At 35.6% G+C, this 122,386-nt stretch overlaps 1 protein-coding gene across 1 annotated transcript; it reads left to right on the top strand.

The window, feature by feature from the left end:
- Positions 1 to 46,111: 46,111 nt before the first annotated feature.
- On the top strand, positions 46,112 to 118,589 carry CBLB (Cbl proto-oncogene B). Its single transcript, XM_070943767.1, has 19 exons — positions 46,112 to 46,668; positions 47,216 to 47,390; positions 54,717 to 54,967; positions 73,741 to 73,887; positions 83,682 to 83,838; positions 84,691 to 84,812; positions 85,506 to 85,643; positions 86,571 to 86,658; positions 88,079 to 88,210; positions 92,393 to 92,596; positions 96,583 to 96,768; positions 97,540 to 97,908; positions 98,786 to 98,880; positions 102,983 to 103,120; positions 105,322 to 105,410; positions 105,500 to 105,628; positions 107,352 to 107,495; positions 109,473 to 109,592; positions 117,792 to 118,589. Exons 2-19 carry the CDS (start codon positions 47,223 to 47,225, stop codon positions 118,046 to 118,048), a joined length of 2,934 nt encoding a protein of 977 aa, XP_070799868.1. The 5' UTR covers positions 46,112 to 46,668; positions 47,216 to 47,222; the 3' UTR covers positions 118,049 to 118,589.
- Positions 118,590 to 122,386: the final 3,797 nt, after the last annotated feature.

The following is a 122,386-nucleotide window of genomic DNA, read 5'->3' on the forward strand; positions in this document are numbered from 1 at the left end:
ATAAATGAATTGTTGATGACTATGACAACCTTCCATTCCTCCCTTCTTTCCTGGCATAACTCTAGGTAACTACATTCAGTTTACTTTTTTTTTTTTTTAATTTGATTTATATGCCGCCCTTCTCCGGAGACTCAGGGCTTGATAATAGTAGGAGACTCCTACTTGATAATAGTAGGAGTGGTTTGTCATAGCATCTTTCTGGATTGTTATTCACTTTTTAAATGTAATTTATAGAACTGGAATTCTGTGGTACTTTCCCATCCAGGTACTAATGAGATCCAAGGCTGCTTATTTCTAACCCTGACAACGTGAGACGGGTACGGGTAATACAAAACTTTTATTACTGCTCAAAGTTCTGTTCAATTTATTTATTTAACCTCTGTTATCATTGATTTCCTCTATGAGAGGCACAAAAATCTTATCTGCCTCTTGTTCTCCATGCTTCATGAATCTGGTATTAGAGAGTGAATAAGGACATGAAGAAAGAAATGGCACGATCATCTATTCATATCCCATTAGTATATGTTGTAATTTATGACACTAATATAATTAAAATAGATCCAGCTCCAAATTGCATACAAATTGTATCTAGAGAAATGTTATGGGAGAAATAAAATATAAAAAAGTAAAACAGAGTGAAGAAGATTTTATTTATTTATTTATTCATTCATTCATTTAAAATATTTGTATGGCTACCCATCTGGACGGCTCACAACAATAATGAAAATACAAATAATAAAAAAGCTAAAAAAGAGCTAAAAAAAACAATGAAAGGAGATAAAAGAATTTCACTAGGCTTCATTTTTTGCTGTGGTAAAGACTAAATTTGAGCTGCAAGTTATAGAAGGACTAAGGTACAAGTTATTGGCAAAAACATGCTTCCAGGCTAGCTGTTAATAAAGACTAGTGTCAGCATTCTGCATGCCTGAAACCCAGCTGCCTGTGGACATTTAGTTTTTATACAAGAATGCCTGCAGGAGAATCACATGACATATTTGGTATTTAGAAGTCACCTAGTGAACATTATATAAAGGACACAGAATTTAACTTGCAGGCTTTCTTTGCATATTGCTGAAGAGATCCTCATAGCTGTTTGAGTCCAAGAAATAATGTGATTATTTAATATGCACATTGTGAAAAACAGATTAAAATCACCACCATCATCATCTTCATTTGTTGATTAACTCAATTAAAAACCTAATCTCTGCCAAATGTGAACATATTTTGATTACCAAATTATATTCAGATGTTACTAAAATAATAAGTAATTTTAAAAAATATATACTAACAACATTAAAACATATATTTAATATTCAGATTAACAGTTGTATTGTATTGGAATGCACAAGATGAGTAGAATAAATTAATTTTTATTTATTCAATTTCCATAGCCGCCCAACTTAACCAAGTGGCTTTGGGCAGTTTACAATGCCATTCATGCAATGAATATCATTACCTGCTGTAGAAAGTGAATACATTATAGATTTGGATCAAAGAAACAAGGTCAGGTCCTTGCTCAGCCATGAGGGTTGCTGAATAGTATTCCATTGGATTGAATGTCCTCATTTTTTTCAGTTTGATTGTGATTTTGTGAAGGTTTGTACTAATTGGCATCAAGCTATCAGCCATGGCAAAAAGCTGTAGATATGGCAAGCATACATCATTTAATAATGATGCCAAGAAACCTCAATATTTGGCAAAGAAGTGCTATAATAAGACAAATAAATCCATTTAATAAAAACTAATTAGAGACATATGCTAATGTCAGAACATTTGGGGGGGGAACCCATAATTTTTCACAAGCATCTTAACATGAAAACACAGCTGCTAGGACTTTCATCTCAAATCTCTCAAATTTGATTTTACAAATCAAATGCATCGTTTAGGGGTTAAATAAACATGCTAATCTTTTAAATTGAATCACTGGCTTTTTAACACTGTCAGAATTAATTCTTCCCCATTGCTTCTGACTGTTGGTACTTATTGAACCAACTGTTCCCAATTTTCCAATCTATACATTATTGTTCATTTCCTCCTAATTAGTTAATAAAAAGAGATATTCATTTTAAATTGTATTGCATATCATATCTCAGTTAAAATGTCCCTCAATCTGGCTTCTTCTACAGGCAGGCACAACTGGCTCTGACAGCTGGAAGACATTTAGATTAACATTTACAAAAGGACAGAAGAGTCCCCTTAAATATCCTATTATTGAGAGGCAAGATGTATATCTTCTCAGCATTATCTTTCATTTGTAGAATTTCATCTATGATTGAGCATTTGTTTGGTAATTTTCAGGAAGTGTCTTCCAGTCTTATTAAATTTTGGACTGTCTTTAAGAAAGGTGGATTTTTCAGTATTTATGCTGATTTATCTAGCTATCCTGAAGGTATTATTTGTTTGTATTATTATTGTGCTTTGTTACTATTTTATATTTATATTGTGTCTTTTTTTTTTTTACATTACTTGCTGTATTTAGTTTTCTGTTGTATGATGCCCATACTCTGCTTGAGTTGGATCACTTTATAAACCTACAAAGTAAATAAATAAATTCAAATATAAATAAATTTATATTTTTAGAATTATAAATGTTGATGGTTAATAATATTGCTGCTTTTTAATTTTGTTTTGTTTTAACTTTTGCTGTAAATAGTAAGACATTTTTTAAAATGTTCAAAATTTTTTTTTGAAAAGTGACCATGGTCTTATTGATAATAAATAAGTATGAATAATCAATAAATATTTAAACACTGTTTTCCGATCAGTTACATAACTCAGAAGAAATAGAATTTCTAAGTTCAGAATCATGAATTGGTTAACTACTGTGTCTTATGTCTTATAATAATACAGTTTACAAGACAGTTGTGAGATGAGGAAATCATTCTTACATTCTAAACCATGCAAGATATATAAATAATTTACAATTAGTATAAATCTCCTGGCCACCCAACATTTATTTAATAAATCAGAAAATTGGTACATATGCACATAAGAAGTTTTATGTACATATGCACATAAGAATTTATGAAACTGACAAGGTGGAAGATGCAGGATTAAAAAGATGCTGTAGATCAAAATAAAATAAAACAACCCCAACAAAATGCATAACTTTACAGTGGTGTACTGCTGTTCTACCAATAAAGACTTATAAATTCCAGTTCCTCAAACCACTGCTATCTGTCTGATTCACTGACCTCAGAAAAATGTCTCTACCATAGTTTTTTCCTGAAAGAACAAAACTGCATTCTTTGCCATAACCAATGTTTGTCTGTTCTATTGTTAAATGTCAGGGCCCTTATGCCAATGTTCTTATTCCTATAAAAATGGTAAGTTTTTATTAGTAATAGTAATGAATTCAAATAATTTTCACCAATATACTGATTAAGTAATATTTATTTTAACATTAGGTTCTATTTAAAAAATTATTAGGACTTTTAAATCATTAAGTGGTTTATCCAGAATGCACGATTAAATACTGTTTCAAAAATCGTATTGCATAGGAATAGTTTTTGAAAAGCAGGACATAGTTGACATTGGATGGGTACAATCCTATTAAATGTATTGGTTTATTGCCATATACCCAATACGTTTTTTTCTGTCAGTTTGTTGGATGTTCTTCTCCAGATATCTATATAAATGGTTTTTTAAAAAAAGCTTTTTCACTTTTAAGAGCCTCTTTATGTCACACTGATAATCTCTTTAACAGTTGAGCAAATAGTAGCAAAAAATGCCCAAGGAGCAAATGAGTGGCACTTTATCTAAGTGCCATCTTAGTGATTATTTTATCATTGATATCTGTAGCTTAACTGTAATTTAAATAATACATAGATTTTTTTTATCACTCAATGTGATTTAAATATATTTCAGATATTTTGGGCAAACATGACTTACAATATTTGTACACCACATACATGACACCGCATATTTGTACACTGCATAGTGATATAATCCATTGAGTGAATTATTTGCCTATTTTGTAAACATTCAAGAAACAATGGTAAAATACATAATTAAATCCCCAATTAAAATCTGTAGGTTTCAAATCCCTTATTTTCTATTTTATAAATGTCAGGCCAGCAGTAATTGCAACTGTAGTCAGTTTATTGCTGTTATGAGGGAAGTCGGAGGCAAAAATGAAATAGAAGTGTATGCCTTAAAACAGACGTTTTAGTTTTAGATACAAATAGATCTTCCAAGCAAAACAGTTATCACCACATTGGCATCCATTACAGCCTTATCAATTTTTTATCCTCTCACAATCCACTGTCTGGATCCACTTTTTATTCTATCATTTGGTATTTTAATGTGCTATAAGAGTTGATGCTGTGCCATCTAAACAAAAAAAAAAAATGGTGGGGGGGGCGGAGTATTCAGAATTTATATAAGATATAAATCACTTGTTGGGGAACAAGTGAGAAAGACTGTAGAAACCAGTGTTTATCAGCTGGGAAAGATTCAGCATACAGCATATATAAGAGATGGTTACTTGTACGTTCTATTCAGTGTGTTAAAAGCATTTAAATATATTTTCCTCTACTATTTAAAAACATGCTTTTCAAAATTTACACACACTACATGTTTCTCAGCATAACCATCTAGATCCATAAAGTATAATATTGTTTCCCTGCCATATCATTGGATGCATGAACTATGCAAAGAACAATTGTTTACCAGTCCAATAGACATCAAATAATGTGTAGCTTTTTGTGACTGTCAAAGACATAAACAAAAATTAGTTGGCATTTTTCTCCAAGGGTGGGAGAGAGAAATGCATTGGCAGCTGCAAAGCTGAGACATTAGCTTAGTTTAAAAATAAAAACCCCTTACTGGATTTTGTGCAGACATCTTCAAATTGATTATGTAAGTTGGGTAAAGATAATTTACCAGGCATATATTTAGCCTTTCTTGTCTGAAGTATTTATTTTTTTTTTAAAGAAGGTAACTAACAGTTCTTGTGCAATATTTATTCTACATAGTTTTAAAATAATATTTCCTTCAGCATTCACTTGTTGAATGGCTACTTTCAGGCAATGGTAGATATAACTTGATAACCACATTGAAAAATGAGGAAGTATGTGTTGGGCCTAAATGAAAATGTTGTGTGTTATCAAAAAAGAATCAGATAAGAATCCCAAGTGCCAGTACAAAGTGGCACAGCATACCCAAGTTGAAAAGATGTACAGAATGCCATACTCCAAGACATAGTTTAAACACACTATCTAAAACCAGTTCCCAATGCTAAATTGCTGGGAAACCTATCCCTGTTCTTTTGAGCCTCAAGTGAATAAAAATGCTTAAGGCCTTTTTGAAAAAGCTTGCCTGTCTAATTTCCAAGACAATTAAGACTCTTAAATTACAATTTTAAAAAATTATTTATATATTTTGTCTGTGTGTCTTGGCATTTATATGAAGAGATAAACAAAGTTGGTTTATTATAATACCACCACAACAAATATTTTATAGTCATTTTATTATGATTACTTTGCCTTTAAGTTTTTCTTGTCTCCTAGTGACTACAATATTGTACGGTAAGTCCCTACAATAGTTTGTAATTGTCTTCTTCCTAGGAACTGAGAGAAAATGACTGGTCTCAAATCACCAAAGTGGCCTCCATGATTAAGGCAGAACTAGAACTCACAGTCTCCTGATTTCTTGGCTGTTGCCTTTGTAAACCAACTGTCTCCTTATACAGACCTTCGTACATCTTGGGGTGTGGAAAGGTGTTTATTAATTTGGTAAGATAAATGAGCATGATGTGTAAATGGCGACTAGTCATAGAATTGGGATCCAAAACAGCAGACTAGTTTTAAGTTCCCTCACCTCAGATCTCATCTTACTGAGTATTCTTTAGATAATGCAGGAGTTTTCCTGAATACACTTCAGAATAAAACAAAGATGTCTATACCTTAATTAATAAAAAATAGTAATGTCCGTTTAAATTAAATAACATACTATTTGTTTCATTTGTTTATATTTGTCTTTTATTATTTTTGTGTAAAATTGAAAATAAGATAAGTTTGTTGAAATAAATATTATTTAAATAAGTATTTATTTATTCATTCATTTATATCATATCTATGTTATTTTTATATGTTCAGAAGAGGAGAGTGGAAGATACCTTAACTAATTGGCTCTATGACCTGTGAACTCCAGCTACTATTACCTCTGCTGTGTCTTGTTTTTATTTCTTTTTGTAGTTCCTTTCTTGTGGTTTCATCTTAATGATGTATTAGTGGGGAAATAATTAGAGATTCTCCTGCTAAATTCCCAAAACTCTTCTTACTTCTCCCTGTATGCTGGATCAGGCTGCCTTATGTTCTTCTTATAGACTTAGTTTATTCAGCAGGAAGTAATCCCCCACAATGGACAATCCTCTTCAATCAGGACATGCACCACACAATCCACAGCTATTCAAGTAATGCCTTTTTCTGCCATCACAATTTAGTAGAGAATCCTAGACCAGCTTTTCTGGTCATTCCTTTTTCTTCTTCCTATTGACTTCCCTGGCAAAATCTTCTTAGTTATCCCATTTGGCAATTCAGTAAACAGAATATACAAAGGATTTACTGCATAGGACTGAGTAAATAGCTGACCTTGTTCATGCACGACACTAAGCAATAAATCATGGTTTAATAACTGGACTCAATTGCTGAACTCAAACAATATGCCAAGCCAAAACAAAACTACCATATCATAATATGAACTAACTACTTTTTCTTTGTCCATTTTATCATCCAAGTTTATTATGAGAATAATAAACATGATTCTAGTCTGAATACTCCATGGGAAAAAGTAGAATAAAACATAATAAATAGAATATTGTTCAACTTAAGAGAAAGAAAAATATTGTTCAATTCGTACATAAACTCAGAGACAAAGCTAAATTGTGATGGACTAAATAATGAAAAATGACAAAACATTTTTGAATGTTTATTTGTACTTCATAGATCTCCAGATACATATACCTAGCTAAGAATATATCTGGATATAGTAAAAGAGAAGAGGAGGGAATTTTGTTTTCCTCATCACAGGGAATTGAAGATCTCCCTTATTATGTTTTAAAATACACTGAATTTAAGGTGGAAGTTCGAACAACTTTCCCCAACTTTTCTGTTGTATTGGATTATAATTCCTGTTATCAAAACTGAGCTGGAGTAAAGAAAGTACAGGATAACACATACGAAGCTGCATAGTTAAAGCTGAAAGATTCTTTTGGATAAAAAGACAGAGCAGATATTTTAATACCACTGTTGTGAATTTCCAGTAAAAATAAAATCATTGTTACTAATACAAAACATACTCTTAACTTCACTAGTGAAGACTGAAGAAGGGTTTTTAGTATTCAATACAGCTAAAGCACAGTAGAGATTATTCAGCTTTATATTGAATTCCTCTGGTCTCCTTTATCTCAACTTTCTCTTGACACACAATAATGACAGGTCTGCAGGTATTTTCACAAGAATAGGTTCATTATGTATGTCTATACATATAAGGATGCATTTTGAAAAAAGGATTCAGTGGTATGGAGAGGCATATCTGCCACCATTTATTTTGAAATGTTTTATATTAAATTTTTGGTGGCCATCCTTTGCTTCTAATAATGTTCTCATTATTGGATATTGCAAATAATTAAAAACTGTGGTCATACTCCTGCTGGTGGTTAATACATTGGCATTTTGAATGAACCATAATAAACGATTCACGCTGCTAAGCAAAAAACAAATCACTTTATTATTTAGGCAATAAGTAAGTCTATCCATTTACAGCTGAAGAAAAAAAAGGAGAAAGGCGAATTATATTACCGACATTTTCCCACTACATTTTTACATAACTTCTCATATACAACCCCTCCAAAAAAGAAATTTTATGAAACACTTCCTACAATTTCTCCATCTATAGAAATAATGGAGGATTCTCAATTATCTGTTCATATTTACAGTAGAAAATATATAAATTCTTGCCTCTGCTGAGGAAAATATGACTTCAGCAACAGAGTGGTCAATGCCCGTAATGCACTACCTGACTCTGTGGTTACTTCCCCCAAACCCCATAACTTTAACCTTAAACTGTCTACTGTTGACCTCACCCCATTCCCAAGAGGTCTGTAAGGGACGTGCATGAACACACCAGCGTGCCTACCACCCCTGTCCCACTGTCCCCATTTATTCGTATCCTTATCCTGTATTCATAATCATGTTTATATCTGTTATCTTAAGTGTTTGACAAAATAATAAATAAATAAAATAAAATAAAATAAATAAAAGGTAGCAGTTACAATTAATGTTGAAGAAGACAGAACATTCAGATACTCTTCAGAATCACAACAGTCATGGACAATTTTCTAAATATGCATCAGTCTATTTCTTATGTGGCAGATAAAGAAAGACTCAATATTATCACTATTCCTTCTTGTTAAACATGGTAACATTATTTTGAAAGATATTCATAAATTGCAAAATATTTTAGAAACATTTAGGTCCAAGATAATTATGTTAAGAGACTACAAAAATACTAATATCCTAGATAGAAAAGATTGGTTTCAAGAACTCTGCAGTTGATCCATTTTTGAAAAGACTATTAATGTAAAAATGACATATGGTAAACTGTCCCTTTGGCACAGACTTCATAACATTTTACACTTTGGTATGTGAACTTTTTATAGAGTATTGTTTATTTGTTCATTTTATTTTATGTTTATGATGTTTGGAATTAGTGTTTCATTGACTAATGGATTTGTTGGATGTGGTTTTCTTTTGATTTGTTGTACATTGTTTTCACTGTACAAATGACTGTTCACAGATCTATATAATCCTTTGTAGTACAATATATCTACGGTTTATTAAAAAAATAACTTCCACAGTTTACATCATTAAAAAACAACAACCATAAAACATATTAAAAACATAATATCAAGTTAAAGATAAATATAAATCTGCAATAATATAGTAGGAATGGTGAAAATTGATATGAGCAGTGATGATCACAAGCCATTTAATCTTTTTCCCTAGAATAAAGTAATAGAGAAATAAGACAGCCTGAAGAAAAAGCCCTGAGAAAACTCTTGCTTCATATATCCCTTTTGTGGTTTTTTTAAAAAATTGGATGACAATCCTTGTTCTGCATGAAATTATTATTTTTTTATAATTTGATTTATATGCCGCCCTTCTCTGGAGACTCAGGGCTGCTTACAATGCGTTAATCTTCATACTTTTGTATATTTATACAAAGTCATCTTATTGCCCCCATAATCTGGATCCTCATTTTACCTACCTTAGAAAGGATGGAAGGCTGAGTCAGCCTTGAGCCTGGTGAGATTTGAACTTGCAGAAATTGCGGGCAGCAGATATAAGTGGATGTTAATAACAGTGCTTTAGTCTACTGAGCCACCAGAGCTCAACTTTTTGGCAGCCCATCTCCAGTGGACTCTGCGAGGTGCATAAAGCTAAAAGACAATTAAAAATATATCAACAGACAGCCTGGACTAATATGCTGTAGTAACAAAATCCACAAAACAAAACAAGGGCCATTAAACAAATAACAAACATCAAGCCCAGGCCTGGGACCATTGCCAGGTTTTCGAACTTTTCCGGAATGCTAGAAGAGAAGGTGCTGTCTTTATGTCTGGGGGGATGCTGTTCCAGAAATGGAAATACACCTATATTTAAAGAGTTTTTGCTTGTCGGTTCCTTTTTAAGAAGGCAATATTTCTTTACCTTCCCTTTTTCATTTAATAACAGATGTTTTCCACGAGTATACTTGGCACTAAAAGGCCTATGACTGCCTTAACTTCCTTTTGCAAGGGTATTTAAAGCTCTTAGAAGTGATAGTTCTGGGAACAGCTTAAGAACAGAATGTTCCCCTGACTGCCTTCACCCCATTTCACTGAATGATTTAACTAGCCCATTAGCACTGTATAGTGCAGGGGTAACATTGGCTGAAATACATGTGAAAAGACCGGTTTTCCTGAAAATGAAGAGGAATAACTTGGTCATTAAAATAATTACTTCAATTGGTTGTAATTAAAGTCATATATTCACGGATAAATTAATATAATGCAGGCATTTGAGATGTTTTATAGTTTACATATGCAGTTGGCATAGTATTGATAATACAGAATTAAGACGTCATATGCATAAATGAATAGAAGCTCATTTACAGATTATACTATTAGGGCAATCTCTATGTAATTATTGTTTTTCTATCCCTACCTTGAGCATATTTATTAGTGAGAAGAAAATCAGATTTCTTGCAGACAAGTTTATCAGGAGTTAAATCCTGACTAGAGTAGACTAGCAATATGATACATTTTGTATTCAGGTACTGTAGCTCTACAAGGAAGGAACAGTAACAAAGAAAATCTGACAGCAGTAACTCATATCATGTTTTTTTGGATTCACATAAATATGGTAAACCAAACTAAAACTACTCATTATGTAAAGTAAAAAAATTTTTTCCTTAAAATCAATCCATATTGGTGGGGAAAAAAACCTGTTATGTCCTTAAGAATGTTTGAAATTTTTTTAGTGATAAACCAAGTCTTGCTACTCCTCCATTATCCACATGCATGCACATATAATAGTCATGCCTAATTTACTATTTGTTCATTCCATTCCATTCATAAGTGGCAGGTTGAGAACTCTGGTTCCAATACCCAAATTATTTCAAGAAAAAGGAGGGGACAGAGCAACAGGAAGAGGGCTTTCCAATTTAATACCTCCCTATTTTAAAAAAACATTTTTTTAAAAAAACTGTTGAAAACAAGTAAATGGTTGATGCTCACCATCCTTTTTTTCAATAAACTTTCACATCAGTGAAGAACCATTTCAGTGGGACATATGAATACATGTTCATTGGTCACTGTAGAATAAACATTTTAATCCAGAAATCTGTATAGCATGAGGCCAACCTATCCCCTGTTTATACAGTTCATCTTAGATAGATAACTGTTGCTGTTGCAACAATTACCACTGGCATGGAGATAAAATCAAACTGTCAATTCAGGAAGATACATCAAAATAACTCTTGAATGTTTTTGAAGGGACACTCTTTGCCATCTTATAAATGTATTGCCTGAGGCAGTTCAGTGGAATCCAAAGCTGGAATCAAAAGCTCAGCTGTCCTCTGGCTTTCAAAAGTAAACACACAATCCTCAGCGGCAAGTCTCTTTCTCTGTAAAATATGTACAATTTAAAAAAAAAATCCATGTACATGAACACAAAGCATTCTTTACTGTAGGGATTCTAAAGTCAAGTGGGACTTGCTAAAAAAAAAGAAGCTTAGCCTTGAGCCTATCTACAGTAAATGTGTAACAACTTTAGAATTTTGAAAACAACAAACATTAGTGCCTTAGAGAAAAAGGAGTGCTTACTAAAATCAGTATAGCTACAAATATAGAGAGAAATGTCACATTAATATGGAACCCGAAGAGGAATGTTGAGTATTAGGCTCTCTGGAGGCTAAATGTATTTTAGGTACCTCCTTGAAGTTGCGATGACGTAGACTTCTTATACAGCCTCTCATTCTATTTTTTAAAAACTTTATTTTAACCAGATATACGCTTTCATCAGAAATGCCTAAAAGTCCTCTTTGTTAGAAAGCACCTTGTGATTAGGAGGAAAAAATCACAACAATTTTCTTTTCTGGTTTTATTATCTTAGTGATGAGTTGTGGAGGGGGGGAGGTTGTTTGTTTTTTGCATTTGTTTGTCTCTTTTTCTCAAATTCGTACACCAATTTTTAATCAAATACATTTTTTACAAGAAGAGTGGGTAATCCTGGCACCTTGATAAAATTTTAAAGCCCCTTGGTATATATTTTATCTATTTTTACAGAGATTTAAGAGAACACCCAAGTGCAATTGCCTCTGAGCACTTTTCATAGTATAAAGGACCTATTCTTCCCCTGGCATTCACATTTGATTTAGAGAGAGAGACAGACAGGGGGAAAAAAGCATTAGATAGCAGATAATGGCTTTACATAATGGAAAGACTGTATGAGAGATAAAGGCTTATAAAAGATATATTTTTAATTTAGTCTTTCTCTAGGCAGGTGCTTGTATGAAAGAAAACTAAAAATAATCTTTATTTAAAATGTTCTCTTCCATTATGAAACGAAAGTGGGTCACAAGACATACCTGAAGTACACAGGTCAAAGTCAGAGCTGAACTGAGTGGGGAGGGAAGCGATGAAGGCCCTGCAAAGGGCAGTTTACCTACTAGGAAGTGTGATACATAGACACATGCCAAGTAAGTAATTTAGACAAGGAAAGGTGATTAAACTGGAGAACCCTTTCTGCTAATTATTTTAATATCTACCTTTAATATTAGTAGTAGTATCAGTGGATTTTTGGGTGCTGGAGTGAGCTAAAAGTGTAGTTTGATTCCAACAAAAGGATGGTAAAAAGAAGAGACAAACTCATCTTTTTTTTTGTTCTGTTTTTCCCTTTTCTGCCACTAAGATTATTAGATTGTTACCAGAGAAGTTATGTTATTTGTTATGTTATGTTATGTTATGTTATGTTATGTTATGTTATGTTATGTTATGTTATGTTATGTTATGTTATGTTTATTATATTTGTATACCGCCCTTCTCCCGAAAGACTCAGGGCGGTGAACAGCCAGCAGATAAAATATAAAAAATACAAAATTTAAAACAATATTAAAATCTAATTAAATTAATTTGGCCCACAGTTAAAACTCCCCTATATTAAAACCCATAATTTAATAATTTAAAATTAAAACAATTTTAAAAAGTTAGGTCAGGTCAGCCTGGCTTGATGAAACAGAAACATCTTTAGGGCATGGCGGAAAGTACGCAGATCCGGGATCTGCTGTATCTCCGGGGGCAGCTCGTTCCAGAGGGCAGTGCCCCCACAGAGAAGGCTCTCCCCCTGGGGGCCGCCAGCCGGCATTGTTTGGCCGACGGCACCTGAGGAGCCCCTCTCTGTGGGAGTGTACTGGTCGGTGGGAGGCTACCGGCGGCAGAAGGCGGTCTCGTAAATACCCGGTCCTAAGCCATGGAGTGCTCTAAAGGTGGTAACCAATACCTTGAAGTGCACCCAGAAGACCACTGGGAGCCAGTGCAGCTCGCGCAGGAGAGGTGGTACATGGGAGCGCCAAGTCACCCCCATAACCACCTGCGTAGCTGCATTCTGGACCAGTTGGAGCCTCCAGGTGCTCCTCAAGGGGAGCCCCATGTAGAGAGCATTACAGTAGTCCAAGCGGGACATGATGAGGGCATGAGTGACCGTGTGTAAGGCATCCCGATCCAGAAAGGGACACAACTGGTGGATCAGGCGAACCTGATAAAAAGTCCCCCCTGGCCACAGCCGTCATATGCTCTTCCAAAGACAGCCGTGTATCCAGGAGGACACCCAAGTTGCGAGCCCTCTCTGTGGGGGCCAACGACTCACCCCCAAAAGTCAGCGATGGTACCAACTGACTATATCAGGATGCCAGAAGCCACAGCCACTCGGTCTTGAACGGGTTGAGTCTGAGCTTGTTTCTCCCCATCCAGATCTGCACGGCCTCCAGGCATCAGGACATCACATCAAGGGCATCGTTGGGGTGGTGGCCCTTGAGGCACCACCCCACATCATTGGAAGTGTGGCCCTTGAGGCAGCAAAAGATTCTTATTGCAGTTCCGCAGATTTGCTGCCTGATGTTCAAAACAGATTCTGATGTACCTTTTAGGAAATGAACTGGTATAGAATCTTAGACTGCCATATGGAAGAATGATGGAAAGACATTTACTTTCCATGTGTGTATTTCAGTACTTATTGTTAACAAGCTGGATATAGATGCATTTATACATACTGTATACGTACATACAGTACCTGTCAGGGTGAGTTCTAAATATTTTTACTACCGGTTCTGTGGGTGTGGCTTATTTTGTGGGCGTGGTTTGATGGTCATGTGACAATTATTTAGGATTTAGCAGAGGTATTGGTCTACCTCTTGCAGAGCTGTACCGATCTACCCATTTATTTTTGCAGGCACTGGTCTACTCATTTATTTTTGCAGGCACTGATCTACTCATGTATTTTTGCAGGCACTGATCTACTCATGTATTTTTGCAGGCACTGGTCTACCCATTTATTTTTGCAGGCACCGGTCTACTCATTTGTTTTCTTTTAACACTGATCAGCTGTAGGGCGGCCCTTTGAAGTCCCGCAGCAAGAGTTTAAACAGTTTTTTTCCCTCTAGCCATCAACTGGGACTCAGGAGGCAGCAATAGATTGGGGGTGGGCCAAATAAAAGATAAGAATAATGCGTGGGGGGGCGGGGAGGGCCAGAACCGGTTCGGTGACATCATATCGTCACCGCTACCAGCTTGGCAGAACCGGCCCAAACCGGGAGGAAGCCACTGGTACCTGTGCATGTGTGTGTGTACACACGTTGTACACACAAATAGACATACAATATAATCACATCTTGAAATGCCTTCAGTGTAGGAGTGCAGCATAGTTGAACTGCACCTTTGTGACTAAGTAGTCACTGAATGAATGAGTTAACAAATTTTGATTATCAATATGGCTAAGAATTCAAAATGATTTTCTTATAATATCTAAAGGCATAATTTTGTAACTTAATCTACAAAATCAGGCAGCTGTGCAGGAATTGCCTGAATATTTTTATTCCCTATATATCACCTTTTATAAAAAAAAAACATAAAACATATGATGGAAAATTTAATATTTGTGTGCATCATAATAATCTGCCTCCCCATTTTGTCTCTAAATGGTTCAGCAGCACAAATACTTGTTTACCTGTGACCTTATAAGTAGCAATGCATAATTTCCATCCTTGAATTGACTGCAGAAGAGTCCAAGAAGTTTGGAATCAGAGTCAGCATCTTATGGATGTAGGGCAATGCGATGGAAAACTGATCTGAGAAATACAAATAATTGAAAAGGATTCAAAGATCATTTTATTATTTCTAAAGCTACAGACTATAGTAAATCAATGGTCTCTTGCACACAGGCAGGTCAAAAGCAAGTACCATAAAGTTACATAGACTTTGCATGTATATTGATCAAAGTGAGTATGCATTGCATATATTCTATGTAATGAATTACTTTCTGACAGATAAAAGATGCAAGAAAACTAGAAGAAAGACAAGAATATCATTTAAAAAGTGAATATTCTACAGTAACATTCTTTGAAATGCAATATAGCAGCTTTGATATACAAGAGGTGTCAAGTCTAATTGTCATTCTTAACAAGATGACTCTATCCTAAACTGTAAGAGGAAAGATAAGACATTACTATCACTTTCCTGTGTCTGTTGCATTTCACTAAAGACATACCTTCTATACATTTTTTGAGTCATTGAAAGAACAGTGGCACAAATATAAAGAATCCTTTAATTACTGTAAATGAAAAGTAAGGTTTTGCATTTAGGCAAGAAAAAAGTAAAGTTTTACATTTAGGCAAGAAAAATCAAATGCACAAGTATAGAATAGGTGGTACCTGGCTCAACAGTAGCGAGAGGGATCTTGAATTCCTAGTGGACAATCACTTAAATATGTGCCAGCAGAGTCTGCAGCTGCAGAAAAAGCCAATGCGGTTCTAGGTTGCATTAATAGAGGAATACAATCAAGTCAAGGTGGGTTTCACTTACCTTTGCTACCAGTTCACTCGTGCGTGTGTGCTCACTTCGCTCGTGCACGCACCATTTCTGCATATGCGCAGAAGCTTCTGCACATGCACAGAGCGTATTTGATGACATCCGGGTGGAGGGGCGGAGCCTTCCGCCACTGCTGCTATCAGTTCACCTGAACTGAGGCGAACCAGTAGCAACCCACCACTGAATCAAATTCATGTGAAGTGTTAATCCCATTTTATAATGACTTGGTAAGACCACACTTGGAATATTGCATCCAGTTTTGGTTGCCACAATATTAAAAAAAAATGTAGAGACTCTAGAAAGAAAAGAGCAACAAAGATGATTAGGGCACTGAAGGCAGTTCACATGAAGAACAGTTGCAGTTTAATGAAAAGAAGGATTAGGGGTGACATGATAGCTATCAGCGTTCCAGAAAAAAACCCAACTCCAAGTAAAGACGCGGAAGCAAGCATTTTCCAAAGTTCTCTTTACTAGAATAGGCAAACTGGCACATTTGTGGAAACCTAAATCTGAAAAGCCAGGGTTTTCCTTCAGTAAGTCAAAGCTCCCAAAACCATCCCCTTTCCATCCAGTCGGTCACATGCTCCAATCAACATCTATTCCATCCCGAACCAGCCCCCTGACCATTCCTTCTCCAGATGCTGGATAGCCCTGACCTTGACCGACAGGAAGAATGCTATTATGTCTACTAACCCCCTCTCCTAAATCCCCCCTCCTACTTTCCCACACATGAGAAGGTGGCAGCATTGGAGCTTCTGGCCTAATATGGCTTCCAAAGCTGACAATAGTAATGTTCCAATATCTAAGGAGCTTCCACAAAGAAGAAAGGGTCAACCTATTCTCAAAAGCACTTGAAAGCAGGACAAGAAGCAATGAATGGAAACTAATCAAGGAGAGAAGCAATTTAGAACTAGGGAGAAATTCCCTGACAGTTAGAACAATTAATTAGTGGAATGACTCTCTTCCAGAAATTGTGGGTGCTCCAACAGTGCAGATTTTTAAGAAGAGATTGGACCACCATTTGTCTGAAATGGTACAAGGTTTCCTGCTTGAGCAGGGGGTTGGACAAGAAGACAATCAACTAATGGAATAGCTTGCCTTCAGAAGTTGTGGGAGCTTCATCAGTGGAAGCTTTTAAGAAGATACTGGACTGCCATCTGTCTGAAATGGTGTAGAGTGTGCTTCTTGGGTGGAGGGTTAGACTAGATGACCTACAAGGTCCCTTCCAACTCTGCTTTCTGTATTATTAAAGACCTCCAATGTCCCTTCCAACTCTGCTTTCTATTTTATTAAAGACATCCAAGGTCCCTTCCAACTCTGTTATTGTTAATCTGAATATTGAATTTCATTTCATTCATCTGCAGTCACATGTACCTCTTCCCTAATTTCAAAAGCTGTCTGTAATTACTCCATTGGACAAGGGAATACCAGGAACAGAGAAGGAAGAATCCATGCTCAGTCTTTAATATATAGTAAGATCTACTGTATATAACTTTATGATTTTTGCTGTTGACTTCTTTGGGTGCAGAAGACCATAGATTCACTGTAGTCTGCAGTGACATGTACAACGGTGTGTGTGTGTGTGTGTGTGTGTGTGTGTGTCTGTGTGTCTGTGTCTGTGTATTTGACATTGCATCTCCTAGTCTCTGACTTTTGTCCCTCCCATTCTAGATGATGATGATAATGATGATATTGTACCTTTGCACCAAGCACTTAAGGTATCTCATATCAGTGTCTCAATTTAGTTTATCTCCAGTAATTTTAGTAATTTAATAATTAACATTAATTTTAGTGATTTAATAACTAACATTAATTAAATTTAATAATTTAATAATTTTAATCAGATCCTAAAATTGCCTTCATTTCTTTAAATGGCAACCTTGTTTTGGGTTCATGTATTATTATACATTCTTCATTTTATTGTTTCATGTGTTAAATATGACCAACTCTCCCAAATATTTAAGGTAACCCACCATATTGCAGGCAGATGCTAGAAAATATTTTCTCAGCCCATTTTGACCTAAAGGCCTGGATTGCAAACAAACCTTGACATCCTCATATGTATATTAAATATGTAGGGTACAATTTGAATAAGATAAATTGATGACATAAGAGATATTAAACTGCACTTCATTTCCTAAGGAATCTGTTCTTATGATGCATGAAATGAAGAATAGTAACCTTTAATATTCATCCATACTGATCAGTTTCTCCAGGTTGTCAAGATAAAATAGCAACAAAAAATTATGTGCTGACCTTCTAAAACAATCCATTCTCAAATATAAGTTCAAAGTCTCTCTTTTCACATTTGAATGGGTGTTTAAGTTTTCCTTTGATTTTTATACAAAACTGAACCATCTGTATGAAATATTTTCCAGCTTCAAAGCCCATTTGAGGAGATGGAGAGAAAAGACCAAAACCATGAAAATGTTTAATTTTTTTCCCCAGAATATCTGATAGCTTCTGAAAAGAGGCAGTTTTGAAACTTCAACAGTTCCTTGAGAATTGGAAAGGGGAAAAAAGTCATTACTTTTAGTAATAGATAGATGACTTTTATACATTTTTTTAAAAAAATGATCTGATTAGTTCACAGATTCTGGAAACAATTAAACATTGCCTTTGCACATAAAGGGTTTATCAAGGCTTACAGAAATAGGACTAGACCAGGAGTAGTCCCAAAGTTACATGCAATGCAAAACTATGGACACTAACTCAGATGTGCAAAAGTTTTATTACATACAAAACTGCAGAATTTATCTCTCCATTCCATTAATCTCAAAATTGAGCCATCTGAAGAACAGCAAAAGTATTTTATTGTAAATATGCATTGCCCTCCAGAAGTAATAAATATCATCTGTGAATTTAGGAGTGGCTGGAAAGATTAAAAATGGCTAATGAATTATTGACCAGATATCTTGCATCATGTGCTGCCTGTACATAAAAATGAATTTATAGACTAGGGAGAGGATGCCTGGGTCATTTGTGTTGTGCTTCAGATGTGCTTTCTTGTAAAATGCTGCTCTGAACAAAGATCCATTCATTTCAAAAGAAAAAAAACAACAACTACAGTGAGCATATTCCCAAACTGGTCACTATGTTTTCATATTCAAGTGAATTTCTAATGTTTTGGCTTCCTGTTGCTTTGTTTATGAAAGCATTTGCTTTGTGTGATTGCTTTCTGCTCTTTTACTGAAGCCAAATGAATAAACAAATGACATCTCACTCCCACTTCCTGGTCTCCCACTGACAATCCTACTTCATTCTTATGTGGGATGTAGCATTTAGCAGAGCAAGCAATTTGTGATGTGGCAAATATTTTAAGATAATCCAAAGGCTGTTTCGTTACAACAATCTGAATGAGCAGACTTGAATTGCCTAAGACGTAAATATATAATGTAAAATCTGTAAAATATAATGTAAAAAAAAATCTGTACAATTAGGCTGCCTTTGCTTAACTAAGAAAGGATTTTGAGGTTTTATTGCATCATCAGCAGTTTCTATATTTGTTTTATGCAAAGATACTGGAAAAAGATTTTTTTTTAATTTTCATCATTATAGTTTTGTCACTATACCCTAAGGCCAATTTTTAAAAATTATCTTTTGAGCCTTGAAACAGATTGAATCAAATTGGGCTTTTTCAGATGGTGATTCACAAACTTAAATTGAATTAGACCTTTTTCAGCCGTAAATCTCCAGTTCAGTTTAGAGCTGATCCACGTAGACCTACAGACTATTGTACGTTGGTTAACACATTATAAGTCAATAAAACGTGTGTCCATCTGCCAGGTTTGACCTATGTTAAAGAAGAGCAGGGCTTTAACCGATTTGTTAATTTAGAGTATATCCCTATCATCTATCTTAAAGTTTTGAAAACTAAATAAATGAAGTGGGCCTACCAGGACAGGACTCTCAACAATTTTGCTGGAGCTGTAATAGAACTTTGTTTTTCGGAGGGCATCAGGGAAAGAGGATTATTTCCCGACTAAGCCCTTTTTCCTGTTTGTACAAGAGAGTGGACAGGAGGTAGTTAAATATAGCTCTGAACAGGTCTTTGGTTGTTTAAGGTTAAAGCTATTCTCTTTACTGCTGACTGGGGTTATACAGTTCATGTGATACATTAACTCTGACCCCAATAGATGTCAGGTGAAAAGGACCATTAGGAAGTTTTGAGAAGCTTTATTTGTTTAGATTTCTTTTTCTCATTTCTGCAACCTTTTGTTTCTTGGAGAATTCATTTCAATTCTCTTATTTGTAACCACAAAAGTCTTTTCATTAGAAGAGTTAGATATAACAATGTCACTGGACTCATTATTTATTTCAAATAATAATTTGAAGCCATCCTTCATTGGATAATTTCTAAATGATATAGAGAATAAAACAGAAAAAAATCTATTACAAAAACAACTATGAATAAACCATTCATACAACTTATATTAATAAAAGTATTACATTAGATTTCAGAAAAATACCTGAGTTAAATATATATAGATATATAGATATGTACTGTATGTATGTAGTCTGCATGTATATATACACACACACACAGAGAGAGAGACAGTCAGATATTCCACTCAACAATAGGTACACAAATTACCAGCCCAATCCATCACAGGACTGAAATCCTTTAGGCCAGCATAGAAAACAGCTCTTCACTTAACATCCTACTTTAACCCCAAGAATGCCTGGAGAGAGGAAAGATCTAAGGCAGTGGTCACCAACTGGTGGTCAGTGGACCACTAGTGGTCTGTGAGAAAATTTTGGTGGTCTGCAGAAATATTATTTGCATTTTTTATATTGCACTAAATACTATTTATCTTTTTTAAAAAAATCATATTAGTGGTCTGCGGGATTTAAAATTATGAATTTAGTGGTCCCTGAGGTCCACTAAAGGTTGGTGACCCTGATCTAAGGTACCTTATTGTGGCCTGATCATTAATAATCACTCTACCAAACTACCTGGTTTTAACCTGCCTTGCTCTGTCTGAATGAAATTGAACAGAATTAGGTGTGATACTGGAAGAAGTATCCTGTCCTGTATCAGTGGGGATGGAAAGATTTCCCTTGTTGTGATTGTGTTCCTGATAGGCAAACTATTAAACAGATTGTGCAAGATTGCCCAAAGTGCATTCTCTGGTTCCCTAGAAGATCTGCACAAAGAAACGTAAGAGGTGAACACCTGAATATCTGAACTGAACATCCAGTTATGAGGCCACTGCTGTACCCCATAGAGATTTTGTATAAATTTATGTGGTTTGTGTTTATTTCTGTTCTGTCATGTTCATCATCATATGCTAAAATAATATGTCTATGTATGATGAAAATTTAATTCTGAGGAAGATCAGGGTTTGTAGCTAAAATTAGTCTTTTGTAAGTGAGTGCCCTATTTGCAGTATGTAGTATCACATAACAAAATTCCCCTTATTGACTGTAGCAATATAACAGGTCTAACAGGCAGCATTTCAAGTAATGTAAGGCCAAGTTATTCAAAACTCATAAGTTAGCAACATGATACTGAAGTTTAGAATTTGACTTTCATGTCAGCAATAATTTATTGTAGGTAAGTCTGTTAGAAGAATATAATCTACATGAAAAAAACAAATTTGCCAGACTTGAGAACTATTTCTTTTAATAGTCAGTAATTCACAGCAATTGCATATTCCTCTTTTTTATATTTAATGATCTGAACTGTTCACATGTACAATCATAAGGCACAACCATTAGTCAGACTTCAACCAAGTTCAGTGAACCAGAACCACAGAGTCACTGCTCTGCAGCATATGATTAAGTGAAATATTCAGCTTTGAACTAGCAGCACATAAATAATTAAAAGTGGAAGAGAAATGAATTGGAAAAAAAAGAGAACCACCCTAAAATATAAGACTAATGTAATGCTAGTGACTCTGAAGGTTTGTTCTAGCAAGAAAACAAATGCAATGTCAAAATCATTCCGATCTTCATTTTCCTAATAAAATGTGTTCAGGGCAATACGAATTCTCTATCTCAAAGTGTATGAGTGTGTGTGTGTGTGTGTGTGTGTGTGTGTGTGTGTGTGTAGTGCAATACTTCCTCAGATCCATTGACAGGCCATCTGTTTCTGGACAAACAAGGTAACCTGAAAGAGAAAGGAGTGACTTACAAGATTTAAAACTATTAAAAGAGTCCAAACCCAGGAGACTCCACAATCCAAAAAAATATTGAATATTCTAGGAAAGTTCAAATGACTGTAGCCAATAGACTTGTCAAGACAACAAATTTGCTGCGGTCCTTAAATTTTTCCAGTGCCAAAGAGCCTGAGATTTTGTCTTTTGTTTTTAATATTAAGAGACTATTCTACAGCTGGTGACTAAAATGGCACACGAGTTGTGGTGGAACTAAATGTACACTTGAGTAAATAGTCATGCCCCCTGGGAATCAGCAAAGGCATTTTTCTTCTCCCTGTTCAAGAGGTGAAAAGTTTACTGATATTTGCTTCAGTGAATAAAACACATGTCAGAACCTTCCAGTTTTGCGATCTATCAGTTATGGAAGTCTGAAAATATAGACAATAGCTTGTAGCTATGTGATCTAGAGTAGGGGTCTCCAACCTTGGCAACTTTAAGCCTGGCAGACTTCAACTTCTGGCAGAGTTGAAGTCCTCCAGTCTTAAAGTTACCAAGGTTGGAGCCCCCTGACCTAGAGTGTGTTCTCTTGGCTTATATCCTCCAGGCTTTCTAAAGTCAGCTAGGGATAACTTTATTTTTACAAATCCATTTCATTCTAGCTTCAGATTTATTTTTCTATTGTAGATTACCACCTTTGGAAGAGATATATCAGATCCTCCAGCTATGCTTACATGAAATCCATAACTGAGTTAGAGAATTGGATTAATATTCATGTGTGATATAGCGTAATGGGTTAATTATCTTCCAGAACTAATTCAAAGAGACTTGTTAGACTTCAAATAATCCTGGAACTATTTGAGCTAAATGATTTTTTGCCTAACAACTATGTATGCATTGACGACTTACATCAACAATAAAAGAACAAGCAATAACAAAATATGCTGTAGACCAGTACTTGGTTCAACAGACATAAGGACCTTGATAAAGATATTCAGATGACATGGTGTGCCCATTATCTGCAATGATCAAAATAGTGTAAGGAACACTATTTCCTGTGACACTCTTATGGAAGCAAAAATTGGACTTTGAAAATGCACTATAAGGAAGAGTATTGATGCATCCATTTGGTGGTGAAGAGGACTTCTGAGAATAACAGTCTGAGAAAAAGAACCCAAATGTTCTTTGTTGAAGAACTGTTGAATAAATCAATCCAGATGGGGCACAAGTGAACAGCTCAAATTATCCTATTTTGGACACATTATTAAAAAAACCTGGCTTTCTGGACAAGGCTCTGATGCCTAGAACGGGAGAACAAAAGAGAAGACAAGGTTGACCAAGAGCAAGGTAGGTGGACTCAGTTATAGTAGCAATCAATGCACTTTGAGAAGACCTGAAGAACCAGGTTAGGGCTGTGGACAAATAATAGATGGAAAAGACATAGAAAATAGGAGGTTGAGTGTGTCTGCTAGCTTATAAAACCCCACATGTCTTGGTATCAAAGTATTTGCAGGATTTACTTCAAACAATGTTTCTCACCCACAAAGGTTCTTCCAGGAAATCCTAAAGACAGTTGTCTCTTTTTTGTGAGGTGAAGAAAACTTTTTTTTTAATCTAATGAATCTATTCTTTGGAATGGCCTCCTTAGACTACCCTACATAGTTATGTTCTTTTAAAAGCTAGCAAGGGTCAAACGCCAGACCCTCTATTGACAGAAATTGAGGTGTGATCCTTTGACATTATAATTTATTCTTTGTTGTGTATATATCTTTTGTTTTAATATTGTTACCATTGGTTTGAGGCTTTTGAGTTATTCAAGATTCTGGTAATGAGGGAGGGTTGTAGAACAAATGTTAAACTATATCCCTCCTTTCCTTATTAGATTTTCTTATTGTGTTTTCATTTATTTTTCTTATTCTGTTTAAGTTGCTGGGAATCATAATATTCAGCAGCTTACAAACTTAATAAATAAGAGAAATACTGCCATTGCTTACTAGATTAGTTTTTCTGAAGTCATTAATCTTTAAAGCTCTAAATCAGGGGCATCAAACTCATGGCGTCACGGCAGCATCTTGTGACATATTGGGACTCCCCCCCCCCGTTCACTAAACTGGCATGGGCATGGCCAGCGTATGACACATCTGGCCCCCAGATTGGGAGTTTGACAGCCCTGCTCTAAATGGTCCCAGGTCTTTTAAAATTTGCCTTTATCCATATGTATCTATTCCAGCACATGTGTAATTTCCTCTCTGTTGTGTGAGACAAAAGATCTGCATCTTGTAGGTTATGGAGTGTCTTCTAAGACTTAATTGATGGTTATTAATGGCTTCTGGGGCCACATGTTGCACTTTTGCATTCTTTAGGTAGCATCTTTTTAGTATTTTTCCTTTTAAAAAGACCATAAGTTATCAACACTGCATGATGCTCTTTTCATTTACCCGCTTAACTTTAAATATTGGTTTGTCAAGCATCAAATTTTGTCAAAAATTACAAATAAAATGTTCTCAAGGTCTCTTCCAAAGATACTTCAACCTTTAGAAATTTATCACATCTAAAGAAGTGAAAATATCTTCCTAACATTATCAGTTTTCACTTATATTCATAGAAAATTATTAGTTCCAGAAAACATTCTGAACTGACAGTAACAGGACTGAAAGTTCTGGGAATGTATCACATTAACTAAATCTGCACCCAAAAATGTATCCTTGAACCTGGGAATTCACAGAGACTATGTGGCAGGAGGGTTTTATTTAGTAGACGTTGTCAAGCAATATTTTCCCTGAACATTCAATGCTGGTATACAGGAAGGAATTCAAATTCTAGTAAGATTTAAGTTTCCAGTGTGTAACCATTTCATTTTAGATAATTATATCTCACAAATGTTAAACTGTAATTTCTTTGTACTTCACCAATTCAGCAGAGTATTAAATTACCCAATTCATTTATTGGATAAAATGAAACTAGCAATCAAATGCCTTTTTAAAAATTATTTGTATATATCAGGGGTGTTAAACTTGCGTTGTCATGTGAAATGCTATCAGTTTGGCCAAACCGGTAGCGATGGCGGCAGATGGTTTGGAGAACCGGTAGCTGTGGCAATGCGAGGTTCCATCCACCCGCCCGGACATTGTTACTTCCCGCATGCGCAGAGGGTCCAAGCATGCACTTCTGAACCGGTAGGGAAGGAAGTAGATTTCACCCCTGCGTCACATGACGTATCACAACTTTTTCCCCCTTTGCTAAACTAGGCATGGGCGTGGCCAGTGCATGATCAGGCCCGCGAACTGCAAGTTTGACAGCCCTGGTATGTATCATCAAAATACCGCATTAAATTCAGATTTTTATCAATTTTAGCTATATTTGAAATTGTTGTCAGAGTACAGGGAATCTATAAACTGCAAGTCTCTGAAGTATTGTTAAAAGCATCTGGTTGTTTGGGTAGAATGTGCCAGTAGTTTTACTTCAGAGAGAAATAACATTCCATAGAAGAAACTGTTGCTCAATCCAAAACCCTCTTGTCCTTATAAGGCTACTGGAAGTGTTGAATGAAGGTAAGCTTTTTCTTCAGTTTTAGATTCCCAACTAGTGGAATAATGATTAAGTTTCCAAATGACGTAGCTAAATTTGTGGTTGGGAATCCTGTCTAATGGGGGAAAAAAGTCAAAGCCTAGATTAGTTACATCAACATTTCCTTTTCCTGCAAACAGTCAACAGGGAGTATGTGCAGTTATTCACAAAAATGCAGCAGAAATACATACCACATGGGAATGAAGCATTACTGGAGAGTCACAAATAGTTGGAATGATCTGCTCTTATGCAATTCCTTACGTCAATAAAGTTTTCTTTCATTTTTTTTTCTTTTCAAAATCCCATGAATCATTAAAACTGGAAAAGGAAAATGTAGCAGATAAATAATATTTCTCCACCAGAGCTAGGTTCTTTTATAAACAAATGACCTTTTTTTTTTTTTTTTGCAAGGATAAGCGGGACAGTTGGTAGATCCAAGTATTAAAATATTTGAAAATTTGAAAAAAGAATATTTGAAAAAAGATTGAAAATTGCTTTATACTTCTGTAAATAAACTAACATATTTAGGCACAAAATGCATTGGGAGGCTTCACCTCCAAGTAACCCAAATGTTGTACATCCATGATAGCTGCCAGTATTCAAAGATGTCTCTTGGTGCACAAACATTCCCTATTTGAAAAAATATGGCAAAACTAAAGAGCTGGCTTGCTGCAAAGTACTTATCCATACCTCATTTATTGGTAGGAAGTATGGATCCTACCAAATAGAGCATGTAAGAGAGCTAGCTGGTTTTCTGGTATATAGGTATTTTGTAGGGGTGTTAGAATAGTTTGCTTCAAATGGTGGTTTGCCTTACTGTGGCACAGAGGCAACACCATTTATTGCTATATTACCTCAAAGCCTCCATTGTCAATTCCATTATGCAGAGCAGGTTTCTGACCTTGCATTGTGCATTTACAGAAGCCATTTGCTATGTTAGCACTGACATAGGTTGGCCACTTAATTTTTAAATCATGTTGCCGTGTATTTTTGGAAAACAGACAAAATTCCACAGGCGTACTATTTTGTGACCATTGACTCTTATGAAGCTCTTACATCTTCCACAGTAACTATTTTGGGAATGAATCCACTATGTGCTTTAAGGAATTTAAATGTGTCCTGGGCCAAAAGATTGTCTATCCTAGTGCTGCACCGTAGTTTTGAATCACTTAACATCTAATAACAGTGTGCTATGGTGCCAAAAATGTAGTGATACTTGTACTAAGTACTATTTTTCTAGTAATATGTATAATAGTTTGTGCGAAAACCCGTAGGGCATAGTAAACAAAGAAGGATCTAAAAGTCTGAAATAACGTTTTTGTTAAATACACATCAGAATTCTTGCTATAAATAGATTTTGTACAGAAGACCTGTTACAAATCCAAAGGTGATGTGAAGATTTATAAAGTGAATAAAGTATTTATAAAGTAAATTTTGCTGTTGTTTTTAAGCTTCTACATTGCTTAAAAAATGGAAAAATAAAATAGCACAATAAAATACAAGAAACCTTGAAAACTATTTTGTCTAACCCCCGCCCATCAGAATCCACCATCTTAGCTTTTCAAACAGATGGTCATCCAGCTTCTGTTTAAACACTTCCTGCAGTTAGTTCATCATTTCTCCTGTTGTCCAACAAAAATCTATTTGCTTGTAATTTATCATCTTAGTCACTCTTCTCTACACATCATCATTTGTCAATGTCTTCTTCAATATGGCAGTGCCCAGAATTCGACCTTAAGGTTGGATGTCAACCTTACCAGATACATCTGATCATGTTACCTAGTCTGCAAGAAAACAATCAAGCTGAAAGAGCATGAAAGACTCCATTTACCACATAGACCTTATTGTAAACATGACTACATAGACTAATTCTATTTTATTGTACAGCCAAATTAACATAGTCTTGGAAGTCTGAAAGTATAATTATAAATTTGATAATAAAAATAAATAAATAAAATAATTGTCCCAGAGTCACCTTTACAGCCCAAGGAGTTAGGGAGAGTCTCTTCTGAGACTTTTGCTCTACTTATGTATTATGTAGCTACAGGCTGTGCTGTATCTAATCTGACCATTCCCTAACCTAGGCAATACAAGGTCTATCCCACATATAATTACCCTGGCTGGAAGCTTTACAGTGTGATATCCAAACCTCACCTAACAAGGAATTTTCTGGCCATGACAACTATTAAGCAATGAAATAACAAGTCCCCTAAAGTTGTGGGTGCTCCATCTCATTGGAAGTTTTCAAGAAAAACTAGACAGCCATTTGTTCAGAATAGTATGAAGAGTTTTGGCATTGGTCAAAGGATTAAAGACTTCCAAGTCATTTTCAACCCTATGAACCTAGAGGATGCCACAGTCACACCCACATGATGAGCAACAAATAAATGCTTTTTCAGTGATTTTTTTTTTTTTTTGCTTCCATATTCAGTTGGTGAGCTTGTTATCTGGAAACATGCCTCTTTTTAATGTTTTCTGAAGCTGCCTCAGTTGAAGCAGAAGCAAGCAACATTTTCAGGCATATTTTGATAAGCAAATTTCTGAGAATAACATAATAGAAGTAACATCAAATTGATATGGTTTATTTCCTGATTGTACATGCATCAGATCTACCTACTTTTTTGGGGATGGGGGTGGGCAGCAAGAGTGTCCATGTCAGTAGTGAGTTTCAATTTTGGTTACTACTGGTTTGCTTGTGGGCGGGCGTACCGCTTCTGTGCATGCGCAGAAGCTTCTGCACATGCGCAGAGAGGTCTGGGTGGGCAGAGCCTCCCGCTGCCACCGCTACTGGTTCGCCCGACTCGGGGTGAACTGGTAGCAACCCACCACTGGTCCATGTCAAATAAAGATTTCATCAAAACATCCAATGTGACATCACAGTATAAAATCTGCCCCTTATGTACATTTTTATGAGGTAAAGGCAAAGGTAGCAAAAGCTGCTCTTCCATTCTCCTCATCACAGATATCCCTTATACACAATGTTTTTCAACTTGTCAAACATAACTACAAAGCAGCAAGAAAGAAGCAAAGATTTCGGAAAAGCATTTCTATTATTAGTCAGGAGAAAAAAACATTATCTTGGAAACTGTAAGAGTAAATTCCCAGGCAGACATATAGTGAGTCAATTAAGGCAGATTCTCTCTGAAATGCTTTCTTTGCATGGCACCTATACCTGGGCTGTATTGTTTCTGCTCATATAAATTGAACTTCCCTTCTCCCACTTTCTCTCATAAAACTCTCACTCAGCTGAAGATAATGTTTGTTTTAGAATGTTATAAACTTGGCCTTTTAGTAGCGATATAAAAACTCTGTTCCAATAAGTGGGGAGGGCAAGGGCAAAGGTGGGGGTGGAACCAGGTGATTTAATTCATATTGATTTAATTTATATGTATTTAATACCTATATTTAATATAATTTAATATACAGATATTATTACTATCCACATAGTAAGTTGTAAAATATAAATCTTACTATATTGCATTAAAGAACAAACAATAAGCAGAATGTCAGCCATACTTCTTGCTTTAAATAAAATGTTCATTGAAGAATTGAAAGAACAAGGAATACAGCCAAAAAAAAAAAAAAAAAATAGAAATAGAGCTTCCATCATTGAAAGATAACTTGGCATCAAACTTTAAATACTACTTACATAAACTAATACAATGAAAATCCCTTGGTTTTAATAATTTTAAATTGTAAATAATGTAGGTGCTCTGTGTTGTTCTTTGTAAATAGAGTATCATATAATAAAATACATGAGATAGCTGCAAATACAATGGATATACTGTAGAAAGTATATCAATATTGAAATGCAAGGTTTCTGAGATATATATATATAAAAAATCAGACCAAGATAAATTACTTCAGAATGTTTTCCATGCTTAATATAACTATAAGCTGTACAATTCAACTGAAAAACAAACTGAAATCTTTTGGAGTGGGATAATAACAACAGTAAAAAACCTTACAATAAAAACTAGCAGACTGTGAGTCTAGTCCTATCTAAGGCATGAAAAATGGATGGGTCACTTTGGGCCAGTCACATTGTCTCATCCCAGCCTACCTTATAGGATTGTTGTTGTGGGAAAAATAGCAGGAGAAAGAAGTATATGTTATAGATATGGATATAGATATAGATATAGAAGATATGTTTGCCACCTTGAGTTATTCATAAAAATAATAAATATGGAAAATAAAAACAACATTAGTAAACACTAATAAAGAACACTGAACATTTTATCTCTCATTCATTCACACAATATTTATCTAGTTTGAGATTTTAAGATTTATTGCTATGGAGAGCAATAGAAATCTGAATCATTTCTACTGATTTGCTTGTACTGGAAGCCCTTAGATATGATGAAATCTGTATGTAGTCACAACTGACTTCATTCCTATGATGCAGGGCCGGATTTAGATTGAAAGAGGCCCTAGGCTATTCCACTTATGAGGCCCTTTCACCAGTGGTGGGATTCAATTTTTTAACAACAGGTTCTGTGGGCGTGACTTAGTTGGAGGTGTGGCTTGACAATCATGTGACTGGGTGGGCGTGGCTAGCTGGTCACATGACTGTGTAGGCGTGGGCAGCTCGTCATGTGACCGGGTGGGCGTGGCTATGTGCATAGACTTTTTTCAGAGGGCTGAAAAAAGTCATTTCTGACTGGGCCTCGCACTTATGACCGGTCCTCACACTTATGACCATCCTCACATTTATGCCCGTGCAGCTTTCTTAACAACCATGTCACTCATTTCACAACTGCTTTTCTTCACCATGGTGACAAGATAGGGCAAAAATGTAAAATGTGAGGACAGTCGTAAGTTCGAGGACTGGTCAAAAGTGCGAGGACCAGTCAAAAATAACTTTTTCAGCCCTCTGAGTAGTCCATATGCACAAAAGGACTACCCAGAGGGCTGAAAAAAGTCATTTCTGACAGGGCCTTGCACTTTTGACCGGTCCTCACACTTATGGCCATCCTCACATTTATGCCCGTGCAGCTTTCTTAACAACCATGTCACTCATTTCACAACTGCTTCTCTTCACCATGGTGACAAGATAGGGCAAAAACGTAAAATGTGAGGACAGTCGTAAGTTCGAGGACTGATCAAAAGTGCGAGGACCAGTCAGAAATAACTTTTTCAGCCCTCTGAGTAGTCCATATGTATAAAAGGATACAGCAATAGAGAGGGATGAAGGAAGGGAAGGGAAATTAGAGTAGGAGAGAGAGGGAAGAAGAGAGGAGGAGGAGGAGAAAGGAAGAGGAAGTAGGGAGGAGAAGAAGAGGGGGAGGAAGAGAAAGTAAGAAGGAAAGAAAAGAGAGGTGGTAGGTTTGAGGAGAAAGATTGCTGTACAATAAAAAAGATGAAAGGGAAGAAAGCCAACCCCAAACAAATATAAAGATATTAAGACAAAAAATGAATTGTTAAACTTTAAAGAATAAAAGAGAACAAATATGAATAAATAACAATAATTAGAAACACACATACAAATATACAATGTATTTTCTTTGAACAGAGTATTTGGCCGGTTCACAAATTTAAACAGTGTTTAGTCATTTCAATTAAATTTACAATTTCTATATTTCCTTTTTGCCATATTTATTCCTCATCTATTTTTGTAAAAAACCAATATTACCCTCATCCTCATCTCTAATCTTAATCAAATTCAATTTTTCCCTTCTATTCTATATTATACCCCTTCCCATTGTCATCTATTTTTATATCCATCCTCACATTGGTTAATTATGTAATATTACAGTTGTTTAATATGAATTCAACATTTTAATATAAATCAATTAGTTATATAACTACCTTTTTTGTATATTAATCAATATGAACATGAATATTCCAATTATTTCCATGCATTCCAATTTCTTACAAATCCATTAATTATATTTACCAATAATAATAAACCAAATAATTTCCCCCATATATTCCTCCAAACCACAACTTAACCATTTCTGCTTTCAACACAATATACAATTAATAGTATCTCAATTATTACAATTCCCTAGTTAAATAGAGCTTTTTTTTCTTTTGTGTTTTAAAATCCTGAACTCTCCTCTTTTTCCCTAAATTTTCCATTGTTTGCACCTACCTTTTTTGGTGAGGAAAAAGAAAAGAATTCTGCCTGCCTAATTTTCCAACCTTGCAGCAATAGCAAAGCAGTTTCACTTTCGTTTCTCAGCATAGTTAGGGGGGAAAAAGTCAACACTCTTTGCAAGGAAGCAGCTCCATGGGCCAATAAAATTACAAAAAAAACACCGAACCCTTTGTTAAATTGCTGGCTCCCCCGCCCCTCGCCCCTCGCCCTATTTATTGGCAATAAATAGTGGTGCGGAGGGGCGGGGCAAGCCAGCAATTTAACAAAGGGTTCGGCTGCAGCACTGGCTCTAGGGCAGCCCTTTGAAGCCCCGAGGCAAGAATTTGAAGTTTTTTTTTCCTCCAGCCATCGGAGGCAGCAATAGATGGGGAGTGGGCAGGGTAAGCGAACGGCAGGCGATCCAACAGAGCAGAGAGAGGGAGGGTGAGTGAAGGCGTGGAAGCTGCTTTCTCCATCCTGCTCTCTTGCGTCCGGAGCCCACGTGGATCCCAGGCAGCGGAACTCAGGCTAGGGAAGGGGTGGGCAATTGTGGCTCTTTTACAACCTGTGGCCTTCAACTCCCAGAATTCCTCAGACAGCCAAGCTATCTCAGGAATTCTGGAAGTTGAAGTCCACAGGTTGTAAAAGAGCCACAATTGCCTACCCCTGGCTACGGTAGGCTGGCGCCGCGCGGGTGGGAGGCGAGGGGCGGGCGAGCCAGCAATTTAACAAAGGGCTCGGCCGAACCCCCTAGAACCCTCAGAATCCCACCACTGTGTAGGCCCCTCTTGATCTTGAGGCCCTAGGCTGAAGCCTAGTTAGCCTATAGGAAAATCCGGCCCTGCTATGATGTAACATGATAAAAGCACAATCAGCTACATTTTTATGTTCTAGCTAACAAAATTACCAAATTTTATGAGTTCATTATACTGAGATTGTGGACAGAAATTACAAAAGTAGCCCATCAAAGATTACTGCAAATGCTGGATTATTTCAGTTTCTCTGAAAATTTATCCAAAGCCTCTCTGAAATGGACAGATGTTAACAGTAGTTGGGTTGCCAAAAGAAAATAATAAATGGTGACTGTTTTAAGGACACTGAGGAATCGAAACAGAAAAATGAAGGTGACTGCAGCAATTTTTAATTTTTTTTAAAGTGACACTCCTACCAAAGGAATAAAATTTCATGATTTTTTTTTGTACTAATGCAAGTTACTTGTTTATTTCTGAGCATTTGATAATTCTATATTGTGCTAACTGGTTAAATAAGATTCTGATATTGCCCAAGAATACATGGTGCATAAATATAAAAATGTGTGATAGAAATATTGGAATAAGGAACGATTCTTAAAAGGTTATAAGTTTCATATTTGCAGAATTAAGAAAAGGGAGATTTGACAACTGCAAAGACACATTGCCTGTGGTTACAGTTCTCACTTCCGTTGACATTAACAAGGCTAATTCAACTGAAAAGGGGAAAGCCCCTTAGCAAAAGATTATGGACACTTACTGTTAAGTATTTGAATTTACCCGTTCATAGTCCAATGTTGTAAGTGTTATGCGGTTTTTGAAACAGTGAAGTGTCAGAATATCAGTCCAAAACATACTTGCAGAAGTAGTTAGTCTAATCTGTTTTTTCCCCAGTTTTGATTTTCAGATAAACCTAGTGTAGCAGTGTGAAACCCAACGTTCACAATATTATAACAAAGAAAATAGTTAACGCAAGACCACACATGCTGAAATGAACAGTAGTATTTTCCTCCTATCAAAATTGATACTAAATGTCAAATGCATGTTAATTTTTTTTGGAACATTTACCTTTTATCCCTCCTAATGGTTTATCTTACATATTGGAAAGAGAGATCAAATTGCTTCATAAATTCTCTATAGAAGATTGACTTGCTATTGATTATTTATCTATATTTTGCAGAAAAATAAAATATATTAATCACATCACCTTTATGTTATTTACTTGGGTCACATAAAACAATCTGTCTTAGCAACAAATTTCTAAAAATTCAATGACTGTAATCTGAATTTTGAATTTAATTTCAAATTTAAACAGGACTGTTTTATAGGATACCTTATTAGCTAATCAAAAGATTTCCCTGAACTTCTAAAAGCTATATATATAAAATAATTTGATATGGTACAAAGCAAGCCAAGCCTCTAGCATCGTATTTATGCAGGAATGCTTTGGGACCCTACAAATATTCCGCTGAGATGGTTAGCAAATTTTCTATTAAATGGAATTTATTCACACTTGCTATAGGAAGCATTTTGTAAATAGGTAGGTTTCTAGCGCAGTCATTTTTACAATGCATCCAGATGCTGTCAAAACAGCCCTGATTTGGAGAGATTGCAATTTTTGAATTAATACACTTATATCAGTGATAAGTTGGAAGTGCTCCTTAATTGGCTTAGGAATTAATAAATGCAAGACAAAATCCTGATATCAGTTTCACATTCAAAAATATATTATTTATTTAAAAAAATTTATATAGCTGCCCATCTTACTCTTGGTATTCCAGGCAGCCCTATTTTTCGGCAGAATGAATAAGCCACAGTGAGTAACAGAGGCAGAAGTAAAAGGGGACAACAAAGGCAATGTCTCAGCTGTTAGTATTCAGCCCAGAAAACTACTCATCTGTCCCAGAAGACAAAAATTAGTCATTCACCTTCAGATTTGGCAAAAAAAAAAAAAAGCTTCATTGCTAGTATTTAAATAATAGCCAGTTTCAAGCCAGGAGGCCTTCCAAATGTGAAATGCCTCTTGTCCTTGCAATGCCTAGCCAAACTTTCACTTATGTTGCGATAATGTAACAATCCAAGGCCATGGCTTTCTAAACTCTGTTGGCTTTTTGTCATTCTCATGACTACACTGGAGATTCAAGGACTCAGATGATATCACCAAAGCACGTGGTTCTGCTGCTTTTTCTTATAGAGCAATGATTATGTATTTTTACGTACAACTGAATATTTAAAAACACAGATGTCCTTCGGAGCATGGCAATACATGGATGGACTGGCAGAGACAGATAATTAGTCCAGTTTAAACAACCTGCATGCTCAGGGAAACATGCAATTCACAGTGATTCTTAGAATACCTTTGATTCTGATTGCTAAAAGTTTTTGTCAGTTTCCATGGGAAAATTAAAGTGAAAATTGTAATGTATGTTTTGAAAGAGACATACATTCCAAAGAAATTCTCCAAAGCTATCCCATCCAAACGTATGATGTAGTCCATCACTTTGCATTTTTTAACCATCTTCAAAATGTAAAATACAATCAGTGGTTCATACAAAAATTACCAGGTTTCAAATCTTTAATTTAAAATGTATACATTGGTTACTTACCCCCAGCATATTTATTATCTTTACTAGAAAATCTATAAATAATTGTTTAGTACATTCAATCAAGAGACACTATACACACAGTCTACAAATTTCTCAACTACTTCATTTTTCAAGAAATGTAAATGATATACTTACAAGGGTAAGAATTACGATTGTACTCTTACTATTTTGATGTAAATGTTTTGCCAGATTTGTCTCAAAAACTATGTTTTCATATATTGTTACAAACCATCTGAAGTTAAACATACCTCTAAGTGTGGGATCCTTGGTGTCTGAGCTTAGTGGTTTCCTTGCAGATGTTTCTGCAAGATGCACAGCACTGATTATGTTACCTAGTTTGATAATGAAATGTCTGCAAGCAAACTCCCAAGCTCAGAGACCACCAAGGATCCCATAATTTAATCCAGAGCTACAAATATTCTCTTTTATTGATACTTCCTACTGTCCAATAAAAATTATACAGTCTGGATATACAATAAATTCTGAAAACTAGATTGCCAAAGAACCATTAATACAAATAATTAATGCAACAGCACTTACATTTTCATGTATCTTACAATTTTGCAAGATCACCCTTATAGGGTAACTCTGTAACTCTGCACCACTAAGAATAATCATTATAGCAATTTTTTAAATAATGGGAAAGAAAATAGAAAAGGTACTTGGTATTTATACTCATAGTCATTTTGGTAAATAAGTAGAGAAGTTCACTTTTTCTTCTATTGATTCCTGAGCCACTACAGGTATGACAACGGAAAGGCAGAAACAGTTTTTAGTAGAGGAAGCAGAACTGAAAGAGACCAACCCTATTAAGAGACATGACGAGACTCAAATTTTGGCAGCTATGAAAACATGACAAGTTATCAACTTTTATCAGCATGTATTTTAGAATCCACTTAACATAAATAGATTAATAAAGATGAGCAGAACATGTTGATTCATGGAAAAGTCAAGCTACATGAAGGAAAGAAACTCAAGAATAAGCAATAAAATATTGTAGATTTAAGCCACAGAGAACTGTGGCTATAGACCAGTGATGGCTAACCTTTTTGCCGTCATGTGCCAAAAGCGGGGGAGCGCAGGGGGTTTGCGCATGTGTGTGTGCCCACACCCCTAATTCAATGCTCCCCCGCCCCCCCCACAAGTGTGCATGACCCCCCCTCCACGCTTCCCCCCATTTTTGGCATGTGATGGCATAGTGGGCCCAATAGGCCCGTTTTTTTAAAAAAATTTGATTTATATGCCGCCCTTCTCCGGGGACTCAATGTGGCTTATAATGCGTTAAGAGTTTTTCACCCTCCCCAGGCTCCAGAGGCTTTCTAGGAGCCTGGGGAGGGCGAAAAGTGCTTCCCCACTCCCCCAGAGGCCCTCTGGAGGATAGAAACAGCCCATTTTCTGACTTCCAGTGGACTCAGAAGGCCCATTTTTTGCCCTCCCCAGGCTCCAGATGCTTTCTAGGAGCCTGGGGTGGGCGAAAACTGCCTCCCTCACCCCAGAGGCTGGAAGCAGCACATTTCCTGATTTCCGGTGGGCCCGGAAAGGCCAAAAATCAGGTGGCTGGCGCATGCATGCGTGCTGGAGCTGAGCTAGGATAACACTCACGTGTCCACAGATGCCATAGGTTCGCCATCACAACTATAGACCTCTAATTTTGCATTCTCTTGCTTTCACCACCCTCCCCCCAGAAGACACTTAAAGCTTCAGATGAGCTTTCATTCTAAGGAAAAAGAGTGGACAGAATTATCTCTGGCAATTATTTTACTGTAAGTGAGGAAACCATCTTGATTTCTGTCTCAAAATATAAATGTCTTGCTTGTGTCAGATCTAAGTACTAGACAGATACCAATGTATGTTCAGAATCTTGATCTTGTAATAGTTTACAAACTAATTTTGCTGAATCAAATCTAATGCAGTAGGATTTCTTTTTCCACAGCAAAATTATTGTGAATACCTTAAAAAGATGAATATAAAAATACAAAGTATTAACGTGTTTCCCCGAAAATAAGACCCTGCCTTATATTCTTTTGAACCCCGAAATAAGCGCTTGGCCTTATTGCCATGTGCTCAAAAGCTCGATTGGGCTTATTATCAGGGGATGTCTTATTTTGGGTAAAACAGAATAGCTTTCCATACAATTTTTTGTACAATTATTTAGCAGGTAGTAACATTTGGCTGTCTTTGTTTGGTTTAGAAACTATGCATGATTATGCTAAACTGGTACATGGATTGAAGACCTGCAGGGAGTACAGGATTGTAGGCAATACTAGAAGTCACAAACTGATCCATCATAAAGACGGTGCCAATTATTTCTGCTCTACTATGCTACATCGATACATTCATACAGGGTCAAGCTCAACCTGAACCATTTATTTTTTTTACTCTCCACAAAGTGACATCTTAGTGCTTTTATCTTTGCCATTCTTCAGAAACAAGCTGAAGACATAATACTGTAGAATGTTCTCCCACATCAAGCTAAAAAGATTGGAAAAGGAAATGTTAGGAATTGGTTTCTATATCTGACTTTTATTTTGCAATGCTATTTTAACAGATTTAGCAGATGCACTGCTGCTCTGAATTGCAGAGAGCATGACATTACTTATTTAAATTAAATCACTTATTTATTATCAAAGTTTTTCAATGGATTACCACCAGATAAAATTAAACAGTTAAAAGAAAGATTGTCAAGCTACATTTGAAGTGAATTGTCACCTTGTTTTAACTGCTGTAACTATACATTTGGCTACTATGTGATTTTGACATTTCACTGTCAGAATAGGTATAAAAATTATCTGTTCTCCCAGGCGCACTTAGTAAAAGACAGGTCACAATGTCCTTTTTGAGGTCTGCATAAAGGTTCTGGTTAAAAAAAAAAGATGTTGAATTGTATCAATTTCCCCAGCCTCCTAAAGCTAAGTGTGCTGAGCTAGATGAATATTGGCAATACTTGCCAGATAGAGGGATGTTATATGTTGTGTTAAAACATCCTTTTAGTATCTTGCGGGTTCATAACATCCTATATCTAGCATACGTCTGGGATTCTGAGACCATGAGTTGACTTCAGACTGATATTCAGTGTCAACCAATTTTTGCATCACTAGTTTTTTGGCTTGAACCAAGTCCAAAGTTAATAAGAATATACAGGCATTCCAGATAGTCTTAATTTTCTGCTCTACTGCTTTTGTCCAAAATGAGAGATAATTGTCAGCTAAGACTAGCAGTAGCAACTCTGTAAGATAAAATCTGATCTTTAACCAATATGATAGTCTCTATGCCATATTCAGTTTTGAATATCCCAGCCACAGGTGTTTAACGTGACAAAATCTGGGGCTTCAGTGTTATTTGCCTCCCTGAGTTCTATTATAGAGTTCTAAATGCTCCTCTATTTGTTCAGAGACCTGATTATGAGAGTTCTTAACAGTTCCCCCAAGGTCTTCAATGCTAAGCTGCCAGTACCTGCCTGCTTGCCTGGATCAGGAAGCCCCACAGGATCCTAGTTGTGTTATTTTCCATGGAATGTTATTTTCCATGTGGAATCTGGATTTGGCAGAGTTTAGCCCATACATTGTACAGATGCTCCTATGCACAATGCCAGATACTTGGTTAGGCCATTCAACCTATACTGTTTCGACCTGAATATTACACCCTGATGCTATGTGTTGGACTATCTTTGATTTCTCTCTGCATAGTGTGCACCTTGGGTCCTGTCTAGTGTGGTAGATCCCTGATTTTATCGATCTGGTGCTTAGCGTCTGTTCTTGTACTGTTATGCTCAGCATTGAGTGATATCTTTAGTCCAGCTCTTTCCAGCCACTGGTAGGTTTTCTCAATGTCAGCTACCTCAGCTATCTGTTGACGATACTTTCCATTCAGGGTCTTGCCTTGGCACAGTACTTCCTCTGCTTCATTTTTTACCATGTTTCTTGCTGTCTCAGGCATTCTCTCAGAACTCATAGCATCTTAGTGATGAACTTGTGAGTATTCTGGGGGTGAACCAGGACAGTAGCTTTGACAACAGACTCTGCCCATCCTCTTTCCAGCTGATGTACAGCCTCTGGGTATTGAACTTAGGGTGGAAATCTCTGTAGATTGTGAGGAGCTTTTGGTCTTTACATCGGTAGTCTACATGTCCTCCTTTGGATAGTTCACAATACTAGCAGGGTATCTGATAAATGGCAGAGTGTATGGGTTGATAGTATGGATTTTATAAAGGAGAATATTTGTAGCTTAGGAGAGAAATGCGGGGTACTTGGTGCTCTCTGAGCTTGGTTATTTTCTTGCAGAGGTTTCATTACCCAAACCAGGTAACATCATCAGTGCTAGTCACTGTTGAACTTGTTTTTCACACTGAGCTGGCTCTTCGGGATCTATAATGTCCTGTTAATGTTTTCCTTGCATTATCATGATTGTCGTGCAAGTGTGTGATACCAAGTTCTGTAGGTATGCTGTATCGTCTGTTGGTAGTTCCATCCTATGAGTCTTAAATACCTTCCCTCTTTTAACTATCATCCATCTACATTTTTCCAAGTGACATGCCAATGTCCTCATTGTAGATCCGTATCAGGTGGAGCAAATGAATGTCTTGTTCACGTAGCACACAGCTTGATCTCATCCATAAAGACAATGTGGCTGATGGTAGTTCTATATTCAATCCTTGTGATTATCTGGATGCGGAGGTTCAAGCTTATGCTGAACAACTGCGGAGATAGTCTATCACCTTGTTCTATGCTGTACTTGATAGCCACTTGTGCAAGCTGTCTTGAGTTGACTTAAGTTGATTGTACAGTGTTCCACAGTCCCATTGATCTCTTGAGGATGGTCCTTAGTGTTCTGTTGACTTTGTATAGTGCCAAGTATTCATGTGTGTGGGATTGAGTTATAGGCTTTCCTGTAGCTAATCTGAACTGTCTAGAGACTCTAGACCTTGAATCCCTGGTGACTGTCATATATTAGAAACTAGTGTTTTTATCTCTGGTGTTGTTCCTAAACTTCTTCTGAGATCAGCTTAATGTCACAATAAGTGAGTTTAAATATATATAGTACATGATTAGAGATCCTATTTGAGATCCACAGTGACACACTAATGCAGAGAATTCCTGAATTCTCTGACACACTGAATTACCATAGAATTACATATGCTATTGAAATCAATGATCCAGTGAATTCAGTGTCCTAAATTCCCACATCTGTGTTCATAACTATCATAATTATTCATATACGGTACTCATTCTTTGCAATTTTTAGAATGATTCATGGGTTTGAAAAGTGCTTCATGATCTTCATCTTCCTATTAGTCAGAAAATATTCTGTGAAAGATTCAGATAAATGTTCCAAAGTGCAAGCAGTTGCTTCTTGTCTATCCAGCAAATTCTTCCCCCTCCAGTAATAAAAGACCCAAGACATTTTATCAATATTTCATCCTCCAAATTATTCTAAATTATGAAAACCTTCTTAATTTTTCTGACTATGTCCTATTTCAATGTGTATAAATGCAACAAGATAAGTGCAAAAAAGAAAGTAAATCTTAGAGATTTTCAATACTGTATTTATGGTTTTCATTCTTCCTAATTTCAGGGAATGCTTTCTACACTGAATTGCCTTTCTGAAAGCTCTTAAAAATTAGCCTTTCAAATTTAATATTTTACAGATTAATGTAATGTTCTAGTGTGTATATGTTTCTGAAGGGTATTAAACAGCCTAGAACAGGGGTGTAAAACTCAATGCTTAGATCTGGCCCACAGGGCTGGCCTGGAAATATCAAAGGACTGGCCCGCAGTGCCTCTGCCGGTGGCCAGGAGAGTGTTGCAGGAGGCTGAAAATGGGCCGTGTGCAGTGCTGCAGGAGGACTGGCTTGGACTGGATTACAATTATATTTCTGCCTGGAAAGCAATTTACTATTAAACAATGGGCTATAAATTTAGAAATAAAAAATTTGGGGGAATATGAAGAATAAGTAATAAATGTTTGCCAGAAATATCTGGTAGAAGAGATAGGAAAATGGTTATAGTAAAGAACTGTGAAAAGAAAGAAGGGGAAAAATGTATCTTGAGCCTATATCAAATGTTCAACTGTACTGTGCCAAAAGCACTATGCCTATTATATAATTTAATTGGTTAAAGTACATATTCCCTCAGTTTAATTTTTGACAGCCAAATCCATTTACCTATTTTATATTCCTCACAATAATAATTTCAAGTATATCATCTTTATTCTATATTGCTGCCCTCTGAAGCAATACAAATCACTGTTCTGAGGATCAGAAGACTACTAAAAGACTAAATACATCTGCAGTTTTAGAGTCTCAGAGATGAGAAAGTAGCTTGCACATTTATTATAAATGCTTCTATTGCAAATACAATTACTACACATATTAATACTCTCAAATACATTTACATTGGTTAGAAGAATATTAATTTCAAATCATATCACTGGAAGTAATAATATTAGGAAGAATTCTCCCAAAATTTTATTACATGGGTAGCCTGTAATCTCAAGATCATGGAGTCAGCTGGATAGCTTTCTCTGAGACTGGAGAATCCGCTTCAATTTCAGATGCATCAATTCTCCCCCTATCTTCCTATCACACATTTTTCTTCTGAGATGGCTGAATTTGGTCTAGCAGGGGTGAACAAGACTGTACTGGTAATACTTGTATAGCTGAAATAACAAAAAAGCAACCTTTTTTCCCCATCTGCCAAGATCTTCTTCTGTTCTTGAAGAAGGAGCTTTGCTGGCAGTAGATGGTAAGGATGAAACAAGCAATGAGTGGCTGCAAATCAATCTATTCTTTTTGTCTAGCAAGTTACAGTATTTACTTTCTTATTTGTAGGATATTGTTATAAAGAAAATAACACTTTTACTAAGATTAAGAATTCTTCACAGAAACCTTCTTGTGTCCTATGTCTAACAGGGTTAGTCCAGGCCTAATTTGCCTATCTTAAATTAAAAACAAAATAATTCTCCTCAACTGCCAAACAATTAAATAACCTTCAACTTAAGTGGGCAATAAACAGTCAAAAGGTTGTAGCAAAAGCAGGCCCTATGCTAGTAATTTTTCCAAATGAATGCTAAAGATTATTTGAGCTCCTCTTTCTTAAAAGTGAAAATGATACATTGCAAAGCCACACAATTTTACTATTTATAAAAATTCAATACGATTGGAAGTCCTATTTCCTAATGTGGAAAAAACCCTAATTTGACAGAAAAATTGAAAAGACATATTTCAATGAGTCTTGAATAAAATCAGAATGATTTAATGTTCTGTAATATGAGAAAGTAGATTTAAGAAATAAGAGAAGCGGTTTTAAGGCATTAGAATATTGTATTTTAGTTAGAGCCCACAGCACCTGTTTTAGCAGCTGGAATAAAATTATTTAAAAAGTGACATGGTAATGAAAACAAATTAATTTCTCAGGGGATAAGTGGTTTTGAACTTAAACTTCTGCATTTTTATAATATGATAAATTTAAATTAAACTTAAACTTTGCACATTAAAGTTTAATTAAACAACTGTTCTTTATGGTCTGCTCCCAGTATGAGAAAACAACTTTTGATTGTAATACTGATGAAATCTAAGAGAAAGAATAAACTAACTTAATCAGTCATTACTTTAAGAATGGCTTCCTTATATATTTATATATTTAAATCGGTAATATTTAATATTTAATATATTTAATAATATATTTTTTGTATATTTCTTGTTTTTAACCAATTATACCAATTACTCCATATTTTGTAATAATCTGATTCTTCTCTTTCTTGTAATTCTTTGGTTAACCTATCCATTTCAGCGCATTCTAAAATATATATAAAAAATGTTATTAGATTAAGGAGAGGTGAAGGAATATATTATAAGTAGAATTGTAGAATGTCACTTTGAAAAAATGCTTAAGAAGAAATCATAATCTTTTTGTGTATATGTTGTATAAATGTTTGTTGTGTATATGTTATGTTTGTCTTTAATATTTATACTCAATAAAAATTATTAAAAAAAAAAAAGAATGGCTTCCTTAAGCCATTACTTAAGGAAGAACACCTATACAGTGTAAGGGGCATTATGTATGTACATGAAAATTGGATAGAAAGTCTTTATGCCCACCTAAAACTACAGTGAAATCTATCAACTTTTAGCAGTGCCATACAAGATATTTTAATACTAGAAACAACTACTGCCTTTATTTATTCTACAGTGCTTCCTGAAGTGGATCATTCCCACTGTCTTCAATATTTATTATACAGACTTTATACAGGTAGTCTTTGGTTTATGATTATTCTTTCAGTGACCACTCAGTTACAATGATTCTAAATGAAGGAGATTTAAGATTAGTCCTACAAATTATGGCTGTTGCAGGGTTCCTGTGATTATATGATTGCATTCTGAGCACTTGGTGCCCAGCTCACAATAGCAGTGGCAGACTTATATACTGCTTCAGTGCTTTACAGCTCTCTCTTAAGATGTTTAAAGAGTCAGTATATTGCCCCCAATAATCTGGGTCCTCCTTTTACCAACTTTGGAAGGATGGAAGGCTGAGTCAACCTTAAGCCACTCAGAATCAAACTGGAGTGAACTATGAGTTAGCCCTGCAGTACTGCATTCTAACCACCAAGCCACCACGGCTCTAGCTGCAAGCTGCAGTCATGTAATTGTGATTTCTGCTGGGTTCCCATAAGCAAAGTCAATGGGGAAATTGGCAGAAGTTGGAAAACATGATTATATGAGGTCCTTGTTTAATGACCTGAGAACTACCTGTAAATGGTGAAAGCTACAAAAGTAATTTTTTGCTCTTTATTTTATTAGAGAAAGGAAAGGATAAGGGAAAGCCTGTTAAGGTTCAGGAGACTGTAGGCATACTATTCTTTGACATTTTCAATGTTATCTTAATGTTCAAGCCAGATAGGTAAGCAGAGATAAAGGTGGGGAATAGCAAATATAGATGGTCAATATGACTGTCTATCTGGCAGCAAAAGATTATGAGCCTTGGTGGCGCAGCAGACTAAAGTGCTATTAAGTAACACCAGCTGCCTGCAATTACTACAAGTTCAAATCTCACCAGGCTCAAGGTTGACTCAGCCTTCCATCCTTTCAAGGTGAAGGATGGTAAAATGAGGACCCGGATTGTGGGGGCAATAAGCTGACTTTGTATAAAAAAGAACACCGTTAGGGAGGGCCGAAAGCCCTACTAAGCAGGTATATACAAAAGTATGAAGGCTATTGCTTAACGCATTGTAAGCCGCCCTGGGTCTCTGGAGAGGGCGGCATATAAATAAATAAATAAATAAATAAATAAATAAATAAATAAATAAATAAATAAATAAATAAATAATGTTGGCATTATGACTGAAGCTAGTTATGCTGCTTTCATCTACATAAGATCCTGGAAGCCCAGATTTATAATTGTAAAAACATTTATTCACTGAAGTAGAAAGTACTGACTTAAAGCTTAAATATCAGATAATATGACCAAGAATCCTATTTATTTTTAATTAGTATAAAATTCCAGATCTGGATGAATTACATGGCAAGATCCCAGAATAAGAAAAACCTCCCAGATTTTTTTTGTCCATGATTTTTATCAGGATTTGAATTTTAAGGCCACATTAATTTTCCAAACCAACTCTTACTGTTTTCATAACAATTTCCCTATCTCAGGGCATAATCTCCCCCTTGGCCATCTCATTTTCCTAACTGAAGTAGTACATGGTTAGGGAATTTCTACACTAATCACATAATATTCCTTTAGTATTAAAATAAATAACTTCTGGAATGAATTGCTTTTTATCCATTTGGTTGAAGGGCAGTGCATAAAGCTATAGTTGTGTGAACTCTATATAAGGTGGGAAAAAACCTTATCAGAGGTACCTGAAAAACCTGTCAGTTACCTCTGCCGTGAAGCATATATTCAGGAACATTTATGTGCACATAGGACATGTGTCCTATGTGTACAAGAGTCATGGTGGCGCAGTGGTTAGAATGCAGTACTGCAGGGCTAACTCAATGCTCACTCCAGTAGTTCGATTCTGAGTTGACCCCACCTTCCATCCTTCTGAGGTTGATAAAATGAGGTCTCAGATTGTTGTGGGCAATATGCTGACTCTCTAAACCGCTTAGAAAGGGTTGTAAAGCATTGTGAAGTGGTATATAAGTCTAAGTGCTATTGCTACTAGATGGACCTAAATCCATTGATCTTATCTACCAGCAATTTGTGTTTACTGCTGTGGATGTTCTTACATAAATTCGCTATTTATGACAATATAGAACCTTAAACTACATGCTGTGGATTAAAATACTTATCTTTGTGTGATGCTGAATTCTATATGAGGGAGAAAAAAACTTTTGTATTGTGTAGACATAATTCTCAACATTCATGCAATGCCATCTTCTCTAGGTCTAGTCACAATTTAAGTGGAGTTCAAATCAATCCACAATTTAAATGGATTCAAAAATACCTTGTCTCCAGTGTTATCGGATTACCAATTCGGTAGACAATACGACACATTATTCTAAATATTGGTTTACAAGCCCATGCATGCACGGCTGGGGGAGTGAGGCAATACTGGACTTAAATACATCAAGATTAGGACTACGAATACCATTTCCCTTAATAACTAAGCATTTCCCTACTACCGTAATCAATGGCTATTTACTTATTCAAGTCAGCCCCCCCACCCCCCGCAAAAGTCGTTTCAGTCTCTTTTCCGTAAGGGTTACTTCCGGCCCCTTTACAGATGTTCTGCAGAAGTCCCGAAGTCGCCCACCGCTTCACCTTTCCAACTGATTCATGAATCAGACGAGAGTAGGAGGAGAGCGCAGAGCCGGAAGTCCTTCCCGGCGCTCTCATTGGTCCTTTGCTTTATCAATCAGGCGCTGGAGGACCAACACGCTTCCAATACTGCCCCGCATTTTCCTTTTAAGTAGGGAAGGCTAAGAAAAGGAGCTCTGTTGCCTCTCTTGCCCTTTCCCTCCGCGAAGTCTCGTTTCTTTGTGGTCTGTGAATGTGAGTCCTTTCTCAGCACCTCTGTTTCAATTCAGTTCTTCCTCAACCCCCAACCCCCACCCCTGCTTCCCCGTCGCGCGCTCACGTTTGATTGGGCAACATCTGGGAACGGAACCCTAATACCGTTAGAACGGGGTGGGGGAGTGGAGGGCCGGCGCGAGCCGTTTTTAACGCGCAGGTGGCGTGCCGGGTTTTCTTCTCCCAGGATTCCGAACGGCGAAGGACAAACCGAGGCAACTCGCCCGCCGTTAGGGTTGCAGCGGGACTCGCCGCCGCCTGTCCTTGCCTTTCCTTAGCTCCGCCCCGCAGCCCGCCCCCACACGCCCCTTACCCTCGCGCCGCCGAACCAGAAGCAAGAGCGGGCGAGAACAGCGCTGCTGCTGCCGCCGCCGCTGCTGCTTTTGCTGCCGCCGCCGTCGCAACGGGCCCGCGGTGGCGAAGTAACTACCCATGTTTCCTTCTGGAACCCCAGCAACCGCGACGACTTGGGGGAGAGGCGTCCCATCGCTCTTGGCTCGGCCGGCCTCGCTGCGGAGGCTTAAGGCGTGCCGTGTGGTGCTGCTGGCTGCTCGGGCTGTTCCGAGGGACGGAGAGCGCTTATCAAGAAACCGGAACCAGGAAAACTGCTGGGATTTAATAACACGGGCTGCGCTGCGGGCTGTTGTGTGCCCGGAGGGGAGGGAGAGAAAAGAGAAAACAAGAGGTCGCAGTGAGGCGGCAGAAAAGCTCACCAGGCGGCACTTCTTGGGGACACAGTTGCCTAACCTTCGACCTCCCCAAAGCTGGCCAGGAAAAGGCAAAGGAGGCTGATGGTTGTTTGGAACTCGTCTTGGATACTGTGGATTTAATAAAAAAAAGCAACTTTCCCTTTTCATTCTGGAATTTATTTTCTTTTCTCGGTACTTTTAAAAACTATAACGGTACCCGCAGACAAGTAACGCGTGTAGTATTTTGTACGTATTTTTATGTGTTTGTCACATTTATGTGTATGGTGTGTAAGAGAAGATGTAATTTTCCCCCCCTCCTCCCCTCTGCTACCAGATGCTGGGTGGGGGAGGGAGGTTGGTAATATGGCTGTTAAAACCTTTGTTACTCGACAGATGTATTTGTCCCTTGTGAACCATATGTGAAAAGAATTATTTGTGAGAAAGTGTAAGTTTTAACGGGGAAAAGTGAGCATTAAAACTCAGGGTGCTGATAACGTTTTTAAAGGTATAAAAAGAGCTAGAAGGAAAAAAAAACCAATGTGTGTGACATTTAAAACTGTACATTTCCATAAGATGTGCTCAATTAACAGATTTGATCCAATTTCTTTCTGGATAAAGATTACCAGGTTTTTCTGCTTCTTCACCATCAAAAGTAAAACTCCCAGTATAGGTTACGTATATTTTTCCTTAAGAATGACTGTGTGAAGTCAGTGTTGACATATTTTATGTCTGGGCAAGAGAGACCAACAATATCACAGCATTACAAATATTTCTTTTCTTTTCTAAATTTAAGATCCCAGATGGCCAATTCCCTCAATGGCCGGAACCCAGGTGGCCGAGGAGGAAACCCCCGCAAAGGGCGTATTCTGGGATTCATTGATGCTATTCAGGATGCAGTTGGCCCCCCCAAGCAGGCAGCTGCTGATCGCAGGACTGTGGAAAAAACTTGGAAATTAATGGATAAAGTGGTGAGTCTGTAAATTATATTTTTAACAAAAATATATGTACACAGGAATTATTGATGGATTAGACAAAACAATGTGTGTTTTCAGGTTATGATAGATAATTACATGCTTATTCAGCCTTTAGCTATGTTTATTCTCAGTATAAAAGAATATTAAATATACTTTAAATATACAGTTCTTCAATTGTAAGATTGTTAATATGCAGTTTGTTTCATTTATACCACTTTGGCTTATGTTGTTGTACTGTTTCCTTGAAAATGAAACTTCAGTTCAGGCAATCATATTGAGATCTACTCTTATGTTAATTATATGCATGCAATCAAATCTGCTGAAAAAGAAGTAGGTTTATTATTTTGACCAGATGAACAACAATTTAAACATTATCCTCAGTTGTAATGGCCCAATAAAATTATATTATGGAACCAAATCTTGGAAAATTATTCATCATTGGAGGGTAAAGTAAGGTACTAAAGTATCATTTGTCTTAAACTAGAATTACTTATTTTGTAGATTATTGTAGTAGGAGCATGTATTATGAAATACAGATAAAAGGAAATGAGAGTATTTTTTTCTGAACAAAAATGTGTATTGTTATGGAGATAGGATGTTCTTAAAATTATATATGCAGCATTTGTGATAAGCTTAGTATAATGGCCCATTTGCAATCCTTGCAAATTACATTTTATACATAGATTTGTATAGGTGCTTTCATTGTAGTGTTCATAAAAGGTAATGTAAGTAGAAAATGCTAAATGCATAGAAGTATGTAATATTTTTACACATAGCATATAAAACATTAAGAGACCACCAGTCTGTTTGTCTAATAGTACATGTTTCCATGAAAAAGTTCATGGATTCTTTATGAGGAATAGACCAGATAATAAACAATTTAAAGCATTTGCATTGATCGTCAAGACACATAAATTCCTTATAGGGTTTTATGCATATTATTCCCACTACTGTTGTATGGCAAGGTAGTTACAGTTTTTTCCAGGAATTCTGATGTACTATCAATTTTGGGTGCATCGTGAAAGTTGTTTAAAGATAGTGAGCACTACCAAAATTGTGGCAATAACTCAGTTTAAAACATATGCCTGAAACAACCTATTTTCTTAGAATCAGTTCAGAATTTAAAATGTCAGTAAAAATGTATTATTGACTCAAACCTGTGGTAGACTTGTAAGTTTTTTATTTAGTTGCCAAGTCATTGTGAGTTCCAAATCTGCATTTTTTAAAATTACACTTTTACATTTAGTTCATAGTGGTTTCATACAATTTTAAAGGAACAAGCTTTTATTTAAGGTAAAAATGTTAAGTGTGAAAACAATTACCTGCTGAAGTTATGGGTTATACTGTTCTTGGCTAAATAAACTTTTGTTGGATTCCAACATTAACCTGGAAGTTGATGATGACCTCAGTTACTCTTCCTACTCTATAATTCTGTGAAATACTATAACTTGAAATGTTGGAAAATTACAGGACATAAGTGCAATTCTAGTTATGTTTGTTCTCACAGGGAGGGACTACTCAGGGTACCGTCAGTCAAATTATGCCGACTGGCGACTCCCGGGAGGGGGGCTTCTCTGTGAGGGCTCCAACCCTTTGGAAAGAACTGCCCCCGGAGATACGGAATATCCCTGATCTCCGTGCTTTCCGCCGTGCCCTCAAGACCCTGATGTTCCAACAGGCGGGGCTAAACATATGAACATGTGAATGATTTTTAAAATGTTATCTAATTCTGGGTTTTATTTAATTGACCAAACTAAGTAATAATTTTAATTAGCAATTTTATGATGTTTGTGTGTCTATATTTTTCTTGACTGTACACCGCCTTGAGTCCTATGAGAGAAAGGCGGTATAGAAATATAATAAATAAATAAATAAATAAATGTTACATTGAATGTAAGTTGACTAAACCAGCTCAAAATGTTTTACAGTCTGACTTTGCCTATTAAAGCCTGAATCTTTCACATCATTTTCTGTTCTGATGTTTTTGACCAGAAATACCAAAAATTGAATGTGGGTCATTTTGCATAACTACTTGACTGCTGATTATTGTTTTACTTCCCAAAGTAAAAATATTATAAACAGAGTTGGCTATGATTTACTCTTACCCAGTGACCGATCCATATTTGATATTGCAACATTATCCCAGGACAAGTACATTTGCTTTCATTCATGAGATCTATGCTCTCAATGCACAATATAAGATAACTTTATTAGCGTTTTGGTTTTTATTTAAAACATTTATGCCTTGACTGTATACTTCAGATTTCAAGACATATTACAATAATTAAATATTACTGCTGCAAAATTTCTTCTAAAGAACTGGTTTAGAAGAGCTTGGTACTATAAATGAACCCAGTATTTTCAGATGGTTGAAGCAGCCATGACATTTTTTTAGGCTCATATGGTTGTCTCATGGGTGCTATATCACTATATTCACTATATCTATGTGCGAGTACATGCACATATCTGGAAATAGTAGAGCAGTTCCCAAAACAGCTGCATGACTCTTAACAATTGGGACCATATTTTTAAATGGATTTGGGATTTGAAAATAATTTGAATTAACTTTCTTGGTTGTTTTAATTTTTAAAGAAGAGGTAGCCTGCAATCCCAAATTCATAGAATAGTTAGGTATTTTTTTCTGAGCTAGAAAAAAACTTCACACTTAGATGTGTACCTTAACATCAATTCTTGATCTCCTTGCCACATTTTTTCTGTCAAAGTTAATTCAGTTGAGAAGGGTTTTTTTGGAGGATTTGCACGTTATTACATAGTAACAGTTTAAAATCTTAAAACACAAATTAGCAACTGGAATATTAAAACTTATAACTGATATTATTTTGATGTTAGTGTAGTATATGGAATCATGGGTTTAATATGAACACCTGTGATGTTTGTGAACTCGGTCAACAAAATCAAGTGGGATTTGTATTCGTTTGATGTCCAAAATGTTTCCTTCTCATGGTACTTGTATGTGAAAACAAACCCCAATGTTACTTAGTTTAAAGTTAAAAAAATCTTTGTATTTATCATTTTCCAACTGAAAATTAAGTGTTTTGTTTTTATGTTTTTCTAAAGTAATGGTCAGTGAAATATGTATTTAACATATCAGGTTTGTTCTTTAAAATTTATTTTTTTTAATGTATTAAAATAATTATTTTTAAATTTCATGTTATAAATTCATCTTAATTTTCTTCATCCTCTGTATTAAATTTATATACATGTAGTCCTTGACTTAACAGTTCATTTAGTTAAAACAGCACTGCAAAAAGTGACTTGGAACTATATTAAATTTACATTTGTCATTAAAGTGACTGCCTGCAAAGGCTTCTGGATTGGGGCTGAAAGGCGAAAGCAGAAGCAGTATGCTCCATCCTATATTTAGGTAGTCCAGGTTGCCTTGATTAAAAAAATACTTGACTTGGGACTGTTTTTCACAATCGTTGCAGCATTCCAATGATCAAAATTCAGATGCTCGGCAACTGACTTACATTTATGCAGTGTCCCAGAGTCATGTTATCATCTTTTGCCACCTTCAAAATCAATGGGGGAAGACAGATTCATTTAACAACCATGTTGCTTAAGGAATCCACTTAAAAAATGTGGCAAGAAAAGTTGTAAAATTAAGCAAAATTCACTTAACAAATGCCTCACTTAGCAACAAAACTTTGGGCTCAATTGTGGTCGTAAGTCGAGGATTACCTGTGCTAATCATAATATTTATCTAATTTGAGAGAAATTTCCAATGACATATGTCTTTAGGTTTAAACCTCTGTTGCATACAATCTGCTGAGATATTTTGGCACATCTTAAATTTTGTAGCACATGGTTTTAAGTTTCTTCTTGGATACTAGATGATCTGGGATAATAAGCTACTAAGGTATGTGCTGCAACATAAAACTTGAGAGTACAGGAAATTGCTTTGCAGACAGGCTGCATGTCTCCCCCCACCCACCCACAATACAAAATAGCAGAATATATATTGATTAAGTCTAGATTTAGAAAACTGTGCATTAAAATTTGTTTTAAGTTTGTTTTCAGATGATCTATATTTAATCAAACATCATTCTTGGGATCAAGCTTTGAGAAGCTTTTCAATTATATTTTAATATCACTGATACCAAAACTATATGAAAACACTTAATTTTCCTAGTCTATAGTCTATGTTTAGATAGATAAACATAGACTATGTTTCACCATCATTATAATTTTTTAAGAGACTTCATATAATGGGCAAAGTTCTAAGATATGGAAGTTCAAAAACAACTTCCAGTCTCCTGTTTGCCCCTTGCCCACTGCAATTCTGTGTGCTCTTCTGAATAACATATTGTTCTGGCGTTTGAATTTATTTCTCAAAATAGTGTTCCTCTCCATCTAATTTATAATATTTGTTTCAAACTTATGATAATTTATGTAGCAATCCCTCATTCTGATGTATATCATGATTGTCAGAAAGATCTTTTGAAAGCTGAATGGAAGAGAGAAGAGATGTATTCTTGTGATATAAAACTTCCATATTTGAAGCAAAATTTCCATTCATGTTAATATTTTTAAACAGAAACATCTGATATATAAGCATAAATAAAAGCTTTTTAAATCTGTTCTATAAATAGGCAATGTATAATTTTCTATATTGCTGTTTCTTAATAAATATTAATTCACAACAAAATGTAGCTACTGTTATCCAGCAGTTATTTCTATAATACCATTCTAGCTTACATCATTGGTATATGATTGTCTCCTGTCCAAATTCAAATTAGTAGTTTTGATTTTCCTGATTTGTTGCTACATCTTGTGATAGCAAATTCTGTATCTTGACTATGACTGAGTTTATATTAAGAAGTAATGGTAGTTGGGAAATGGGGCTTTGTGTGATATGTAGTCATATATTATGGTCTGTAAACTGGTTATTGTGAAACAGGACACAACCTTGTTAAGTAACTAATGAATAAAACAATCTATAAACTAGTCTGGTACTCTATCTCCTATCTATCTATCTATCTATCTATCTATCTATCTATCTATCTATCTATCTATCTATCTATTTATCCTATCTGACTGACCCCATTTTATTCTGGCCAAATTTTTAGCACCTGAAAGTCATTAACTCTGCACAGGAGGAAGTGGTGTAATGGGTGTGAGGCCATTCTGATTTCCTGTGCTAAGGAAGCCTGCTTCATTTACTGTGTAAACATATTTTTTATTAGCATCTTTTGGTATTGAATAGAATGATAATAAATTTTTTTTAGCTGTGATAAAGTATATGTTGACTAAATTTTAATGTATCGTTGCTACTAAGTGGCCAATTTGCTTTTTACTTGTACAGATCCATATAAATATCTAATCTATAGTTTTCATACTTTAAAAATTGTTTTGGGACTTTTTGATCTCATTCCTTATAAAATATGGAATCAATGAAACATGTTTTAAAGAAACTATTGCTCCTTATTATTTGATGGATGAAATGTTTCTGTTGGTTCATATTTTGCAGTAGTGCAGTCTTAATCTAGAATGAAGTTTGTCCTTATGAAGAACTGTTTAAGGACAGATTTATAAGGACCGCTTTCCATGGTGCAATTGCAGTTAGATATTCTTATAGAAGTATGCAGATAGTGATATGGTGTGTAGAATTTGTCTTTCTTTTCCTTGAAAAACCTAAAAAAGTTGTGTTTTCACGAAATAGAAATCTTGGCCTTTTAAAAATGGGGCAATGATACTTTTTCTCAGTTTATTATCTAAATGTGATCTATTGCTTAATTATATACTGTACTTATACCGAAATATGTGCTCAGTCTTTAGACTGAAAAGTTCTTGAGCAGTTATAATAACTTCAGAAAATAATCAAGTGCACATATTTTAATGGGGGATTAAAATTCCAATGACAAATTCAATTATAAAAATTTTACGTTATTACATCTTGTTATTACAAAATGTGCTTTCAGGTCATCTTGTTCATAGAAACTATAAAATAATACAACTATATATTAGAAAATAATCTCAGAAACCCCAAATATGATCCTTGGACTGATTCCTTTCAGCTGAAATATTGTAATAGTTTATTTATTAAAACATTTAAAGAAACAGACAAAATAACTACACAATAGCTGAAATGTAGCACTAGCTGAGAAGGAAACTTGGATGATCTTCAACTTATGACCATAATTGGAACCAGAATTTCTATTACCAAGCAAGGGAGTTATTAAGTGATTTTATGACCTTTTACCATGGTTTTTAAGTGAATCACTGCAATTGTTAAGTGAATCACATACAGTAGTTGTTAAACAACTCTAGTTTCCCCCATTGACTTTGCTTGTTGGAAGCTGGCTGAGAAGATCTCAAACGGTGATTGTGTGACCTGGGCATGCTACAACCCTCTAAATACATGTTGGTTACCAAGTACCCTAATTTTTTTTTCTCATGGGGATGCTGCATTGGTTGTAAATATGAGGACCAATTGTAAGTCGCTTTTTTCAGTGTTGTAACTTCAAATGATCGTTAAATAAATGATTTGTATATTATTTGCACACAACATATGTTTTGCTAACCATATGGCAAAATACAAAATACTGACCATACTTTTTTCTTTTAATTGGCCTTGGTCTTTGCAAGAACCTTTAATGATGTAGGTAGCTGTTCTATTTCTTCTGTTTAAGTATATTGGCCTGTGGGGTAAAGGAAGAGCCACTGTTCTTTCATGGAGTTTGCTGTCTCTTTAGTCAGATGGAATACTTGTTACACACAAGCAACATGTGTAAGGTTTTGACTTATCTGTGTGATATCAGACACCTATTTTCATTTCTATATATTTTTTTAAAAAATAGAATCTTTATTATGTATTTGTTTTGCTGAATTTGAAGGCCATCCAACCCTGACGACCTTGAGAAGCTTAACTAATGAGATAAAACAATATAAATATAATGGTATTTGGATACTACAGTATTTTCTTTATGAAAAATGTGAAATAACTTTACAAATAATATATAATGGAATCCCATTGGGTTATATTATATTATTATTATATTATAATACATATATTCCTGCAAGGAATATAAATCCTTCCATTCCCCACTATCCTGTCAGAGCTGAAGAAGCTTCTTGGATGAGAAGCAAAATGTCTTCAAAGGAAGAAAAAAAACCAAGAAAGCCCAGTTGCCTCCTGAAAAACCACTTATGGGATAGGTCTCTGTATCTAAACAGTTGAGTTCTAGGTAATGTTATAACTTAGGTGTAAGCTTTCCACACTGTCTTACTCATGTACAATAAATTTTGAGATGGGTGAATTTAATTGTTAAATTTATGTAAATTATTCTTTAATTGTAGGTGAGACTCTGTCAGAATCCCAAACTTCAATTGAAAAATAGCCCACCTTACATACTTGACATTTTACCGGATACGTACCAACACTTGCGACTTATTTTGGGCAAGTATGATGACAACCAGAAACTTGCACAGCTCAGTGAAAATGAATATTTTAAAATCTATATTGATAGTCTCATGAAAAAGTCAAAACGAGCTATAAGACTTTTTAAGGAGGGAAAAGAAAGAATGTACGAAGAACAGTCACAGGACAGGTAAGAGAATTTACATATCTATCTGAACTGTGTAATTCTTTTAGTGTATATTTACATTTTTTTTTCTCTTTGGGAACATTCTATATGCTTTCTGAACAAAATTCATCAGACTTTTTGTTGCTATTCAGAGTGAAAATACCATACATAACATTTTAATGTATGTACAAGTTTGTATTGTTCAAATTTGATTTTGGTTTGATTTTGGATCTTTAGCACAAATAAAGATTAATTTGTTGGAAATATCAGTTTATAATAGAATTAGTTTCATTTGTTTGTAAAATAGTTTCGCATATTCTGTTAGACCAGTTGCAGTTTAGTTGTATGTTTGGAAGGCTTCTAAATGTCAGTGCTGATGCTTGTTTCTCTGTGAGCTAATAGTATTAGATGAAGTTTTTGAAGTCTGTTATGGAACTACTTGTATTTATATATATATGAAATAATTATGAATAAATAAATATGAAATAATTATTATACTCTAAAATATATACTCTTCAGTTAATATTCCATTAACTCTCCATGTTAATCATTAGTGACTAAGAATGCAAGCTATATTTTAATAACTGTAATGTCTTAATATCTTTAAGAGCAATTTTAAATGCCATCTTTTTTTGTCTGCTAGAGATATTTCATAATTTAAAATGAGTACCAAACATGTTTTTATTTAAAATTAAGAATTTTTGTTATACAAGAACAAAGGTACCCACCTATTTGATGTATTAACGTCATTTATAGAAAGCATTTTTTTTTCATACTAAACATTGCTATTTTGGATAAAGTTAATAGCTAAGTAGATAATTAGAAGTGTTGCTTTGAGAAAGAAATGCTGAAAAATGAGGAAAACCTTTTGACTTTGAGACAGGAAAGTGGGTGGCAAGCATGAAGAAGTGGAAGAACGCAGTGGAAGAACTTAGTACTTCTATCCTTTCATTACATGAAAGGTTTTCTTGATTTCTGACTTTAAAGTGGTCTAATCCATCATTTCATTTTTGAAAGAGCTTAGGTTTTCCCCCCTATAATAAGTAGACTAAAACATCAAATGGATATACACAGAAACAGTTTTATATTTAAAGGTTAAGTCACTTGTTACTAATTGGCTACACTTCAGGTAGCAAGCTAAGTAAATTGAAGTTATTCTGCTTTGCATTTGTTTTAGTGTTTTGCATCATTTATAAAGCTACTGTAGTTAAATTTTGCCTATAAGTGTTGTGCCATGAGAATGGCAATTCAAAGCACAGGTGAAAATGTATTAATGCCTGAGATGCTACACTGAGCTCCATACAGAGCATTGAATGTGATTGAATAACTGGACAAACTGATTCATTTCAGTTTATCATTTCAGAGACATTTCCATACCAGTTTCCTCTCTGCCTTCAACAATGGCAAAACTTCTAATGTACATGAAAAATTCTTACAAATTCAGGGAGAATCTCCCTTGAAAATAGCTCATGTTGAACTATATAACACACTCAAAAATCAGGTATTGACCACAGGGGAGTTTTTATGACATTTTATATTGTCATAAATTTTTTATGAAAGTTTTTATATCATAAAATGTTTTATAAAATTTGCCAAATTTCAGTTCCATGGGAATCATGTATTCCAGATTTTGGATGCACTCTATCAGCCCTTTTGAAGTAACTGATATAGATTTAGAAACATGGCATCTGAATACCTTTTTCAGGGTCTTCATGGCCTACTCTACCGACGGCTAGTTTGTGGTATATTTTATGACTCTTGTTCCTTTACTAGATGATAGATCCTAAAACACAGAAGCCATCAACCATTTGTATATCTTCATTAGCAATTTTAAATTGGCATAAGTTAGACTGATACTTAAAATTGCTTTCCAAATGGGTACAGAAGTAGTCTGGTGGTGTTACAAAGGCACTGCAAATCAATAAGAAAGTATTTATATATTGGAGAGAAGTTTAGATTTTCTTTTTTTAAGTGCCCAAGGCAAGATCAAGTGGGGATTAACAGAAACGTGCTGATAATGTTATTGCCATCAATAGAAGGAGGATTATTTTTGTCTTCTTACACACGAATAAAGAATTTCTTTCAAATATCATTTAAAGGAATTTTATCCCAATAAAACTGATATAGTAATTTATTGGATAACACAATCTGATGTTGGAAATGCTTGGATTAATAATACATCAACCCAACTACATTCTGAATATGTTTTTAGTAACTTAAATATTTTAAGTTACTAACCAAATTGAAAGTCCATAAAATAGAGTATTTCAGATTCTGTTTATTTCTCTTTAATATAGAAATATTAATAAAATCAAGAAATCATCTCAGTATTGTAATCATCTATGCTAACAGTTTCCCTGAAACTGATGAATATATGGTTTGTTGAAATGGTAATGGGACATTATCATTAGAAACATGAACAAGGAAAAATCTTTGTTAAGACTAAAGCCATTCTACTTTATATGTCAATAAACTATGGCTGGCTTGTTATCTGAGCTTTAGACTTCCTTTTCTGTCACAGATCATTTCTCTGTTAAGGCTAAACGAGCTGTAAATATTTTGCAGAATTTATCGTTTGCCAGTTGGTATATATACCCAATCACTTAAGACCAAAATAATTGGTGCCTAAGCATTGTCAGACTTGGAGCAAATGAAACTAACCTCATTGAATAACTTACTAACATCATGTTGCTTTAATTTTAAATATGAAAGGGTGGCTATTTATGTAAGATGAAAGTAGATGAAATAAACAAATATGTATGGCAATCACTTTGAAGTGGCACATTGTTCGTCTAGTTCTGAAAGATTTTATATGGTAGTGTTTTTTTCAGTGTCTCTGTGTTTGTATGTGCACAAGAGAATTAATGATAATTGCTTAAGAATCTTTATGTTGATTCTGTTGTTAAAACATCTTAATTTTCAAGTTTTTCACAATAGGATTTGTACAATAATGTTTTTACAGTTTTTCTTTCTTCTGGAAACATCAAAATATATGAAAGAAATTGAAAGAATTAGATGATCATTCTTTAATTAAAAATCATGAAAACCTTGGTTGGTAACAAAAGTATATTGGATGATTATTTAGTTTATACCTGTAGTTAAGATGAAAAATATGGGATGTGATTTTAGAAAAATGTTATACAACTGTGCCATTGAAAAATTGAATAAGTATACTCATTGACATTTTACTTATAACATATTTCAACATACAGATATTTGATCTTTATTTTAATAATATTAACAGATAAAGGGGATATAATATTATAAATATGTACTTTTACATTTGGTATTCCATTACATAATTTAAATACACATAAAACACAGATTTTGCATGTGGAAAAAGTAAATACACCCTTACATTTATCACTACTCAAAATACATAAAATCAGAATCAGATGCAAAAGACTGGATACTAATGATAAAACATCATTAGAGAAGATCTAGAAGGGACCAGTCTTATCTAAACATGAGATGTTTAGTTTGATTTGTTCTTTGTTGTTGTGTGTGGTATCACCATTCCTAGATTAAAAGACCTCTCTGAACCCTTCTGAAAGAAAGTTAAAGATGCCTATGAGCCTCAGAAGGGATTTTAAAAGATTGCCAAACAACTGGATATCAGTCATTCCACTATCTGAAAGATCAAGTACAAGTGGAAAAGATTTAAAATAAGTTTAGCTTGTCTCAGCAAGTTCACCCTAAGAATAGAATTCTGGATGTTGAAAAAAGTCTCTAAAAATCCCAGACTTTTCTTATTTGACATAGAAATAACTGTCATCATTATTAACATAAAAAATTATGAGTCTACTATTGGAAAGAACAAATTAGATTCAGGCAAATACCACAATACTACTTTTAATATTATTCCAGATAATTACTGGAATAATATTGCTACCACAATATTATTACAGAATACTACCTTTTGGAATAATGTGCTTTGGTTATACAAGGCAAAATCATATTATTTGACCAACTTACTAGAAGACATATTTAATGAAAACCAATGATATCATTTTGCCAAAAGAACTTCTTACCAACTGTAAAGCATGATGGTGGAAATGGTATGCTTTGAAGCTACATTGCTGTATCGGTGCCTGGATGGCACACCATCCTTGAATCCACCATAGAATTTGTCATTGTACCCAAGAGTAGTTGCGGATAACATGATTACATCTGTCAAAATCAATCAAAAGTTGAGTCATTCTTGCCATATGATCATATCACTAAACAGTCCAGGAAATGAAGGTTTTTGAAATGGTCAAATTAAAGCCCAGGTTTAAATCACATTAAGAGGCTGTGGGTGTTTTGAAATGGGCTGTGCATATAAGGAACTTCTTAAACATTGCACAGCTGGAAAAAAAACACATAGTGAAATGGGGAAAAGTTCCTCTCAGTTAATGTCAGAGATTGGAAAACTGTTATAAGAAAACCTATTTAAAGTTTTCTGCTAAAGGAGACAATGCCTGGAATTATTTCATACAAGTATTTGTATTATTTTAATCATTAATAATCATGCAGAGGTCAAATGAATTGAAAACCATGAACTTAAATCATCTAGGTGAAGGAGGGAGGGGGGAAGAGCGTATCCTGCAGGCAAAACTTGCAAAATTTCAGAAGGGCGGATAGGCTGAATGGGATGGTGTAATCCATATTGTGATTGGGTGTTATTCGGGATTTTAAAATGTTGATTACCATCTCAAATTGCATTCAGTTCTTTTAAAATTGGTACAATGAGCCTAAATTCTTGGACTATTCGTTTACTTTAAGGACAGTCACACGCAGAAAACATTGTAACAATTCATAAGAATAACTAATATTTTACCTAGTCTTTTATATTTGCATAATTTCCTTCTCTGTACCAAATTGTTTATTCAGTATGTATTCTTCCAAGTGATGGATAATGTGTGCCGGACAAAAATCCAAGTGGTTTCTCTAGCACATTTTTTCTCACTAGGTAGGTTGTCAAAATAGCAGAGAGACAGAGATAAATTTTAAGAGATGGGATCTTCCTTAAGACTTCATAGTTTAATTTGAAAGATCCTTATCCTTGGAAACAGATTAAGAACAAACGTTTCCTATGAATTTTATTTCTGATAATTAAATAGTCATATCCATATGACAACAATATGGAAGTGGTTTTCATTCCCTTGCAAGATTTTTATATGCTTTCCAGCTGTGTCCACAGAACACCAACAGTTTTGTCAGAGAAATGAAGCAAGAATTGTGACCCATGCTTTGCCCACTTGGTGAGCGTGTAACTGATGTTGTCGTGCACATACAAAAGGGGAGGAATGTGTGTTGTTGTAACATTTGTTGTATAATTTACCTCTTATGTGGACAGTTACAATTCTTTCAAGCAAATACTACAGGTAGTCCTTGACTGATGATAATTTATTCAACAAAGGTTAGACACTCTGAGTTTTGCCCTATTTTACAACCTTTCTTGCCATCGTTAAGAGAATCACTGCAGTTGTTAAGTTAGTTACATGGTTGTTAAGTGAATCTGGTTTCTCCATTGACTTTGCTTGTTAAAGGGTCACAAAAGGGGATCACATGACCTGGGACACTGCAACTGTCATAAATATGAGCCATGTGAATTGTGATCACATGGCCATGGGGATGATGCAATAGTTGTTAATGTGAAAAACACATTTTTCACACATAAATCAGTTTTTTCATTGCCGTTGTAATTTCAGACTGTCATTAAATAAATTGTTACAAGTCGACGATTATCTGTATTTCCTGATTTGGTCAGTCTGTAAATAAGAGATTGATTGGGAGGTCTTTAGTTGTAATAATCAGTTTTCTCATAGAAAAAAGTGAAATATAAATATAATAATAAATATAATATCATGAAAGGAAGATCACTAACATAAAAATTTCTTTTAGATTGTTAACATTAGGGTATAGCAAGAACAATTTTATTGGAAAATTAATAAAAAAATAACTTCCTAATAATTAGCTGCTTTTTTACTTTTAATATAATATTCTGCATGGAATTAATTAGCTTCAAAAGTTTAATAGTGAGAAAAAAAGCTGATACCGAAGGCAATTAGCAGTATGGTTAATCATTGCCAGTTTATAGCCAGATATCTAGTAAATATGCAACATTCCTTTATTTCATATGTCTAACAAACTTATTTTAAAAAATAAGTTTGTAAATTCTAATGCCATATGATGCATTATCAGATTATGATTCAGATTTATGCGCCCTGTTATAGTAGTAAGATCCATAAAATAGAGCTAATAACAGTGGATATAAATACCTATTATGCACCTCTTTTATTATAATCCTTGTTATAGTTATGAAAAGGAAGGTAATAAGTAGAATACAGATTTTACTGCAGTTTTAAAAATAAAAAATGGATGCCACTGTAAAAATCATTAGCTGTTGTGAAAAGGGAACACCAGCCATACTGGGAATAAGTGTGAGTATTTTCAAACTTGGTCTCAGAAGAGCTGCGGGTAAAGAGCTTTTAAAGAGTGAAAAAACGAAGGAGACAGTGATACATATACAGATACACACCCTGTTATTGGGTTCTCTTATTGTCATTGGCCTGTAAAACCTCTTTAACCTTTCAAAGAGACTTGGATTTGAAACAGCTTATTTTTTTACCAACAAACCAGCTGGTCTCTCAAAGAAAGCTACCAGGAAGGAGGAACCAGAGCTAATTATTGTCAAGAAAAAGGTTGCTTAAATTTTCTCAGCTGAGGCTGGTGTTCCAGACTTGTTTCTTGAGGAGAGGAGTAAACAGGTTTGTTGTTGGACACAGAAATAAAAGTTTCTGCTTTATTTGTTTTTCTTTTATTAACTAATGCAAAAAAAATATAAAAGAAAAAAAATCACTTCATTTAACAACCAAGCTGCCAGTCACAATTGTGGTCACTAAGCAAGTACTTATAATATTTAACATTTGTTAAATAAAACATGCAAACAAACAAAAAGTATATACACACACACAAATATTTTGAAAAATAAATTAAAAAGCAACCCCCCCCAAAAAAAACTTAAAAATATATATAAAAAAATTGCACTCTGGTAGCCCCTCTTTTTTTCTTCCCCCCTCTTCTCCAATTACTAACTGCTACACAAATATTTTTACAGTTTACTTTGGACATTTTTGTTTGGATCATTTTGAAGCATCTCTAGTTAGAAGTTATATTTGTTAAGGCCATAGCTTCAAAAAATACTGTATCTATAGTACATACTTCAAAAGCTCTTTTTTGTAGCCTTTAACTGGAAGAAGTGTTATATAATAGGGGGAAATTTTTTGAACCAAGGAGCCTCAAATGGGTAACTTACAGAATGGGTCCAAAATCCAGGACCCCTAATTTCTGTGGAACTGAAATTTGGAAAATTTTATAAAATATTTTGTGACATCAAAATTATGATAAGGAATTTTATGACATAATACAAAATGCCAAAACATTTCCTGTGGTCAATTCGTGATATTTGATTGCTATGCAGGTTAGTATGGGCTATATATCCCTGACTTCTAAAGAAGTTCTCAAGTACTCTAGAAACCTACCATTATTAAAGATATTGGGGAATCTGATAAATATCTCTGAAATGATGACCCAAGGTATCACAAGTTCTTTAGTTTGTTTTAAAGCTATGTTCTTGAGAACTTAAAGAGACAGGTGTGAATAAATATAATCACCTTCCCCAAAGGAAACAAACAAAATGTTAAGAAGTTATGATATATGTAGTTATTTACCAAGCACATCTAAATTATATTAAAGTAACCACACTATCTTTACAATCCCCAAAGCAGCACCCCTAATGTTTGGAAATTGAAAGTTGAAAAATTTGATATGCCCTACAAGTCCCCCATGTCTTTCATGTATCCAGTATTTACTTTTCTGTTACTCCTGACCCTATGTGAAGAGGTCACAGCCACATTAGCCATTATACATTGTTTTGCCATTGGTAGAAACATAAATACTTCAGGTTTCTGCATATAAAAAACTTAATAATTTAAAATGTTAATGCTTTTAATGATACAATACAGATGATCAGATCTTGACCTTTGGATATATACACATCCCCCTTTCATCAGGGACCAAACCCAGGCAGCTCTCTATGAAAATCCAGAAAGTTTTCTATTTTCTTGCTTCATTTGAACTGAGCAAAGTGGTTAATAGGTTCAGAACAAGGCAGCCTAAAAAGAGAGAAATTGAACTTGATTTCTTGTCCTAGTTGTTCCAAAAACCTTTAACCTTAGTTTTCGATAAAGCAAGAAATTATATAGGTAATGGAAGATACCGTGCTGTATTATGTTCATCACACAAAGATGAAGGGACTGTTTCAACCAGTCTAGAGCCGTGATGGCGAAGCTTCTGGTTTCCGATATGCGCAAACCTTGAATAATTAAAATTTGTTGCCATTGTGAAAATAGCAAACATGTGTATAGAAATTTCTATAGCGTAACATACTGACAACATATTTCCTGTTTATATATTTTGTGGTTAGTTAAAAGGCAGGTAAGAACAGCAGACCCATGTTTCAGTTTCGTCTGGCAAATTAATACTTGAATGTGTTAACAGACTAGATAACTAGCAATATCCCTAAGTGCTGTTTTTGACATTCCTTTTCTATAAAAACCTAATGGTATCCATTGCGTTTTAAATATTTTTAATATGTAAGTCATTATTTGAGGTTCATTAACAGTCTTGCTATAAAAGTCTCCCATTTTCTGAACATAAAAATGGCTTTCTGTTCTTAAAGAATGTTTGATTTAACCTTGCATTTGATTTAGTCCTTCATGGGATAGTTGGATTTCTATAAAATGTGGGTTGTTTTGATTGCTAAGCAGCTTTAAGCAACCAAAATGGGATTAAAATATAAGAGAAAGAATTAAAGTTTTTCCTTCCAATTTTATGAAATGGCAACAATCATTCCTTTTTCCACTGCTAGAAATATACTGCTAAGGAACAGTGCATTCTCCAAGATACATATGAAGTAAGAAAAAATAATTGTAAATTTATGTTACGTTTTGAAGTCCTCAGATTATGTGAAAATAGAGATTAAAAATGTTATATAAAAAATTGAGTTTTAATTTTAGGATATACCTTTGTTAGATACATATGCCTTTTATAATGTAACATTAAAAACTGTATTAACTATAGTGTCAATGAAATTTACAATAAGTTATGCATAATCTATATTTTTAATTTTTTTTATTGCTTATTGATTAATAGAAAGAAGGAACAAAACACAGATAATAATGAGGCAGATCTTGCAGAAGGTCAGAAGGTTAGGAGCCAATCTCACCTTGGGGTAAGATATTCCAAATGGCAGGAGTGGTGGCACAGAAGGCTCTTCTCAACTCCGCCAACCAAAATTTCTTGATTGATGGGATCGGCAATATGCCCCTCTGCTGGTGTGGGTGGGACAGGCCAATCCCATCATGGTGAGACAGTTCCTCAAGTAACATGGACCCATGCAGGACTTTAAAGGCAATAATTAACACCTTGAATTGCACCCAGAAGCAAATCTGATCAGTGCAGTTCACAGAGCATGGTGTAACATAGGCCAATCTAGAGGTCCTAAGAACTGCCTGTGCTGCTGCACTCTGCACCATCTGTAGCTTCCAAATGGATAAGCCCATGTAGAGTGCATTGCAGTAATCCAAATATGCAACAACTAGGGCTTGAGTGACTGAGCACAAGGACTTCTTATCCAGGAAAGGCTGGAACTGGCGCACAAGACGAAGTTGTGTAAAAGGTCTCCTGGCTGCGACTGCCACCTGTTTTTTGGGCAGGAGTTGCAAGTCAAGGAGAACCCCCAAGTTGAAGATTCGGTATGTTTGGAGTTTTGCCACCCCATCCAGAACTAAGGATATTAAAGCCTTAGATCTTAAAGTTCCCTGCACCTAAAACCACTTGGTCTTGCCAGGGTTCAACTAAAGCCTGTAGTCCCCCATCCAGTTCCCCTTGGCCTCTAGGCACCGCAAGAGGGCAGCCACAACGTCACTTGGCTCATCGGGGGGGGGGGGGAGTTATAAAGTTCAGTATCATCAGAGTACTGATGATACTTCAACCCATAGTGATGAATGATCTCACCTAATGGCTTCATGTAGATGTTAAAAAGGAATGGAGAGAATACCAAGCTCTGCGACATGCCACAAAGGAGTGGCCGTGGGCTGGACCTCTCACTCCCAATCAACACCAGCCTTGGAGAAAGCAGTCAAACCAGTACAAAATGCACCATCCAGCCCCAAATCCCTTAGCCAGCCAAAATGATACCATCAAAGGTTGTTGAGAGGTCAAGGTAGGCAAAGATGGCTGCACTAACCCCATCCCGCTTTTACCAGAAATCATCAGCAAGTGCGACCAATATTATTTCTGTCCCATAATGGTCTTGAATCCTTACTGAAAGGGGTCTAGGTAATCTGTTTCATCCAGGACCCTCTGAAGCTACCAAGCAACCACTTTTTTCACTACCTTCCCTAAAAAAGAGGATGGGAAAATTGCCCAGACCGGAGGAATCAAGTAATGTTTTTTTAAGGAGGGGGAGAACTAGGGCTTCCTTAAAAGGCCTTGGGAATGTTCCCTCCTGCAATAAAGAGTTTATCACTACTGGGATCTATTTTCTGGTAACCATCCTGGAGGTTTTCACCAACCAGATGGGATAAAGAGCTAATTGGCAGGTGATTACATTGACAACATTGAAGATCCTATCCACTTTTTCAGGTCCAACAGGATCAAACTGATCCCAGATAACTGTGCAAGACCTCTCCCCAGGCACCTCACATGATCTACACAATGCATGGTTTCAAACTGAGAATGAATCAAGCAATTTTGTCTGTGAGATGTTGAATTTGTTCTTGAGGCTTGGTAATTTAAGTTAAACTGCAAAAGATATATAGGTAGTCCTAATGGAGCCTGCCCATTACAGTTGCAAGTGGTGACAGCTGTTAAATGAGACAACCTTACTTAATGATCCTTACCCCTGCTCTCCCTGATGCCACTGTTATACAAACATGTGACTCATTAAGTGAGCATGGGGTAACTCATAGGTGGGGGGAGACCCAGGTCACTACCCTGCTGGGTTTTGCAAAGCAAAAAGCTTTGCAAAAACAATCCAGCTGGGAGAAGAGTCCAGCAGATTAGAGCCTAGCATCATGTTCCAATGCCAGAGAGGCTTCCAAAAAAGCCGCTGTGCTTGACCCATGAAGCTATGCTTGCAGACTGGGGCTCTGCCCAATCAACTGGCCATCAGGAGCCTGCAAACTTGCTAGCTTTGGGGAAGTCAGATGTCTGTAGATGGCAATTTCAGAACGAAGCCCAGATACCCACATTTCTTTAATAAAGAATAAACAAACAAACAAACAAACAAAAACCGCTGAAAGAGAAAGACTTGTTGATGTTTCTCCTCCCCTCCCCCATTAGGTATTGAAACTAAATGCCCTCCAATACTGATTCCTTTTAACCACTTAATTTGCTAAATTTACTGCATGCCTAGAAAGGGGGTGACAAAATCTGTAAGTTACTTACCTTGGTGAGTCACTGCCAGGCTGAAGATGGAAAGGAAAGAAGAAAACAAAAAAAATCTTCCTATAGCTTTTTGTGTTGAGCTGAAGAAAAAGTGCATCTCCAAAGAAAAAGGGGCAACACAAACATGCACTAAATGGCCACGGCAGGAGCTGGATCCTAAAGGCAATCAGGTCTGTTATATTTTAAAATAACAATGCTACATTATGTACACTACTTATTTAATATTCAGTAACAAATGATTACTTAAGAATCATGGACATAACTTGCTTGGCAAAATAATTTTCCATATTTAAAATGCTTAAATAAATAAATAAACAAATAAATAAATAGCACAAGTTCAAATGTGGGCAAATAAAATTTACAATTCGTAAGAGCACAAATAGAAGGTTGCACCAATACACCAAGGTTTAGCAGTCTAATCAACATTAAACGTTTTACAATTTTAACTGCATTCTGAAGTTTCCACAAATGAAAGAATAAAAAAGAACGGAACACAAAGTGCAAGGATGAATGAAAGATGCCAAATTTCAAAACTCCAAGAGTCAACCATCCAAAATAAACCATCAGAATTCAACTTTTGGAAAAGGTAAATAAACAAGTGAAAGCTATACCATTATATCGATGGCTTGCTGACTTTAATTAAGTATGTATACTCTATACTTGCTCTTGACTCCTCTTATTGTAAACTTTTAGAGTGCCTTTGAAAGTAAAGACACTGTAGAAAATACCAGAAAAGATCATTGTCTCCTTTCTTTTTGTATCGCACAGTGTGACAAGCTTTATGCTTGCCCAGAACTCAAAAGCTACGGCCACTGTCTGGCTTAATAAACGGGACTGCCAAAACTCAGCTGTCATTAAGGCAAAGCTCTCCTGAGTGCATCCAAAGTCTTTTCTCAGAAAAGAATCTGTCAGGTCTTAACCGCAGGCACGACTGGAAATGCTTAGATAAGCTCATAAGAAAATCCAAGGACAATAATATTTACTGGAGAAAGTTGAGGACACTACCAAAATAATTCTAGCAATTGCAATTACCGTTCCTTAAAAAGCAATATTTTCTTTAGAGGATGTTCTTTCTTGTCCTGTCCCCTTATTTCAGCAGACTAACTAGTTTCCTTCTGTGTTTTGTTTTTATAAGGCTTGTTCTTATTGGTTTCTCACTGAGTGTGAGAATTTACTTTTATAGTACCAAGGACTTATCAGAGTTGCATAAGAAGTTTGTCATGAGTCTCCAAAATTAAGAGGAGTATAATTTGGAACTGGTCTAGAATCTGCCTCCTTTTCACATCATGGTGGAAATAACCAACAGTCTTACGTTCTTTATTTGTAAGGGCTCTACTAGTTGAGAGGATACCAATGCTGACTAATATAATCCTGTACAAACAGATCCAGTCGGTCAACAGTGCTGCTTATGCCAATAAATAGACCCAGCAGATTCAATTATGTAGTTCATGACTTCAGCTACTATGTGAACTACATTTAGCAACTTGCTATGGAGGAAAAGCCATCTGTGCTCAGGTCCAGCACCATGGGAAGTGCTGGTGGTTAGAGTAGCAGACCAATGTATGATGAAGAGGAAGTAAGAAGTTCATTTTAACTGGATCGAGATAAAGTAGATGATAAGGATATAAGGATACTTCTTTCTTGTATTGTTAATATGGAGAGAATACTGTCTGCCTGCTGAAATGAGGGGAACTAGTAGTCAAATGGAGGAAGTACAAGAATCAGATATTGTCCATCAGGCTGAATGACTGGTTATCCAAGTTCAGTAGATAGGTAACGCCTAAAGCCTTTGGACTGCTATGCTGCTTGCCGTGATGGTTGCTTCATGTACTGTGCAAGCATTTTGTTCTGCTTGAGAAAATGCGCCTTGCCACTAATTGCCTAGTTGCCTACCTCTGCTGGAGAAGTGGGGTAGATATTTGGATGATTTATTCAACTGATGTTTAAGGTTATCTAGAACCAAAAGCTGTCTGTGACATGGTGGCCTCAAGCCTACAGCCATCCCTTCCACTATCTGCCCTGGACTTCGATTCAGAAGGAGGCAGCTCCTCTTCCTGTCCCTTCCCTACAGCTCCTAGATTGCTAATGGAGGTGAGCATCAATGTTTCCACTTGTCTGAAGAGTGGAGCATCAGAATGGAGAGGAAACAGTACTAAAGTCAACTTTCTTCCTTCTTTGGCTAGCAGATCTTATTCTGATCCTCCTGACTAATCACTTAGGTAAGGTTTGTTCAGTGAGATTTTACAGAGGAGATATACTCATGGCTAGAAGCAGTATATGTCTGGTAGAAACAGAAAAAATGGTTCTAGTTACATGTGTCCATGCATCTAACAAACAGCAGTGCTGTTGTTTGGGGTAGGAGGTCTTTGGAGAGAAGATTATGTTTTTAGGTCAAAAGAGCTATTTTGAAAAGCAAGAGAATGGAAGTGAATAGGATAATCATTCTTTTTTTAATCTAAGTAAAAACATTGTTCCTTCCACTACACTGAATTGAAACTGAAACAGTTTAATACTGAATGCTTGGTGCTTCCTTTGCAGCACTGGCCCAGATAGAAGAATTCGAAAGGGAACAAGGTTATATTCTCCCAAATTGTAAGATATAAGAGACCATACAATCACAAGTTTAGGAGTTATAATTTATAAGATATATCCTTTCAAACATGAAAGCTTCCTCATTTCCTCCTCCCACCTTGACTTCAAAAAAGAAATTTGAAAATTGCCACGTGATAAAGATTCTAAAAGCTGTACTAAGCTACAGGTGAAGCACTTTTAAGGGAAACTATTTCATTTTTCCAGTAAATGAGATTTCATAAGCTGCAGAAAGAAATTGAAATGTACCAATAGATAAAAGCAGAAAGATCAGGAGAAACAGAATAGGGAATAAATAAATCAGGGATTTATAAATGCTAAATAATACATCACAGAGAAGCAGTAGATGAGTCCATTCTGGAAGGGCTTCTAAATTACTCATTAATGTACTTTCTCAAGAGAGAAAAATCTTATCTGAAGTGTTGCTTCAAATGTAAATATAGATATGATAATTGTATTACATTATTTCTTAAATGTTTATCTTATTTTTCCACAAATTGCTACAAAATAGTTAAAAGCATTAATGCAAATAATAAAACACAGTAAATAGTTTCACAGTAATAGTATGCTACAACAGAAAGCAAATTAAAAACATAAGCATAAAACTATCTGTTAAAAGCTATTTATATCATATTGAAGATATATATCTTTAAAACTGAGTGAACATGTTAATCATATAAAGTGTATTGCTAATTAAAACACAGTAAGTGGGAACTATAGCTGCACTCATTTTATGTGATATTAATGCCTCCTTTTCCTTAAGGCCTCTTAAGGAAGGCAGAAGAGATTTGGAGACAAGGGGAAATAAACAAAATCCATTTCAGCATTATATATTAATTCATAACAATTAGGGTTTTAAAGCATCACATTTCTAAAACAAAACAGAAGAAAATAAATCTGCTCAAATGATAAGAATTGATTATATTTTATGGATTTCCTGAAGTGGCAGTGTTGGATAGTTTATTTAAACTCCTTTTTTAATATCCTGTCCATCTGCTGCTAAAGCACTGTTCCATTTAGCTTTTAATACTTAAAATTTCACAAATACAATATTTTTTTAAAAAATAAGTCAGAATCAGAAATGAAAATCAAAGCACAAAAGTCTAACTTGTCAACAAAAGTCTTCTGGAAAAAATATTTGACAAAAAATAAATAAATCCCAAACCCAACAGATGTTCCAGTATCTAGGGTCAGACAATGAAAATATTCTTCATCTAACTGAAAAATGATTCCATTCTCTAGGAAGAAGATGGAGGAGATTTTATTTTTTGTGATATGTTTTTGGCTGTTCAGTCAGCAGAGATTAAGCTAACAGGAAACGGTTATGTCTACCTCATCTAAATGAAGATAGACATAAGATGTGTCTCTGTCTCTAAAAAAAACCTCTCTTCAATCTTCCAGGAAGAAGAAAAAGTAAATTGGGGGGGGGGGAAAGGGGGGGGTACCATTTGGAACAAGCCTTGGAGAGAGAATAGAAAAAAATGAAAGGCAGGAATAGCACTGTGAGCCACATGTGACTGAGCAGTTTTGTATGCCAAAAACAGGTCAAACTAAATGGAAATTACCCTCAAAGTTATTGTAGCAAAATGAAGCAATCAAGCTGCAGCATCAACATCAAAAATTTCTATCACAATAGTTCTCAACCTATGGTCTGCGGACCCCTAGAGGGTCGCGGTGTCATCACAGACGAACCATAAAAAATGTTATGATTTACCAATAAATCTTTAAGCCTTGGGGGTCCATGGCTGTGATCCATAGCCACAAAAGTTATTTAAATGGTGAAGAAAAGGTTGAGAACCATGCTCTATCATACTGTTGGTCTAGATACCAGCTACAGCCTATTGTGATCATCTTTTCTCTGAGAGGAGACCAAGTAATGTCACCTGAGGTTGTGTTCCTATGCTGAGGTTTTCTCAGAGGGTTCAAGAAGAGCACAGTACACTCCTGATTTCTATAATAAAAGAAATCCAAAGAGAGAGAAAATATTCATAAATCCAACAAAATAAGACATATGGAATGATGAAGCAAGCTCATGATCCAGCAGTACTGGGAATAGACTACAGCTGTCTCTTCCATTATCACCTAAATATCAATGATATGCACACCTAATTTCCAATCAGAAGTCTCAGTCCATTGCTTAAAATAAGGTATTAATAAATTAAGTAGAACAGCAGAATTCACATAATAGATCATGAATTTTTAATAGTTCATGGTCACCTCCAAGGCCTTTGAAGTGCAATACATTGGAGTCAGTGATTCATGGCTCCACTAAACAAGCCAAGCTTGCAACAAAGTTCTTCTTGAAGAAGCAACTATTTGGGAGTAAATGTCAACTCTACTGTAGTAGACACTGAGAATAAAAATAAATTCTGACCTGAGCCCCATCAGGCTTAGGAAGATTAAATGAGGCTAATACTTATAATGATAATTGAGGCTCTGGATTTAGTATCAAAGCCTACTTCTATTCCAGTTTACTTGAATGACGGCTGCTTCCTGCTCCAGTGGTTGTGCCTTCTCCCATCCCAGGATCATTGGATCCTTCCTAAGCATAGTGTTGCCAAGCTAAATAATTTCATTGGTTGTTAATCTTAGCCAATCTGGGATAGATCTGATGGAATAGAAGTCTGCTTCACAGATGAGTGCGGGATTGTGATTCCATCAAGAATTAATAATGCCTTTCAGCCAACTGGAGCTGAGGGTCATTTAGCTGGCTAAGAAGATGTTGAAAGATCAGGTGACCAAGGAGAAGGGCTTTCTCCCTATGGAACATACTTGGCAGATAAGTTTGGCCTCCTCTTTGACAGACTTTTGCAAGTCCCTGAAGACCAGGTTTTGATAAGGAGTCTGGGGAACCCAGAGTGAGGTAGAGCCCATCAAGTGGCTTATTTGACTAATTGTTGCTGGGAGGGAGTGGTTGTTGCTTTTTATTGTTTTTTATATTGTAAGCTGCCCAGAGTCACTGACAGTAAGTTGGCAGCTGTGTACATTTTCTTAAACAAACAAGCAAACAAACAAACTGTGGAGCCCTTAGTGATCTCTGAACTTGGTTGTTTTCTTGCAGACGTTTCATAACCCAACTAGATAGCATCATCAGTTCTAGAAGGGAGTGGGGTTTGCTCATAGTTTGTGTGTCCTGTCTGCTAGTGGGAGTTTCTTGGTAGTTCTTGGTAGTGATTAGGTTGATTGTTTAGGTTGTTTGTTGGTATTTTCTTAATTGGGATATTGTTTACTTCTTAATTGTTTGTCTAGTTTTAATTTTGGTATTAATCTCTGCTTATCTGGGTTATTGATTACTGGTGGTGAGGCAGGTCTTTTTCTTTTGTTTTTAGCATCTTGGTTCTCTCTCTCTCTCTCTCTCTCTCTCTCTCTCTCTCTCTCTCTCTCTCTTTCTCTCTCTCCCTCCCTCCCTCCCTCCCTCCCTCCCCCCCCCTCTCTCTCGAATGGTAAGTTTATCTCTATATGCCTGTTGATGACTGATATATCTGAGTTCCAGGATTTTGGGGGGACTTTTTTGGACTTAGCTTGGTCTAGAATGTTCACAGTTTCCCAGTTCAGATTATGGTTATGTCTGTCCCTGAATTGTGAAATTGAAGAGTTTCCATAATGTCTTGTGACTGCTATTAGTGTTCATGGATATGCTCTGCTAGTCCTCTGCCTGTTTGTTCTACATAGCGACTGTTACAATTACTAATGTATGTTGTTTTTTTCTTCTAGGGCTGCTGGTTCTTTTGATTTATTTAAAATGTTTTGGAGGATTTTAGCTAGTTGTATGGTACTATAGTAAGGGACGTGGTGGCTCAGTGATTAAGATGCTGAGCTTGTTGATTGAAAGGTCGGCAGTTCAGCAGTTCGAATCCCTAGTGCCGTGTAACAGAGTGAGCTCCCGTTACTTGTCCCAGCTTCTGCCAACCTAGCAGTTCGAAAGCACGTAAAAAATGCAAGTAGAAAAATAGGAACTACTTTTAGTGGGAAGGTAACAGCGTTCTGTGCACCTTTGGAGTTTAGTCATGCTGGCCACATGACCACAGAGACGTCTTCGGATACCCCCTAGAGTCAGGAACGACTAGCACATATATGCGAGGGGAACCTTTACCTTTTTATGGTGCTATATGGTTGGGATAGGTTTGATAGTTTTTTCTGAGATGTTTTGATATTCAAAACTTGAAATAGTGTTGAATAAATGGTTATGACTGGTCCTCAAAATTCTGCCAGATAAAGCTCGCCACAGTCATGTGATTATGAACTTAGCAACCAGCCCAGATTCCCAACCATTGTAGTAACCCACAATCATGTGATTGCAATTTGTGACTCCCTGCCAGTTTCCTACAGCCAAGTCAGTTATTAGATGTAAAGCAGTGTTATTGGGTGGGTGGATGGATGGATGGATGGATGGATGGATGGATTCAAAATAACTTTTGAAAACAAGTGTGTTTTCTCATTCTGTTGTCTTTCTCCCTAGAACAGTAACCCCTTTCATGGTGGCTTTTTGCTTGTCAGCAATGATTTAAGTTGTTTTGTTCTCAGGTTACTCTTCTGCCTTTACATTTCTTGTTTGTATTTAGGTGTATCTTCTCCAATTATGAGTCACTGCTAGTTCCTAATTTTAGGAAGGGGAATTCCTATTGTATGATGTAGCCCTTCTTTTTATATGTTCAATGAAATTCTTTGTTCAGATTTTATTTTTTTCTTGTTTTTCTTTTTTGTTTTGGCAGGCGAAATCTTACAAAATTGTCCCTCATCTTCAGTCATATGCTTGCAGAAATAAAGGCAATCTTCCCTAATGCTCAATTCCAGGGTGACAACTTTCGTATCACAAAAGCAGATGCTGCAGAATTCTGGAAGAAGTTCTTTGGAGAAAAGTAAGTATCAGCTATATCAGTATAGAAGGTAGAGTTGCTAGTGGATATTTCACTTGAGTGTCTTTTTATTACTTTTTAGTTCATTTACATTCACTCGTGTAAATTGTATAATATCACAAATGACAAATTATTTGCAGTGAGTTACAAATTGAATAAATAAATGCAAGAAGTAAACAAATAAAATACAATAAACAATTCAGTGGTACACTTTCACATTTAATAGAGATTCCTGAAAGACTGACATTTTCTCTCCTCCCAGTTAAAATAGACCTTTTTGGTAATAGTTTGCAAAGAATGGTTGATGCAAGCATACATCTCAAAAATTGCTAACAGCCTATGGAAACAGCCACAGGCTCTGTAAAAGCCTATGGAATTGTTTTAGAACTACAGGTTTATTGCTTGTCTAGAGAAGCACCTGAAACCTATTGCTCATGAAAGTTCCTTTAATCAACAAATAGATAGATAGATAGATAGATAGATAGATAGATAGATAGATAGATAGATAGATAGATATTCTTACTTCTTCATAGGATTTATGTGTGTTTTTCCTCTAGGCAGGTTTTTCCTACGTAACCAAGGTTTTTTCTGCAGCCTTAGCTCAGTGTGATTCTACTGAGCTAGGGCTGCAGAAAAAAACTTTGGTTACGTAGGAAAAACCTGGCTAGAGGAAAAACACACACACACACACACACACACACACACACACACACACACACACACACACATATATATATATGTTTTCTCAGGTTTTCGCGGGTGTTTGTATGTAGGTCTTTGGTTATTCGGGTCTTCTCCCACGTAAAATTGGAAGTGTCTTGGCGACGTTTCGACGAAGTCTCATTCGTCATCTTCAGGCTGGTGTTCTCGGCTTCGTGCTTCCAGGAGCAATGTGAGATCGCAGCTGTCTCTTCCTTTTAACTGCTAGTGGGGGTGTGAGCTGATTGGGTGGGAACTTGGCTGTGTTCTGATTGGGTGGAGGTGTGTTCTGATTGGTTAGGGGCTTGGCTGTGCTCTGATTGGATGGGGGGTTGGTTGTGCTCTGATTGGATGGGGGTGTGTTCTGTTTGGGTGGGGGCTTGGTTGTGCTCAGCTTAGTCTGAGTTGCAGGGGGATTTGAGCTGGTGAGCTGCTATCTACCAGAAGAAAACACACACAAACCGCTATCTGCACGCACTCTCACACCACCACCCTGCCCAGATCAACTCTGTAGCCAAGACACTCATTTCCAGAACAAAACGCTTAGCTGACGAACAACACCTAAAAACCAAACTACACACTCTCACTAACGTACTAACATCCAATGGATTCCAAAGAAATAAGATCACCAACCTAATCCAAAAAGAAACCCCCACTAAAATCCAAGACAGAGAACAAGAAAACGGCAAAGCCCTCCTCCCATACATAAAAGGCACCACAGACAGAATAAGCAAAATCCTCCACAAACATAACATCAAGACAGCATTCTGCACAAACCGAAAAATATCCACTATCCTAAGGAACCCCAAAGATAAAATTGAGTTAGAAAATCAAGGAGTATATGAAATCCCATGCACCGCCTGCCCCACCACATACATCGGACAAACCAACAGACGAATAAGTGCACGCATAGAAGAACACAAGAACTCAGTCAGAAAAGAGGAACCAACTTCTTCCCTGGTCCAACACCTTAAAGCCACAGGACATGATATTGACTTTAAAAAGACCAGAACTATCGCCAAAACTGAACACTTTAACAACAGAATAATCAGAGAAGCCATCGAGATAGAAAAACGTCCACACAGCATGAACAAACGAGACGATACCTCCCGCCTACCAGCCATTTGGAAACCCGCCCTTATTGACAAACGAGTCCCTAACACGACGAATGACACCAGACCCACACTCACGAGAGCCACACAGGATGTCACCACCACACATCCACGCAGAAAGCAGACTCAAACCCACACTGATAATGAGCCACGACCAAGGACCAGAAGCCAGACCGCAGCTGCATCATTAGCCACTTTAAACCCCTCCAATCCATACATGAAGCAGACTGACACCCACCATGAAGAGCTCGCACGGCCACAAACACGAAGCCAAACAACAACAACGCAGCTCACCAGCTCAAATCCCCCTGCAACTCAGACTAAGCTGAGCACAACCAAGCCCCCACCCAAACAGAACACACCCCCAGCCAATCAGAGCACAACCAACCCCCCATCCAATCAGAGCACAGCCAAGCCCCTAACCAATCAGAACACACCTCCACCCAATCAGAACACAGCCAAGTTCCCACCCAATCAGCTCACACCCCCACTAGCAGTTAAAAGGAAGAGACAGCTGCGATCTCACATTGCTCCTGGAAGCATGAAGCTGAGAACACCAGCCTGAAGATGACGAATGAGACTTCGTCGAAACGTCGCCAAGACACTTCCAATTTTACGTGGGAGAAGACCCGAATAACCAAAGACCTACACACACACACACACACACACACACACATATATATATATATATATATATATATATATATATATATATATATATATATATTTGAAGCTATATTTGTTATTAAAAGTTAGTTTGAAAATGCTTCTTCCTTTTTTTCTTTTTTAACTTGGGCACAGATATACAGTGGGGCAAAAAAATATTTAGTCACCCACCAATTGTGCAAGTTCTCCCACTTAAAAAGATGAGAGAGACCTGTAATTGACATCATAGGTAGATCTCAACTATGAGAGACAAAATGAGAAAACAAATCCAGACAATCACATTGTCTGATTTGGAAAGAATTTATTTGCAAATTATGGTGGAAAATAAGTATTTGGTCACCTACAAACAAGCAAGATTTCTGGCTCTCACAGACCTGTAACTTCTTTTTTAAGAAGAAGTTACCTTCTTCTTTTCTTTTCCTCTGTCCTCCACTCATTACCTGTATTAATGGCACCTGTTTGAACTTGTCATCAGTATAAAAGACACCTGTCCACAACCTTAAACAGTCACACTCCAAACTCCACTATGGTGAAGACCAAAGAGCTGTCAAAGGACACCAGAAACAAAATTGTAGACCTGCACCAGGCTGGGAAGACTGAATCTGCAATAGGCAAGCAGCTTGGTGTGAAGAAATCAACTGTGGGAGCAATAATTAGAAAATGGAAGACATACAAGAGCACTGATAATCTCCCTCGATCTGGGGCTCCACGTAAGATCTCACCCCGTGGGGTCAAAATGAACACAAGAACGGTGAGCAAAAATCCCAGAACCACACAGGGGGACCTAGTGAATGAACTGCAGAGAGCTGGGACCAACGTAACAAAGGCTACCATCAGTAACACACTACGCCGCCAGGGACTCAGATCCTGCAGTGCCAGACATGTCCCCCTGCTTAAGCCAGTACATGTCCGGGCCCGCCTGAAGTTTGCTAGAGAGCATTTGGATGATCCAGAAGAGGATTGGGAGAATGTCATATGGTCAGATGAAACCAAAGTAGAACTGTTTGATAGAAACACAACTCGTCATGTTTGGAGGAGAGAGAATGCTGAGTTGCATCCAAAGAACACCATACCTACTGTGAAGCATGGGGATGACAACATCATGCTTTGGGGCTGTTTCTCTGCAAAGGACCTGGACGACTGATCCATGTACAGGAAAGAATGAATGGGGCCATGTATCGTGAGATTTTGAGCGCAAACCTCCATCCATTAGCAAGGGCATTGAAGATGAAACGTGGCTGGGTCTTTCAGCATGACAATGATCCCAAACACACCGCCCGGGCAACAAAGGAGTGGCTTCGTAAGAAGCATTTCAAGGTCCTGGAGTGGCCTAGCCAGTCTCCAGATCTCAACCCCATAGGAAACCTTTGGAGGGAGTTGAAAGTCCGTGTTGCCCAGCGACAGCCCCAAAACATCACTGCTCTAGAGGAGATCTGCATGGAGGAATGGGCCAACATACCAGCAACAGTGTGTGCCAACCTTGTGAAGACTTACAGAAAACGTTTGACCTCTGTCATTGCCAACAAAAGATATATAACAAAGTATTGAGATGAACTTTTGATATTGACCAAATACTTATTTTCCACCATAATTTGCAAATAAATTCTTTCCAAATCAGACAATGTGATTGTCTGGATTTGTTTTCTCATTTTGTCTCTCATAGTTGAGGTCTACCTATGATGTCAATTACAGGCCTCTCATCTTTTTAAGTGGGAGAACTTGCACAATTGGTGGCTGACTAAATACTTTTTTGCCCCACTGTACTCCAAATCAAACTCTCAAGACATTATGGTAATTAGACTAAAACATATAAAGTATTAAATGCTCCTAATCCAATCAAAGGTCTATATTTCATTATACTTGAAATCGGCCTCTGGTATTCAATCTTATTTGATGTTTTATCTTAGTATATTTTATGAAGTGATAGTTCTTTATAGAAACTTGTGATAGACAATAGACAGGAAAATAAAATTTTAAATTATTACTAAATATAGAAGATATGAAGATTTTATGAAGAATACATAATTGAATTGGTTTGTTGTATATATCACAAGTCTTTACATATCATGTGTAATTTACCAAAGATTTACCTGGCTATGATGCAAGTGTTGAAGATATAATAACTTTGTAATAGGTAGTAAAATCACAATGTGTATGAATTAAGTGAAAAATTCAAAACAAGCTGTTGCCATTAGCAACAAAATTTTGGGTAACCACTATATGCCACTGTAATGTGGCATCAGTGTTATACTAGTTTTACATTTATAAATAATATAGGTGATTTGGGGCCAGTCACTTTCTCTCAGCCCAACTCACCTCATAAGTTGTTGTGGGAAAATAGGAAGAGGAAGGAATGTTAGGTGTGTTTGCCCTTGAGCTATCTATAAAAATAATAAAGAGGTTTTTTTTTTAAAAAAAAATCTAAAATAAATGAATAAATATTTAGAAACAAACACTTATTAGGAAGATTTTCAGAAGAAAAGGCAGAAGGCAGTATTAATAATTACCGATTGGCAGAAATCAAAACATGATTAGCAAAAAGTAACAGGTAGAAACAAAGACTTTGGCTCAAAGCAGCATAAAATAAAAGCCAATCAATACTAACAAAAATAGAGTCATAAAATAAAAAATTAAAAGCAGCAGTTAATACCAAATTACAACTGTGCTTAATGAGATAATGAAGTAAACATGCTTCTTTAGGGCATTCTGAATGATAGTCAATGAATTAGTACCCTGGTGGACAGGTGGTTAGTACCTCTCTGTGGGCATGTGCGCTGTCGCCCCAGCCCATCTCCATCATGTTTCTCATTGTCGTTTGCAGGGAAACAAAAGTTTGAAGGACTAAAAAAATTGCACGAAACAGCATTCCGCTTTTGTTGCAGTACATTTGCTGCTGCTGCCCCCATGGCCTGCCCCCTACTCTCACAGAGCTTTTGCAAATTTAGTGCAGAGCCACATTGCAACCCTGTGTCTGCTCGGCATAAAAAAGCAACTGATATTCAATCAGTTGCTTTTCCTGCAGAGCTGCCTATGTTGGGATGCCCCGCCTGCCCGCTGACCAGCTGGTCTTTGGCGCACTGCTCCTGGGTTGTCAACCTCCAGACGTCAGATTCCCACCACCCACTACCAGTTCAGAGGTTCCTTCCCCTCTCCGGGGGGTGGGGGGGTGGGAGGCAGAGAGACAGGAGGAGACAGAGACTGACTTACAATGAGGAGGTGTTATGTGTACATAGAGAGAAATCCTAATAAATGTTGCGAGCAGGCTAAAATGAGGAAATGCTGCAGAACTGGATGGTGAAATCACAGAAATATTAAAATAGGGATTTGCTCTGCTGATCAAGGGGAGAAATTAAAGAAATGCAGAAAGTAACAACTTGAATCTGAATTTCAAGTGATCTACTAGTTAGGTGGTGGATTAAAAAAATATTTTACAAACACAGATCTGAGGTTTTTTGCCCAAATATGAGGAAGGAGAAATTATGAATTTTCTTTGGGCTGAGGAGAAGTGAGATTTCATGCCTGTGGAATTACTCTCAATATGGAGAAGTTTAGGAGAATGGGACCCAAAGGGTGAACTTGGCACATTTAATTTCGCTGCATAGAGCTTTAAAATGTTTGGTGCTGCATACTTGAACTTGGGTGATTTTATTTCTGCTTCAATCCCCTGACACATTTAATTGTAACCCTTAATGTTTAATTTTTATTAGGTCCAGGGGTTCCTTCCCCCCCCCCCCCGCCCCGGGGGTGGGAGACAGAGGAAGGGACGAAGAGAAGAGGAGACAGAGAGAGAGAGGGAGAGAGAGAGGGAGGAAAAGAGAGAAAGAGGGAAGAAAAGAGAGAGAAACAGAGCGAGAAAGGGAGAGAGAGAAACAGAGGGAGGGAGGGTAAGAGAGGAAGGGAAAGAAAAATAGAAACAGAGGGAGAAAGAGAGAGAGGGAAGGAAAGAGAGAGAAAGAGGCAGAGAGAAAGAGAGGGGGAAGGAAAGAGAGAGAGACAGGGAGGGAGGAAGGGAAAGAGAGGCAGAGAGAGTGGGGAAAGAGAGAGGAAAGAGAAATGATATTACAAAAGTTTTTCTTTTTTATTGTTGCTAAACGTAATATTTCAAAAGCAGAAAAAAATTGAAGGGCATAAAAGTGCATTTATCACGTTTTTCTTAGAACAATTAGCTGAACTCTGCCTTGTTTATCATTATTTTAGGTAGTAAAACCTCATTATTCAGGTTAAATTGCCGTGTTGGCACTTTGCGATAAATAAGTGGGTTTTGGGTTGCAGTTTGGGCACTCAGTCTCTGAAAGGTTCGCCATCACTGAGTTAATATAAATGTTAAGCTTCAAATATGATTACCAATGTACAGTAGTCCTCAATTTACAATCACATTTGGGACTGGGATTTGGGTTGTAAATTGTGAAAGTTGTAAGACAACTACATGATCAGACCTGATTTTACATCTTGTTATGGTGGTCATTAAGCAAGTTGCACAGTGGTAAGTCTAAATCACACAGTTGTTAAGCAAATCACACAAAGCAAATCAGCATGAATCCATGTTCCTAAATGGGTGGTTTTTTTGCCAGAAACTGGCAAAAAACACAGGAAACCAGCAAAAAACATTGCAGATCACAGTCTCATGACCACAGGATTCTGCAAACAATTATAAGTGTGACCCAATTGGCAAGCACTCAAAATGTGATCATGTGACCACAGAGGAAGGGCAGCATAACATTGTACGATGGCTGAAAGAGCTATATAGGCCATAAAGAACCCTTTCTAAGGCTGTGGTAACTCTGAACAGCTGATAAATGACCATTTGTAAATCGAAGACTACCTGTAATTAAAATAAATAATTTATAGTTAAATGCCATACTAACACAAATATTAAATGTAGTACATACAGCAAGCTCCTATCTTATCATTTTGAATATTCTTTTAGTTGTGGATATTGAAGATGTAGGCAGGCTGCATTTGTTTACTTGATTTTTGCTTAACTTGGCTGATATCTGATCATGTTGGATTTGTCCCCATTCAGGGATATATTTAATATCTTTTTGGAGGGAGACCTCTTCCAGTTTAAATAAGTAGGCTAAAATGCCATTTAGAGAAAAAGAGTAACTTTCTTTAATAAGGAAGATCTGGCCTTAAATTTAATACCTTTGCCTAAGAAAAGGCAATGGCTTTGGAACTCTAGGCACATTTGGAAGAAAAATATGTAACTACTTTAACAGGCATTCCAATCAGGAAATTGGAATAAAATTGCTTTGGTCTGTTGATAACTTCTGCCAGGAAGTTTTTGCTAGTTTACTTGAACTTCCTAATAACTTTTAATAACATTGGCTGTGCTAGTCTCCTAAATAAATCTAGGGTTGGGCCCTGGGAGCACAGTTTTGCAATAATTCCATTCCATTCCCTTCTACAGTTGTTTCCAGAAAGTAATGCTATATACTACTCTTTGACACCTTGGCTATTTACCCATGATGTCCTACAAGTTTCCATCTTCTGTACTATGCTGTAGAGCAGGGCTGTCAAACTCATGGCCAATGGTGTGGATACGTCACGTGCCAGTTTAGTGAAGGGGGAAAAAGTCACAATACGTCATGTATCACCACCGTGACGATGCTAATTTGACACCCCTGCTATAGAGGTATTCCTGCTTTTTTAGAACAAGGAACTACCCACTTCCTAGTAATTTCCAAATCTACTGCTCCTTGCTATCTCACTTCCAAGTTGATTTCTTGATTCTTGAATACTTTCATTAATGTGCTTGAGAAGAGTGAACAAGGTAAAATTCAGGTAAAATAGAAATATTGTTGGTAGATAAGCAAACTGATACTGTAAGCAAAATCTTATTGCATTCTTTGACAATGTGACAAAACTAGTGGACCAGTGAAATGCTGTGGATATAATTTACTTGGGCTTCAGTAAGGCATTTGATAGACCATAACTTACTACTTGATTAGATAGAAAAATGTAGGTTAAACAACATTATCACCAGATGTAACTGGCTGACGAACCGCACTCAACGTGTAATCCTTAATGGAACTGCATTTACGTGAAAGGAAGTATGCAGCGGGGTTCCTCAAAGCTCTGTATTAGGCCCAGTAATCTTCAATAGCTACATAAATGATTTAAATGAGGGGATAAAACAAGAACTCATCAAATTTGCAGATGACACTAAGGTGGCAGAAATAGCCAACACTTTAGAAAATAGGTTCAACACAGAGAAGGATCTTGATAGACTTGAACACTGGGCCCTGTCTAACAAATTGATATTCAGTGGTGAGAAAAGTAAAATTCTATATTTAAGGAAGAAAAACCAAATGCAGGGTGATACCTGGCTCAATAATAGTAACTATGAGAAGGATTTTGGAGTCCTGGACAATTACTTAAATATGAGCTAGCAGTATGCTGCAGCTGCCAAAAAACCCAACATAGCCTTAGGCTTCATTAACAGAGGGATAGAATAAAAACCACATGAAGTGTTAGTACTTTTTCTAAAGTTAGTATCACTTTGTAATGCCTTGGTAAGGCCACACTTGGAATATTGCATCTAGTTTTGGTGTCCACGATAAAAAAGTTGTTGAGACTCTAGAAAGAGTGCAGAGAGGAGCAATAAAGATGATTAGGGGACTGAAAACTAAAACATGAAGAATGGATGCAGGAATTGGATATGTATAGTTTAATGAAATGAAGGGCTAGGGATGACATGATAGCAGTGTTCCAATATCTAAAGGGCTGTCACAAATAAGAATCTATTTTCCAAAGCACCTGAAGGCAAGACAAGAAGCAATGGATGGAAAATAATCAAAGAGTGAACCAACCTAGAACTAATGAGAAAGTTCCTGTCAGAAGGTAGCAGTGAAAGTTGAGAATGGTAATCACACAACTGCAAGATCCCTCCATGTCATAATTGTGAGCCAATTGCAAATCATAATTAACATATGATCATGGGGACACTCTGATGGCCATGATTATGGAAACCTACCATAACTCCTCCTCATTCAGTGCTGTTTTAACCTTGAATAGTCACTGAACAAATGGTTATTAAAGACAGCTAGAATAGAATAGAATAGAATAGAATAGAATAGAATAGAATAGAATAGAATAGAATAGAATAGAAAAGGGTACGGTAGGGTAGGGTAGATCAGAACAGAACAGAACAGAACAGAACAGAACAGAACAGAACAGAACAGAATTCTTTATTGGCCAAGTGTGATTGGACACACAAGGAATTTGCCTTAAGTGCATTAGCTCTCAGTGTACATAAAAGATATAATTAAAAATTGTGTTTTATCTAACACACACATATGTATTGTTTCCTTATTGTAGGACCATAGTGCCTTGGAAAGTATTCCGACAATGTCTTCATGAGGTGCATCAGATTAGTTCTGGTCTGGAAGCGATGGCTTTGAAGTCTACTATTGATCTAACATGCAATGATTATATTTCAGTTTTTGAATTTGATATCTTCACAAGATTATTTCAGGTAATTTAGCTAAGCTGAAATAATACTGAACATGTTTTTTTCTATTATTTGAACATAGCTGGATTTTGCAATTTTAGACAAATGGAAGAATTTTATAATTTTTTCTGTCAATTTTTCCTGCTAGGAGGTGTTTTAATTCAGGATATCGTTTCTTTTTAGTAAATTTGATATATTTTATGTTTTCCATGGCAGAGGTAATACAATTAACACTATATTACTAGTTCTGCGGGTAACAAAACTTCAAAAGGTACACATACAGATTTTAAAAAAATACTGTTTGCAATAATGAATTCACATGAAAACATGAACTGATCTAGTTATCAATTAAATCCCATTTTCCTTCTCTTCATGTGCTGCTTTCATTTCTTATTTTTAATTAGTCTAAATTTTTATTCAGAACGTGAAATTGCTTTCATCTAGACATGATATAAATGTTAAGGGGTGAATGGCAGATTTATGAAAGCAACAGATGACAGAAGTCCTGCTCCTTTTTACAAAATAGTCCAAAGGGTTTGCAGTGTGATAGTGCTTTCATCGTTTTAATAAAAGCTTATATATTTCATTAGTTTTGGATCTGAAATGGGATTGTTTCAGACTTGAACTATTTCCATTAACTTGTGATACTATTCAGATTCTTAATTCGTTGCTCACTTTTAAGCTATTTTTTTAATCTGAACATTACTTTAAAATGCCTTATTTTTCACTGTAACTAACTTTAAATGGCTGTTATCTTTGATGGTAGCAAGTATTACAGAAAATGTTTTCTTTATTCTTAGAGGAAATTGGGGTAAATATACAATATATTAAGTATATACATATAAATACATATTTATATATTTCACTTACTCTTAGCCTTGGGGTTCAATATTAAGAAACTGGAACTTCTTAGCTGTGACTCATCCTGGATATATGGCATTTCTGACTTATGATGAAGTTAAAGCACGGTTACAGAAATATAGCACCAAACCAGGAAGGTAATGAACTCAGTACTTTTTGCCAATTTACTTCAGTAGATTATGGAAGGTTGCCACTAGTTAGTCATGTTTCTGGATGGCTGGGAAATTTCATAATTTAATGACATTGGACTACAACCAGAAACTTTGCAGTAAGAGATGATTTGGTTCAGGGGGATTGGGAGGAAATAATTCAAAATCATAATAATTATCCTCATGAACAATATGTAGAAACAGGAAAACTTGAATATATTTAGCTAGGGGTCTGTTGAGAACAACTAGATTTTCCATAAAAAAAAATGATTTGTGTTGTTGTCATTTCCAAACAGTGGTGATAGGAAAACTAGTGACATGGTGAGCCATATTAAAAAAAAAAAGCACTTACAATAATGGCCATTATACATAGGAATTGAAGGAGCAACCATGTAGCACGTAGAACTATTTGACAGTAAAGAAACTGTTTTTAATGTTTATAATACACTGTTAGTCAAACAGTTAAGTTTCAGCTGAGTGCTCGGTCTGATTACAACTAAATTAAGAAATAGTTAGATTTCCATAAAGCTCAACATAAGATTTTATTTGTCTACTTTTTTAACCAAAGTGGAAAATATTGGTAAATTTAGATTACACAAATATTCTAATTTCTCTTTTTAAATTTTTATCCCGCCTTTATCAACTCTTTTATTCACTATAGCATTGTCCTTCGTTTTACAGCTACATTTTCAGATTAAGTTGCACTCGACTTGGGCAGTGGGCTATTGGTTATGTCACTGGTGATGGAAATATTTTACAGACCATACCCCACAATAAGCCTTTATTTCAAGCTCTAATTGATGGCAGCCGGGAAGGATTGTGAGTATAAATTATTTATATATAGAAGGTATGGGTTACTAATACAACAGGCACAAGTTAAAGCAAGGATATCAAACTTGTGGCCCATGCAGGCCACACCCATCCTGGCTCCTCAAGCACAAAAACAATCCCGATAGGTCACAATACGACCTGCGATACGATTGAGTTTGAGTTATAATGCCTGAGTTAAAGTATTTTTGATCTGATTGGATTATCATAATTGTAAAGTCTAGTTTCCCTTAAAACGTTCAACTGAGAATTTTTCTTGTGTCCCCAATTAGGGCAAACAGGACTAGAATGATGGCAATTGTGAAGTGAAATCAGCAGAGGAAAGGGGGGTGCAGTTAGCAGAGTCTTCTATGTGGAAGACATTAAGAATATAGATCTTTCAATGAAAAACAGGCATTTCTGGAAGGGAATTTTTAGCAGGAGATACTTGTATAGATCGTCTTTCAATATCACTCATTCAGCAATGGTTCCAATTTGTGATAGTGTTGAATAAATGGTAGTTACAAATGAAACTTCCCAGTTACTGTACATGATCATGATCCAGGCACTTAGCAACCAGCCCAGATTTCCAACAATTGCAATAATCCACAGTCATAATTACAATTTGTGACTTCCTACTGGCTTTCCACAAGCAAAGTCAATGGGTAGGCTGCCAGTAAGTCAGCCATGTGAGATCCTTGCTTAAAAACCCATGTAGTCCTTACTTAATGATGGCAACTGGCCTGCTGCAACTGTCATCACTGTTGTGCTATATGACATCAAGTTTTACAATCACATCACTTAGCAATGGAAATTCTTGTCTCAATTACCATAGTTAACTGAAGACTATTTGTAATGGAAAAAGCAAAACTGTTCACTCATCATCTAAGTATTCAATAGGTATATAAATGAAGAGCCAAACATTTATTTCCATTTCAGCTATCTTTATCCAGATGGACGAAGTTATAATCCTGATCTGACAGGACTATGTGAACCTATTCCACATGATCATATAAAAGTTACACAGGTATATTGTATGTTATTCACTTGGAGTGTATGTTATTCATTCATATCCATTAAGGAGATATATATATATATATATATATATATATATATATATATATATATATATATATATATATATATATATATATAGGTGTGTGGGGGTGTGGGTATATGTATATGTATATGTATATGTATATGTATATGTATATGTATATGTATATAGACATTTTTAAAACAGTTTATGTATTGTGTCTCCTAATGATGATAACTGATCATTAGGCTGATAGCAGTCAGAATGGCTGTAGTGATGAAGGGTTTTGGAGACAGCAGTTCAACACATCTCAAGGACCATGAAAATTCTGAGTATGAGTTTAAAATCCAGTTTGGACTGGGCTAACCATATTAAGAAAAGATTTGCCAAGATACCAGTACTTCAGATACTTTTAAGTATGCATCACTATAAGCATATTAGTTTAATGAATTTGTTATTCCTATGGAAAAAAATTAACCCAAACTAGTTTTCATTTAATTTTCAGAAAATTAATCATGACAAAGGGACAGGTCGATTTTTTAAGTTGTTTTTATCATTTTGTTTAAGTTTTACTCCATTCTCTTTCATCACTTTGAAGTTTAAGATTGTTCTATTTAACTTTTTTTACAGTATTTTGGGATTTTTACCCATATTTTGTATTTTCCCCTAACTTTAAATGTATTTATTTCAATAATGGCTAGGAGGCAGCAACAAATCTTTGTTTAAAATTCTAAAAGAAATATATACTTTAAGAATATATACTTTAAGCGCAATTTCTCCTGCTGGTCAAGACTTTGTATTACTGCCATTATAATAATTGTATTACCAAAAAAGTTACTTATTAAATAATACCAAATCCAATAAATATCATAAAAATATTCCTTTCTAAAAGGCTTGATGCATTTAGATAAACCACAAAAAGTATTTGTGATTTCTGAAACCTGAATTAATCTATTAGGGCAAATTTTAATGAACTACTGTCCTTTTATCATTAACTGATGCAGTTGATGGTAGGCTTTGGGATGGGATTCAAAAGACTATTTTTGTCTTTGGCTCTCTACTTAAAAATTCTGTCTCTACTGGTAATGTTTGAATAAAACCAAATTATGCTTTATTTCTCTGATGATGTAGATTCTTGTGCAACAGATTTGAATCAGAATAATTTATTTTAGTTAAAGCATTACAATGCTGGGTGGGTGGTTTTTTTATGGTTTATGAGCAATAGAAATTTTGTATAAATAGATTTTCATGTATTTGAAAAAACAATAACATATAAATATATGAATATCTTCAGTAACAATTTGTCTTACTAGTATATGTTATGATGTAAAAGTTACAACCTGAATGGTAAGCCAAGTAGCTCTTATATTATCATTTTCAGAGGCTCTTCATTGCAGTCATTCCTTTTCAGGAACAATATGAATTATATTGTGAAATGGGTTCCACATTCCAGCTTTGTAAAATTTGTGCTGAAAATGACAAAGATGTGAAGATTGAACCTTGTGGACATTTGATGTGTACATCTTGCCTGACTGCATGGCAGGTAACTGTCCTTCTGTAATCAAATTCATACATGCCCTTTTTCTACTTCTCATTCTTTTTTGTATTGATACATTAACTAATGTTTTAGTTGTAGGAATAAATCTTGAAATGATAGTTTATTCATATGTAGAGAAATAGCATAACTTCTTTCAAATACTGTAAGTGTAGAACACTTTTATATTCTTTATCAGGAAAATGCAGTGTATGGGTAGGTGGGTAGTTAGCAAGAAGATTTAAAAAACTGGGTACTAACAAACCTGGGTATTGAATTTAACATTTCCAAGTTTGATGTAACTTAATTCTATTGTCCTTTGTAGTAAATCTGTTTAAAGAATACTCTGAATTATTTTTTGTTTGTAAGTAGCTGTTAAGAGTTTGACACTTGTAATAGCAAGGGGACATAACTGAGCATGGAAAGAAAAATATTCTCAAATAAATGAGACAAAAATCAACCAACAGTATAATTCTCCCACCTAAGATGAATATTCAGTCACTAAGAATATCTGCAACATTGACTTGTAACTTCTGAAATCACTTAATCAGAAAAATTAACTATAATATAAAGAGGCTGCATAAATGATAGGAATCCTCTTTTTAAAAAATATCTTCCCATTTATTCATTGATAGGGATATTCTCTTGGAAGCAGTTGTGAAAACAATATAGAATTAGAAGCACGGTATCATAGAATTTTTCTGGGTCATAGCATCAGTGGGAATGTAGCTTTTTAATAAAACAAAAACATTTAATATATAGTCAAGCTGTAACTAGCTAGTGACATCCAAGTAAATGGAGTATTAGGTTTTCCTTCATTAACAGTCATTTCGTTTAAAATAAATTTCACTGCACATTTAACTTCTGTATAATTAACAAGCTGATGAAGGGAATATACTGCAGCAGTTCAGTTTCTACTTGCCAATGGTTAGTGTTTAATTGCTGTCATAATGGCTCGTTAGAGATGCCTAAGGAGAGAGTTCTGGTAGTTTTTTATCATAATAAAGCATCTGTTTTACTTAATAAAATAAGTTACTCCCAGCTCCTTAGTGAATACAAAATCACATTTGCATGATATTTTATGCCGAAGGTCGATCAGTCCCTGTGCATGTTGGGTATCCCTTTGTTTTAAAGGCACTGAAATAAAAATACAACTAAAATAAGGTAAGATGAGATGAATTTTTTCTCTAAACAAAGGTTTCTAATTGATTTCTATGTATATATTACTATAGCCATATTTTGCTTTTTTATTGTTATATAATTTTGCATAGATCCCTAACTTAACTTAAAGCATAAAGCAGAAGTCATTGAATAAATTGGCACTTTTTCTGTAGTAAACATTTTAAAATCTGACAAGTACATGCCCAAAACCCAAATTGAATTATATAGGTGGGCACATGCATGTATTTTTTTAAATCTTGGTTTGCATTATAATGTTTAAAAAGACTTCAGTAAATTAAATGCCTAATTTATGTATTAAAAATTTAAAAGTATATATTTTACATATTTATAAGTAATGGTATAAATGCCTAAGAAGGATTGACAATGGTAGTTGGCTCTTCTGATATGAGACTTTAGGATTTGACATCAGTTTAGTCCTTAGTAATCTAAAAGATTATACTCCTCAGCCCTAAACTTTTCACTATGTAAGTTGCAGCTCCACTGTTCTAAAAATCAAATATGAGTTAAATAATATATAAGCAGTATTGGTTATAAAGCCCTGCAATGTGATGATTGGACTAAGGAGATCCATATTTGCATACCCAAACAGCCATAAAATTCTGTTGGTAACTTTTGATGAGTTGCTACAATCTGTTTTACAGGATTGTTGTAAAAATTAAAAGAGAAAACGCCTTAAACTTCTTAATGAAATATTTGATGTAAGTGCATTGAATATAGATTTCTTAAAAGAATCCTGCATTAAATAGGTTTCTGATCATTAGCTTATTGCACTACTTTCTCACAACTAAAATGTGTGGTTGCTAAGAGTCAACACCAAATGATGGTAACTAATCAATCAGATAAAAAGTCTCACAAATAGCAGCATGCATCTTTTCATCTGGTGTCAACAATAAACTATTATAAAATATTATGCAATATTACCAAAACAGTACATATTACCTCATTCTTTGATAAGTAAAGAATATTGTGTTTTTCAGTACAATACAATACAGTACAATTCTTTATTGGCCAAGTGTGATTGGACACACAAGGAATTTGTCTTTGGTGCATATGGTCTCAGTGTACATAAAAAGAAAAGATACATTCATTAAGAATCATAAGGTACAACACTTAATGATAGTCGTAGGGTACAAATAAGCAATCAAATCATACTAGGAAACAATATAAATCATAAGGCTACAGCAACAAGTTACAGTATTAGTCATAAGTGGGAGGAAATGGGTGATGGAACGATGAGAATAGTAATAGTAATACAGACTTAGTGAATAGTTTGACAATGTTGATGGAATTGTTTGTTTAGCAGAGTGATGGTGTTCGGGGAAAAACTGTTCTTTTGTCTAGTTATTCTGGTGTGCAGTGCTCTATAGGGTTGTTTTGAGTATAGGAGTTGAAACAATTTATGTCCATGATGCGAGAGGTCCTTAAATATTTTCACAGCCCTCTTTTTGACTCATGCAGCACACAGGTCCTCAATGGAAGATTGATAGTAATTGTTTTTTCTGCAGCTCTAATTATCATCTGATGTCTGTGTCTGTCTTGTTGCGTTGTAGAACCAAACCAGACAATTATAGAGGTGCAGATGACAGACTTAATAATTCCTCTGTAGAACTATATCAGCAGCTCTTTGGGCAGTTTGAGCTTCCTGAGTTGGCACAGAAAAAACATTTTTTGTTGTGCTTTTTTGATGACGTTTTTGATGTAAGGTATCCATTTTAGGTCTTGAGATATGATAGAACCTAGAAATTTGAAGGTCTCTACTGTTGATACTGTGTTGTCTAGTATTGTAAGAGGTGGTAGTATGGGAGGGTTTCTCCTAAAGTCTACCACCATTTCTACGGTTTTGAGTGTGTTCCGGTTGCATCTTGAGGCTAGTTGTTCAACCTCCTGTCTGTATGCGGATTCATCGTTGTCTCGAATGAAACCAATCGTTGTATCTTCTGCAAACTTCAGTAGCTTAACAGATGGATTGTTTGAGATGCAGTCATTGGTATATAGAGAGAAGAGGAGACATCATACATCCTTGGGGGGCCTCTGTGCTAATTGTACAGGTATCTGATGTGATTCTGCTTAGCTTCACCTGCTGCTTCCTGTCTGTTAGGAAGCTTATGATCCACTTACAAGTGTGTGCAGGTACCGCTAGCTGGTTTAGTTTAGTTAGAATAATATCTGGAATGATGGTATTAAATGCTGAACTAAAGTCTACAAAGAGGATCCTGCATAGGTCTTTGGAGATTCAAGATGTTGTAGAAGGTAGTGCAGAACCATATTAACAAATCATCTGTCAATCTATTTGCTTGGTATGCAAATTGCAGGGAGTCTAACAGCAGATCTATTATGGTTTTCAAGTGGGACATCACTAGCCTTTCAAAGGTTTTCATAACTACATATGTTAGAGCAACTGGTCTATAGTCATTCAGTTTCTTGATGGAGCGCTTCTTCAGCACTGGGATGATAGAGCGTTTGAAGCAAGAAGGAACATAGCACATCTCTAGTGATTTATTGAAGATTCAGGTGAAGATGGGGCCAATTAGTCAGCACAGACTTTTAAGCAAGAAGGAGTTATCTTGTCTGGGTCTGGTGCTTTTCCTGGCTTTTGTCTGTGAAATAGATCTTGCACTTCCTTTTTTGTGATCACCAGGGATTGTGAACCCCTGATGGGTAAGTTAAATTCCCTAACATGAGGAATAATATCATTTTTTCTAATTTCTAAATATGTTTGAGATATATTAAGATTGACAAAAAGGCATGAATGTATCTTATTTATGTAAAAACAAAGAGTGTGATAGTCTGTCCAACTGCCATTGGTCTTTCCCAACATCGTATGTAATAGAAAATTGCTGGTGCTGCTATTCATTTGAAGCTTTTTCTCTCTCTCTTTGTCTCCATATTTGTATCTGTGTTTTTAAAAATACTATTAATATGTTTTTCATTACGTTAATAATCTTCTATGTAGTAAAATAGTGCTAAATAGTTCTCAGCATTTAAACATTTTTGTTTTTCATAATTCAGGAATCTGATGGTCAAGGATGTCCTTTTTGCCGTTGTGAAATCAAAGGAACTGAACCCATAATCGTAGATCCCTTTGATCCCAGAGATGAAAACATAAGATGCTGCAGTATTTTGGATAGCTTTGGTATTCCTATGCTTGATTTCGATGATGATGATGACAGAGAAGAGTGTTTGATGATGAATCGATTAGCTTCTGTGAGAAAGGTACTTCTCTTTTTCCTGAAATATGCAATGACTTTGTAGTTTGCAATTATAATTTACACATCAATTAAAGCAGGGGTGTCAAACTCGATTTCATTGAGGGCCGCATCAGGGTTGTGTTTGATCTCAGGGGCTAGGGTGGGCGTGACCAGGGTGGGCATGGTGAGCTCGATGTCACTTGCATCAGGGGTGCCTATGGAGGCCCAGCGCTCTGGCAGTGAAAATGGGCTCCCAATCTCTGTTTTCGGCTGTGGCAACCTCCTGCAACCCTCTGCCAGTGAAAATGGAGCTCAGGAGGGTTGTCAATGGCCCTCCCGAGCTCCGTTTTCTCCAGCAGAGGCACTGCAGGCTGGTCCTTCACTGTTTCCATGGTGGCCTCTCGGGCCAGATCTAACCACCCCGCGGGTTGGATTTGGTTCCCATGCCTTGAATTTGACATCCCTAGATTAAAGAATTTGCAATGGTTATAAGTGTGAAAACCGGTCATAAATCTTTCTTTCAATGCTATTGTCACTTCGAACACTGACTAAACGAACTGTTGCGTAAAAATATGAACTAGTAGACTAAATTACATCATTGCATATTCACTGCCTGTAAACTGATGCATTCTCTCTATTTCATGGAGAATGTTGGAAAATAAGAAGAATCCTTTTGTATTATTATAGAAAACCATTTAGCTCAGCAGCTTATTTCTAACTCTAGCAATCTAAGTGCTTCCATGAGAAAGGTATGGATAGATGAGTATTTCCTATGTTTTCTATCTAAAACCAGGTATCAGAGACAGATTCACTCTGATATTCCATTAATTATAATAGCTAATTACAGTTGAAGATTAATTTCTACAATAGCGAGCTGTATCAATCCAAATGTTGCTGAACTACAATTGCTAGTATCAATGATATTGTAGTTTGTTAGCAACTGCTGAGCCAGGGGTTCCTGCCAACCTATTTTGTCACCACTTCATATATGTATGCAATTTATAGCTGAAGATCTTTCCATAACTGATTATGCATGTACTGCTAATATCTTTCATATTTTACTATATTTCAACCCATTTGAATGTTCTGAGGATTAAATAAAAAATTCTAAGAGATCTCATAAAACTTGATTGAAAGTAGGCTTATACGTAGAACAAATTTTTATAGTCGGTATATTTAAGCTGTGTTTATGCCTGTAGTACTGTTGCCTACCCTATATAAGATAATTTGGGGATAGAGTTCTAGAACTTCTCCCACTTAATTTGCAAATGGAAATCAATAAATTTTGTGGTCCGCTGCGGAGCTGGAAGCAGAGTCTGACAGTGAGGAGGCTGGAGAGGAACATGAGCAAGTCCTGGATTCTCAGGAAGGGTCGGAGGCTGAGATAGGGTCAGGGCCATCGTGGAGTTATATGCTGACTCCAGAGCCTGATGTCAGTGAGGCAGAGGAACAGGGGGAGCCTGTTCCCAGTGCGCGCATGCACAGAGCTGCCAGAAGGCAAGAACAGTTAAGACAAAAGGGGCGACTCAGGAGTAAGGGTTGGAGATGATTGGCCCCTCTCATAAGAAATAAAGGAGGAGCAAAGGCATGTGAGCCTTTTCAGAAAGCAATTTTTTTGTGCTGTCGGTTTAGATTCTGAAGCTCCATTTTGACTCTGTGCTCCATGTGGCCTTGCAAAACTAATTGCCAATTAGGTCTTTGGCAGCGTGTCAAGGGAGCTAAAGGTGGGTGCTTATCTGCCTTATCCCGAAGGACTGTGGCAGATTTCTGTCGGGCTCTTTAAAAACTATTTGTGACTCATCACGGGCTGGGAATGAACAGAATTCACACCGTTTGAAATAAAAAGAGGGTTTTGGGGACTAATTGTGTGGTTTTTACTGTCTCAAAAGCCTAGGCCAGAACATAAATGAAGGTAAAAGAAGGAAGCAAATATAAACAAAATCATTAACAACAATGTCACAATTTGGGTTCGCTTGAATTTCTTGGCTAGGTGGCAATCATGCTGAGTGCTGGCTGATATCCAGCCTGCATAAAGTTGGCCACTGGTATAATTTTATGTCCATCTGTGTATGTAACATACACATATGCAGACATGCATATATGCACCAATATATTTTCAGGAAACAAATTAGTAAACTTGAGAACAGAAATTGAAATTATTTTCCGATGATAGTCTTTTTACATTTACTTATTTAAAGAACTCTTTAGAATTGATCTTACACAGTATGGTTCAATACCAAAGTATCAGATTAAAGAACTGAAATGGCATTACTGTTATAAAAATGAAATACCTAGAAATTTAAGATCCTTTTTTAAAAACAAATTACCTCCTGAGAAACATAATGGCAAATAACTACAGAAAGCAAAAACAGTCTTGTTTCAGAAAACATCCAACGGTAAGGATCCTTCTGCTAAGGCTTAGTTTTCTATTTTAAAGAACTCTAATAAAAACTAAAGATAGAGCACTAAATTACTGACAGAGAGAAATAACTAACTTTAAATGGTCCAACAAAAGATTGAGGATTAAATTTAAGTCATTAGAATCAATCAAATCTTTATTATAGTAATAGACCGGCATAAATGATATTACAAGATTCCAAAGAGTGAGGTAGTCAAGCAGTATGAAACTTCAAATTGTATAACGCTAGTGGTCTAATTTAGATAATAGACTGGATTATATTGACTTTTGCTGGGTTGCCTCTGTTGAGGGAGAGGATTTCCACTTGTTTTACAAGTTACAATCAAATGTTTGGCTTCATATAAAGAAACATTTTAGGAGAGAACAATCATTAGTAAGTGACATATTAAAAGTATGGGGTAAAAATAGAAAAAGAATAAGCAGATTTATCATGTCTTGCTTTGTTATTAAACATTTCATGAAGATGAAAATTCAAATAATTATTTATTAAAAGCCAACAAAATACTGAATGTTAACTGGCAAAAGTGGGATAAAAGGCTGTCAAAAGCGGGCAATTTCTCCTCTGTTCTGTTCCAAGAAGGAAACAATTTAGTGAATCAGAATGAGGGTATCTAACAACCCTAACACCAAATTTATTAGTTGTTTATGAAGTTCTCATCCAAATCTGACGGAACTATAGGTACCCCTCATTTAGCAGCATTTAAGCAATTTCATAAATACCATGGTGGTAATAAATTTAAAAACAAAAAATCAAAATGCGCACATTTTCTACCGAATTTTGTTGGCAGGACAAGTTTTCAGTGTGAAATTGAATAAGGGCTGGTCAGTTTCAGTCAGCAATGGATGGATCAACTATTTAAGGTCACAGAGATGAGCTTGTCAACTTGCCATTAGCACTTTTTAGGAAAGGGCTGATCTGTGGAGAAAAGCAGGTCAGGAATAAATAGCTTTTTTAAGCAAAACGGGTCTGGCATAGGACACTGTATGAGAGAACTTACCTGAATGAGAGAGCAGCAACCAGTGATTTTTGTAACATGTATCTCTTTCAGTCACTTGTTTACTTAATGACCATTTCTGTTCTGATTTAAGAAACAGATTGTGGTTGCTAAATGAGCAGAGTGTGATTTATGAATAAAATTGTGAAGAGAAAGAAGAGCCGAGTTTTGCTAAGTGCTCCTTTAAAAGTGGGATATAATATTAATAAAGTAAATAATAAAATACAAAGACCTGCAAATAGAAATAGAAAGCAAGCAAGTGTAGCACCAATAGTCATACATTCCTTGGGCGCAATCCTAAAACAACTAGAGCACCACTTGAACACCATTGGCATTGACAAATGCGCCATCAGTCAATTGAAAAAGCAGCTTTACCCAAAACAGCTTGCATCCTGAGGTGATACCTCTAACACCATCAAACATCCACATCTGCCTGTCCCAGGTCCTTGGGAAAGACTCGATAGAGCGACAAAAAATGCCAAATCCAGTCTAAACATCTTATATTGTTATAATTGACAGGTGCCTAGTAAGAACTTGCAAATTGGTGCTTTCCCTGAATTGTGAATATGACATACTTCATAACATCTTCTGTTGCAGTGTAATGAAAGACAGAATTCCCCAGTGACATCTCCAGGATCATCTCCTCTTGCTCAAAGAAGGAAACCATTTCCTGATCCCATACAAGGATCCCATCTTACCCTTCCACCAGTACCTCCTCGATTGGACCTAATACAGAAAGGAGTTTCCCGATCCCCTTGTGCCAGCCCGACAAACTCACCAAAGGTAAAAGTACAATTTAGTAATAGAACTTAGAAATGTAACATTATTTTTCTTAGAAGCATACTGACCCCCTCTTTAGTTGTTGTTCTCAGGGTTTATCTGCTTTTATTCAAATCCAGTGAAATCGATTAACTTGCAATCATTCCTGCACCTAAGCTTTTGCTTATCTTTTCACGAAGTCAATATTTTGTGTATTTGGAAAAGCAAACAATAATTAGAACAAGTAAAGCATATAAACTGGTGTATGTGTCTTCACTATTTAACTCTGTGCTCTCCTTCCTATTGAAATGTGCAAACGTTTTGTCACCATTCGAAGAGACATCATCCGTGTGTTTTGAACTGACAATGTCTCCTTGAATGGATTTTGAAACATTTGCAACCAAATTGCCAAGCTCAAACCAACATCCTAATCGCCTCCCTGTGTTGATACTTTGATACTTTCTATATAGTCTAGGTTCTTTTCAAAAATTACAAGATACCTTATAAAGTTAATTATTTTACTTGTTTGTTCATTGATATTTTAATTAATGTTATCATTTTAACTGACACTGAAGGATTAGGCTTCTGGATTTAATTTATAACATGGGTTTGCTTTTATATTTGGGTGTGTTTATATTGATTCATTCAAATAATTTTACAATATTAATTTTTAATTTCATGCTGATCATTTTAGCCAGTGATGTATGAATTAAAGTGACTATACAAAATACTGTATTTGTCACTAAGTATAGATTATATACTTAATGAAGCATTTTATTTTGTGTTATGTCTCAGTCTTCTCCAGGTATGATGAGGAAACAAGACAAGCCTCTTCCAGCACCACCACCACCAATACGAGATCCACCTCCACCTCCACCAGAAAGGCCTCCACCCATTCCTCCAGATAATAGGTTAAGTAGACATTTGCATCATCCTGAAAGTGTATCTGCCAGAGAACAACCAATGCCACTTGAAGCCTGGTGCCCCAGAGAAGTGTGTGGGAATAATCAAATTGTGGGATGTCGTATAGTAGGAAATGATAATTGTCCCAAACCTGGACTTACTGCAAGCTCAAATATGAATGGAAGACATTGTCGTATGGGTTCTGACCCATTATTTCTACGAAAGCACAGATTCCCTGAATTACCTTTAGAAGGTACCAAGGTAAGAGCCAGATGGTATGATGCATGAAGTTTAGTTTTAGTTAGGAATATTGAACTTGAAGTCTGATGCTGTTGAGAAGTGTATGGAATAATTAAATAATAGGAAGTCATTTATAGGAAATAATAATTGGACTTACTGCAAATTCAGATATCAGTAGAAAACATTATTGCATGTGTTATGATACAAGATTTCTGCAACAATTCTAATGTCATAATTACTATTGGAAGATACATGATACAATATATGAAGTTTAATGAACATGAATGCTTAAATAATAGTACAGTATAAGGGTAAATGTAATATATATTTTAGTGGCCTATTATAATTTATTTGAAAATTGTATAGTAAAATAACTAAAAACAAAAAATTCTATATCAGACATTTTTAAGGAATATGCTTATTAAAGTGTTTGAGGGAACCCTAGCTAAATTAATTACATAACAAAATACAAAATGGAATAACAGTTGGAAGAGACCTTGGAAGCTTTATAGTCCAACTCCCTGCACAAGCAGGAGACCTTATACTGTTCTTGACAAATGGCTTTCCAATTTCTTTTTAAAAACCTCCAATGATGGAACATCCACAACTTCTAAAAGCTGTTCCAGTGGTTAATTGTTCTCACTGTCAGGAAATTTCTTAGTTCGAGCTGCTGCTCTCCTAAATATCTGTTATATTTGTTACATATTCTGTTCTGTTAAAAAGTGTGTAAGGAAACCTTAGCTGAATTATTTATAGTGCTGAATACATGAAATTGATATTGATGACAGGCAGAAGAATCATGAAATTAAAGATGAGAATGGGTTCAAAATGTTGTAAATGAGCATTTTACTTGCATATAGTTTGCAAATTACCATCCTGTGAAATCTATCTATTGCAGATATTTTCAAATGGCCATCTAGGTAATGAAGAATATGATGTTCCACCTCGCATTTCACCTCCCCCTCCAGTTGTTTCAGCCATGCCAAATATGAAGTAAGTTCAATTTTAAGAACATTAATTATATAAATTATGAGGATGCAGTTTTTTTTATTTTTATGAATTAGAATTATGTATTGAGTAGAATATGCTCACAAATTTGGACTTTTCAGATCTTCATTTATCTAGAAGTGGTGTTCAAATATGAATTTTAAAAATATAAATAATAAAAATATTATAGAAGAGCATTAAAGAAGGCTGTGAATAAATATTGAAAGTTACCATATCATGGATCCTTCAGATTCTGTTAATAGGCATTTCATAATTATAATCACAAAACATAGATCTTTACTGAAGTCTTAAAAATGCAGAATTTGTGATGCATACAAAACTCTGAAAAATCAGAGTTAATAAGGCAATAATAATTTTGTGTCAATATGGGATTCACTAAAGTGAAAAAAGTAGTTTCTAGAATTAACCCGCCATCTTCTCTTTCATCTCTGTTTGTTGAAACAATAGGCTTTTTGTCAGGAGAAATAAAGTCTGTTTTAGGAGTCATTAGGTTGATCTAATATTTCATTTTTAAATAATGATAAAAAACATTTTCTAAAATGGGGGAAGAGTAGATTTACCTCCCGAAAGGCTCTCTCCGGAACTTTTCATAAATCCTGGCAACTGCTAGGAGACTATAAGTTCTATTTCTACCTTGTCATAAAGCCTCTAGGTGACCATGAACCATGCCCCCTCTCGCAACCGTACGGAGGAGAAAGTGGCAAAACAGTTCCAAAATCTTGCCAATGAAACTGTAAAGAGTTTTCCAGACACTCGCCAGGCATCAACACTGATTTGAAGGCATATAGTCACACAAATAATGCTTAATTATAGAAGTCATTGAAAGAATTTTGATGAAAATGTTTCAAAAGCAGTTTTTTAAAAAGATTCAGCAGTTGTAGTATCCAGGTTTGAGGAAAGCGGGTTACGATGAACCCCAAATTACCATCATAAAAATGGAAAAGAGTAAAAACTATTTACTTTTCCTAAAAATTCAAACTAAAAATTCAGAATTTGAAATTAACCTCTCTAAGGGAGATAGAATGGTCAATTTTCAGTCACCATCATTCTTTCCTTCTAGTCTCCCATAAATTAGACAAATATCTGGGAGAATAAATATAGAATTGTGTATAGTGCTGATAAAAGGACTTTTAATAAGATATTTTCTTTTGTCTTTTTTTCCTCTATAGGACTCTGTTTCATAAATGCTGTTTTTCACCACTAGTTATAATCCCTTTCCCCATATCTTTAAATTCTTATGAATCTGATGATATGATAAATATCTCTCACACCACCTCTTTTATAGATTCCCATTAACTGTTTATTCTAGGCTGAAAGTATAAAAGCAAGAGTGTTCTTTCTAGTCAAAAAAACCCTGTAACCATTAAGTACCAGATGCAGGACCATCTGAGTGGATCTTGAGGAAATAGTTTATTTTTATTAAAGCTGAAATTTTACAGAATCCTCATGATATGCACTGCAGTTGATAAAACATGAAACTATTAAGGTTTTTCTTAAAAAAATATATGTGGCAAAACATCAGAAATGTATTTCATTTATTTATGAAAATGTATATTCCTGCCTAACTCACTGTCAGTAATTCTGGGCAGTTTAAAAACGCAATATAAAAACAGTAACAAGCAGTAACCCTCCACCCCATTCCCGTGATGACAACTATCAATCAAATAAACCACTTGATAGGCTCTATCTCGATCTGAAGTCACCAGGCTCGTTGACATGTCTTCAGGGCCTTTTGAAAGTTGTACTGGGGCCAATCTTATCTCAAATTATCCCAATTTTCCACTGGGAGGGAGCCATCATGGAGAAGGCCTTTCTTCTTGGTCCTGTTAGATGAACATTCTTAGGAGAAGGGGCCAGTAACATTCCCTGCTCCTTCTACTCTGGTGGGTCAGGTAAATATAACTGGGAAAAGATGATCATTCAAATAACCTGGTCCCAAGTCATATAGGGCTTTAAAGGTGACAACCAGCATCTTCAATTGGATCTGGAAGTGGATCAGTAGTCAATGCAGTCGCCGCAGGAGAGATGACACATGTGTATATCTAGGCCTGCATAAAGCCATGTGGACTGCCACATTTTGAACCAATTGAAACTTCTGGATACTTTTCAAGGGCAGCCCCATATCATTACTTATAATTAATATAAAATTATTTATTTATTTAGCATTTATTCATTTATTATATACTGCACATCTCATACAACTCCAGGTGATTTAAAATAACAAGTTTTAAAATATAGAAATGAATAAAACCGATTAAAATTGCAAAACAAGAAAAAAAATAACTAATAACATACATTGTAAATTAAGAATGTATACTGTATATTGGGGCGAGTCAAATTTTTCAGCTTTCAATTTCCAAACATTAGGGGTGCTCAAAAGTTGTGACTGCCTTGGGGATTGTAAAGACAGTTTGTTACTTTAATATAATTTAGATGTGCTTGGTAACTACATAAATATAACTTTTGTTTGTTTTATTATACTGTATACTATTAAAACATATTGTAAAAAATAAATGTCTGTACATATTCAATAGGTCAATTAAATTACATAATCAAAAATAGTATCTCATATGTCTATAGTATCATTTGCTCACAAAGTTATGCTTAAGCAGGCATTCCAAAATCCAATTTTGATCTTGCCAACATAAAACTTATTAGAGTAAATCGAACTTGCCAGGGCTTATCATCTATTCATTAGATAGATCATAAGATGGTATGTCAGATGCATAAAGTATGTCATAGAAGCACTATCCTTGACAACTGAATGTGAGATCATTGGTGTCATTTGATATGGTTCTTATAGTTGAAAAATGTTATAAATGTTATATCTGAAATGATCAATGCTAGATGTCAAATTAATAGTTTCAGTTCAAGTATAATCTTGAATCACATATATATTCATTAACACAATTAATCCAGTTTCTGTAGTTTTGTATAATGTTCCTGCTGGCAAATGAAATACTCATTTGGGATACTGATTAAAAAACACGTCTGTTTTGTCTTGTTTCAGAGACTTTACAAAAAGTAGTAAATTCTTGCATTTTATCTTTATAAGCCTTATATTTCATTGAATGTTACATACTTTTTATTAAATAAATTAATTTAAAAAGCCACCTTCCTTTTGGTTATATTTTATATAGCTTGAAGTGCTTTGAAACACTTACAGTTTGTGTAATACAAAATGCCTAATAGTGAAAACCCTGTTTTGGAAGAAAAATGTTCCCTTTCTCATGAAACTCCCCCTAAATTATAGTTTGAAGCTAGTTATCTCTTTTACTTCTTCGCATCACATTGGGTATTTCTCCCCCATTTTTTGATTTTTAATTGTTCTAAAGCTAACCAAAATGGACACCAACAAACCATAACTTTGCCCTTACACTTTAGGGTGTTTGCAAGTATAATCAGAATCTTTTGAGTTCTATAATACCATCTAAATGTCTTAAATGCCTGCTTTTAAAATATCCGTACATAATTACAGTTCCTAAAATTTTCTTTGGAGATTGAACTCTCAGAGTTGGGAAGACACCATTGTCTTTGGATCTTATGGAAATAAATTCATAGTATCTTGTATTTTGATATATGTTTTAGTGATAATTTGCATTATAAATGATTGATGAATTGTTAATTTGTTGAAATATTTCCATGGAACAATTGTTTTTTTGACACATACAACATTTCAAATTTTATTTAAAGAAAATACAACTATGATTCCTTAATTTTATATTCAGTTCTTCTAATTTTTTAAAAATAACATTGTATGGCTTAAACTTCTTTGCTTTGTCTCTCTCTGTTTTGAGACATCTGAATTTGTTTTGCAAAGAAAGCTGTAGTTAATCAAAGCTGGAAATTTCTGAGTGTCTCCTTTGCTTGTGGAAAAAGAGAGACGAGAGCAAAGTGCACAACCTCCATAAGGAAGTGGAACACATTTGTATCTCATTAAATGCACATACCTACTCTATTTTTGGCTTTGTTGTGGCAATAAAATAGAAAAAAATGTAATTAAATCCATTTGTAAATGCAGTGATTGATATATTTATTTTCTGTACCAACAAAAACTCATCTGGATTTGGTGTACTTTTCTCTTGAGGTCTTCTGTTGCTGTTATAAATTCCTTTTCGGAAAAATCAAGAGAACATGTAGAAGATGAGTACAAGATTCCTTCATCCCATCCCGTTTCTTTGCCTTCACAATCACTTCATTGCCATAATATGAAGTCTCATACTCGGTAAGGTTATTTGAAGATGATGGTAAAGAACCATTTGACATGACATTCAGTTTAGTTTTATATTTGATTATAGTTAATCATAATATTACTTTTAAGATTACATCTTTACCCAGAATTTAAAATATTTTGGTATCAGGTTTCAGTACCTCTCTGCTAAATTTTTAGGCATTGTTCTTAGTTTTTTTTTCACACAAAGAATAGACTTTTTGCTGACATACATTCTCAGAATATAATTCACAGCTTTTAATACTTATACTTAAATGTCTTCATAGAATATCACCTTTTTAACATATTTCAGCAAGTACACACACACAGACACACACACACTAAACACGATTGGGTCTGGGCAGTAATCAATAACTCCTTGAGAGTGGAGGTAATTCCATCAACTCTTAAGAAGGCATTAGTGCACTCTGTCCTGAAGGAGTCATGTCCTGACTCAACCAGTCTAGCATTTGTCCAGTCTACAATCTTTCCTTTTTTTAGGAAAGCTTGTAAATAAGATGGTTGTGTAGCAGCTGCAGAGAATCCTGGATGAAACAGATTATCTGGACCTTTTTCAGTCAGGGATTCTGACTGTGTACAGGACTGAGACAGCAGTGACTGTTCTCTTAGATGACCTCTGGCAGTAGTGGGAATAGTGTGACTGTCCTCGTTCTTCTTAATCTCTTAGTGGCCTTCAATTCCATTGATCACGGTTCTTTCCGGATTATCTTTGGGAATTGGGGTGAGCAACATTGCTCTGATTCTCCTTTTTTCTCCAGGCTCCATTCCAGTTGGAGTTGATGGGGGTAGTGTTCTAACCCATGGCCCCTACTTTGTGGGGTACCCCAGGGCTCAGTTCTCTGTCCTGTCCTATGTAACAGTCACATGAAGGCACTGGGTGAGGAGATCCAACAATCGTGGATAAGGTATCATCCATATGCTGATGCTACCTAGCTTTGTATCTCCACTCTGGACTACCTGTCCTATGTCAGTGCCTGGAGGCTGTAAGAATATTGATGGGATACTTTGGTTTTCAACTCAACCCAAGGAAGACAGAGTGTCTTTGCATATTTGGGGCTTGTGATGATAAGGTTTTGTCATCACTAGTTCTGGATGGAGTGGCACTGCCCCAGATGAACCCAGTGCACAATCTGGGCGTCCTCTTGGAGTCATGGTTCCTGCTAGAAGATCCGGTGCCAGGGATGGCTAGAAGGGCCTTTGCACAACTTAGGATACTATGCCAGTTTATTGATATATAAATTAAATTTTGTGCCACCCTTCTCCCCTATAAGATGACACTGGTTGTACCCATTTCTGGATAGGCTTTGCTGACAGTTACTCATGCTTTGTGATCTTTTTTCTGAACTACTGCAATGCGTTCTACATGGGACTGCCCTTAAAAAGCACTCAGAAGCTTCAACTGATACAGAATGTAGCTATACGTGTAGTAAAATGTTTAATGCATGTAATATCACTGTTTTGTGAGTTACCAATATTCCAGTGTGGTTTTGAGTGCAATTCAAGGAGCTGGTTATTGCTTGAAAAGCCTTTTATGATCTGCAATCGGGCTATTAAGGGACAGTTCTTTCTATCTGTCCAATTCGGTCAGACAGATTGGGCAAACTGTAGATCCTGTCAGTCAAGGATGGTCCTAACCCTGTTGCCCTTTTGCAAGGCCATGAAAACTTGGTTTTGTGCCCAGGCTTGGGGCCTTGAGTGTGTTAAGGACCCTGTATCCAAGCTGTATTAATATACATAGTAAATTTTATTTGGTCTCATATATATTTATTTTGTACTGTTTTAATTGTTTTCAGAATCACTTGTTGAGATGGACAGTTACAGAAATTAAATACATCCATATCCCTCCCTCCCTCTCCCCCCTCCCTCCCTCTCTTATTTTATTTTATTTCTTTTATTTTATTTTAACTAAGAATTCATGTTTGTATTTCCCTTTATAGAAACATTATGAAATGAATTATAATTGTCATTCATTTCATCAAACTTTATTTGGCTTGAGTTCTGATCTGCCTCTATTGAGTTCAAGTGCAGTTGGTGCTGTAGTCTTTAAAATGGGGGCAGAGGGGGAAAGTTGATGTTGTCTGAAGTTAAATTTTCTTAGTACTAGTTTCAGTATCTTCATTTTGCATTTCATTTTTGCATCTGATTCCATGTAACTTCTATGTGACTAAAACTACAGGTTTTATGTTTGTTTTCAGTGTATTTGAGAATGGTCAGTGCTCTGGAATAAGTAGTGAAATGCACAATACTTCATCTGAGATGAAAAAATTGAAACAACCTGATATAGGTATGAGTAGTGCATGTTTAGAGGGAAAAAATTAACATGCTGTTTTTGAAAGTTTAAAAATTAAGGTATTTTAAATGTTTGGTATTTAGGAGAAGCCTTTGAGTCTACTATTCCAATACCTTTGCCGCCTCTGCGACCTCCATTGAGGGAAAATTTGAAACATGCATCTGTACTCAATAGAACGTCCTCTGATTATGACTTGCTTGTGCATCCTCCAGGTTATATATTCTCTTTTTCTTTCCAATAAAGCAAGCTCCTTATAATAAATCTTTCAAACACAGCCATTTGTAGACTAAATCTAAGATCATGCACTAAGTATCGAGTAAATGATGCGTCATTGATTTTTATGAATGTACAGGTAGTCCTCAACTTACAACAGTTCATTTAGTGACCGTTCAAAGTTACAACGGCACTGAAAAAATTGACTTATGATCAGTTTTCACATTTATGACCATACTATACACTTGGCAATTGACTCATATTTATGACGGTTGCAGTGTCCTAAGATCATGTGATTCCCTTTTGTGACATTCTAACGGGAAAAGTCAATGGGGAAGCCAGATTCACTTAACAACAGTTTGACTAATTTAACAACTACAGTAATTTACTTTACAACTGTGGCAAGAAAGGTCGTAAAATGGGGCAAACTCATTTAATAAATATTTCACTTAGCAGCAGAATGTTTGGACTCAATTGTGGTATTAATTTGAGGACTATCAGTATTCTACAGTCAGTTCAAAATAATAATACATTTTTCTGCAAGTGATAATACATTTGATGTATTAATATTTAGTAGTATTAGATTAAGATTTGTCCAGTTTTATGTATTTGTCTTCCACATGTAAATTTAGTTAGATGTGAACATTTTATTCAAAATCAAAATGAAATGAATTCCATCTCAAATTATCATAAATATATCAGCATAATTTATAATAGTATAAAATAATACTGTGTTCTGTTTTAATTTATATTCCTAAATTGGGAGTGGGGAAGATTTAACTGTTTCAAAAAAACTAGATTAATAGTTTCATCAAGACATGTTTTCTCAAATTACCTCAATTTGCCTGGCTGTTATTTGTTAAGCAGCTCACAAATTCTTTTTAATTTTTGTATTTTCATTTTAGAGAAAAAGACTAGAATATTATGTAATATGTTTCAAAGATTTATTTGTAGCAACCTAAAACCAGGGGTGAGCAATTTCTCTAGCAGAAACTTTACTTTTATTTTGTATAATGGCTTCAAAGGCCTGTACTGATATTGGGATGTCACCAAAATGTGGGCTGTATCTTGGGTCAGCTATGGAAGAGTCTGAATAGTTTTATAACCCTGACTCAAGGAAAACAAGCATTAATATAGTATTGGCTGTAGGCCCCTACAGTGATGTATTGATTGATTTGGACCAAGGAAGGCGATATCTTACAAATGAAGAAATATGACTTTCTATTAGCAGAAATGTTGAGTCTGGACACAAATTCAAAGGGCCGACTTATCATAAAAGTTTACATTTCAAAAGGAAAATTCTGAGCTAAAAGGATTTACACCCCCCCGCCCAAAAAAAAGCAAAATTCCTTTATTCTGACATTTTAGCTAAAGATATTTTACGTACACAGTATTAATCAGAATAGCTTTGAAGTTTAACTGAAGACTGATTCAATAGAAATTTCTTCCCTCCAAATTCATTATCTACTGACGAGTTTGGCTCCTGCAAATGGACAAGTCTAGCCTGGAATCCTAAAGTGTTGGTCACAAATAACTGAGCTGAGGTAGCGCCGATTATCTTTCCTCCCAAAAAGTATTTTGTGGTGACCCATTTAACAACACAATTTACGATCAAAATTCCAGGTTCAATTATAATATTAAGTCAAGAATGACCTGTATTAAAATCACTGTACTACTAGATCAACTTTTGGATGGGTTTATATAATTTCTCTGTCAATGCAGGTGAAGATTTGTCCGACAATCCACCACCTTCCCTTCCTCCACCTCCACCACCTCCTGCACGACATAGCTTCATTGAGCAAACAAGACCACTTGTTGCAGGAAACAGACCCCTGTCTGGACATGAATTATACCACCCTCCCACTGGTAAGAGATGGTGATAATTATTTTACTTTACTGTATAGATTTACTTTACTGTATAAAAAAATGTTCTCAAATATTTAACCTGCCTGTCAGCATAGATCTAACCATGCATTTGGAGGAGTACACTATAAAATTGAAGTTATGAGGTTATGTAGAAAAATCGGCAAGTTAATTTCCTACATTTCTGAAATATACACTATTAATGGTATAGTGATCTGCAAATTAAGAAGTAGTTTATGTTTGGAGTTTTGTCATCTGGGAAAAAATGGCAGATTAAAGACAACTCTGCAAAAACCAGAACTGACAACCACAGAGGAATGAAGAGCTGGCCAGACAAGGAGAAGAATTGACATCACCCACAAATGCCCCAGACAGCTGCTCCTTGTGAGAAGACCACAAATGTCTCCAGTGGGTTTAGCACTCTGGGAGATGTGGGAATAGCCATCTTGCTCAAACTGTGCTTGACGCCTTTGAAAGGATGCTAAATTTGCATACTTCATTTTCTAATAACAGTAAGAAATTTCTTGTTAACTGCCTTTTGGCTATTAGGAACTTTTGGATCTGGAGGATTTATAGCACCAGGTGAGTTTCCTTCAGTCCTTAGCAAAGGAAAATTTAAATATAAGTCTAAGGACTTTTTTAAAAAGTGGGGAATAAACAGCAAAATGGTGATAAAACTTGGAACTATCTAAAATACATTAATGGAGGTGAGAGGCAGGGAGCAAAGTTGGCAATTCAAAAAGGGGAGGATCCATAGCTACTGCTCTGTTTTCTCTCTGCTGTAGATTTTTACTGTAGCTGGCTAAAGGATCTATAACTGTTGGAGCTGTTGACTCTGCATTGCTGATGGAGATACCATTTATAAAATGGTAATATTAGCACAGTCTAATTTTGCGTAATTTATACGTTTTATAAATTTCACTGCTGTCCTAATTTTTTAATGCTTCTCTCATTGAATATTGCTAATACTTGCTTCTCTATCTTTTTATATGAGGCTTTAACAAGCCTTTAGGGGTAGTCCTCAGAGGCTTTTAAAGGTTTTCAAATTACAAAGGGACATGAGAGAAAAATTTAAAAACATAATTAGAGAGTAATCATGATAACTATATTTAATATTAACTAAATGCAAAACTAAATGAAGCGAAATCAAATTTAGCCACTGCCCTGATCCTAGTAATTATTTTAGGGAATGAAGCTCCCAGGATGCCATTGAAAAGGAAGTGCAGCACTTGGTCTGGAAATGTTCTACAGCCCTACCTTGCACAATAATTTATTCTCATATTATTTCCATTTGAAACAGTTATTGAGTGATTGAAAAGTTCCAATCATTATTGTGAAAAGTTAATTACATTTATTTTTTTAAAATCTGTTAAATATAACTCTTCTCCTTTGATGAACATATGTGTGTTTACTAATGCTTTGCCAATAATGTTTGGTTTGAAGCACCTTTCATGAAAGGTATCTTCACCTAGGGAGTCTTTTTTCTTCCCACTGAGGGGAAGTTTTGCCACACATTAATTTTTTTCAAAAAAAGCCACAAAAAAGCTCTGAGAAGCTTTGTTGCATGGGTGGATCTATGTTAAAAGTTTATAAAATACAATTGGAGCAAAGCAGTAACAGATAGTGGGGAACAAATCTGCAAATGAGTGGATAGAGAAGATTTCAGGACAACTAGTATGTTTAAGACTTCTAATACTCTAGTTCAGGTTTTCTGTGAATTCTTTATGGTATATCTCAATAGTTGATTAAAATTAACCACAATTTTTCTGATTAGCAAAGTAAACCATTAAAAAGGTGAAGTCCACATTAGAAGGGAGTCCTTTTCATGAAAAGAGCCTACAATTCAATTCAATTGAATTAAAATTTAACATATTACACCATTCATTTCTTGTGTATTTTTTTAACTTTGAATTACCTTTTTGTAAATTTATGTCCTATGAACAGAAATACACAAAATGATCTTTATTTTTCCTTTCACAGATCTTTTTTTTGATCCTACAAATGGCTCAGTTCCTTTACCACCTGTTAGAAGATTAACTGGTGAAAATATAAAGGCCCACAGAATATCCCAGGATTATGACCAACTGCCATCTTCTTCAGGTAATTAAAATCCAATATACAGGAATAAAATTACAGAACAGTTTATATTCTGCATAATTTTTCAAAAAGATAAATTTGTTACTTTAATCTTTCAGATTAAATCTTTCAGAAAGTGTATTGAAATTGAAAATGGAGAAAATGTGATTTAGAATATCAACTCCCCACCCCTCCTTTCTATAGAGCTTGAGTTTGAAAGGTAAAGGTTGCCCTTGCGTATATGTGCTAGTCGTTTCCAACTCTAGGGGGCGATGCTCATCTCCGTTTCAAAGACGAAGAGCCAGCGCTGTCCAAAGATGTATCCGTGGTCATGTGGCCAGCATGACTAAATGCCAAAGGCACACAGAATGCTGTTACCTTCCCACCAAAGGCGGTCCCTATTTTTCTACTTGCATTTTTTACATGCTTTCAAACTGCTAGGTTGGCAGAAGCTGGTACAAGTAACGGAGCTTACCCTGTTACGCGACACTAGGGATTCAAACCACTGAACGGCCAACCTTTCAATCAACAAGCTCAGTGTCTTAGCCACTAAGCCACCACGTCCCTCTTACCTGTACCTTGGCATCAGGGTTATGTGCTGCTGTTTTCATTCCTTGTTTTTATTCTGTTTCTGTTTTTGTGTTGTAAACTGCTGGAAGTCAGTCTTGGTTACAGTGGTTTATAATAAATAAAATTACTGTGTAGTGTTAGAATCTACATATTCGCTATTAGCATAAAAAGAGAAGAAAACATCACAGTCACTACTAGAAAAAATATCCATAATTAAACGTGCTGAAATATTATGCAAACTCAAGATGCATTATTAATGTTTCTAGTGCTTTTCGTACAGTCAGATACTGGACTTGTTTACAATCAAAAGAATTAAATACAATAATAAAAACAAAGTAAAGATATGTTAAGCAAAAGCAAAATTAGCCATCAAACATTGATAGAAGGAAAGCCTGGCAAAAGGTACCTAAAAGATGTAACAGTAGGTACCTCATGAATTTCAGGTGGCCGAGCATTCCAGGGTACATGCATCATTACAGAAAAGGCTTGTCTGCAAGTAACCGCAAGATGACAGTCAGTCTCGGCACACACAGCAGAACCTCCTATGATGATCTTACCAATCAATCAGGTCTGTAACACATAATTGATCTGTTAGGTATCCTAGTGCCACATTATTTAGGACCTTTTAATGTAAAGAGCAGAATCTTCAACCTAGCATAATACTGAATTTGAAACCAACAGAAGCATAACTTGTGTATGATCATGAGCCATACTTAGCAACCTGCTATATCACATTTTGTGTGCGCTTCTCTTTCCAGATCAAACACAAGGCTACCCTTGTAACATATATTACAGTAATCTAAATAAAAAGTTTCCCTTTCCTGAACAAATACAGCTAAACTGTTCCCGTCCATATAAAGATATAATTAGTACACTTACCAAAACTAGAAATATGTCACTTAGGTTCAAGTGGTGGTAATGTCTTTAGGAGCAACATTTTTAGAGCAAGCAAATTTCTGAAATTCTCATGTGGAAACCACCCATCTAAAATGTTATTAAGATAAAGATCTTTGTTTACTGGTTATCTACCCCATTGCTGTCCTGGATTGGAATACGCCTCTCCTAATTCAGAGGTTACAGAGAATTTTGTCATCAACATACTGATCGTTATTAGCCTTCAAACTCCAGATAACCTCCCCTAGCAATTTTTTATGGTTATTAAGTATCACTGAGGAGAAAATAATGTTTTGAGCAGTAGTCGGTTCCTCTTACCTTCGCTACTGGTTCGGAACCAGGAGAGTGCGCACATACACGCTCATGTGCTGCGCTTCTGCGCATGTGCGGAACCTTCTGCGCATGCACAGAGCATCTGTGATGTTGGGTGGGTGGACGGAGCCTCCCGCCACCACCACTACCAGTTTGCCCGAACTGGGACGAACCGGTAGAAACCCATCACTGGTCTTGAGGTACCCCACGGTATTGTTGCCAGGATAGAGAGATGGTCACTCAACTCTGTGTAAGTAGGAGTGAAATCATTGTAATACGGCACTGTCAACTCACAGAGACAAGCCAATGAAATATTATGGTCGCTGGCTAGTGTATAGATTGAAGAAAGAGAGGGAGAGTAGAAAAATATATCCACTACAAGATGAAGCAGGACAAACATATAGTATGAATCCAGACAAAAAACGTATAGTTAAAGAATTTTATCAAAAACTTTACTCACAAGAGGAGATCCAGGACCGAGACATTAAGGAATATCTGCGTAAAACAAATATTTCAAAATTGGAGGAAACCCACAGAGATATATAAACAAACTAATCACGATGATAGAATTAACGGAAGCCTGGAAGAAACAAAAGAACAACAAGGTACCAGGCCCAGATGGAATTCCAACCGAATTTTACAAAAACTGTCAGTCCCCGATAGATGAGCTATTACTCCAAGTCTTCAACGACACACTGTTGGAAGCAGAAACTCCTAAATCTTGGGCAGAAACAATTATCTCACTTATCCCCAAAGAAGATACGGACCTGACACAGGTTAAAAACTATAGACCGATTTCGCTACTAAACGTCGACTATAAACTATTCATGACAGTTATAGCACAGAGATTGAAAACAGTCATACACAATTATATACACTCTGATCAGAATGGCTTTGTTCCAAGGAGACACATAAAAAATAATACGAGAAGAATTATAAATGTCTTAGAATATTACGAGCAAAAAATTGATAAAAAAGTAGCTCTAATCTTTCTTGACGCCCAAAAGGCATTCGATAATCTGAATTGGAATTTTCTTATATCACAATGAGAGTTTATGGATTTTGGTGATAATTTTTAAAAAATGATCAAGAAAGTATATTCTTCCCAGACAGCGAGAATTACAATTAATGGGAACATGACAGAAAAAATGGACATGCAAAAAGGGGTGAGGCAAGGATGCCCACTATCGCCCCTACTGTTCATAATAGCACTGGAAGTCTTACTAAACGAAGGAAGGAAGGAAGAAGAAATAAAGGGTCTGAGGATATGGAAGAAGGAATACAAATTACAAGCCTTCGCCAATGACATTGTGTTTATAGTGGAACAACTAGAAACATCAGGAATTAAATTATTAGCGAAGATAGAAGAATATGGTAAAGTGGCGGGATTTTAAATTAACAGACAAAAAACTAAAGTTCTGACTAAAAACTTAACTAAGACACAAGAGACAAAATTGGAAGAAGAATTAGGAATACAAATTGCAAAGAAAGTAAAATACTTGGGAATTTGGCTCACTACAAAAGCAACAACGATTAGAGAAGATAATTATGCTGAAACAAATTAAAAAAGATCTGGAAATATGAAATAAATTACAGCTGTCATTTCTGGGTAGAATAGCATCAGTAAAAATGAACATATTACCGAGATTACTTTATCTCTTCTAAGTGATACCTATTAGCCCAGGAAAAGATTTCTTTAAGAACCTTAATAAGATAGTAATGAAATACATCCGGCAAGGAAAGAAGGCCAGAATCAAAATAAAATGTTTACAGGATGCCCAGGAAAAGGGAGAACTTGGTCTACTGGATTGGGAGCTATACTACAAAGCAGCGTTGCTAAACTGGATTAGAGAATGGATAGACTTAAAAAACAATTTGATTTGAATTGAGGCTGGCATGCCTTTTTGTGGGAAGGCACAGATAAGAAACATAGGTACTTCCAGCGACACATTATTAGAGGCTCACTATACAAAACCTGGCAAGAAATCAGAAAACAACACTACAACAAAATCCCGCGATGGCTATCGACTATGGAAGCTTTAATCTACCCAAACACTATAGAAATAGAAAAGATGAGGAACTACCAAGAATTACTGAACAGTGAAGGGGACAATAATTGGAAAACGGGGGTATAGTTATTGAATGGTGGCCTTACCTCCAAATAGAGTCAAGATACATGGCAGACCGGACACAATATGGATTTCAAATGGAACCAAACAAATTGGATAAAATATTAAAAAGTACGGATGAGAAAATGGTAACTAAAATTTACAAATACTTAATAAAATATAAATTAGAGGAGGAAACAGTGAAAGAAAATATGATAACCTGGGCAAGAAATATAGGGCACAGCATAGAATTGGATAAATGGGACAAGTTATGGACAGAAAACTACAAGCTGACACTATCGATACCATATAAAGAGAATCTTTACAAGATGTTCTACAGATGGCACCTCCCACCGGCACGCCTGGTTAAAAATGTTCCCAAATATGTCTCCAACGTGCTGGAAATGCAAGTCACAAAAGGGATCATATTATTATATCTGGTGGTCTTGCAGAAGGGCGCAACATTATTGGCAGGAAATCAGGAAAATGATTGAAGAAATAACTAAACAGAATGTCGAAATGAAACCGGAGTTTTTCTTATTTGGAATGACCACATCACAATACAACAAAGAGATGAAGTATCTCATTATTCACATCTTAACAGCGGCACGTATAGCGTACGCTCAAAACTGGAAATCCGAACTACTACCAACAGAAGAAAAAATAATTGCGAAAATAACAGAATGTGCAGAAATGGACAGACTTACAAAAGAATTGCTAGAGAAAGACGATACTGATTACTATTTAATCTGGCAAAGGTGGTACTCCAGGTTAGAGGGAAAGATAGGACCAACAAATAATACTTTTTGTCAATCTAACCAAGAAACACAGACAATTATGTAAGAGGCAGGATAGAATGATGGTGTAGATAAATACCTAGAAGGATTTCTAGAAAGTTATATAAATGTAGTTGGTATTTTTATAAAAAAGAAACCTTGGATATGTATAAATGTCTAAGTAAGTAAACATCTAAAATAGATATGTATAGATAAAAATAGACGAAATAGAAAACAATCACCAACGCAACAACTTTCAGAAGTCAGTCAGTGGACTGAGTTAGTGTTGGTTTGTTTTTTTCTTTTGTATTGTCTTAATGTATCCATGTTTGTATATATTTTTGTTTTGTGTTTTTGTTTAACTTATAAAACCTTAACTAAAAAAAAGAAAAGAAAAGAAATACTATGATTGACAGTATTAAGCTACATGAACATCAAACATCAATAGAATTGCATTGTATTTAACTCTGTCCTTCAGAAGAGTATCTGATATGCTAATTTGCAAACCCAGGCCTGAGCCCAGGAAAGAGAAAATCATGCATTGAAAATATCTGCAGTTAGCCAGTTGCTACATTATTAAGCATGTTGTCCACACAAAGGCTGGACAACTCATTTTTATTGGATGTTTTAAATTGTATTCTTGATGACTCAAAATACACCTTATACAACTTTGATTCAGTGATCTACGTTTCTAGTAACAAAGAGGTGCTTGTAATTGGGTGGTAGTTGGTGTAATTTTAGGGGCCCCTGGAGAACTTTTCAATAATAGATTACTATCTCCTTTAAGATTTGTGGTGGAAAGGTACAGTTATAATTGGCTTGGAGTCCCCAAGTACAAGGTTATGTACTTGTCTTGTCTGCTATCTGAGCATTCCTATATTTTAACCATTAGACTGGACACTTGAGTAAAGTATGTCAAAAGTAGAATTCCAACAATTTTATTCTTGAAATTATCTGCTAAGAGGGAAGCTAAACAAAGCTGAATTTATACTTCTAAAAATTATATTTGTAAAAATTCCAGGAAAAATGTGAACAGAAAATTCCTATGTTCAAATTACACGGATATTCTGTACATGAATGTCTGTTAAAGCAAATGTATCTCAGGTTCAGGAGAAGCAATCTTAATTTTAGCTTTTCTGCTCCAACTAGAGTCTAAAAGTGGTTTTACTTGGACCAAGTCATATCTTCCAAGATTGGATGTGTGTGTGTTGTTATTATGTTTGTTGCCAATAAACAAAATTGAATTACACTGTTAGATTGAGTGATACTATTAGATAACTGTAGGCAGAAAGTCTTTTAATATGTGGAACTGTTTTAAAAAAAGACAACAGGTAATTCCCAGTGCATTTGTTGGAACAGTAGAAACTTCTTATGTATCTATACTGTTCTTACTAAGTGTATGAATTTAACTTCAACATATCTTACTTTTTAATAAACTCTGCCATGGGTTTGAAGTTCTAATCTAATAGAAGGTGTGAAAAAATTATTTTCAACCTCTTATTATAATATATTGCTTTAGTGTGCATAGTAATGCAATTAGTTTACACAGATCTTTTCCAAAATTCAATTTCATCAATTTATGTAATATGTTCCCATATGCATTATGTACAAGTTAAATCATTTGGATATCTTTTTAATGTAGATGTTGGTATACTTGATACAAGCTATAGCTATGTATAAATTACATGCATTATTTATTCCAATAGAAGATAATATATGTAGCTAAAGATGGTGTGTGGAGTCTTTGGCAAACAACTAAGCTCAGGAAGCAACAAGGACTCCTCATTGTTTATTAATTCTATCCATAATTTGGCATGTATTATATAAAATTCCTATCTATTAATTATGGTACTTTGGATACTAGTAAGCGAATTAATGTTGCTACTGAAAGATTCTCATTGCTGACAATTTCAAACATTTTTTTAAAAAAATATAAGGCTATTCAAATATTAAGATATCTATCTGAAATACATGTTCCTAAATATCCATCTTCTTAGTCACATTTCAAGGAATATAATGCAGAATTGTTTGTATCTATAATTTACATTGAAGCTAAATAGAAATTTGTGTACCAGTTGAAAATATTTTTTAAAATAAATTTAGATTTTGTGGTTTATTTTCATGGAGTCTCACCCAAATCAAATAAAATATTGTGAACAATACTTATATTCTTGAATAAAAATAAAGCATGTTATATTTATTTCAGCCCGTTTTATGATCAGAATTGGTGTAGCCATTTGATGGAATAGACTATTTAAAATCAATTTCCAAGGAATTATTATTACTATGATCACAGCTGTTAATAACTAAATAATCCAATTCATATGTATGATTAAGATATAATATAACTGCATAAATAATAATAGTAATAATATGATGAAGATTATATAGAGCATAGAACCCCAGAGCTGAGAGTTTGACATTAGCATTTTAAAAAAAATACTCTTAGAATGAGAAAGAAAGCTGATAAAAATCCTTACTATCTTTCATTGTAATTAATTTATTGGAATGCGTTGAATCATAAACCTTAAGAATGGAAGGTGATCTGATATGTAATTACAGGTAGTCCTTGATTTACAACAGTTCATTTAGTGACCGTTCAAAATTGCAACAGCAGTGAAAAAAGTGACTTATGACTATTTTTCTTACTTATGACCATTGTAGCATCCCCATGATCATGTCATCAAAATTCAGGCACTTGGCAACTGCTTCATATTTATGATGGTGGTTGCCATGCCGTGGGGTCATGTGATCAGCTTTTGCAACCTTCTGATAAGCAGAGTCAATGGGGAAGCCAAATTCACTTAAGCAACTGTGAAATTAACTTAATAAATGCAGTGATTCACTTAACAAATGTGGCAAGAAAGGTTAAAAAATGGAGCAAAACTCACTTTAAAAATGTCTCGCCTAGCAATAGGAATTTTGGGTTCAATTGTCATAAATCAAGGACTACCTGTGCTTCTGAGATAATTTATTTGCATTTGTGTTTATTAAATTATGCTTTAAAATGCCACCCCTGATTTTCATTAATTCCAATAATACTTTATAGTAATGCTTGCAACTGCACATCATAGAGATAAATATTGCCATAACAGAGGAATCATAAATGTGAAGGTCTTAGATTCATAGAAAATATTAGAGAAAATCAGTTAAAATTAAGATGAAGTAGTTTTAATTATATCTTTTTTGTATGGTTTGGTAACATCTAATAGCAATAGCACTTATACCTATATACCGCTTCACAATGATTTACAGCCTCTCTAAGAGGTTTTCAGAGTCAGCATATTTCTCCCAACAATCTGGGTCCTCATTTTACCCACCTCAGAAGAATGGAAGGCAGAGTCAACAAGTAGGGCTTGTTCTTGAACCAAACCAAACAAATAATATTTTTTTTTCCTCCTATCTGTGCAAAGATTAAATATGTATAAATACACAGTCCAGTTCAGATTCAGAAATTATCTTTGATAGATAATTGAATAGAATCAATGACTTTGTATTAGCCAGGAATATCTTTTTATATCTCCATAAAAAATGACCATTCTTTTTTTTTTCTTTTTATGTAGATGGTTCGCAAGCACCAGCCAGACCTCCAAAACCACTTCCTCGTAGGACTGCTCCAGAAATACACCATAGGAAGGCACATAATACATCTATAGAAAATGTTGATGCAAAGATTGCAAAACTTATGGGAGAAGGTTATTCTTTTGAAGAAGTGAAGAGGGCCCTTGAAATAGCCCAGAATAATCTTGATGTAGCACGGAGCATTCTAAGAGAATTTGCTTGCTTTCCTCCATCAGTTTCTCCACGACTCAATCTATAGTATGGAAAATCTTGCAGCAAGCCAATTCTCCATATGTGTGTGTGGGTGTAAATATGAGAAATATTGTATAATTGTGAGATGGGATTCAAGTGAGATTTTTTTTTCCTGGATGTACCTTCAAAGAATGAGTTGGAACAATTTTTCAGAATAAGATCAACTGCTCACTTCAAGATATAAGTGAATTAAATCTGTATTTTTGCTAGCCATATTTTTGAATCAGGGTTGAACTGACAAATAATTTAAAGAAGTTTACTTCCCATGAACTTTTAATCTGTGAAATGCTTTTTTCATGTTTACAAGATGGTAAATGACAATTTTAAAGCTGATAGTCCTCCTGTGTTCTTGTTCATATTTTCTACTGTGAGGCATTTCCAGTTGTCTTTATACTGATTTGCCCCATTTACTAAGTCAGTTACTTTTTATACATATATAAGTGCACTCTCCATTTTTATTTTTCCAAGGAGCTTTAAAAGCTTTTTGCATTTCTGCTCAAATAAAATGCAAGAAAAATGAGGCCTTCACTACTGATTTTATTTTTCTGATAGACCATTGCTATTTACACAAAGCAAAAATAAATAAATGAATGTGTAATATGTTACTTTGTTACTGGTCTATTTTAAAAGGGATTTTGACCAGCAACACTGGGTAGCTTTTCTTTGACATGTGGTTGTTAAGCTTCAAGATCAGTATGGTTAATTTACAAAATTAAAATATACAGAATTGCATGATAATGACTTGAAAACATAAATCCTTTTTTGATATAATTATTCAAAATGCAAAAGGTGTGGGATTGAAATTAGACTTTTGTTCCTTGACAAGCTTAATGAAAAGCTGTGCGTGCCTTAATATTGGCAGATATATAAAATCCAGCAGAGTGAATTATGTTATCAGTGGCCAGGTAAATTATTATCTTGTCTTATGGAAAGAAGTATTTGGTTAATTTCCTGTGAAGATAATTATTTCATCACACCTTAGAGGACAGGATCATTTTAGAAACATTTTAAACTTTCTATGCTGTTGCTGAATTCTGTTCTATATCAACCAATTTTACAAGGATATTAATTAAGTTACATTGTACCTTAAATGTTTATTCAGTCCCCAGATCAACTTATTGTGTTGTGTCTATTCTTGAACGTAACTTTCTGCCTTGAGTGGCTAGTAATTTTGAAGCACAAGCCAAATCAATTTTTTCAATTAATTTCATTTTCCCCTAGATCAGTATTTCTCAACCTTGGCAAATTTAAGATGTGTGGACTTCAGCATGCTTGGTGGGGATTTCTAGGAATTGAAGTCCACTTCTTAAAGTTAGATCTTCCAATTCCTATTAAAAAAAACTTAATAGAAATTGTTGATTTGAAACGGGGTAATCTGAATACAAACTTAACCTTGAAATGGCTATTTTCCCTATCGTCTCTTAAATCTATGAAATACGTTCCTACTGGAGGAAATTGGCATTTATATTATACTTTGGGCATGGTTCACCATCACCGACCTGTTTAAGTTAATATGTTACATAGTGTAAGAGTAGAGACACACAAATGTATAGGTTGACCCTTCAGTCTTCTCTGATCCCTTGTAATTGAGGGAGGAAGATACAACATTTAGAATATGATATGGTTTGGTAATATTTCAGCATCTGATGAAGCCTTTGACAGGCCAAAGCGGTAGTAAACATTCCACAAAGATTGGACTTGGTTTAATGGAATTTCCAAGTAATATAAGAAGCCAGGTATGCCTGTATTCTATAATGCCAGTGTTGCATCTTTTATCCTTGGTCATTTGGAAAATTATAAAAGTACTAATAGAACTATAGAATCAACATCATTTACAGTGATTGTTTAAAAATAGAATTTTCACTGACACATCCCTACCATTCCCTGTGAAAAATAAATATGAAATATGACTACATTTGAATCCAAATGTATCAAAAAGGGTAGATAGTCTTTCTCTCGTTACCTTCAAGTCAAAATAAAAAAAAATGATTGTTAATACTCCCAATTTAAATATATATTAAAAACTTAATATGTTGCTAAATTAAAGGATGTAATTCACCTACAATATAATTTCTCTTAGAATAAAATTTTCTAATTCTAGTTGAGAAAAATAGATTGTATATGTGTGTATTGGCACATGCCTGTGCATGGTTTTAATTATAATAGTTTAGGGTAATCAGAGGATCATGTCCAGTATATTTTTTTAAAATTCCTATGAATAGTAATGTTTAAAATTATTACATTGATTGTGCCAACATAGTAGTAAAGCGTATACAGGATTCATCTAACAAGATAAAGAGCTTATAAGGGTATCATGTCCCAATGAACAATATTCCTACAAATCTCTTCACCATTACAGAAATCATCTATTCATCCTCAAGTGCAGCTTTTGAAGAGGGTCAAAAGAAATAAAAAGCCATTGTAATATAATTGTGATGAACTAAGACTTGGGCCAGAAACAAGTCCATCCTTAGCCAAGGAAACTCATTGAATAGCTTGGGATTGGTCACTGTTAGTTCAGCCTCACATTTGTTGAGAGTGCTGAGTATGATATAATTGGTTCCTCAAGGAAAAGCAGGATATAAATTTAACAAAATGTAAACATTATTTTATAAATTGTTTAATGTGCATGTTAGCAGCCAGAAGAATAAATAGCAAATTATCTTTGCAAGATTTTTGTGTTTCCAGAGATAAAGGGCACATACTTACAAGTATACAAACATATTTAAGCAATCATATTGTGCTATATGATCACTTCCTAAATGAATCAGTTTTGGAGTCTATCCATAAGCTACTTGCTAGGTTGGATATATGACCATGTTCCTGCAATGGAGAGTCATTCAAAAACTTAAATAGTTTTATCATACTTTAACTTTTATTTTACATTCTTTAGCTGGATTCAAAGTGTTGATCAAGTGGAGGGGTGATCATCCGGCTTCTGGCTTTGAATGAGTTTCTATACAAGATCTAAATTGATTTAAATGAAACAAATGATTGTTGTTGTTAGTCGTGAAGTCGTGTCCGAACCATCACGATCCCATGGACAACATTCCTCCAGGTCTTCCTTTCCTCTACCATCCCCCAGAGTCTATTTAAAATCATGCCGACTGCTTCAGTGACTCCATCTGGCCACATTCTCTGTCATCCCCTTCTTTTGCCCTCAATCATTCCCAGCATTAGGCTCTTCTCCAGTGAGTCCTTCCTTTTCATTAGGTGGCCAAAGTATTTGAGTTTCATTTCAGGATCTGGCCTTCTAAAGAGCAGTCAGGGTTGATCTCCTCTAGGACTGATCAGTTTGATCGCCTTGCAGTCCAAGGGACTCGCAGGAGTCTTCTCCAGCCCCATAGTTAAAAGGCCTCAATTCAGCCTTCCTTATGGTCCAACTTTCACAGCCATACATTGCAACTGGGAAAACCATAGCCTTGACTATAAGCACTTTTGTTGGCAGGTGATGTCTCTGCTTTTTAGTATGCTGTCTAGATTTGCCATAGCTTTCCTCCCCAGGAGCAAGCTTTTAATTTCTTGGATGTAGTCCCCATTTGTAGTGATCTTGGAGCCAAGATGATTACTTGACACATATTTAATATTTTCTTTTTCTGATTTATTTTTTTTAAAAAATCTACAATTAGATGGCAATTTAAGAATGACTTTGGGCTCACATACGCAAGTCTTGAGGGGAAAGGAGGGCAGTTTATGCATCCTTGTCTTACAGCTAAACAATTTTAAATAGTTTAAACAGATAATGATGTCTACCAGTAATGTTGATGGTATCTCACATTATAGAGCACAAATAGACACTCGGCATCTAAATAACAAGCCTCTGTGTTAACATTCTTTCCAGTACTCTAATGCCAGTTTTCTTCTATCCCAAGCACATAACCTAACAACTTTTCATAATGTGAATTCATTTTGGACCAGAAACATTGTTCTGTTTCTCCTGTTTCCAGCTTGAAGCTTTACTTTGCACTGACCTGGTAAATGTTTTAATTTGTGTCTTAAAGCTTGATACATTTGGAAGCAGACAAATGAGTTCTAAATCAGGCACAGCCTTTTGACCTGGAACCGTAATGCTTCTCAGACTGATTTCTTGAAAGGACTTCAATAGTTTTTATTTTGAAGATTTTTCTTCTAAATAACTATTTTATCTGAAAGAAAAATACTTTTTATAAACTTGTTTAATGTGGTAAAAATAGTGATGTGATCAATTTATATTTTGTTCAACTTTTTTTTTTCAATTCTGAATATTATGTAACCTGAAGTTACTATATTGTTCTTGTAAGGTATTTTATAAAAATTAATGTTAACAAAATGACTTCTCTTTGTTTTCTATCATGCATCAACCAGG

Source organism: Pituophis catenifer, unplaced genomic scaffold (assembly GCF_029215685.1).
Source record: "Pituophis catenifer annectens isolate HBS135680 unplaced genomic scaffold, rPitCat1.0.hap2 SCAF_4, whole genome shotgun sequence".
In the NCBI taxonomy this organism is placed as follows: Eukaryota; Metazoa; Chordata; class Lepidosauria; order Squamata; family Colubridae; genus Pituophis; species Pituophis catenifer.

Bases quoted from the DNA above. Each gene is read 5' to 3' on its own strand.
- CBLB (XM_070943767.1), top strand. From the start codon at position 47,223: ATGGCCAATTCCCTCAATGGCCGGAACCCAGGTGGCCGAGGAGGAAAC. The intron at 86,659-88,078 runs GTATATTGTATG...ATTCCTTTTCAG, and splicing joins ATCATATAAAAGTTACACAG to GAACAATATGAATTATATTG. The intron at 103,121-105,321 runs GTAAGGTTATTT...GTTTGTTTTCAG, and splicing joins AATATGAAGTCTCATACTCG to TGTATTTGAGAATGGTCAGT.